Below are 124,655 nucleotides of genomic sequence, written 5' to 3'. Positions count from 1 at the left end.
TTTGTTATATTTTATCATATGTAAGTATCGACTTTTTGATTCATAGTTATTTTTTTTACTCGTTGTCAAAAAACATATTAATAACACACATGTTAATTCATTTGTGTTAGGAAAAAAAATTATTTAACCTGCAACTAGGCGAATCAAATAGAAATGTTAACATTTTTTTTTCATTTATTAGCACTTATAATTATTTAATGCATGTTTATGATTTTTTTTATTTATAATTATGATTTTTATTGTAAAAAAACGTATTTGAGAAGTTTGGATATTTATTTATTTCCAAAAAAATTATCATGCTCCCAGAGAAGCACGGATCAAATAATTAGTTTACACTATTTTAAAATATATTTAGTTAAAAATATATTGATATAAATATAAGATAATCTGTCTAAAATAATTTTGAAATAAATTTCTGTATTTTTAATTAAAATTATAACTATAGATAAACATGTTATCTCTTATTTTAATGTCATTGTCTTTTCTATTCCAATATATTAATCAAAATATCACTAATCCATGAATTATATGGAATTATACAGTTCCTTCTATCCATGCTCAAATGTTTCCGACCATAAGTTACTCAAACAAAAGGACAGGAATAATTAAGAAAAGAAAAGGTCAAAAAAAAAAACTTAATAGATCATGTGAAAGTTGCTGCGTTCGTCTGGCTTGATTTTCTAGGGTTAATTTTTAGATGATTGGTCCAACCGATGGAGTAAATCATTTGTATAATTTAATATCATGAGTTTTTGGTCTAGTTGCAGGCCCTCGCCCCTTGTAGGAAGAGAGAGGCTGGGGGGGTGAGTGAATAGGATTGGTTGATTGGAGTGGGGACTCTCAGCAAATTGACAGGCAATTTGCAACCACAACTTTTGTTTTCTTGATTTTTATTTCCTTCTCTCTATATCCCATTCAAGAAAACAAAGCCCACCCACATCTCTAGTCCCTTCTCTAACCCTCCCTCTCACTGTCAGGTGGACTGGTAAAATGAAAGATGGCTCGAGTTTTCATGAATAAATAGTGTATAGATTAGGAGCTCCCTTGCGGTGAAAAGACATGGACACCGATCATTTTCGAGCCGTGCTCTAGGTGTTTTATTTTTTCTAACATGCTGTATGGGGATTGCGTTAGATCAGCCTGGGATTGCACTGGAAGCTTGGATGTTGGAGGGGGACAGCAAGTATGGCAAGAGATGGGTATGCTGAGTGCTGACTAGTTGGATTTGGCCTTTTCTCTTGAAGTGGACCTTCGCTCCTTTCTTTATGGTTCTTCATAATGCTCAGATTCCATGTTCGTCACTGTTAAAACTGATTCATGATATGGCTCTCTCTTGGTCGAATTCTACCGCTAATTGGAATGGCGTGATTTTCAGTTTGACGGGATGTACTTACCTCACATCATTTTTATATTTAAAGCCACGAATTTGACGTTTAGTAAACATTTTTTTTAAAAGGGTAATTAAATTATTTTTAATGTGCTTCGAGAACAGGAAAAATTACCCCGATCGATTTTAAAATGACAAAGTAACATGTGGAAAAGATTATTTTGCTCTCGATAACCAATTTATTATTGTAATCCACTGAAAATGAAAAAAAAATAGATAATGACTTTAAATTTCATATAAAAAATTTATTTTGATCTCCTAATTTTTTTATTTATAGATGATTGATTTCTTTTGTTATCAAAAAAAATTAATTTTGATACCAAATTTCATTTCTCTTATTTTTTCAGTTTTTTTTGTGAGAGGAGAAAAAACACAATTGGATTCCAGTGTAAAGAGAGAAAGACACATTTGACACTTATTCTGATCACTAGAATCGCTAAAATTGGTGTCAATAGGTTCCATTCGGTGAGAAAATTCTTATATTGTTTGTTTTGAGCTTCAATATTGTCAAGAAAAACAAATCTAAGTCGAGGACGGGAAAATCTATTTCGTTTGATTTTATGATTTGAGTTGTTTTTTTTATTTATTAGGTTGCTAAATTGACTTCTACATGTTCTAAGACTAGTTTTAGGGTGTTTTTGGCTTTAAATGGATTGAAAAATAAGTTTTTTTGGGTTAAAACTCATAGTCTTGATTTTTCAGTCACCATAGTGGTGGTTAGAATCTGGGCTAGTAGATGACGCGTCATCTACCCATTTAAATGAGAAAAAAGGCTTGGGCATACGAGTTTGGGTTATTCCTTCTAAAGGCCCAGTGCGCTAAGTCATAAGCCTATGGCCTACAATGTTGGACTCTTTTTTTGCCTATTTTGATTTTTTTTAAATACAAATTTATAAAAAAAAATATATATTAAACCCAGTTGAATCTATGACCCAGATCGCAGGTTCGACAAGTTAAATCATAGTATTTAGATATAATCAATACTAGATATCATGCTGGACATCCATGCAAATGTTGATAGCTAGCTCATTGCACCATGTCGCAGGTGAGAGTAAAAAAAAACTAAAATACAAAAAAAAGAGGTATTGCTCTTTTAAAAACAATTAATTATAAATTTAAATTCAATTAGATATTAAATAATATTTTTTATAAAAAAATAACTAAAAACTTGGAGTCATTATAGAAATCACATCTGGGAAACATTATGTTACGTATCTGCTCATGGTATTGTTTGGTGGTAAACAATCTATTAGACAATCGATTGTAATCTCTTCATTCTGATTATAGATTAATTAGAAGGAAAATGATGGACTTCATGAAATCGTTGATTGAAAATTACCTAAATACTTTTAAAAAATTGAGGTTTTTTTATAATGTTTTATTATTTATATAAATAATAAAGCATCTTAGTATATTTTTAAATCATGTCATAACAATTTTGCGGTGTACTTGAGTTGGTTAACGCATAGAACCGGACAAAGATTGCGTGTTCGAGCGCTAGGGGTGCAAAATTTTTTGAATTGATCAAGATAACTTGTTATCTAGTCCCTTAATAAAAAAAAAAATGAAGAGCCAGATGTTGGGTCAGACCTTTTTCCATCTTTTTAATTTTTCCCCTTTTATCACTTTTTTCTTTGGTTTTTTACACTTCGAAAAATAATTATCTTATTCAGTTACTCTTTAATTTTGACTCATAAACACCATTATAAGTTTTTATTTGAATTTTAATAAATTTATTTTCAGTTATTATATATCTAATATGAAAATAATAATACTACTAATAATAATAATTTGTTCATGAAAAATGATTGAAATTGATTTTTTATTATTAAAATTCTTAAATTGATGTTGAACATGATTTTATTATATTTATGATTTTTATAGCTTTCAATCACATAAAATATAAAAATATTATTTAAAAATAGTTTATTAACTTGTTTTAACAATCATATAATGTTTTTTAAAAAAAACAGAAACAACGATTCTAGTTAAAAATATTATATTGGTTAAGATAAATAAGAGATATGTTAATAGAAAATCTATCTTGATGGAAAATAAATTCTAGAATAACTTTATTTTTGGATTTAATAACAATACTAAAAAGTTTCCCGAGGCCTGTATATTTTTTTACTTTAAAAAAATTCCCCTCACAGCATAGCACATACATACAAACTAGTAATATCTAAATTAAAATTAAAATGAACTACAATACACTAAACTAATTGGAAACATTACTATTGTTAAAATTTGGTGCCCTTTTACAAATATGGAATGAACTATTTATAGGCTATAACTAGTTTATTAACCTGCGCTTCGTTGCTTGTTAAATCAATTTTTAGACATAAAAAAGAATGTCGAGAGAGTGAAAAAATCTTAGGAAGTGTCATAAACCTGATCAACTGGGTCGATCTTGAAATCTCAAGTTTATCTCAAGTTTTCAATTAAACCACGTGGGAGCTAACATGACTTTGAATTGGTTGATTTCACGAGTCTAAAAGCCACCTGATGATCAATAAAAACATGACTCAACTTTTTAAAAAGCTTCAAGAAGACAATTATTTTTTAAAATTGAGACTACTCTAGATTGGATCGACCCCGGTCACCTTGTGAACCGAGTAATGGAGTTCAGTACGTTTAATAACTTATTTTTTAACTATTTTTATTTAATTATATGATAAGAAATAAAAACATCAACCCTAAAAAAGATGTTTATTTTAGATCGTGATAACCTTATAAAAACGAAAGAAAAATAAATTATGAAATATATTTCTCAACAAATCCAATATTAAATGATGAAATAAAAAAATAAAGGACCAAAAACTAAAATATATATCAAGCTCGATAGGTAAACTTGTCAAACTTGTAAATCGAGTAACTTGGGTCAACATGTTATACCTGTGAATTGAGTCATGGACTCCACTTGGATTAATAACTTGTTTTTTTAAAAAAAAAAATTTATTCAACTATATGATAACAAAAATAAACAATCGTAAGATCAAGCACCAATCCAATACCGAGATATTTTTTGAGATAACGATGACTTTATAAAAAGAAAAATAGAATAAATTATGAAACTCAATTCCAAATCAATTCAATATTGAAAGATGAAATTGAAAAAAAATAAATTTTTTAAAAAAGTTAAACTCGTCAAACTCGCAAATAGGTCAATGGACTTTATAATGTCTAATAACATGGTTTTTTCTGAAATTAATTTTATTAACTATATGATAAAAAAAAAACATAGACAATCACATAACTAGGTTCAATTAAAAAAAAAAAACAAAGCTGCCCCGTCAAACTCACAAACTCACAAACTGAGGCAACTCAAGTTACCCTGACAAACTCACAAACAGAGTCATTAACTCCATAAAGTTTAATAACTTGGTTTTTTATTTGAAACTATATTTTATTTAACTAAATGTTAAAAAATAAACGATCATAAAATCGATCATCAACTTGATACTGAGATGTTTATTTGACACTGTGATAACCTTATATAAAGACTAAACAAAATAAAATAAATTATAAAGTTCAAGGCGCAATCAATCCAAAATTTTCAAAATTAAAGGATGAAATCGAAAGAAAAAACCTAAAAAAAATCAATTAAAAAAATCTAGAAGTGAATAGAAGAGATTTTAAAAATCAAAGGAATAAAGTGAAAGAAGAAGGAAAAATGACAAATAAAAAAAATAAAAAACCTAGAACTTAATCCAGGATATTTTAAAATTCGAGTGATGAAATTAAAAGAAAAGATAAAAGTACCTCACACATGTAAAACATGCGCCAGGGCATGAGGAAGGCTTGCTACATTTAGGCGGTGTGTGAACCTTCCTTCATGCTTAGATTGGTGTCTTCTTCGATGTATATTGAACAGTTTAGGAATCCTCTTCCATATGAGGCAACATGTTTGGCTGAGTTAGGTTTGATGTGGCTTTCATAACCCATTTTTCTTTTTCTTTTTTTCCTCACTTTTCTCTCTTTTCTAACCTTGGTTTTCATGACTGGCTTATTCATTTCTCCCCTCCTTGCTCAATGTTTTCCTAGTCTTCCATTCTAGTTTATTGACTCTCAATCTTTAGAAAAATAAAGAATCTGAACAATATCTTCAATTCTGGGTTTTTTTTTTTCAATCACAAAGGACAATCCCCCCCCCCCCCCCCCCCCCACGCGCACGTTCTTCACCGAGTTAGTTCTGTCAAGATGGAAGAACGCCTTTTTAAAATTTGCCCAACATGAATATGCTGTCGAACTTGCGTGTGAAATGAAACTTCAACATGCTCAAAAACAAGGTTGCTTTTAGATTTCCAAACCGTCCAACAAGTCTACCATCTGCACATGTGCAAGACTATCATATGATAAAATTGTCAAATATTGAAAATCACGCCATCGTTTTACTTTTACCAAAGGTTCAGCGAAGGACAGTATTTGTTGGAAGGGTAACGACAATGTAACATCTAATAATTATTTCATGTCTGCTATTACTAGTCCACAATTAATAAACGCTAACCACATAATTTGCCTGCCATTATGGTTGGGATCATTTTAGTGTAAACAAAATTGTTCAAGTGTCATTAACATGTTTTTAATAAAAAAATTAATTATAAACTTCAAATATGATGTATATTAAATATATTTTTTTAATATTGATACGATGACATATTAAATAATATTTATTTTTAAATATTAAAATAACAATATATTGAATCGATCTGAGTTAACCTGTTAGATTTGTTACCAGGGTTATGAGATAGTGACAACCTTATAAAAAGTAAATCAAAATAAAATATGAAGGTCAAATCATGATCATCCAAATAATGAAGAACACAGTTAAAAAAAATATTAAATTAAAAAATAACAAAAAAATTACACGAGTCAACTAGGGTTAACATGCAAAACCAATGACTCAGGTCATGAGATCGTGATAATTTCATAAAACGCAAATAACAAAAAAAAATATGAAACCCGATTTCCAATAAATCTAATATTGAAAGATGAGAAAAAAAATCAATTAATAAAATGATAAAAAACACTCAAGTCAACCTGAACTAACCTGTTAAATCTGTGACCTAGGCATGAAACCAAAATTACTTCATTAAAAGAAAATAAAAAAAATTATGAAGTTCTATTTTCCACAAACACAATGTTAAAAGTTCAAAAAAAAAAGCTGAATTCATGAGACCGAGATAACTCCACAAAAAAACAAATTGAAAAAATATTATGAAACTTACTTCTTAACCAACCTAATATTGAATGAAATAAATAAATAATATATATATATATATATATATATATTCAATTTAGAAGGACCCAAAAAATAAACCGAGTCAATTTGTCAAACTCGTAACCGGGGTTATGAGATCAGATAAACCACATAGAAAGAAAAACAAAAAAATGAAGCCCAATTAAAATATATTCAATTAAAAAGAAAAAAAATAAACCGAGTCAACTTGCCAAACCCGCAATCCTAATCATGAGATTAGGATAACTTCATAAAAAGTAAAACAAAACAAAATATGAAGCTCAATGAAAAAATTATTCAATTAAAAAAGAACTTAAAAAAATAAATAAAGTCAACCGAGTCAACCAGCTAAATTCATGACTCATATCATGAGATGATGATAATACCATAGAAAACAAGCTGAAAAAAATTATGAAGTTTTTAATTAACTTAATATCGAAGGGCAAAATTAAAATTAAAAAAAAATTCATAAAAAAAAGACAAATATCGTTTTGTGAGTAGTGGCCTCTCCTCTTTTTACATTTTGTTTTAATTGTTAATATTAATATTAATTAATGTTAGTAATAAACCTCTTTTTAATATATCCTGCAGACAAAATCTGGCAGGATTGCATCCTGCGGTTTCTTTTGAAGATAAGATAAATGTCCCCAGCACAATAGTGTTACCGTACGTAATGACACTAGATATCCCAAATGTTCCGTTTTGTGATTTAATTGGATTGTGATGATCAACGATTTAGACATATGGTATACCCATATGAAGTGCAGTGCTCGAGCTTCAAGATTGACAAGCTCATGAAATTAATTACCGGAAAACAACATTATGGGTGTGAACAGCCCGATCAGTTTCAATTGTCAAGAAGAAAGCGGTTTTGTTTCACTGTACTTCGAAAATAATTTGGTCGGTGAAGGAAGCTACTGGTGGTCAGCTCAGCAGAGAAGCACGAGTCCACTCGGATCCAATGGTTTACATGTGGATGAGCAATTCAACATGCAACCCATATTTCGTGCATAAAATCTGATACAAGAATTCTTTGGTCGATTCCATTTACAGACGGGGACCCTCTCATGTTCCCTTCTTTTTTTTTTTGGTCAGAGATATATAGATATAGATCAAAGATTGGTCTCCTTTAATTGATCAAGAAACCAAACTATCCAGGGGATAAAACTACCTTGACCAGGAAAAACAAGAAGGGCTTCCCTTGCTCCGAGATGGGCAGCTCAATTGCTTTTTTCACTTTTAGCGAAAATAAAGTAGGACTGTTGGAGACCTGAAGCCAAAGCAGCGGCATGGAAGACAGTGGAATGGGACTCAAATTCACTAAAACTTTTGGAGATTGAGGGTGTCGGTAATAATTTTTTTTGGTTAAAGAATTATCTTTAAATTAATTATTAGATTATAATTTATATTATTCTCTACTCGATCTCGTGATCGTTTCGTTATCAAAACTCTGATACCATGTCAAAAAATCATCTCCATCCAAAACAAAATTAAATGGTTAAGTAATATCTTAAAATATAATTTATATAGTTTTGACATCTATTTATTGCTGCTGAAGTTGCATTTTTAAAGGATAAGTATCAACATCAGCCAAGTTGGTGCAGCACATGGCACGTGGGGTCGTGGTCCGTCGTATTTGTTTGCAGGGCACCTGCCCTTGCCAATGCCATGGTGCTCTATTCTATCGGTCCCCTCTTCCAAGTTCCAACACGTTCGAAGCCACCACCAATGATCTAGTGTTCAAAAAGAGTGGTAAATTATAAACTGGCTGAGTCCCCTCATCACCCCATTCCTTTCTCCACCCTTTCTATACGTACAGCGATGAGGTGAAAAATAAAAGAGTGCTGGGCCTGCTGGCATTCTGTTGCAAGGCAAGTCAACACATGATATGATATGTGCACGTTCAGGCAACGCGCGTTTATGAATCGGTCCCATTAAAAACAACTAAAACCCGCTGGGAAAGTGACGTGGCCCTAGGTTCATTGTATGTTTTTCGTCCTCCACCCAACAAATTTACAACAAGTTTTCAAGGGTATAACGATATTTTCATATGATTTATTTATCATCATAAATACAATGGGACAAATAAGTACTTTTTACATTTTAATTGCATGGTAAAAGAATTCATATATCCTTGGAAGCAAGAAAATCAAACTGATATCAAGAGATATTTTTGCATTTTCACAATTGTTTTTTAGCTATTATAATTGAATTCGAGGGGCAATTTAGTGTTTGCATCAATATAAAAATAATAAATAGTTAAAATGCACAATGAAACCGAAAATACCCTTAAAATATAAAAAAAATTAAGCCTGAGGTCAATAGGTATTTTCAGCTTTTCACAATGTTTTTTTTTGTAATTATAAAATCAGCTCGAGAGCAATTCTGTATTTTGCTAAATAAAAAAATAAAAGGTGAGCACATGTGTATGACACTTGATGACCCACGGAATGGAGTATTTATAGCCTTTAGAGAATAAAAATTATTCAAAAGTATTAGTGCCTAGAGAATAAGAATTATAAACTTTTTACATGAGTGGTTCAGAAGGTATTTATAGCCACTGAACCTTGTCGTTTTGCTGGAGTTGAGAGATTGGGTTTTAGAGACTATCAAATGATAAAGTCAATAACTTTAAGAAAGTGATTGCAGCTCGCTAGATCTATGCCTACTTGGGCTCTACTCGCAGCTACGTCCAAGGTGTTAGGTATAGAAATAAGCAAGATCCATATTATCTAGACCTGATATTTTGTCAAATCTAGAAATATTGAGCATAAATGTAAGCTCCATCTACCTCTCAATGAATTATCACCTTGCTTTTGAACTCTCTGAACAAGGAACTAGACTTGCAATTTATTTTTTATGATGCCAAAAAATATTTATCCATCAAATAGGCAAACACTTAGGAAGAAGGAATGACCAAGCTTGGTGACTAAGTGTATAAATTTTGAAGACTACTTCACTCTTCCTTGATCTCCATTTTATTTATTTGGTCACTGTTTTTTTTTTAAAAAAAAATCATTTCTCAACATATTAAAATCTCATACTCATTCATACACATATTCGGTCAGTGGATGAACTCGTCAAACTTATGAATCGAGTAACCTAAATAACACATCAAACGTATAAATCGAGTTTTGGATTCTAGTACGATTATAATTTTTGTTTTTCAAAACTATTTTTTTTATTTAGCTACATGAGATGCTGTAAAATATTAAGCAACAAATAAAGATCAAAATATTTAACATCGTAATATGGATAATTTATCTTGTTGTGTTTAATGAATTTCTCTATCAAAATAAATTTGTAATAGAAAAATACATAAAATTTATAATAGAAACCGATCCACACATAAAATTTATTGAATAAAAACAAAAAAAATACAAGGCTGCACATATAAAAAATCAATATTAAAAAAAATTAATCTATATAAAATTAAGAGAAAATCACATATGAATCATACTTACCTCTTTAAAAACTAAATACACTCAATACCATTAAAAAATTATCACAAACTAATTAAAACATAAACCCAATAATTATTTGAAAAAAAATATCAACTGATGCATTATTAAAAAAAACAATTTTTTTTAAAAAAGCCGGGGCGTTGTTGGGCCACGCCGAGCACTTGGCCCAATCAAGCAACAACCCGTACGCAAGCCAGTATTTTTTTAAGTTTAATGGGGCGGATGTTGAAAAAAAAATAACGTGTTGTTTGTTTATCCATAGAACCAGACCACTATAGTGATCAGAAAAACAACGTCCTTTGTTTTTTTATTCAAAAACTCATTTTCAACCTATTTTTGGCCCAAAATATATAGGAAACACCTTAGATACCTTGTCAAACCAATCAATGATCTCGAAAAACATTAAAAGAAAAAGCCCTAAAACCTGAAATCCACCCAAAACAAAAAACTAGCCAACCTCATATCTGATTTTTTAGGTGTTTTCAAGATAAAAAAAAACACACGTAATCTTATCTTTCTTTATCATATGGAACTATTTGACAAAAAAAAAAACGATAATTTGGTGGCTGGATTCCTCACCAACAGACACTTTCTCTCTCTAGATCGGAATATGACAACCTCTTCTCTCTCCTTCAACCAAAAAATGATTGAAAATGAGTAAAATGAAGTTTGGTACCAAAATTAAATTTTGTAATTCAAGAGACCAATCACCTAATAGCTAAAAAATATAGGGAACTCAAATAAATTCTTGACGAAGTTTTCAATCCGCCACCCATGTTACCCACTTTTTTTTAACTTCAATCCCTTTTCTTTCAATCCAACACTCCGACCCTTGCAAAAAAAAGAGGGGGGGGGGGGGCTCTAAGCTGGTCTCAAAATGACTCAATTGTAATTGATGTTTATATGTTATGAATCTGGTCGCAAAATGAATCAATTATTTTAATTTAATTATTACTTTGTAATTTGAAAAAAGGCATAGTAAAGAACAATTTGGGGGGGGGGGGGCTGTAAGCTGGTCTCAAAATGACTCAATTGTAATTGATGTTTATATGTTATGAATCTGGTCTCAAAATGAATCAATTATTTTAATTTAATTATTACTTTGTAATTTGAAAAAAGGCATAGTAAAGAACAACGATTTGTAATTTGGAACTCAATACTTTGTAAGGACATTATTGATGTTTATGGATATAATTTCTTCAAGTTTTAGTATTGTATTCAATTCAACTTCTGTTTTACATAACTTATAAATTCAATCCATTTAAAAAAAAAATTGAATTTGAAAGGGTTTAGATATATTGGATTGGGTTAAGTTTTTGTTGCCATTACATATATCCATGAGTTAAGTTTATATTACTATTTTTATAGGTTTGTATTTAGAGACAAATCTACATTATAAATTGTAAGCGTCATGACACTCTAATATTAAATTTAATTTTCATACCTTACACTATCATTAAATTTTACTTATATTTGCTTTGCTCTTCCCTCTAGTAAAGAGACAGTTTTTTTTATTATGTTAAAAAATATAATATGAAGCCCACTAATAAAAACTTTGGTGTGGAAGCATTTTTAAATAAAAAAAATTAAATACTCAATCCACAAATTATCAAATATAAAAACAAGATGAGTATAAGATATAAGGGTTGAGTAAGGTTGACTGGATTTTAAAAATCTCAACCCGTCACTTGATATGTAATATTTATTTTTTAGGTTTGTTAATTGATTATCATCTATAATATTTATATTATTCAATTAATTTTAACAAGAAATGTTAGATGAAATAATATAAATATTACAGATAAGATAAACTGGTTTTTTTTAACGCTTCTAAAAGGCAGGTGGCAGGTTGGATCTGTTTTAACTCCAGAAAAGGAGATGAAAGGTGACTGGATCTCGTCCTGACAGCGAAGAGCCACCAACAACTAACAAAGAGAGACTAACAAACGACACCCTGTCGTTTCGTTGGGCTAGGCCATTCATTATAAACTTGGTCATGACGTAGTGACACTGTTTTAGGCAGTTGGCCCAACAAAAGACCCAATGTCTCAATAATCCAAGATGCAACTTGCTTTCTGCCTCAATTGGCCCTTTGCTTAGAAAGAAACTAGTTCTGTATACGCGCATTACCGCGGGTGATTTACAAAATCTTTTTTTATTTAATTTTATGATAATAAAAATTTATATTTTAAATAATTCCAACGATTTTGGGGAATATTTATTTTACTCGTAATAAATATCCATAAAAACATCTTTTTTTGTTGACATTTTCATCTATAGTCATCATTTTCATGTCGTTGCCACCAACTATATATATATACTCAGAGATCATGTGATGCGTTCCTAATTAATCATCCGTCACATTGTCTATAGCATCCATAGATTATACTCGAAATTGGCCATGACATAAGAAACTTCGAGGAGTATCCAACAAATGGGGTAGAGTTAGGTGATGAAAATTTACTATAATCCTTTAAATACGATACAAGGGAGGAGGAGGAGAAACCTAAACCATTTTCTGTTTTATTTTCCCTACATTTATTATAGTATACACTAAAAGACATGGTGATTAAGCTTGCATCACTTCATAAAATATTATTTATTTTAATAATGTTTTTTTCTTTGACTTTTTTCTTTTTCTAAATTTATTTTTTCTTTTTTATTTTGTGATTTGTTTTATACGTGGTTAGCTCGATTTTATAACTCGTATTACAGGTTTGACGAGTTAACTCAGTTGACTCGAGCTTTTTTTTTTGTATTTTTTAGTACAATTTCATTATTCAATATTGAGTTGATTGAAAATTATGTTTCATAATTTATTTTGGTTTACTTTCTATAAAGTTATCTCGGTCTCATGATTTAATTTGTGGGTTTAGCGAACTTACCTAGTTGACTATAGTTTTTTTTAATTGAAATTTTTTCAATTTAATCCTTCAACATAGAGTTGATTAAGAATTATACTTCATGATTTATTTTAGTTTGTTTTTATGAGATTATCTCGGTTTTATAACTTGAATCGTGTATTTTACGGGTTAACCCGAATATAAATAATCATAAATTGAGCTTAAGTACAAGTTATAAAGTCCACTGGATCATTGCCATTTGTAATTGTGGTAAGTAAGTGGCTTCATTATAAAGACATGTAATAAAATAATTAATTTATGATAATTGGAGTCAATTCTTGATGGAAAAGAAATCAAGTCTTAACTGCTCAACAAGGAAATTGAGATTTTACTATTACTTTAATCCCTGTATTTCCGGGGACCTTTGCTAATTCAAATCTACCGCACCCATTTCTTCATTGATATTTTCGTTTGATCTCTATTTGATGTTCTTATTTGCACTGGGTTTTTTTTTGTTTAATATGGGTGTTCGGGTCAGTTTACGCGCATCTCGACTAATCTCACGGGTCCTGAAGTTAACGATCATGTAAGCCTCTAGTGACCATCATATGAGCAACTACATGGCTCAAACCTGAGATTACAGAGAGAACAAACTTCTTGGTTCTAAATTTTTACCACTGGATCACCACCTAGATGGTTATTTACACTGAGTTTTAATTGATATGAATCTTGACTTTCATTCCTTTTCCCCTCTTACGAGGAAGATTTTCAATGTCCTTGACAATCTTCCCTAGGTATTTTTTTGGGAAGACCTCCCTGCGCGCTACCCAGTTATAGGCTCATGAGACCACCTCTTCTACTTGAATAGAAGAATGTTTGGAATTTTAGTTGCAAGTGGTGTTTAAAGGATTTTAAGTTTAGAATTATATTAAAATATTATTTTTTTATATTATTATTTAAAAATAAATATTTTTGATATTAATACATTAAAATAAAAAATTTAAAAATATAAAAAAATTAATTATTTTTTTAAATTCTTAAAAATTACGATTTCAACCGGTTCCTGATATCAAGTGGCTCTGCTTGTTGGTGGCCTATATAATTTCTTCTATCTGCTCCTGAGGAAACACAAATACAAAAATATTACGAAGTAAATAAACGTCAATCTCAGTCATAAATCAAGGCGGGGAAAATAGATAAAAAATTGCTCCTTTCTTTTCATTTCTTTTTTAAACTGCTGGCAAATGGAAACACACTGAAAACAAGTATCTCAAGCCATTTCTTTTTTTTCTTTTCTTTATCCTCCCTAGAATATTTATGGTTGACATTTAAAATTTTAGTTCAATCCTTTTAATTAAGAATATTTAAGTATTGGTCTCAAAAAATTCATGTTTGTCTTCTCTTATGCATATGCTTTCAATCAAATATTCTAAACATAGATTTATAAGCTAGCATAAGTTCAGATAATTTTTTTAACTTATTTTTTTTCCGAGCTCATTACTCTATATTAATTTTTTTAAAATAGATTTTATGGGTTTTTTTATATGGTTATCCTGATCTCATGGCCGACTCATGGATTTGATTGTTTAACCCGAGAGACTCACATCTTTTTTTAGCTTTTAATTTTTTTTTTCATTTTCGGTGATTGTTTCTTCTATTTCATCATTCAATATTTAAAATTTTAAAAATTAACATTCGTGATTTTTTCATATTTGATGCTTCCAATCAAATGATCCAAGACATGGGTTTTATAAACTAACAATGGTTGATACCAATTTTTTTATAGACTTTTTTTTCATCATAATTCAACTTTGGTTTTAAAAAATTAGATTTCATATTTTTTTTTTTGTTAGCTTATCTTGATTTCATAATTTTACTCATGGTTTGGCGAATTCACCCGTGCGGGCTGAGAGTTTTTTTTGACTTAAAATTGCTTTTTTGTTTTTTCTATTATTTTATATGTTTTTTTTTTAATTTTATCTTTTACTATTTGATTAGAAATTAAATTTCAAAAACTTTTCAAAATTGCTCTAGTTAAATAACTTAGATTGACTTTTTTTTTTCTTTTTTGTTTTATAAAACAACATGTACATAATACGCTTTTACACAAGTCTTTTTGTACATGCACAATTGTACGCATGAGTACATGCAAATGCATGCGTGTTGTGCTACTGGTGCTTATACATGGTACATGTAAAAGATGGGATGGCTAGAATATCAGAAAAAACATGGTGATACAAATCCAAACCTCTCATCAGACAGTATAATTAACTAGGAAATATCATGCATAATAGGACCTTCAAAAAGAAGCTCGGGCCAAGAAGTTACTCCACCATAGCTAGAAGTAATGCTGCTAGCATCACCTGGATTGCTTCTGGAAGTCTCGGTTGCAGCTTGAGGAGCAAGCGTAGGAGAAGGAAGCACCCATGAAGAATCAGATGGGTTTCTATCTCCCTGGCTGAGAATTGTAGTTAAAAATGGAGCTTGACCCATCTCAGTATTCAAAGATGGTTGATAACTGAAAGGGACTTGTGGGGCAGACAATTGAGACAATAAACTTGGATGGTGGAGTAGTTGAGAGGTAGCATTTCCAAAGTGATATGAGCCTTGATTCTCAAGTTCTGATGAATTTAGTACTGGGTTTTCTTTTATGGGTGGAATTGAATTCAACAGATTGAGAACTTCCAGGTCTGTAATGCCGTTTTGGTCATAAGAGTTGGCGGAGGGGATTAATGAAGCTGCTGACTGGAGAAGACACTGTAAATACTGAAGCTTAGCTAACTGTAGAGCTTCTGCTTGCAATCCCATGGCATGTTCATCTAATGGATGATGCTCCATTGGTTCTCTCAGGTTAGCGAGGGCCATGAGCTGAGGCAAGCTAGCAAAGAAGTCAGTTAATGGTTGGTGGGTCATTGGATCAAAACCCATTTGAATCAGCTTCTTCTTCAAATGGGTGTTCCAGAAATTCTTAATTTCATTGTCCGTCCGGCCTGGTAGATGGGTAGCAATAGCTGACCATCTGGTATGCAACAACAAATTAGTCATGCTAGTGTTTCTGATAATTAATCCAAGTAGTTAAAGGAGTTTTAAAAATATAGCTGATAATTCAAAGCAGCAGCAGAAGGTAATGCGTAGAATTACTTGTTTCCATGAATTGAATGAAGATGTAGAATCGTTTGCTCTTCATCTTGAGAGAATTTGCCTCTCTTTATATCAGGTCTCAAGTAATTTGTCCACCTTAACCTACAGCTCTTGCCACATCTATTAAGACCTGCAAAGAGAAAAACAACTGAACACCTATTTCTGTCTTTATTTTTTTTGTATGTGACAGAGAGGTATTATAATTCGGACCTGCAAGCTTTGGGAGAGCTCTCCAACTTCCCTGACCATGTTTTTTGATGTGATCAACAAGCTTTTCGTCTTCTTCAGGAGTCCATGGTCCTTTTTTGAGGCCAATCTCATCGCAACAGGGAGACCTCCCCATCTTCTTATTGAACTTCTCTTTTCTCTACTTTGGTTGCTTCTCTCTAGTACTCTCACCAAAACCAAGGCTTGCTATATATACACAATCTTTGCTCTTGCTTCTTGTCATTAACCATTCAAATAAAAAATGTTACCAACTTTTTCTTAGGTTGACTGAGAGTGAGACACATACCACATCTGGACACATAATTGAATGCCCCCGTTTAACCAATCGGACACCAGCATTATACTGCGATGGTAAATCCTAATTTGCCTTTTTTTTTTAACAATCAGAGCGTTATCGTGTAGAATCCTGGCTTACTTACGACTAAATTCGGACCCTCAATTTTACTGCTAATAGAGATCTCTATGCGTTATCGGAAAAAAAAGAAAAAAAAAAAGAGGAACTTTTCCGGTCAATTTTCGTGCTTCAAAATTCTTCCCTATATATATATAACCGCTTTTGAAATTCAAACCCTCAGTGATAATGGAAAAACCATCCACATCAGAATCATTGCTGAGTAAATACAAAATGCTGTGCAGCACAAGCTTCATGTGATCCATGGAGGAATCTGTTATTAGATTGCAGCAGTAGAGATCAAAATGTCGCATGCCTACAAAATATCTTTCATGCAAGTAGTCAAAACACTTTCTTTTGATAGATCATCCGTTCAATGGCATACGAAACCCCTGATCTGCAGAATTCCTGCACAAAAATATTCTTCAAAGATTTGGTGATCAAATTTCCTCAATTTCCATTAAGAAATGCAAATAGCAAGACTAGAATCCTCTTCAAGTATTTTAAATATTTTATAATCATGTAACAGTTCTTGGTACTGGCTATTTCTCAACTGGTACAACCAAATATCAACAAGATCATGAAATTCATGCAAAGTGCAGCATGTATGTAAGGCAAGGTGAATTCAGCACTTCAGCTCAAACTGTTTTTTTTTAATGCCGCAAACATTTGATTCTTACTCTTCAATTGTTTACCATACGCTTACGCTTCTTATGTTGGTTCAACTTGCTAACAATGACATCACACAAACAACTCAGGGTTGGTGTGTGTCGGATAGAGCGAGAAGCTAGGGAGGGAATTGAGGAAAAAGATTACTAGTAAATTCAAGGTTAATTAACTTGATTACTTATCTACTTCTAGCAAGCGAAGAATGGCAATGAAGATGACAGAACACATAAAAAACACGAGGTGCTTGCATGCCATGAGGGGAAAAACACAACCCCTGATTCTTTTGTCTGTCTGAAATATAAAGAACACAAACTCTCTTGGAAGGCAAAAATAAACATCTCAGACCCAGCAACAACCAATCTCCTGTGTTTTGATCCCACCTCACCCTCCATTACATACGTACACACACCCACAAATTTCTTAATCTGATTTCAAGTTCTATCAAGAGCATTATTTTAATACAAATGAGGGCCTGCATCTGCTGTCAGATCACCACCATTCAAGTTTTCTGCTAGAACATCATCGATGCAAGCAAAGATCCCATTATACTATCCCCAGAATAAAAACATCCATGGTTCTCTCAGGCACGTAGACTTTGTATGTGCGTTCACATACGCAGGGTACTGCATAAGGGCTTTAATAGAAAGCAAAGTAAAACATGATCTGGTTGATAGCTAAATGAGATCTCAATTTCGAAATAATATTTTTCTACTGCCACGAAACCAATATCTGCCTTCAATCCTGAACATGGACACTGTTCTTGTTTCTCAAACATTCAAATCAATATAAATCCTTTTGTACGGGTGCATCTTAGATTTATTAAAACTCAAATTTCTTCTATTCATTGGAGTCATTAAGCCACGGAACATTAGATTCTTATGTTAGTGGCTATATAATTGACCAAACCTTCACCTTGTAATATTTCCATAAAGAACGAGCAAATTGCTCGTAACAAACTTATAAAACACACTCATATGTTCATAGCAATCTACAACAATTGGGATGGCATTGGGCCTCTCTTATGGTCACCTAACCAAGAGTGGGTTTGGCAGGCTGTGCTGCTTTACAAGTGGAAAGTGGGTGCAAGGATATATCTCTCATTTTTAATTAGTAGAGCACAAGTCCAAAAACTTGATTTATTTTCTGGTAGTTATTTTTTAAATTGTTTTTTTAATTTATTTTTTATATCAGAACAATTTTTTTAAAAATAATTTTAAATAAAAAAAATAGTTTTTAGGCTTCCCAAAAGCATTAGAAACGGAGAAAACACAAGAAAATACAAGGTAAAAAAGAAAAGTGTCTCAAGCATGTATCGAATTTCATTTTATTTCCATATTAAAAAGAAAATACATAAATTCAAAGAAAATATCAGTCGGAGAATTCAAAAGAAGAGAAGTTGAAAGGAGGGAGCTGATCGACCACAAGGAAATTCGATAATTTGGATTAGACTGTCACAAGTTTAATTTGGGAAGAGAATTCGAGCAACAGATAGAGAAGGAGAAGAAAATCGATTTGGGGAAATTAAGATGATAGTTAGAGACAGATGTAAAGAGTTTAAATGTAATCAAAACGCATAATGTAAAGTGATGCATATCGTTTTAATTAAATTACCAAATAGTGCCACGTATGGTCTGTAACAGAAAAATAATGACAAAAATGATGGAATACTATAATCTGTCACAAGTCTTTTTTCTTTCTCTTGATTCACATTTCTTCTTTCCACGAGCTCTTTTTAATTTTTTGGAATGCTAGAGTGTTTTTGTATTTGCATTTAAAAAGTATTTTTATTTTTTTTTATTTTTTATGATTTGAGATTATATTTTGATATATTAATATTAAAAATAAATTTTAAAAAATTAAAAAAATATTATTTCAATCCAACCTGGATCAAAGACCGCATGCAATTTGTTAGCTTGACCCTGAAACGTTAATTAAAAAAAAAAAAAAAAGGATAAAACCAGAGCATAAATTAATGAATCATTTTCTTTTGTAATTCAAGTCACATGAAATTGAACACAAATTTGCAAAGTATACGAGTAAGGCAAACGTTAAGGTTAAAAGAATTGCTGCTAATTAGCAGTTTTGAACCTACATTTGCTCTTTGCCGCCTTGTCTATTTCCTTGTTTCGAATGCAAAACAAATCAGTGAAAAGTGCTGCTGCTTAATTGTTTCAAAACTATATTTTTGGCATTTGGGAAAATGGTTGCTCCGACGTCGTTATAAGCCCCGCTGATCGCAATGCTTGGATCGGGTTCCACTCCAGTCCGCTTCCGAACCCCAACCGGATAAGATCCAGTAATGCAAGATTGAATTAGCCCACGGTTATAAGGCTCAAAGCTAAGCTTGTTTTTACATTTCAATATGTTTTTGAAAAAAAATATTTTTTTTTATTTTTTTACTTTCAATTATTTTTTTTATTTTAATATACTATGTTAAAAATAAATTTTTTAAAAAAAATTCAATATATTTTTAAATAAAAAAATATTTTAAAAAACAATCATTGCCACAATACCAAATAAGCTCTAAATTATTTATACATTAGCATAATTTGTTTTTGCTGTGCAAAAATATTTTTATTTTTTTTAATTACTTTTTTAATGTTTTTACATATTGTGTTCGGTTAAAAATAAATTTTAAAACATAAAAAAATATTATTTTAATATAATTTTTAAAAAATTACTTCTACAGTAATATCAAAAGAGCTCGAGCACATGTTCAACTGCCCACATTAAATGAACCTCCATTGAAGTTAACGTGGCATTTATAACGCAACAAACTTCTTCAAGTTTTCCAAAAAAAAAAAAAAAGCACTCTTCAAGTTTTTCCTGAATCTAAATTCAGTATGTTGTAGCCATTATTATTACTTTCTCTCTATCTTATTCTCCATGGCTAATGACGCAGCTCTAAGGACCTCATTGGTGTGGTTGGCTGTGGTTATGGTGGTAGTAGGGATATGGACACTTTCTTTCAAGAAAGTGATTGTAACTTATGTATTGGGTGTGCTCGGGATTGCTGGAGTGCTTTTACCTGATTGGGATTATTTTGATAGAGATTACTCCAGGTGGTTTTCTTTTGTTAGTGAACAAGATAAGCTGGCTCTTGCTCTAAGATCTGGCTTCAGGTTGGTTAGTTAATTTCTTGCTTAATTAGCGTCCCTGAATGTTGGTAGTAATTAAAAAAGACATTTATGCATGTTTTTATCTTCCTGTCTATGAATCCAAATCTTAGTCACTTGAATATGGTTGAACAATCCGTGTATCATGAATTCATGATGGCTTGGACACTGGCTACAAAGATGACGTTAGGGCTTGCATAATACACCGGCTCGGGATAAGGCGTTGTTGCACAGTTTAAAAATGACAACAAAAAAAGAAGAGTTTTTGCTGAATGATATTCGTAATGGGATTTGATTTCTGTGCAGGCTTTGGATTTCTCCTCTCAGATTGGTTGTTTACACCGCCGTTTATGGTTATGCTTTGTACAGGTGGTGGTTGTTCATATCAGAGTGAAGGGCTTTGGATAAGCTCGCACAAGGGGTTTGAGGGCTAGTTTCAAATGAAAATTTGTACAAGCGAGAATTTTGTGTTTTGCAGAATCCACGTATGATTATGTTATGTATTTTAGATTTACTTCGTGGAAATGTGATTAATGGCCACACTGTATTATGTAATTTTATTAGATAGACATATAGTGATTAATATATTATATATGTTTAGAGTTATTATTTTCACTAATATCGTTGGTAATACATAATACAGTACCATTGTTTTTTCTGACACTGCTTAAAGATTTTTAGATTATTTTTAATTATAGATAGGGAGCTATGCTTGCATATCTATACTGAAAACTATGTAAAGCATGTATAGAAAAAAAAAAGATAAATTTTTTAGTGTTTATTATTTCTTCAAGTATGATTATTTTAAATTATTTGATTGTTAGAATTAATGACATTTTAAATACTAACTTATAATTGTCAATGTTGATTAATATAGATTTTGTGATTATTAGATATAATTACATGTTATTATATATTACTAAAAATATAAATAAATGTATAGTTATTTAATTTTAATAAAATGTTATGTTATGTTAATTATTAGTCTATTTTTGTTATTTATGATTGAATATGTTATGTGTGAATTGTATTTTTATACTAGAAAATTGATTATAATTGTTAATGTTGATTAATATAGATTTTATTATGGTTTTTATGGACAAGAAGTTAATGGTAGAAAAAACTTTTCTGAAGTGAGTCTCTCAGTTAAGCAATGGATAATATTTATGAATCAAGTATCCCAATTAATATTTGGGATTCTTGAGTTACAGATAAAAGAATGTGATTCAAGTTACAAATCTTATGTTGCTGGATCTAGGATGTTAGTTTTTTAAATATTTTTTTTGTTTGCACTATTTTACCAAAAATAATAATTATTGTGCTTAGTTTTTTGTTTTTTTTAAAAAAAACCCACACTGCTTGACTGCGTGGAGACATAATTACACGTATGCAAACAAAACTTGCCTCGTAGGCCCAATAACCAGGCATTTAGATCACCCTAGCTAGTCCTCAACTTAGCGAGGCCGTTTTCGCCTTTTGGAAAAGAAAAGGAAGAATCTCTTTCCTTCTTCCAACAACACAACAGACCCAATTTTCTCCCTCTGCTCTGTTGCTGGCTTGCTGCTATTGTTGAGACTTGAGAGGCAGGGAGATATCAGACATGAGGCTATTTACTCACAACATGCTATCCTCCAATATCAAGGGAGTTGCGAACGGCTTCCCTCTAAGAATCGAGGTAGATCAAGTGGTCGAAAAGCAAGTGGACTTCAATCCCGATTTCCTCAGAAACATGTTCCCAAAGCTCGAGTGGAAAGCCCTTGTCGATGCCGCACGAACCATGGGCTACACCGAGCTTCCTGAGGAGGCCGATTCGTCGATGCTGGAGTCTGAGGAATTTTTAAGGAAGTTGCACCACGCGCTTTTGGAGCTTCACCTCGAAGAAGGGGCTTTGGTTTGTCCTGAGACTGGGAGAAAGTTTCCGGTCAATAAAGGGATTCCTAATATGCTTCTTCACGAAGATGAGGTTTGAGATGCCTGTTTGTTTTCTCAGATTAGGGTTTTCGTTTGGGGGATTTGGGGTTTTTCTTTTTTGAGTGTTTTGAGTTAGTGAAATGTGTGGAAAGAAAAAAAATAAAATAAAAGGCTTTTGCTTCAATGATTATTGTCTGTGTATTATCATCAATATGATATAAATTGAATCCGAGAGATGAATTTCTGTTCGTCACTGTCATGGAACCAAATGTCTTAAAACAAAAAAGAGCCTAAACGTAACGATTTGCATTAAGCAGTATTAAAATGCTATCATTAATTGTTCACATGACATTCTAGTCTTTTACACTGGAAACAGTTCAGCGACTGCCTGGATTGCTCAGTTAACAAACATCTATGCATATTACAAGGGGGGAAATTACACCGAACCCGAGAATTTATGAATCAAGAAATATAGTACTCTGTTTAGTAGCGCATGCTCATATGTGAAACTAATCTGCCCGCTCCTTTTTTCAATAAATTACGTGGTGCAAATAATTGCTCTGCGCTTCTGTGAGGCGAGTTCAATTGTAAAAATTCTTCTATCTAATAAAGCCGGAGAGGTCTGTCAGCTTGCTTTCAACCCATCCTTGCGGGGTGATGTGTCACCAGGGGGGCGAGGCACGCCAAATACCCAATCAAGAACATTAAGGTACTTGGACCGGAACACTTCCCTTTCCTGCTCATAGCAATGCATTATTATAGCTGTTGAGATGCTGAAAATCACCACATCAGCTCTCTTCAAATTCAGAGACTCTGGCAAATATCCGGCATCTCGCGTGCAGATAAAGAAGCTTTCAACTGCCCTTGCGAAACAGTAAAGAGATATTTCAATCCGCCTGCTTTTCTTTTCAATAGCTAGGGCCAGGCCAGTTGGCAACTGTGCAGGATCACAAGCGAGATTTCAGAACAAAAGAAAACGTCTGTAAATCTCCCTAATTAATTAAATATTTCGAGAAGTCCTGTACCGTCCCTATTGCCACCATCGGAATGTTACACCACCTGAAAATTCTAAAGAGCAGACACGTCCACATCCTGATGACCACAAAAAGAAAAATAGTTACAAAAGCTGGTTTTTCTCGACAAATTTCAGTCAAAACAGGTTACTGGGATAAACGTCATTGAACACCAACAATAGCACCCCGGCAATGTTAATATCAAATCTGGATTCCCCCCCTTCTATTTAGCTGCCAGACTTCATTTTGTTTCTTGCATGATGCACAAACATGTATAATATTTGTTCTCATGTCTCACCGTGCTGTCAGAATGTGTGCTAGAATAATAGCAGTAACATTCAAATAAGGTTCAGATCACGAAACAAAAGCTTGAACTGTGTCACAAAGGCGCCAAAAAGTCAGCTCAAGGCAGCTTGGTTGCATGGTCTAATTTTCAATCATGCATGCTACCTACACCTTATATATATATCGCTATACTGCCATCTACACCTCTAAAAGTCCAACCATTGGTACTTTCATTGGAGGTGTGGCAGCCACCACGCTACCAAACAATCACTAAATGGTTAAGTGCCGAAGTGATTTTAACGCAGCATGACCTGCAAGTTACTTGATAGGCAAGGTGTGCTGTTTTCTTAAAGCTAAAATAGAACGCCATACCCAAAAACATAAAAAAGACAACAAGATCGACAATATACCACAGCAATGTATAATACAATAGAGGAATGAATACTAACCAGGCAGATGAACAATACACAGATAGAAACAAGCTTGATCTTGCAGTACCAAGAAGACCCTTCCCAAATATGTTGCAAGGCCTGCACAAGGACAAAGAGAAACATGTGAAATAACAGTCTAGCCCCGTGAGCCTCTCCAAACGTTCGTGAATTGGCCTATTTGTTGTTGTTGTTGTTGTTGCGGGTGTACGGTGGGTACAAGGAAAACCCCCATGTGGTGAGCTATGCAAAATTAATACTGTTAAAATTCCACTGTTTATTTCAATAGGAGCTCATACCATGAAAAGATTAGGAAGGTGCACCTGTTGTTTGAAAACAGACCAAATGTGTTTTGACACAGCCAGGCAGGTTCCAGTATGCAATTGCTGGTAATGATGGAACATGCACATCTGTTTGTGCAGAGTTGTGGGAGGACAAATGGGGACTTGCAAATGAATGGCCAATGGGGTACCGTGGTCTCATGTTGGAGCCTAAAGGTGGACTCAAAGTCATTGATTGACTTGATCAAGAAGGAAAGGAATGAGGTACATATCAACAGCAATCTCGTCCATCAAATTCGAGCACTAATTAACAAAGAGCAATCGTGCTGATAGGCTTGTCAATCATGGTAATGTGAACACTCAAAGGGTTAGTCCAGTTTCACAATCCTCCTAGTGACCTTTGCAGCTTTCTTCCTGCAGTTGTGTGTGTCTTAGCTACAAGCAGGTTTTTATGTCTTGGTCTTTGTTTTGAGCCGCTAGGCACCTTTTGCAATCCAAGAGAGAGAGAAGGGAGACAGAGACAGAGAGACAGAGAGAGAGATTGACAAGAAAAGGATGACTAAGAAAGAAATCAAAATACTAGGTGGTCACATCGACCATATAGATATTCAAGGCTAAGGAATCATAGCTGAAGAGGTGACTCAAGGCAGAAAAAGTAAATGGTAAGAAATATATTATTGCTCAAATTCTCTTATTTTGATGTTTCCAAGCCGGCTGGATACAAATCACAGTTAATATTTGTTGTTGAACTGGCAATCATTTAAGAGCACTGTAAGAATCTATACATAACAATTCCACTTACCTATTTATGAAACCAGACTAGGAACTTTAGTACCCACTGTGTGGACTAAATTAAACAGTAAAATTCAGACATCCATTAGCAGAACATGTGGTGACAGTCTTAAATGCCACATCTAGTTCTCTAACTTGAAGCTTTGAATAGTAACCACCATAATAAATAAAATTAACTACTACCGGTATTAATTAATTCAGCCGCGCAATAATGAGTCATAACACATCTTCATGTCAGTACCCTCTCTTACATAAACATGGTACCCACCATCAAAATTATTCATAGATCGCACCTTTATGTAAGAGGAAGGAGTACAACTCCCAGTATACTGAACAATTCCTTTCATGACCAACATGTAATACTTGACTACTCATTACCTTTTCAGGAGGCCTTGACGATGAACTATAAGTGCAGGGATCAAATATACAGGAAGATAAACTGGTAAAGCTCTTTTATATGCTTGAAGAAAAAAAGAAACAACATGCGCACTGCACGATTGATTTCCATGTATAATCTGCACAAATTTCAAAGATCAAGCACAGTCCACCAAAGTACATAATAATGTAGTGTGCAAAATATTAATGACGTGAATAGAAAATGATAGGGTCATATACAAAAAGCAACTACATAGCAAACCGTGATTTTTTTAGCATCAAATTTCTTTGCAAATACCACCAATGATGATAACATACCGTGCAGGGGATTTTCATTTCTGGGTCTAGCTTAATATCAACACCTGTGGAGTTGTAATATTTCTCTATAGCCTCCAAATTTGTGAAAGGCAAGCCGCTTGCAATATCTTTCACACCTTGCAAGATAGAAAGATCCTTTCCACCGTGTTTATTGAGAAAGGACTTGTATGATGGAGGCAAACTATCTTGCTTCAATATATAAGCAGACCTGGAAAATGGATAATTTTACTTAAACTATCTTCACACCTTGCAAAATAGAAAAGTTGTTGAAGCATAATTGCACAAGTAAAAGTTTGGCTATCATACTAATGCATATTAATATTAACCATCTGGTGATGACTTCGCCAAAAACAGTGATAGCTATAGAAAAAAATTATTCATTCTCGTAGTGTTTAAAAATTATTCATTCTCGTAGTGTTAATCTTTGATAATGCATTATCGAGGTTGGATGCAAGAATCTAGAATTCCACAATGCAAAGAATTTGTACAGAACAAAAGCAACAAGTTATGAGTAATTCCAAAACCATAAGCTGCAATATTCAAACTAGTAACTAGCTTCAGAAGAGAGGGATAACATACAAAACTTGAGAAGACGAGAGACACATGAGGAAAACGTCTCCATGCTTCCAAGTAAGAGGTTTACAAATTTTCCCAAATCGTTTGCTCTTAATTCCACACCGTGACGCTAACACTGCAGCACGCATAAGTATGTATATGGCCAAGCTTGTGTGCTGTGTGTTTGGCCCTGTAAGAAGCATAGATGGCCCAGCGATTAATCCTGCTAATAAAGACCTCCATTTCGCCGTCCTAAAATTACAATCATACTTTTACCAATCAACTTCCAAATTCACAACGTTCAATAATCTCCAGTTTATTGAAAGAAACTTTCAAACTTCTTAAATTGGAGAATGTAGAATGTACCTCCGGTGGCCTCCTAAATATGCAATAATTTCATCAACAGACACAAATGTACCAGCAAAAGTACCAAGGAAAAGCCCGTATCTTAGCGTTTCCTTAATAGCTAAATCAATAGCTTTCCTGTTGGAAAACACCTCGACTTTCCTAAACAAATCCAAAAGCAAAAAACAAAAAAAACAAATTAACAAATCTTAGATCAGAATCTAACAATATAAAATAAATAATAAAGGGCATGGCTAGCTAAGCATGGAAATTAATTCACCTCGTGGAGGATAATCTGGTGCGCCGCAACCTTGCGAGAATTGAAAACAAGGCGAGTCCTCCTTTAATACCGGCTCCAATTGAGAAACCTTTTGCTGACGCAGTAACAACTCGCGCTAGTTTCTCCGAGTCCTGAAACGGATTTAAGGCAATTCCTGGTAAATAAGAAGAAGAGCAGAAAGGAGGCTCCGATTTCAAGCAATGTGTTTTTATATAGCCGCCATGGAAGCCACCATTTTCGTCGGAGCAGATTTTAACTTCGGTGGCTCCGTCGCCTGATGGCGACATGGATAATTTAGGGTTTGATACAAGGAAAGATACTTTATTGGTGGAAGCGAGGAAGCTTGGGGGGAATCGTTTTTGAAAGAGAGTATAAAAGCTGCACAAAGTTCTTCGGAATTATCAATGGCTAGAGCATCGGTTACATTCCACGTGTGGGGTGGTATTTGTTGAGTCATGTACTTTTCTTTTCTTTGCAGAACGGAATGTATACATCATGCGGCTGCTACGCGTCCAACTTATTCAGGTATAAATTGTGGACATGAGTAATTATTTACTTATTTATATAATATTTTGATCACAGTGGATTATATTTTATTATTATTATTATTATATGAATTCAATAGAAAACTGTTTTTGTGGTAACTGTTGTGGTTGTGATTTGAAAAAAATTATTTTATAAAAATTATTTTTAGTTGAGGTTGGTTTGGAAAAATATATGTTTGGTTAAAACTATAGTTGAAATTGAGGTTGAACAAAAAGTAGTTTAATGTGTTTTGTTAATAATACTTTTTAAATTGGGGTTATAAAATATATATATATATATATATATATATTAATGGTTTTAAATTTAAATATTTTAGATTTAACTACTATTATTACATCATGAAATAAATAATACTTTATATAATTTTTTTTGTTCCATTAAATTATCTACAATTCCATTACGTACAAAATTCATCCGACAAGAACTACAGTTTCCATGATTTTTTGAGCGTGCAATAAAATTAGGTAAAATATTATTAGGAATAAAATTGAGATTACAGTGCGAGTAAATTTAATTCACTCTAAACTAGTTTTTTTAAAAAAAAATTATTGTTCACGTTCACGTGAACAGTGCGAGTGAAATCAATTCACTGCACTGTTTTTTTTATAAAAAAAAACTGCACTGTTCACTTTAATGAACAGTGCAGAGAAGAAAAGCAGCCGAGAGCTGCTTTGTTTTTACTACGTTTTAAATTCAAAACTCAATGTCCATCAAGAATAAATTGTGTTTTTATGTTTACCAAACATGTGCTTTGTTGTGGTTGCTTCAAACGCAAAAGCAACCACGCAAACAAACGGACTCTTAAAGTGGTAATATTAAACATGTTATTACCTTAATTCTTTAGACACCTGACATGAATATGCTTTTATAACCAAAACCATATTAATGAACGTTCAAAGTTATAAATTAGTATTTAAAATATCATTAATTATGGTAATCAAACAATTAAAAATACATATATATGAAGAAATAGAAAATACCTTGCAATTTATCTTCTTTTTTTAGACATGCTTTGCATAGTTGATGACGTAGTTATATAAGCATGGCTTCTCTAGTTGTAATTCAGAATCGCCTAACAATCATATAGTATCATTAGAAAGTACAACAAAATTGCATTGCCAGCGATGCTCATGAAAATAAGTCCTTCAAACATGTGTGATATATATACCCGAGCATACACAATCAGTTGATTTGTTGTCGCATCTACTAGGGGTATTAAAATTAGCATTCATCCATGTCAACTTGATATGATCGCGCCTGCAAGCTTTGGCTGGAGGCACCTGTCTTAATAGATGATCACATAACAAATCTCTATCAATTGAGCTTCTATTATCGGTCACAAGTGACCCATCTATCGAAAGACCAGTCAACATCGTCCGTAATAGAGGTCTAACCTACAAATAAGACCTCCTTTTATTTTTCCTAATATTAGAGGATAGACACTTGTTTTTTTTATAGTAAAAAAAAGACATGAATGACCCATCATCTATGTCCCTAGATTTAGACGACTAAAGAGTCACTAGAAAATTGCGACAATGGTATTTTATGATGTGAAATTTATTTTTTAATTCTTGTTTTTTACTCAAAACACCTAAAAAAACATCCTATATACCTTGTTAACCTCTTTATTATCTCAAATAACCCAGTAAACGATTAAAAAAACCAAAATCAACCCAAATTCAAAAACTTTTTCGAGATCAAATCTACTATCTCAGGCCATATAAAGGTAAAAGAACATCCTAAATGATCTTCTCTCATCGAATACAACCCCTTGACACTAAAACTGGCTTTTTTATAACCGAAATCGATGTCAATCAACATTTTATCTCTTTACCTCTAGAATCTGATGAATTTCTCTCTTCTCTCTTAAACTAACGACTACAAAAAATAAAGAAAATGAAATTATGGACCCATATATAATTTTTCTAAAATAAAGGGATTGAAAATCTACATTATTAAAAGTACAGGGATTAAAGTGATATTCTTGTGCTAATTTTGAAACAACAACCTATTTTCAATAGCTTTTTTTGTTTAGTCATTGGTTAACAAATCATAAGCAATCAACTGTTAATTCAAACTCAAAAGAACTCAATCGAAGAGAAAAAAAAGTTTGAGGATCAAGATGATTTTTTTTCATTGATCCAATTTACCATGAAATGTGAGAGTCCATAATATTTGGTTTCAATAGAAAATTCATTGCAATTACATTACAACAAAACTAAAGTAAACTACTTCCATGAAAACTATAATTTTCATAAAGCAAACGGGGCTGATGTTAGGTATTGTTATGAAAAATAAATTGAAAAATACTTTCTAATGTTTAGCTATGTCATGAGAAATGAGTTGAAAATTAACTTATTAATGTTTAATTTTTTTTCAAGTTTATTAAAAAAACAAGGATCAAATTTGATAGATAAAAAAGTTAAAGAATGATGAAATTAAAAAAAAATTCAATTTTACAAATTATCTTAAATAAAACAAATAGAATAAAAAAAAGGAGATCGAATCTGACTAATAAGAAAGTTGAAAAAGAAAGAAATTGAAAAAAAATAAACTTCATAAATTATTTCAAATAAAATAAATAGCAATTAAAATAACAATGACCAAATCTAATAGACAAAAAATTTCAATTAAGAAAAGGATAAGAGAAAAACAAATATCAATCAAAAGAATGAAGACCAAAGTTGATATAAAAATTAAATTAAATCAAATTCTAAGGGATAACATTGAAAAAAATATTCAAAACAAAATATATAGCAATCAAAATATTGATGATCAAATTTGATATAATTAGCAAATAACAAGATATTTTTTTTAATTTTTCTCAACTTCTGGAAAGTATTTTTCGCGTAAAATAAAAGAAAAATATTTTATTGAAAACTAAACCAAATTTTATTTTGACTGAAAAGTATTTTTATTAATCAATTTTTATAACGATAAACAAACACATGAAAGTTGAAAAGTGATTTCCAAGATATGTCACTTCTAAGTAAGTAGATTGTACGTGTCTTCTTAAAAGTCTATTTGAGAGTGTGATAAATGTTGTTTTTTAAAGTGATTTTCATTTGAAAATATATTAAAATAATATATTTTTTATTTTTTTATATCATCACATCAAAATAATAAAAAACATTAAAAAATATTAATTTAATTATTTTTAAAAAAATTAAAAATTTTAAAAAACACATTTAAAATGCAATTCCAAACCATACTTCTCCACTGGCTGGCAAAACGCAACACCTTTCAAAAAAAAAAAAATCTCATCTGTTTTGAGTAATGGATCCTGATTAATGTATCATTAACTATTTTAGGTTGGACTGTGATAAATGATTACATTGAAATCAAGAACTCCACCGGAAAAAAAAAATGAATGCAAAAGCCGAGGTGGTTGACGGGCTGAGCTTTTCAATGCCAAAAAACCCGTAGTCGCAGTCCAATAATGCGAGAGTGGTTGGCAAGGCCCGGCATTCAATGGAAATGTGGTTGGCAAGCGAAGTTATTATTTATGCACATTGATTTACTCGTATATATCTATTTAGAAAAAAACAATTTACACGCATTTTTTATATTAAAATTTTATAAACCCACGTGTTTGTATGTGTGTGAGAAAGTTAATGTTGTGATCTACATAAGCAAGATCAACTAGAAAGACTGGGTGAGAGGAGAGAAATACACGTGTGGAAGAGTGAACAGTGCTAGTAACATGTAAGTGAATAAAATATCAGGTTAGCGATCGAAGTCCATACAAATAGAGCTTTTGGAGTTGTGCCGGGTGACAGTAAGAAGACTTAGAGAAATGATTTTTATTAGAAAAAGATCAAATTTCCCTTCACGATGATACGAGGTTGGTATTTATAATAAAAAGATGATCTAATTGGAACCGCACATTATCTATGTTTAGATAGTCATATTCCAAACATATATATATAAAAAAATAAGTTTTTCTTTTTAAATTTAATAGCAAATTAAATTAAAAAATATCTGAAAATACTAAAAAAAATATATTTTTAATATTTTTTAAATATAAAAATAAACTGATCAAAAAACAAGGTATGAAAAGCAACCATGTCATGATATTTTTTCACGGCTTAAATCCTGTGTTGGATGTGACAATCGCTAGTTTATTTAGTGTGTATTTGAAAATGTGGTTATGATTGTTTTTCAAAATATTTTTTACTCGTAAATGTATTAAAATAATATTTTTTCATTTTAATTTTTTCTTGATATTAACGCATCAAAACGATCTAAAAACACTATTTTTTTTTTAATTTTAAGTAAAAAAAATTAAATATTTTAAAAATACGGGTTGAATCGCATTTCCAAACGGTAGATAAAATCCAAGTGTTAATAACATGGATTGGTGCATAAACAAATTAACTAAATCACCTAACTATTTTAATTCTAAGGATAAATTGAGAATGTACAATAGCACGCTATCCACATATGAATGGTAAAACATGAATCACGTGAATTTTATCTGTCACTCAAAAAGTAAATACCATTTATCATGTTTATACGATGACTTTGCACTAAAGGTTCATTTGCCTTTCTCTATTGAAGGATTGACATTTTTTGTTTTTTCTAAGTCTGAAGGATTAACATTTTTTTGTTTTTTCTAAGTCTTTTTTTCTGAACAAATAAATAAAGTCTATGGTGATAATATATAATTTCTAGGCTCAATTATATGTTGAGCCCCTCTTTTTGTATATATATGAGTATGATGAATTATTAAATTTATCAGCAATTTCACTAAAAATAAATAGATTAAAATATTAAAATTAAAAAATTAATAATTTTATCTGACTTGATCTTCAAACCCGTAGAATAAAATCAACATTCATCATCTACTTGTTCTGTTTTTTCTCTTTCAAGAAAAAACAGGCAAGAGAGAATATGAGATATTCATGAAATTATTTACTCATTTGCATGTAAAAAACCATTTAAGTTAAATAAATTAAAACCTCTCTTTTATTACATGTGAGTTTTAAATATTTGTCATGATGAATGATGGGTTATACTTTTTATTTTAATGAAATATTAAAACACATGGAATACCTAATGAACTCTTCAATGATAACTCATATTAAAATAAATTCTAGCCAATAAAAATAATATAGAAAGTGTAAATTAAAATCTTATAATATATGATTTAAAAAGCATTTTAATTTTTAAATAAATTTTTAAAAAATCTATCTAATAATCTATGAATACAAGGTCTCTTCAATAAACATCTTAGCTTGATTTAAATAAAACAATTAATTACATGAGTAATTACAGTTCAGTAATTTTATAAAATGAATAGCTTTAAATCTAAAAAAAATATAGTTTATATGGTTGTTATATAATGTAAAAGGACCACCTCTCATTATACTCAACCAATACAAAAAAATTGAAAGAAAGAAAAAATTAAAGTTTTGCCATTGACACTTTATCTCTTAATTAGTTTCATGTAATTCAGAAGGTAGGTTCCAACTAATTCAGGGTCTTCTCCTGTTCTCAAGAAGACCCTTCTTAACCGTCTAAACTCCAACGTCACATTGACGCACCAAGGCTAGGCCTATAAATACCCCGATATTTGGCGCCCAAAACATTCTCAGTCGTCTAACTGAAAACTCCAAAACTTAGAGACCGAGCGAGAGAGATTGAGAGATTCAGTAACAATTTCTAGGGCTTACCCGTACATGCAATCGGTTATCGATTTCGAGATGCAGAAATTAGGGTTTCCAAGCATGAAGACTTTTGATCAGTTCAAATCGCTATCAGGATCCGCAAAGAACTTCTCATTCAATTCGCGGTCATCAACGGACTCGACTACATCGGGAAGTTTCGCTAATTTGAAGATCACTGCAGGTTCTGATTGAAGGTTTTTGTTGATTTTTAGTTCTCTTAGAGAAATAACCTGAACATTTGCGATGATTTCTGTTTTGGATTTGTTTGTTTGCAGAGAAATTGGTCAAAGAACAGGCTTCCGTCAAAACAGATCTCGGGATGGCGGTACACGGATCTCTCTCTTTACATGTGTTAATTATATGTACAAGTATATGCACTTACGTACATTGATGTGTACTGGCTTGTACACACATGCTTCATCGTTGATATATGCATGTTTTCTATGATGTACACGCATCTCTCTGCGATAATTGCTTATACGAGGAAAAGTTTTAATATCTTCAACTTAACCTTCTAATTTAATATAAATTTCCGTTGTTTTATCAAAATTAGGTCTAGTTATTCTGTCCACTCCATGACAATTAAGGTTAGCGCATATTAAATAAAACTTTATTTTTTGTGGAAAACGTACTGAAGTAAATTAATTACACTGAACTGGATGCGGATTTTGATGGAGAATTCTCATTATATAGAACACCAAGCTGAAGAAATCAATGGAGCATATCCATGTGTTGGAGGATAAGTTGCAAAACGCGTTTAATGAGAATGCAAAGCTTAAAGTAAAGCAGAAAGAGGATGAGAAGCTGTGGAAAGGATTGGAATCAAAATTTTCTTCAACAAAGACTCTGTGTGATCAATTGACAGAGACCTTACAACACTTAGCCGGTCAGGTTCAGGATGGTAGGTATTTCTATAAGTTAGAGGTCTTCAAATTCTGTATAGTTTTTGTCGTTAATGGTGACAGTTGCCTTTAACCTGCTTCCACAGCTGAAAAGGATAAGGAGTTTTTTGAAGGCAAACTGTCTGCAAGCTCAAATGGCATTGACTATTTGAACCAACAACTGAATGATTTATCTGTGAAATTAGGCTCTGCGGAGGAAACTATTAGAACTCGTGAGTGGTTTACAGTTTTATCATTTTCCACAAACAGCTTTCCAGTTTCCAAGATGAGGATTGTTTCAGTGCGTGTGTATGGTGTGTTTGCTGCCACTATTAGCAAACAGGACCTTACTGTTGATTTTCTGATAAAGCATCGCAAGGCTGTGTTTGCTTGGCACTACAATTCGTGATTCATAATGTTCTTGAATCTTGTATGTAGGTGAAAGGGAACTACAGGAACTTGAAATCAATAAGGAGGAAAGAAATAAGATCTACATAGAAGAACTACGCCAAACTACCAGTCTGATAGAAGAAAAAGGTACATGATGTTAAAACAGGCTGATCATTTTCTGGACTTGCTATTTACACCCTTCAACAATTAACTCTTCAAGCACATGAATTTACGAACAACATTGATTGTGGAACAATTTTTTCTCTGATATGTTTATTTCCCAAAGAGGAAAAGAAAAGTGGAAGGTTATGCTTCAAACACCTTTTAATCACATACAATGTGGTTCAGCCACACCTTAATGAGTAAGAAGGTGCTTATCAGGCACACACATCTCATTTTCCATTTGTCTATTGAATTAGGAAATTGCTACTAGTCGCATAGAAGATAATGTTGCGTTCGCATTATGTTATCTTCATTTTCATTATCTTCCTTGGTGTATTTTTTTTATTTAAATTTGGACATGCTTACTGACTTGGATTGCCTTCAGACCATTATTAACATTGTTCCTGATTAGTCACTTAGGTGGGAAAAGAAAACATGAAATTACTGTTAGTGAACTCGGGGTTGAGTTCCTTTTCAACCATGTGGATTTTCTTTTAGTGGTTAGAACTCGCTTTCAGTTTTGGTATAATTGTTGATGTATGGATCTTTGAACTCACTCTAATCAACATCGTGGGGTTCTTTTCTGAATTTAATTTGTTTCTTTTAGGGCTGAAATTAGAGCAGTGAAATGTTTATTGTTTCATTTGTTTCTTGGCCTAAACTGTTTCATGAATTCCATTGTATATAAATTCTTTTCTAGTGCCTTTAGAAGCTTCTCAGTTTGGTATTGGCAACTATACCCCATATCTTCTCGAGTGAACTTATATTACATTATCTCATGCGTTTGCTTGCCCTGGAGTTGCAATGCTAGTAGTGATACGAGCCTCTATAGCATTTTTTGTATTCCTAGTGATGCAGACTCCGCCCACATTGGGATTTTCAGAATTTCTACTACTTCTAGTGAGCATGTATCTCTTTATATAGTTCATAAAATATCTTAAAATGGCAACAAAAAATAAGAGGAGAAATACCTAGCTCATAAAGCATTATGTATTGAGACCACGTTGCCTATGATCCATAATGTAGTGGCTCATGTCAAATTCTGCAGATGTTGAAAAGTGCATCTCATACATGTATGCTGATTGACTTTTAGTTTTAGGAGCTGTGTCCTACCTCAGTCTCAGATTCTGTGCATTGCTTGTAAAGGCGTTCTTCTTCATTTTCTTTTGTTTTGCATGCAGATGCCATGCTAAAGAAGTTTGAAACAACTGTAGCAGCTAATAGATTGGCTGCGGAGGACCTAAACTCAAAATTGGAAGAGATGAACCATGAATTGAGACTGAAAGGAGACAAAATTAATAGTTTAATGACCACTCAAGAGAACTTGGCGAAAGAAAAGAGTGACCACCAATCGAGAAGCAATGATTTTGCTAACAGATTGGCCATATCACTCCAAGAGATTAAAAACCTAGAAGGTTTTCTTCATGTACTGGCTGCACAATTGGTTGAGTTGGATAAACAAAGTTTGACTTTTACCACCAAGTTTGATCAGCTAAACTCTCTCTATGATAGTTGCTTTAAGTTGGCCCAACAGGAGAGAGAACTTGCTGTGAAGCATGTCCAAAGGCAGTATGATCAGCTCCATGACCAGTCTTTGTCTGTAAAGTCAGAAAGAGACGCCATGAAATTGGTAAACCAGGAGTTAAATGATAAGATCATTGAACTTCAGAAATCCCAAGAGTCTATTATGGCACAGCTTTCAGAAGAATGTCAGTCAGCAAAAGAAAGAATTCAAAGTTTGGAGTCTGAAGCTGAAATGCTGATGTCAAAGAAGAAGGAAACGGAGATGTTGGTTTCAAAATTAGAGGAGAAAATTGACACCTTGTCAGAAGGATCGAGGTCATCTGAGAATAAAATGGTTTGTGACTTTTTCTACTGCGTTCTCTCTTTTAGGTCATGTCTGAGCATGCACTTTTAATACTCCATCCTTTTCTTCTATCTTGCAGCAAGATTTGTTGTTGAAAATTTCAGCATTAGAAATTGAAAACAAAGACAATGCAGAGAGGTTACAGGATGAAATACAGAGAAAAGAAGAAGAAATAGATTCTTTGCGAAAGGAAAGTGAGAAACATGAGCAACAGCTAAATTCATTGGAGAAACAGGTTTGCCAGCTCCATAGTGTCTTAGAGGAGAAGGAACAGCTTATTGTTCAATATAAGGAAAGAGAAAAGAAGTTGGAAGATCAAATCACTGAGGTCTGAACGAAGTTAAAACCTTTTGGATTCTTGCAACTTTCAAATGTTTCTGAGGTTTTGTATATTGTGGCAGAATCAGGCATCGTTGACTGCTGCTGAAAGCAAACTTACGAAAGCAAAGAAGCAGCATGATATGCTGCTGGAGAGCAAACAATTGGAGCTATCAAGACATTTGAAAGAAATATCTCAGAGAAATGATGAGGTGCTATCATTTATCATTACCTTTTACGAATCCTCAATGAGTTGTGCAGCACTTTCCCATTGAAGCTGATTTCTACAGGCTATTAATGACATTCGGAAGAAGTATGAAATGGAAAAGCTAGAGATTGTGAACATGGAAAAAGAAAAGGTTTGCCCATCCTATAATTCCCCCACATGCTAGGCCATGAAACATGGGATTCATGGGTTTGGTCTTTCAGGCAGACAAAATCGTATTAGAAATGGAAAGAAAATGCGACCAAAAGCTTGTCCAATGCAAAGAAGAATCAAGGAGGCAGATGATGTGCGTTCAGGGGGACCATGCAGCTCTGGTATGCACCAGAAAGTATTGCAAACTTAAAATTGAATTTAATCATTATACTGAATTTGAGGCATACAAGGACCTAAATGTTTTTTTTTTTTAAAAAAAAAAATTGGATTATGTTTCCAATTGCATTAATTCTTATTATTTGCACACTTATTACAAAAATACACAAAAAAATCTTTCTTGAGTGTGACGGATCCTTATTCGTTTTTAATTACCTGGAACCTGTAGACTAAGAGATACAGTGAAGTTCTGCAGTCTGCAAATTGACCATTTTATTCGTTATGTGTATTATCAAAAATTTGTGCATCGCTATTAATCTTGAGGACTGTTAGCTGTATTATAACTCACATATGCCGGCAAATGACAATTTCCTAGAAGATATAAAATTAACTATATAACTATATAAGAGAGGAATTTAGAAAAGCAGTTTTGTCATGCTACCAAATTGCCATTGAACAATTTATTTATGGAACTGATTTCTGAGTTAAATTTTTGTAAGTTTGTAACAGTATTTGCTACATTAACTGATCTTTATTTGACAATTAGAGCCTTGATTTTTCTATGTTTTGTTACAGTTGCTGATCAATTTACATTCTGCTCATTGTATAGGTCTTAGGCATTCAGCAGGAGCGTGATAGAAAGGAGATCAGTCTTAAAGCTGCTCACAGTGAAGAACTAAAGTGTGCCCAACTTCAAGCTGAAAATGAACTGAGAGAGGTATTTGTAGCTAGCAATTATTCTGTTAAATGTGCAGAAATGACTGCTTTGGTTTCTGATAGTTTATTCACTTGCCCAGAAAATAATAGAATTCGGGAATGAACATGAAGTTCAAATGAAAGCTTTGAGGTGCCAGCATGAAGATGAGTGCGGGAAGCTTCAGGAGGAGCTGGATCTCCAAAAGTCAAAGGTGTGCATCTCTAAAGTTCTATATCATATTACATTATCTGAGCTGCGAATGTAGCTTGATTATAGTACATTGCAGGAAGACAGGCAGAGGGCTTTGTTGCATTTGCAGTGGAAAGTGATGAGTGACAAGCCACAAGAAGACCCAGAAGTGAATTCGAAAAAGGTTGGCTTTCTCCCCTCGCACATGTAGGGTGGCAATACCTGGATGTTAAGATGCTAATCTTTTTAGTTATGAAGGAATTCCCATTGATGGTCTCTTTTCCAATGAAAATGTGTCACATCATTCGCAATATATTGCAATGGTACTCATGATCTGACAATGAAATAAATCCTTGCTGATTTTTATATCTGACTTCTGACTGTCAGTGCATAAGTTCAGAAGTAAAGGTTTTTTTTACTTCTAGTCCCGACATAGTTTATTGAAGTATTCTTCTAATGTCGTGTCCTAGCCCCAATCCAGACTGGTGAAATTTCAGCTGTATAATATTTTATCTTTATATGCGTACAGAATTTCTTATTCCATGACTTCACACTGGCAAATAAAATGTCTTTCATGCCTTCAAGTATCATCTAGATTGAATCCTAAAGCAGTTCTTTTGCTGCATTACCTAAATATATTACTCATTCTCTTACATGAAGTAAATATTATGTGCTTCGTGGCAAAGTATATTATATCATTTTCCTTTCATTCTGCCCATGGAATTTCCTATCTTTTATCCATAGACCACTAGTGAATGTGCAAGATCACTAAACATGACCAAATTGATGACATTATTATGTAGAAGGAATATTCTGTTTCATCTGTTAAGATGAGAGGTCCGGGTGGTGCTAAAAGAAGCCACAATTCTCTGGGAAGTTTACAGAATGAAAAGAAGGTACCAGAGAGCAAAGGATCGTTTTACTTCCATTCAGAGAAATCTCTTCCTTTTTGGACTGTATTGCATGGCAGGTAACTCACCATGAATATGAAGTTGAAACCAACAATGGACGAACAATCACTAAACGCAGAAAGACAAAAAGTACAGTCATGTTTGAGGTATGCACAAAGTCTTTGTGTGCCCTGTTACACCTGTTGTGTGTGCACAAACGAAGTTAAAAAGGACATAGGCTGCTTGCTAGTATTGAAGGGCCTCCATGTTTACTGTGCTTAATGCTGGGTTTCGTTGTCTTGTTGCATCAGGACCCAAGAAAACATGAGAGGACAAGGACAAATACTCCAAAGGCCAGAACTCCAAGAAGTGTTGCCAAGGTAACCTAAAGACATGTTATTTCCAAAATCTTGATTTTTCAATTGTGGTTTAATGTATTCTTTCCTTTTCCTTCAAAAATTTGCCAACTTCTCTTTTTAAGCATAACTACATAGAAATATCACTTTGTAGTTTGGTACTGCAAAGGTTTACCACAAATCGGATGAACCATTAGTTGATTAATCAGTGACATTGTTCACCTCTCCATCTTATAAGGAGGCCGAATGAGCAACCCCATGTGGGCAGCCATATTGGAGTTAAGTTTTCTTTTTTGTTCATTTGCTTCATCCTATTTGCTTTTTAGAGCATGGGTAAGTTTTATTGCCTGATTTGGAATGGTGTTTCGACTTCCATTCAGCTCCACAATGGTTCCTGCTGTAAACCTCCATGCTAAGAAAGTCCTACCACCAATTATACCGAGTATCAATTCTTTTTGTACGTGTTGTATTTTCCCCGTATGCCAATACCATGCTATTGATATCAGAATGATAAAAACTAGAAGGTTTTAAGAAAGGAACCTTGGAAGCATGAGCAATGTAGCCTAAATCTTGGCAAACTACAATTTTATGGCAGTGGGCAATGCACAAGGACATGTTTGGTTGTTTAAACTAAGTTTAAGTACTGATTCCTTGGTTCTTATTTTTAATTGTTAAAAAACATTTGTAACGCAGGGACTTAAGGGAGGGGATCAGTCACATCCATCAACCATTGGCGATTTGTTTTTGGAAGGGTCTCTGAATCCTTATGCAGATGATCCATATGCATTTGGTTAGAGGTAGTTTTCTGATTCTGAACATCTAATTTTCAGTTGGCATAATATTAGCATCCATTAATAAGTCTTTCCCCTTCCCGTGTCAATGTGTCTTGGCAAATCGGAAACTCTTCTTTTATGAAAAAACAAGTATCTCAACCATGAGACAGCATCTACTTCAGATTCATGGCACGCCTAGTCAACAGATAGCCTCCTTTAGGATGTTATAATAGGTTGGTTTATGAAATCTCAACCAGAAACATCAATACTCACCATGTTGAGAATGCTAATTTCCCGATGAAATCGTTGCATCCGAAATAGATGGTGTTTGCAAGTGGCACAGTTTCCTGTAAAACTAGGCAGAATAGGGAGCCTTTTTTTGGGTAAGAATGACAAAAAATGAAAATGAAAATGAAAATGAAAGTTTCATGACCAGACAAACGATTGGCTGCAACTTGCAGGGCAGCCGTAAGAAAAGAAGATTGCCAAATAACTTAGGGGCAAACTTTTTCCTCTGTAATATGCCTCACTAGAGGCAGGTCAAGATATATGTTACACGTGCTTTTATCTCAATTTGGAAGCAATCCTTGCTGCAGATGTTTTGAAGGTCAAGGGACTGGACAAAAGTTCACAGAACAACATACACAGGTATGGAGCCTGAAAGCACTCTTCTCCGTCAGAGAACACTTTTTGAGAACAACTTTGCTGATAACAACATAGCATGATAACGTGGAGGAAGTATCCGAGCCTCTACGGGTTCTGTTGTATAATTTTCAATGCTGGGCCAAGATGCTTAAACTGTTCTAATTGAACGCAACTAGTTGTGAAGGACAGTAAAACTTCTGTTTAGAACATGGGATACACTCATGGCAGTAAATTGGTATAACTCCTACGTAAGTGTTGCGTACATAATTACATGGGTGCAGTGTGATAAGACGTTGAATTTTTGAACTTGGATCATTTCATTTCTTTAAATCCGTGCGCTTAGATGCTTTAGCTCACAACTACGATATATGAATGAGTGGACTGGATTGTTTGGGGCCTTGTAACTATTGGGTGGAACCAGCCGGAACTAGGTTCAGAGGGTATTTAAAAGTACAGTAGATTATGCTACTGTGTTTGTTAAAAAAATTATTTTTATTTGTGATTTATTAAATATATATATATATATATATATATAGTTAAAAAAAATTATTGTTGATTAAAACATAGTTCACATGTATTTAGTTAAAATGTTTTTATAAGTGTTTTTGCTAATAAAATTATAAAAAAAACATGTTAACAATTTTATATTTGTGAATGATATCAGGGTGCATTGTAATTTTTATACATCATTAAACATATATGATATTATTATATATTGGTGAGTTGCATAATTGAATCATTCTTTCGGACTCTTTAGTTGTTCCTGATGTTGAAAATATTGAAAGTAATATCTTTATATGAATCTAAATATTCATATTTATTTAGGTACTCAACATCAATTTGTGCATTAACATGGACCTAAATGTACATATTAACTTTTCACTTGAAAAAAAATGTTTTTAAAAAATATTGATTTTTTTTATTTTAAATTAATATTTTTTTGATATTTTCGATCATTTTGATGTACTGATATCAAAAATAATTTTTAAAAAATAAAAAAAATATTATTTTAATATATTTCTAAAAAAATACTTTAAAAAACAACCACATCTAATGCTTGTGTGGCCATACTATGCTTTTTCACGGGACTCGATAAAAACCGCAGTGATCACTACTCCAAACACATTTTAATAAATATATTTGATTTAGAGTAGCATTTGCAATTATAGTTTTAAGAAAAATAAGTTTTTTTTTAAAAAAATATTTTTAATTATAGTTTTTTTTAAAATATATTTAATTAAAATTAGTGTAAAATAAATTTTGCAAGCAAAATAAATAAAAAGAAGATATTCATGGTTAAAAATATGTTATTTTAATTTTTACAAAATAAAAATTTGAAACATAATTATATATTATAAAAAACAAAAAGTTTATCCCAACAATGAAAAGTTTTTTTCTGTGTGTCGAACGTGTGCAGCGTCGCGGCGAAAAAACATCCACCCTCAAAATTTATCTAATGTGGCAAATGTGGGGAGACAAGAAATTATTATCTTTTATTAATGGAAAAATAGAATGGGAGTCGCCACCTAGTATTTTGGTCACTAGGAACCCTAATTGGTCTCAGAGATCGGGTACGAGGACTGGTTGCGTAAAGAGAAGATATTAGCACCCCAAATACGCCCTACCCAAGGTAGGCTGTATTGTTTTATTGTCTGATAAAATCTAAGGTCTTGTCGTGTTTTCTAGTTGTTGGTTCGTTTATGTCTTAAAAAAAGTTCTTCTCGGTAAGGAGATCCTTGTCTTATCGGGTAAAACCTAACCGTTCTAACGTCAATAAAAAAATTTTATATCCGAAATACATCTTACGTATAAGGTCGTAACCCTAGATATTAAAAGAAAACAAAATAATTTTTTTGAAATTTTTGAAATATTGGCCAGTTCTCGTGACTTTAATAAACTGGTTATTAAAGCCAAAATGCATGCTAAAACCCTTTTTTTTTTATGAAGATAAAATATGATTTTTTTTTAATTTGTTTTTAGAGAGACTTGGCCGTATGCATGAAAACAAAATATTTTTTATTCTTTAATGTTTTGATGAAAAACAGGTATTTTAATACCGGATTTGTATCTTTATAGTATAAAAATACAAACCAATATTGTTTAAAATGTACTAAAAAAATCTGCAGAAAATCACATATTCTTTTGAAATAATTTGTGAAGAAAAGTTTTTTTTGGCGCTGGGCCCAACCCGGCCCATATGGCTGGGCTGGACCTAGCCAGCCTGTGTGGCTGGGCTGGACCTGGCCAGCCCAGTGACCAGCCCTAGCCGCCCATGCACGCGTAATATTTTACGCGTGCATGAACAGTACGAAGGTAATTAAATTACCTTCGTACTGTTCATCATCCTTCTTGCAGCGAGAATGAAAAAACAAAAACAGAGTGTTGCAGTCGACGATTTCATGTATTGGCTCCCTCACGTTTTCTTTTTGTTTTTCTTACATGCTAACACACATCATTTCTGTTGCAGGGACTGAGAAGGGAAATGCACATACCTGGTTATGGAGAGGTGAAGATCAAGGGTGGAGCCAGGAATTTTTCCTGCCCTGGGCTATTAAATAAACATATAAATATTTTTTAAGATTAATTATTAATTTTTAAAGTTAATAGTAAAGTTTTAATTCAAATACACTACCCAAAATATTAAAAAATAAATTTAAAAGTACATAAAATTAAAGTGAAAGTAAAAATAAATTCACTATTAAAGTTACATCCTTCGATATTTTATGGAATATAATTCATCTATAATCGAATCTGAGTCGATATTGTAACAACCCCTCAACCGGGATAAAATAACAATCTCATGCCAACTGGAAAATAAAGTAATTAAATTTTTTTCCTCTCTCAATTCCTCCTTCCTTCACTTAATTCTTTCTTATATTAGTATTTTATAAGTTGGACTTTGTAAGTTTACAAAGTTATTCTCTCACTTTTTTTATTTTTTTTCTTAGATTTTTTTTTATGTTTTTGCCTTACTTTTCTCTATTTCTCTCTAACCTTTTCTTTTCTTTCTTTTCCTATTCTGCTTCTACCCATTCGGCTACATATTAAAAGAAGGAAGAGCTGATTTGTTTTATTTTTTAATGGCAAATAACCATTTTACTCTTAATGAGTTATTTTGTTTTTATTTGACTTCTTTTTCGTTAGCACTACCAAGCTTCGTTCATCCTAAAATTTTAACCAGATTTTATTCAATATATTTTAAGATCCCTCGTAAAATTTCAGCTCAATCTAATGGTCGGATTGAAAATTACGCTCAATAACGTAAAACTGGTCAAATTGTGATTTTTCATAAAATTTCTGAATTTCTCAAAAAATTCTGAAATTTTAACCTAAGCTAAAGCATCATATTAGAAGGCTTCACGCAAATTTTCAGAATTTTTTGATAACTCAATCCAGAATTACAAATTGTTTTTACATAAAACTAGTCAAAAAATATTAATAAAATCTTGACCTGGGCTAAAGCCCACCCTAGCCCTTAACATACCTCCGCCCCTGGTGAAGACAGCGGTGGTGCTGTGTCTTCTGCTTCACCGTGCAGACTCTCTTTCTCTTTTCCTTTTGCTCCTGTTTTTTTTCAGTTTCTTTTGCTCTTCATCCCTCTGTTTTCTCTTCCTTATGCTACCCTCTCCCTCTGCTTTTTGTTTTTCCTCTCTCGTCGCTGTCACCTCTCTGTTTTTCTTTGCTGTCTCGGTCTCCCCTCTTCTCTTTTTTTTTTTTCTCTGTCTTTCCCTCCCTGTTCTCTGTGTTTCCCTCTTCTCTTTTCTATTCTCCCAGTTCTCTTTCTCTCCTCCCTCTCTCCAGGAACGAGCTAGAATTATTTGTTAGGGAGGCATAATTAATATAATAAAATATAATATTTATTTTACTTTATTATACATGAGTTGTAAAAAAACCCTGTATAATTTAGTTTTATTCAAATAATTTACTATAAACATATAATGATCTTTGTATAAGGTAAAAGGTTCGAAGAAATACTAAATTGAGTCAAAGCAACGAAGTTAATTTCATCTTCATAATATATTCATCACTTTAATATTGTTGGTCTTTATATCTATCAAATATAAACATACAAAGTATATAAGAAATATTAGCTAAAACGAAGCATTATTTATGTTCGATAAACTTTGAAATAAAGCAAAAAATAATAAAGAACTATTCTCACTAATCAACGCGGGTTCTTTGTAAACTGAGACGCATTGGAATTGCTCAACCATAACTTTAACATTACACATTGAAGTTGGTTCACTAGGCTGCGAGTTATCAATATTATTTTTGAAAAAAAAATCAAATTCTTCTTATTTTGTTCATGGTTCAACCTAAAATCAAAACATATATCGTGAGAGAAAATTGATAATTTTGGTGATTCTGCTAAAAACAAAACATAAAAAAAAAATCAAAGTATAATCAAAACAAACCAATAAAATATATCTAATTAATTAAAAAAAACACTATAACAAGAATTCAAAAAACAATTGGTAAAATTAGCAGATCTGAGAAACAAATAAAGCAAAAATAGTAGAATTATAAAAAAAAAACCTTGTCAAATTATTAACAAATATCTCAAAAAAAATAAAAATAGATTTTAAATTTAAGTTACCTTATTTTGTTTGATGAAAAATAAATTAATTGATAGCTCTGCTTCAATCTTTCCGTTGAAAAATTTTACTTATGATTTATATTTATATTTTTGTTTTTGACCGGCTGCAGAATTTATTGCGCAAAGTAATGATTTTATATTTACAGAATTTATATTAGGGCTACGTAAATTAATTTTAAAAAAATTAAATTGAAAAATCACACTTAATTACAGTAAGAAAACTCACCTTTGTAGAATAAAAAACCTCCTCCACATTACCCCCCCCCTCTCTCTCTCTATATATATATATATATATATTATAGGTGCAGAATATTTTAGGGGGGGCCCGGGCCCCTACTTGCCCCCCCTTGCTCTCTCTCCTTTTTTCATCGTCTTTCTCTGGCTTTTATAAGCCAAAGAATGGCCTGCGGTGCAACGTCCAACTTGGTAACGGCATGTAGAGGAATAATAGCCGTGAAACATTCCCTATAATTGAAGCAATCTGTTGTTTTTGTTGCTGAAATGGCTCCATTGATAGCACTCATTCACTGTCGAAACCGTTGCGGATGAAGAAGGTGATCAACAGTTGTCAAGGAAACGACGCCGTTTGCTAATTCAAAATGCATATTTCTAATTTAGTCCTGGGATGTTTTTGCAATTTTGTAATCAAGTCCCCAGATAATTTGTAATTGGATCCCTTGATTTTAGTGCCTTTTCCGGTTTGGTCTTTGGTTTCGGATTGTTTCAATCAAGTTTCTAATTGGCTATCAAACTTCAATAATTATGCAATTAAGCCCCTGATTTGACCAAATCAACTCTTCAAAATAATAATTGGACCCCAAAACTTTAATTTCTTCAAATAAAAGCCTAAATTGACTTAAAAATCAATTTTCTTACAATCCAACCCTCCATAATTCAATTAAACCTTAGATAAAATTTAATTGAGTCCATAAACATCTGATTGTAGACTTTTCTTTCCTCAACTTGAATTTTCTTTGTCAACAGAGCTCTCATCAGTAAAAAATATACTGTCAAATTTCAATCTTTTGTATTTTTGAACATTCTCAACCAATTTTGTCCTTTTTTTAGCATTTCAGCATCATTTTCTCGCTCCTATTATTTTTTGGATTTCTTTTAAATATTTTTTTGATATACTTTTTTGTATTTTTTGGACCCAAAAATGGGTAACAACACTGTGAATAAGCAAAAAACAAAAATTACACAACGGTACCTAAATAGCCTTGATTTCTGATCTTCAAGTTGAACTTGGATTGAACAAATCCACCTTCGCATAACACCCCCATCTCCCCTCATCAGCTGGTGGATGGGAACTGCCCAAACCCCAATGATTCCAAACCATCATGTCTTCTATTGAAGGACGGGAAAGCTTTCTCACTGCGCTTACACTTTCAAACACATTTTATCCAAGTAACAGCTTTCAATGCTTCGTTTGCTATTATATTCGTGCGCTGTATGTGTGGTGTCCTCCCCGCTCTCTTGGTTCCAATGTGACTATTTTCTTGCATCTGCTGCGTCGACTATAAGCTATGGTAGCTAAAGTCCGTCGTTTCTTAAAAAACAGAGACTATTGGATTCAAAGCATCTGGATATTGTAGTTAGAGACGAGAGTGGGGCATCTATTTTAACAAACGCTTAAAGCATTTAAACCGCAAGGTAAATTCGGTGATTTTACATGCGCATCATATGTGCAGTTTGGATATGAATTTAGCACTTAGGTTGCTAGGTACAATTACATTGGTTTGCCTATTTCAACAAGCAAACTGTAGCCATAAATATAAGCTCATCATTTTCAGAGAGGCAATCATTTCATACATGACATTGTTGAAACTGGTCCCAAAGGAAGCAATTGCAATTAACCAAGTAAACTGACAACCGTTGGCGTAGTGACTAGATAGTTAAATCAAAGAAGTGACCCAAATCTCTACTACTAAAAGCGAAATAAGATGCTACCATCAAATTCAACCTTGCATGAGCACAATCACTAAAAGGAAAGTTGAAATAGAAAGCACAGCCATGACCTGAAGAATCACTTCCATCAAGCCACAGAGTTTGATCCTCTTACTCTTCAATCGCTCCCTCGCCAATTCCATCTTCAGATCGCCGATCTCTCTCATCATCATCTCCTTCTCCTGCAACGAGTTCCAATAAAAACAAACGCATAGGATTTCGAAGAAAGATTAAAAATAACAGAATGACTTGATTGAGATAGACAGGGAGAGTGCGTTTTTAACCTCTCTCTGGTCGTCGATTGAAGTTGTAAAGTGGCGATTTGGGAACGATTTGAGCAAGGAGAGAAGAATGGCAGCTTTGGCACATCGAACGGCGACTTGTGATTTTAGAGGTTTGTCTTTGCTCTCCATCTTCTCTGCTCCTTCCATCCTGACTCTGATCTCTCGCTTTCGCTCCTTTCTTGCTTTTGAAAACAAGAGGTGATTCTCTCTTTTGAAAATTTGGAGGAGGGAATGGATCGAGTGTACTTTGATATACAAAGGCGCTACCTCCTCCAGATTTTGAATCTTGATTTTCGAGAATAACCGCGCAGCAAGCATGCCGCCTGCTAAGTAATCAACAAATTGGGCCTGTCCCTGTTTCAGCCCATTTTCTTATGGAAAAGGCCCAGTGACTTACTGCAAGAGTTTGCGCAATTTTTTTTTTAATCAACGTATCCATCATTTAAAGAAAGATTTAGTCTTAATGTACAAAAAATTGTTTGATGATACCCATACCATCGCGAAAAAAGAACAACAACAAACTTCATTATATATATATATATATATATATATATAATTGTTTCAAATATTTCACACAGGTCATGCTAGTTCCTTTTATTTTCTTTTGACGTTCCCAGTTATTAATTCTTCAATCATCATCATCTTTTTTTTTTTTCCTTAAGTTATTTTTAGAATTCTAAAATAATAAAAATAGAAAAGAAAAAGAAAAAGGAAAAAAAAAGGCAATGGTAGCTAAAAATAGTCAAACACACTTCTTGAAAAAACTGGCTTCAAAATAATTTGAAAATCAAAAAAATATTAATTTAAAGTAAAAAAAAATAAAAAATTTTAATTCTTTTTAAAATCATTTTTAAAATAAAAAAACAAACATGACCTATAATTGTACATGTGTTTGCGGAGTCCTCGTGTTTTCATTTTTAGACTAGCTTTGATACCCGCGCGATGCCGCGGGTCATTTTTTTTGCATAAAAAATATTAAAAAAAATAAAAATTTAAAAATATTGGGTTTTTCTGCAAAGTAATACCCAAGAATCTTGGGTTTGGCTACAACGCCTGACCTAAGAGTAATATTTATAATATTAATAATAAAATTAAACTTGTATGACCCAAGTTTAAGTGAGTCTGGCTGTAATACCGGACCCAAGAATACTGGATGTGGGTCTGACTATAAGGTCGTGTAATAAAAGTGTGATAATTAAATAGATTAATTAAAAAAAATAAAGAACAAAAATTAACAGGAAGGAAAAAACTAATGAAGAAAAGGAAAAAAAATTGAATTAATTGGGTCAACCTTTTAAACCAGGTTATCCCGTAAAACCTGGGATTTGCGTTATGAAAGTTTGATAACTAAATAGAAAAAAAGATAACGGGTTTACCTAGAATTAACTGGGTTAACCCATCAAACCAAGTTAACCCGTCAAGCTCAGGATACGTGTCATGAAAGTATGAAAGTCTGATAATTAAATAGAAAGAAAATTAACTTTAACAAACTAAACTAAATGAAAAAAATAACTCGTCGAATCAGGTTAACCCATCAAACCTGAGATTCGTATCATGAAAATCTGATAACTAAATAAAAAAAAATTACCATTAACAAACTAAATCAAAAAAAAAATTCATAAAAAAATTAAAAAGAAAAACAAAAGGAAAAAACAATTATATAATATAATACAATATAATAATAATTATTATTATAATTATAATGAAAAAACGTGGGGAAAATTTCAAAAAATGAAAAAAAAAGCGGGGAAAGCTAAAGCTAAAGCTAAATTCTCAACCAACTCAATATTGAAAAAAATAAATTTAACAAAGATAATTTTTTGAAAAAAACATGTGGGGAAAACACTGTAGCCAAACAAAAATCATGTAAGGGAAACACTGTAGTAATCCATAGTGTTTTTTTTTTATTTAAAAAAAGCTACAAAGCTAATCTCTCAACCAGCTTAATATATAAAAAAAACCGACAAAGGCTATCTTAAAAAAAGCGAAGAAGTCAATTTTGGGTAAAAGAAATGAAAAAAAAAGTACAAAAAAGGAAACAAAAGCGAAAAAAAAACACGTGGGGAAAGCTACAGTGTTTTAAAGAAAAAGACAAAAAATAATAATAATAATAATAATAAAATATGTAAAAAATGACAATTTTGAAAAAAAAAAAACTACAAAGCTAGATTATCAGCCAGCTCAATATTGAAGAAATAAATTCGATAAAGATAATTTTTTAAAAAAATATATTGGGGAATTTTTTTGTTTTTTTTTAAAAACAACAAAGCTAAATTATCAACCAACTTAATATAAAAAAAATAAAATCTACAAAGATCATTTTGAAAAAAAAAGAATAAAGAAATCATTAAAAAAAAGAAAACAATGTATGAGAATATTATAGCAATCCATAATGTTTTAAAGAAGAAAACTACATAGTTAAATTTTCAACCAGCTCAATATTTAAAAAAATTTAGCAAAGATAATTTTGAAACAAAAAAATTAAGAAAAAAAGAAACAAAAAAAAAGAAGAAGAAATCAATTTTGGGTAAAAAACAAAACCATAAAAAAACATGTTAAAAAAAAAACAAAAGCAAAAAACAGAAGCAAAAAAAAAAAAAACAGAAGCAAAAAAAAAAAAAAGGCGGCTGTTACAGTGAAAAACCTACGCGTTTTAGAGTTCTTATTAATATGGAGTGGATTTGACATCCTTCTCAAGAATTTCCATACTCGAATTTATATGAAAATAATTATTATATTTATAATTATTTAATATATATTGCAAATAATATATATATTTTTATAAATTTATCTTGATTAATGAAAAATGATCATGAAACAAATTATATGAATCTTTAATAATGGTCTTTCTTTGATAAAAACTAGTATAAATAATTAATTAAAAACTATAAAAACTGAAAAGACTTAATGAAAAATAAATAGATAAAAATTACCTTTTTTATTTTTCATGGGCCTTAATTGCCATTCTTAATTGGAGGATAGGCCCGCTCACTCTCCATGAATTGTTATTCTTGAAAAGACCCGGCACTAGAATGGTCGGTCACCTGCAATATGCAGATGACATGCTAATAACAATCTCGTAGGTCTCTCTCTTTCAACCTATGGGTTAATTCTAGGAACTGTTTTTTTTTTAAAGATGTGTATATTATTTAAACGCCAAAGCCTGGCGGGAGTAGTACAGAAACTACACAATATCTTACTATGGCAGAAAGCTATAAATAGGATAAAGCGCAGAATAAGAAAAACAAAAGCAAAGAAAACCTTAGAATAGCCATCCGAATGAGCTCAAAGCTAAACAATCCTCTACAAAACAAAAACAAAAATAACTCAAAGTCATAGTGGGAGAAGACACAAGAGCAAGGCCATAGAAAAAAAAAAAGGTGTAGTCAAAGCCAGGCAACAAAATCACTTGATCTCTGCACTCCTTGTTTAGCCATGCAGTCTGCCATGTAATTATTTTCACGGAAGATATAGGAGAAGGTGATTGAACCAAAATATGCTTTCAGCCTATTAACAGAGGAGAACAAATTATGATGCTTCCAGGGACGGCTGTGAGGCTTATTCATCCAGCTAATAACATTGACAGAGTCAGATTCTATGATGAGGTGTTTATGGTGGAAGAGACAATTAGATGCTGAAAGTTCAATGGCTTTGACAATAGCCCTTAACTCAGCAATATTAGAGTCTAAAATACCAACTGGAACAGAGAACATACCGAGAAGATGTCCATGATGATTTCGCAGTACACCACCTATTCCAGAAGGGCCTGGCTTACCAAGAGACGAGCCATCCACGTTCCATTTGAGGCTATTAATCATAGGAGGAGACCACATATTATGAATCCTGAAAGAGTGGGCATTGGACCACCGAAGTAAGCCATCTGCCGATCTGATCAGATCTGAAGGGGAGTATGGGAAATCAGAATGGATAGCTTTTAGCCATAGACATAGACGGGTGGTAATAAGAAAGAATATTGAATCGTAGTCAGGTGTCTTCTGTTGGAAGATCAGATCATTTCGAAGTAGCCAAAGAGACCATGCCACTGAGAAGAACAACATCAGCCACGCCTTCCTCTGAAAATGACCATGCACCATGGAAGTCCATTGAGACCACAAATCTGAGAAGCTCTTTGGGCAACACCAAACTAAACCCCACCACTTAATGATTTTGGACCAAATGAGCCAATGCTTATGGCATTGAAGCAGGATATGGTCCACCGATTCTGCCTCCACTAGGCAGATAGGGCAATTTGATTCTGAGCTACTCAATATACCTCTTCGAACCAACATACATCGGGTGTTGATTCTGTTAATGATAGCCATCCTGCAAAAGATCTCTACCTTAGGAGGGACAATACCTTTCCAAATTCCAGCAAACGAGAAGGCATTGTTTGTGGAAGGCTTTGGGCTTAACAATCCACAGAGAGATTTAACTGAAAATCTTCCTGAATTATTGTCTTTCCATATTAGTCTATCCTCTTCATCTTTGTCCATGAGTACAGTCGATAGGATTGCATAAAGCTGATCGAGCAAGCCAATGTTGCGCCCCCGTAGCGGACGTATCCAGGAAAAAACCCAAATCCACTCATACCCTTCCCACATTCCCATCTTAGCAATGCTGGCAGCTTTGTCATTGGATAATTCGAAAAGAGTAGGGAAGTGCTCTGCTAAACAGTGGTTATTAAGCCAACAGTCAAGCCAAAATTTAGTCTTCTTGCCATTTCCGATAAGAACCAGAGATTGCTCTTTCACAATATCCTGCAGCTTATTATTTCTCACACAATGATTGACAATCCGGGATCATGTAGTTGCAGCTCCTGGAATAGGAGCTTGCAGCAGCAGATTAGAGCAATTGGTGATGTGGATGCTTTTGATCACATCCTTCCACATACTTGATTCCTCCGACCCAAACCTCCATAACCATTTAAAGAGCAGAGCTGTGTTTTTGTCCCTTAAGGGACCAATCCCAAGACCACCCGCTTGTTTTGGAAGAGTAACAGTGGCCCAGCTGACATTGCATATTTTGTGTCTTTCCTCATTTCCAGACCAGAGGAAGGATCGAAGTTTGTGATCAATTATGAAGGCAACCGAAGCAGGCATAGGGAACATAGATAGGTAGTAGATGGGGAGATTGCTGAGCACATATTTAATCAAACACAAACGGCCCCCAATAGATAAGAACCTGCATTTCCACGAAGCCAACCGGAAACTGATATTGCGTAAAATAGGATTCCACATTGTAGCTCTGCCCAGGTTTCCACCGATGGGGAGCCCAAGATACATGAGAGGCAGCTGATCCTGCTTGTATCTGAGAAGCTGAGCCGTGAAGATACATGTATGAGCTGCTACACCCACACCCACAATGCTACTTTTATAAAAATTGACCTTCAACCCCGAGACAAGTTCAAAGCATAATAGGATACGTTTAATGTTCTGCATGCTATGTAAAGAGTCTGAACTGAATATAAGGGTGTCGTCCGCAAACTGTAAGTGAGATATGACAAGCCCTGTATTGCCGATGTTTATACCTGAAGTCAAACCCAAATCACAGCCACGCTGCAACATACAACTCAACCCCTGGACTGCAATGTTGAAGAGAAACGGAGAGAGAGGGTCTCCTTGGCGTAGGCCTTTAGCTAAGCAGAATTCCTCCGTAGGAGACCCATTAACAAGCACAGACATTTTTGCCGTTGATATGCATTGCATAATCCACCCTCGCCATCTATTGCCAAAGCCCATACTAGCCATGATTTCATTAATATATTCCCATAACACCGAATCAAAGGCTTTATGAAAATCTAATTTGAAGAGATAAGCTTTACCCTTTTTCTTCTTAATGAAAGAAAGGACCTCATTTGCAATCAAGACGCTGTCTAAAATTTGCCTCCCTTTGATGAAAGCATTTTGATGATGAGAGATGACCTCTGGCATAACATGTTTCAACTTGGTTGCTAGAATCTTTGAGATGATCTTGTATAGGCTGCCAACCAAACTAATAGGTCTAAAATCCGATAGCTTGTTAGCACCTTTAATCTTCGGAATAAGAGTAACAAAGGTGCTATTGATACCAGCAGGAAGGAGATTAGTCCGATAGAAGTCATCAACCATCTGGATAATGTCCTCACCTATAATGTTCCATGCTTTCTTGATGAAAAGGAAGTTAATACCATCAGGACCTGGAGCTTTATTTCCATCACAATCCCACACAGCTGTTTTAATCTCTTCTACAGAAAATGGCAATTCAAGAGCAGCCGATGATGAAGGCTTCAGCCTTGAGAATTCCAGGTTTGAACATGAAGCTCTAGGTCTGTTCTGGTGGGAGTATAGGTTGCGAAAAAAAGTTAAAGATAGCTAGCTTGACATCGATTGGTTTAGATAGGATCTGTTCATCAACCTTCAGGCATGCAAACTGATTCTTTTTCTGTCTTGTTGTTGCAGCTAAATGAAAGAATCGAGTATTTTTATCTCCAAGCTTACACCACTGAATTCTTGATTTCTGATGCCAGACAGACTCTTGAGCTCTATACAGGATTTTGAGCCGGGAGGCAATGAAATTACTTCTAATCAGTTCATCAGCACTCAAGACCCTGTTCTTATTTTTACGATCCATTGAGTCAGCTTCAAGTTCCAGTTCTGCAATTCTGTTATTCATGCTTCCCATATTAGCTTTACTCCACTGCCGACATCTAGGAACTGTCTTTGCATGTCTTTGATAATGAGCTCCTGGACATCCTCTCTCGAAAGGGGGCTCCTCATCCCCTTCTTGGTCACGCTCTGCTCTACGAGCTTTTCCTACTATGGTTTGGTAGCGCACATATCATCAAATAAATTTCTTTCCACAGGATTGTAGCACATAGCTCATAATTGTTCTTTCTTTTATAATATTAGGTTTTTGTTTTGTTTGTTTTATAATTGAGGTATGGTTTATGATCTATTTAAAGCTTTAAAATCGAGCGTCTCGATGAGATTTTTGATGTCTCAAGATCCAATAGTCAGCATACCAACAAAAAAATTACTAAAAAAAACAACATCCAAAAACTTCTGTAAAAATTTGAGTGATTCTTATCTAGTTGTAGGAGATATATATTCATAATTTATCTGAGATGAATTCTTATTTAGTAATGAGAAACACATATTTAACTATTCAAAATCATTCGTACATCAAGCTATTTGACTCAACATCACTAATTTAGGGCTTGTGTAAATTCGCAGTTGTGCTATTGTTTGCGTTGTATAGAAATGAGAGTTTTAGTCGGTTCTTAATTTTAAGTTCCAGCCCATGCCACTCCTCTGGTCTCAATACGTGGATTCAAGTCCTAGCTTGTACTTGGGAGTTGCGATCATAAGCCAAACACGAGAAATATCCTACAACCAAGCAATTCTGTGCTAGTTTACTAAACATGTGTCGTGCATCAGAGTTATGTTCCTATTGTCTGAGTAGGTACTTGAAAGATGAACGCATCAGAATTTCTCAGCCTCTCCCGACGGATAAAATGCGTTGCTGTACAATTTATGCGAATTCTTCTAATTTCGAACAATTGCTTTTGTGCCAGTTTCCTCTAGGCGAAGCAGCACTAGCTAGGTTGATTATATAATCGTTGAAATCATAATGTTGGATCGGAAGTGTAGGGGTTACGGAGACGAGATGCTTAAGCAAATCCTACGTGTTGCCTATCATGGTTTAAGATGCACTGATTCCAGATGGAAAGAAAGACGCACGTGTGCACGTGCACGCACCTACACGATATGATTCACTGAATGGTGTACAGTAGTGGTGACCCAACCACACAACGTGAATCACTGAAGTCAAGTTGAATGGTACGATAGTGGTGACCCAACCACACAACGTGAATCACTGAAGTCAAGTTGAATGGTAGGGTAGTTATGACCTTACCGAGAAAGAGAAGGAAAACATTATAAAACAATTGTTACTAAATAGGTTGCCTACAGGCCCTACACTACCATGCCAACCGGATTAAATTATTTTCAATATAAAAAATATATTAAAATGATGATAACATGAAGCGACTTGGAATAATTTGATTAACTTATTATTCGAGATATTAAATTAGAATAATTTTATAAAAAACAAAAAATAATTATGAAACTGAAGGACAATAATTTAAAACTATAGGAGGAGAATGGAAAAAAAAATTAAAAAGAAATAAAAAAACTGAAATTAAACCAGGCTAGATTCTGAAACCATTAAGCTGCGTCATAAGACTATGATTAACTTGTAGAAGATAGGCATGAAAAACAACGAAGCAAAATTCTCAATCACAAAAAATTTAAAACCAAAATAAATAGTAATCAAAACAATAAGGACTAAATTTAGTACAAAAACTAAATGAAAATAATAATAATTAGGGATTAAATTGAAAAAAAATAAATTAAGAAAATGATAAAAGATTAGCAATCAAAAGAATGAAGATCAAAATTGGATATAAAAATTAAAAGAAAAGCCAATCGTCGTTGAACCATCACTAATTGAACAACACGCACAACCTCATCGGCTGCACCGACACATGATTTTTCAAGTGACATCACAGTTGGCTATTTTTGGTAGTCGGTATCAAAGAACCATCTCAATATAATAACTTAAGTTGTTAGGTGAGGTCCCATGATATTATTTATATTATTCTCTAACACACCCCCTCAATTGAAAGCCATTTGAGCTTGAAACTTGCACAGACCCACACTACCTTGTGCTTAATTTTTATCAAATAAATGGGGTAGTGAGATTTAAACTCGTGACCATTTGATTATCAAGACTCTGATACCATATCAAAGAACCATCTCAATCCAATAATTTAAGCTGTTAGGTGAGGTCCCATGATATGATTTATATTATTCTCTAATAGTTGGATGCTGCTGCATGCACCACCTGAAGAGCGCATACAATGTCCACTCGTTGGCGCGTGTATAGCACACGCCAACAAATTTTTTTTATAGATTTTATATATTTTATATTTTATTAAAAGATTAATCTGTCCTTCATATAAACAAAAAATAAAAATAAAAACATGATGAAAAGATGAAAAACCTATAATAGAATGTTCAGTATTTTTTTTTAAAGAGTATTCAAGTCTCTTAACTATTTTAAAAAAGAAAACAGACCATGAAGTCATTGTGAGCTAGACTTTTTTTTTTTTTTTTTGTAAGAGCAAATTAATAATTACATTATATAACAAAATTGTAAAGAGATCAATTTACCCCGTTTGAAATATCAATTGAACTTTATGAAGATTATTTTGCTTCTCAATCTGCTTTACTTTTGCTGTTACTCGTAAAGAACAAAAAAGTCATTACATTGCAGCAATTCAGGTGAAATATATATGCCTTCGCACAGTGAATCACTTATTTACCACCCTTAGTTTTTTTTTTTATAATGGGATTCTAAATTAATCACAAGGGTATATTGAATTTATTCTGACTCATAAACCAAGAAATGACGTTTTAGAGTTTCTTATAGTAGGATTCAACATATCTTCTCTAGCACCATGCATCATATAAATATCCGATCCCTCAAAGTTAATTTGTACATTAATTATTAGAACATTTGTATATTCTCATAGTTTTTTACACCATACAAGTTAAATAGTCCCCCCACGTACTGATAATACTCTCTCTCTCACACACACAGAGCAGTCATTTTTCAATAGAGACCGAAGAGCTAAAAGTTATTATGAAGCGATCGACACCTCTAGCTAGATGTACGATCCTAGCCCTTAATTTCATGTTGATTAAGGGAATTAAGGAACTCCATGAAGTGTTTAGCATCCTAAAACTTCAAACCTGGCTTTGATTTTTTTTCCCTGAAAATTAGCAAAAGAGGCTAAGCCTTTGCTTGAATAGTTTAGGAGGGCTTTGCTCTAGTGGATGCAGGAATTTGCAGTTAGGGCAGGTAGGAGAGGACCTGCAAAGCATCACCAACATGTGGCACTTTGTGCAAACTGTCGCTAGCATTTCTTGCTGATCCTTTTCAAATGCTAACCACGATGGACGCCGTGTTAGTCCTCCTGAACTCCCATTATCTCTGCTAGATTCCTTGAACAAATCACCAAAACCCCGGATGGAGCCACCAGGATTCTGCTTTGTAATATGGTCGTGTGTATAGCTTTTCCTTTGTGATTGATCGTATGGTAGGTTTAGCTCAAGTTCTAAGCTCATATCATGATCAGGACTTGGTGGCTCGGGGCTTCCCCTTGGATCTCTTGATGTTCTCTTATGGGTCCTTGTATTATAGAAATGTATCTGCCCTGACTGCATGCAAAAGCAGATGACGAGGTCAAGAGTCTAACTAAAGTTCAGTACTAGAGTTTTACATTTAGTACACACATGTATCATGATCCAACAAATCATACTATACAATACCTGAATATCGAGGCATCTTTGCCACTCCAGAGGTAATGGAGTCTCAAGGTGCAGCTCGATTTCACAGAAGGATTTTCTGCTTTCTGGATTTGATCTTTTCTCGAGGATCCCTTCAGTTTGTGGATCTTCCCACTTTCTCTTCTTTGATGAATCATCAAGCCCCGGGATTAACTTTTTCCCGTTTGGAGATGGGAGTGCTTGAAAGGAGACCATGGCTTCTATTCAAAGGAACTCAACTTTCTCTCTGATCACTTCTAAAGTGAAGTGACCAACATGTGAAAGGTTTGGGTAGTTATACAGGCTGAGTTTGCGCTGTTTGGTCAGTCACATTACTGCAAGGGAGAATCTAATAGGGCAACTTTGAAGGCAAAGGGCCTACCTATGCATGCATGACGTGCTATCCAAGTTGGCTCTTTGGATTACAAAACAACTCCTTAATAAAGGCCAAGATGTGAAAGGATCGATTTGGAAACCTAACCAGCGCTTCTTGGCCATTTATGCAGACCCTTAGCCTTGGTGTGCCATCATAGTAGTGCACATAAATTTTTCGATGGACCTGATACAGCTACGTCACACTGAATCATGCATTGGTCATCATGGGTTGAAATTTTTTATGTTTGGGCATACAAACTCCTGGCTGTTTGAAGGACAGCGATTTACTGCAGTGACACACAATTTAATTACATATGGAAAAATAACGATATGAAGAAGCTATATATATTTGTTGTTGGAGCCAGAACTAGCTATGATCTTGATATATAGTAATTAGTAAGCCAAAGCCGAAAGCAAAAGCCAAAATTAAGACGAGCCAATGGGTAATTTCTAGGTACTAATCCTTAATTAGATGCGGTGAGTACGTACTGAAGGAGGGGGGGAGGTGTGGAAGGATGTATTAAATGCGGGGAGTCTGTGTACAGTTGAAGAAGGTCTTTAATGCTTATGGATCTTTAATAGATCATAACTCCAACTTCCGCTATAGGGTCGCTCAAAACAGCTAAAACTTTTAAAGCCCTCAACACCCTCCTCAGCTATATATTTAAACTTCCCATGAACAAACGCTTTTAAAGCTCTTAACAGTCTCAACCATAGAAAAACCCGTGTCTGTTTTTCATTGCGTTTTGAAATTGCTTTTAAAAAAAATTAAAATTCTTCTTGAACTCACCCTTGGTGTAGGGGTTTTCATTTTCATTCCTGTCACAAAATCAAGGAGAGAAAAGGAATAGAAAAGAAATATTTTTCGGGTAATAGAGAAAACATCTAGAATGTGTGCGTGCATGGTTAACCTTAAGTCATGTCCCTGGCCAAATTTCGCCAGCCTAATATAAATTGGATAGGGACTGATCTCTCAAATAGACAACGATATGCAAGATCACATAAATGCATGCCTGCTCTATTTGATTTTTTTTTTATAAGCCTGAAATAAAAAAAATCAAACCGAATCCAAACAAAAAAAAACCGAACCGAATCCAAACAAAAAAAACGGAAAAAAAACCCCAGTCAAACCGGGAAAAACCGAGCCAAACCGAAAAATCGAGCCAAACTGGTTTGAACTTTTTTTTTTCAAAATAACCGAACCGAACTGAAACCGGTCGGTTTGAACCGGTTTCAATTTTTTTTATATAAAAAAAGCGGTTTGGTTACTTTTTTCGATAAAAACCGAACTGAACCGAAAATGATCACTCTTGTAAATAAGCATTAAAATCTAAAAATAAAAATATTTATTCTTAATTCATACATGATAACTACTGAAAATATATTATAAGAAGGTAAAGATTGTAAATCTACCTAAGTTGTTCAGAGAGTCCACCTGCCTTCATTAACTAATTGAATTCACTTTAAATGCAGAATTCAAGGATGACCATTGAATCGAAACACCAACACCTCGCTTTCTTCATCACGTTCTATCTGTTAAATGTTCTCAATCCACCTCTTCTTCCCTTCATTTATGTTTTTGTTTATGTCTATATATCTCTCGATCTCCCTACTCCCCCCCTCTAAGTTCTTCAAAGATCTATTTTACTTCATCAGGATAATGAGAACTGTCAGAATCTATTCTTATAATTAACCATTAAATTATCCGTGTAAAATACTCCCAGAAAAAAGACAAAATCGAGTTACGATGTCACTTACACTTGGTTAATGTACGTATCAAATTTATTAACAGCAAAATTAAATCCAAAGTGCAAATGGGCTGGTTTTTCTAAATATTTACACAGAGAGAGAGAGAGCTCTTTATGATACTTAAATATTTACACACAGAGGTCTATTCAAATACTCGTGTCTCTAACTCTTTGATCATTGATTACAGTTTCGTCGATTATATTAATTTGTACGACTACGACACCTTCCGCTAAACCTACATTCCATGTAGCTAGCGACTGTGGAAATTCATTTAGCGACATGGATCATTAACTAAAAGACTGCAATCATGCATTTATTTTTTGTAGCCTGTTTATATAGTTGAGGTAATGACTATATTTTAAAATATATATTTTTTTAGAAATATATTAAAATATTTTTTTTTATTTTTAACCTATTAAAACAATGAAAAAATAAAAAAAAATAAAAAAAATAAAAATATTTAAGTTTTTTAAAATATTTTTGAAATACAAAAAAAAGTTAGGGTTACTAATTTTTTTCTTTTTTATGATCAAGATATATCAGGTGGGCCCGCTTGTTTTAGTACAAACTACAGCGCCTGAGCAAGTTATGCAGACGGTTGGTGGTGCATTTTTATTTAGTTTTGCCATAAAGAGGGTAATAGATATTTTAAATTCAGGAATAAAAAGAATCGAGAGGCGTGTCAATATGTTCATATCCTTGCCATAACTTCCCTATCCCTTCCAAAACTTCAAGATAAGAAAGGGTTTTTTTAAAAAAATAAAATTGAACAACATCAATTACAGGGAGGTTAGATTTTAAACTTAATTGACATCAACTACCCTTATCAAAATTGTCTTTGATTTATACTTGTTCTTTTGCTATCATCCAAAATATAATTATGCATTTGAATGCACGAGCATTGTTTTTTTTTTTTTTTTATAAAAAAAAAACCAAGTTGCTGCCTGCATGCATAATTTATATATGTTGTTTTGGACATAAGTACAGTCGTTGAAGATTTAACTACATACTTAGGTTATCATTTTAGCTCATAAAAAGGTTACCAACTAAAATACGAGGTCAAAGTGAACTATATGTGTGTTTGTGTTGGTTATCATTGAATATATATTTTAGCCACCATTATATATATCCACAACTACGACCACACAAATTTAGTCGAACTTCTAAACCAAAGTACTAACCTTAAATCACTTCTTAATCCAATTTTGAAACTAGACAAAATTCTCTCGAATTGTTGTTATGTTTAGTAGAATTATTCTCGCCTTTGAAAGTCTAAAATAGCATCGAGGAGAGGGGATTAGATTTTTATTAAAAATTCGATACTAAAAAATTTAATCCTTTAATACCTTAAATTTTCAAAACAAATATTAAATATAAAAGGAACAAATAAATTAAGTTATAAAATTACACTCAGTTTCATCAAGTGACAAATTAAGTTTATTTTCCCCAAATCTCAAACAAACTCTAAAATACAAATCATACATTAATATAATAAAATTATCATTATAAAATAAGTAAAAAAATCAATACAAATGCAAACTACAAATTCTACAAATAAATTTCAATAAATTAACTTTAAACATAAATGGGTGTTACAATAAAAACAGCTAATTTTTCTTACTTGATGGAGTGAAACTTGACAATAAATAAAACAAAGGAAGGGAGGTTGCATTAGCGCCAGTGGATTGGGGTGGCTGGATTTTAGAGGGAGACTATAAAAAATTAGAAGAAATTGAATTAGGGGTTTGAATTGAAATCAAAGAATTGAAGAAGAAAAAAGGGGGAGAGGATTGTCGGGTTTTAATTCCTTTTAAAATCATTAACAAAAAATTATATCGGTAATTTGACATGTTATAAATGTTTGACACGTTACAAATGTTGATGGATTTTTTTTATTTCATTGTTGTTTCCATGGAAAATTATATATAAAAATTTTCCATTGTAATTTTCCATTGGTAAACAACGACGGAATATTTTTCATTAACGTGTCCATTCTTTTAAAAATTTTCTGATAGTGTTTCAAATGGCATATGTTAAATAAGCATGTGTTTGTCGTTTTAATTTTTTTTTAAAAAAAAATTGCGCAAATGTTTATTTTTAATTCTTCCATTTGTCTATGTGCTTGATTATAATACGTATGTGTTGCTGAACTTTCCAGTAAAGAGGCAGGCTGAAGTTGCAATTGTTATTTTTGTGGTGGAAAACAAACCAGCATGGATAATGAAAGGTGCAGGTTGCTAGATGACTTGGCCTTTACGCCCAGATTTAATGTTTTTAGGCGCTGGTTTACATCTGAGGTATTTGATGCGTGGGTGTTGATTTGAGCTTGGCATTGGCTTTTTTTTAATTACGCCTCCATCCTTATTGTTTTAAGCTGTTTTTGCACTTTTCGCTGCTGTTTTCCCTGCCTAGGTTCCCTATTTTTCTGGGGATTCCCACCTGAACTTAATGTTGTCAAGTGCTGGTTGCGACGATGTTATGTTGTGGATTGTTAGTGACCTGTTTTCAATGTGATTTATGCTTTGCCTTTATGAAATTGTTTTGCTGCCTTCCTCTCATTTGTTTCTGCATATGTCAACTAAACCAGAGGGGAGCTAATTAAATTTATATGTTTGCTGTGTTGTTTTTGAAAAAGGAGAACAATTCATGCTCTTGCGCACATCGCACATTGTGCTGGTTTAGTTGAGCTGATTTCACGTTGAAACAGGCATTGTTTGCTCAGCAACTTATGCTAACCTTTCCTGTTTGTCTGTTCATTCCTTTCTCTCCCCAATTTTTCTTACACTTGCTGTTATTTTGCTTCAGTCTTTTTACGTTGATATACATGCTATGTCCTGCCATGTGCACCTCTTGCAGCTCAATTTTTTGCTTTTCATTTTTACTTTGATCAGCAATACTCATAATATCACTGCAGGACCAGTAGCTGTCCAGCTATGCCTTGGTGCTTTTGAAAAGCCTGCAGCGACTATCTGTTCGTTTGCCCTTCTGCCATTTCTTCAGCAGCTTCTCTTCTCCCCCCTCCTAATTACTCGTTATTTTTGCATAACTTTGAATTATCTATTTTGATAAAGCGTAGGTTATGTTTGTTATCTGCCACTATTGTTGTTGATCTTCACGTTTTCTTGACAATTTGTCTTTCAATTAGCATTGCATTTTTTATATTATCACTTACCAAATTTTTCCTCCCCTCAAAATCTTATGGTGCTCAGGAGTAATCTCTCCTCCCGACAACCTTGTTACATCATAGTTACTACATGAAAGCATGCGAGTCTTTGTTTTGCTCTCACGCGTCTCTTCTCAGAGAAAAAAAAAAGTTGCGCACAAAGGAATTAACAATTTCTTGTCTCTCAGCTGTGATCAAGAGTGTTACTCGGTTTTTTGCATTTTTTTTTCCTACACCATCGTTTGAAACTGATTCAGTGCACGATTCGGATCGTAGCCCTGATCAGCTTTTTGGGCAACGTATGTAGTAAGTACCACACTAATTCTTTTTTATGACAAAATTACAAACAAAGGTGCCTTTCCTTTTTTCTGAAATTTCTACAATAGTTTGCGAAGTACATTACCAACTAGGAAACAAGTGCCAAGCCAAGTCCAAATCTTATTCTACCCAATCTCTTGACACTAGACATTGACTGGTTTGAATTCAAAGAATTTGAATACGACACAACCTCCGCTATCTTCGAAGGCCAGACCTTTAGGTCTCTAATGTGATCATTATCAATCAAATTCAAATTCTCATTCATCTTCTTGACAATAGAACTCCCATGGAGAAGTACCACCGCATTATCCAATTTAAGCCATATATTTCAACACCTAGCTACAACTGCCCTCCAACAAATCGACGCCAGTACCAGTGCTTCATCCACACCTCATCCATTTTTTCCAAAGGAATTCCTCTTGTCTCCGGCAAAAAAACCACAACAAAGACCGTCATCACGGCAATCCAACAGCCATAGAACAGAAATAGGCTGTGTTTGAGGTGACATAGCATGGTTAAGAAGAACTGTGATAGTACAAACGTAGCAGAGAAAGCAACGGCAATATTTATGCTTACTCCCGTGGCTCGAATTCTCATAGGAAAGATTTCACTAGGAATGAGCACGGTAAGAGGATTCCAAGACCAGCCGAAACCAGCAGCATAGATGCACATGAAAACGAGTAACAATAGGTCATAGCCCTTGGGGATCTTCTCAGTGCCTGCAGCACCTGTTGCCATATAAAGCAGAATAGACAACGCAACCTTAAAAAAAAAGCCACAACATACATCAATAAAAATGTTAGAATTTGCCTTAAATTAGACCAATGTTGTGCGTATGATATTTATATGGCTACATTTTTTTTGTTAATTAGATTCATACCTGACATATGAACATTTGAATTCCACCAATTATGAATAATAATCTTCGACCATAACGATCCACCACAACCGTCGACACAAGGATTGAACCAAGGTTAACTGCACCTAGAACAATTGCTGCAGTTAAAGCGGAATCTTGTCCAGAGCCAACTGATGAAAAGACAACTGGCGTATAGAATGCCACTACACCAATCCCAGTGAATTGTTGAAAAAAGGGAATGGCGATTGCCATCACTAGGTGTGGTCTATTACGCCTCTCAAATATAGTCTTAAGAGGTTCGTGGGCAGCTTTAGCGAGTTCACTAGAGTTAACGAGATCAGCTAGTTCATCGTCCACGTTACTTTTATTTCCTCGGATTTTAATCAGAGACTGCCGAGCTTCTACGAGTTTGCCACGCTCCACTAGGCTGCTAGGCGTGTCTAGGATGCAGAGTGCACCTATTGTCATTATAGCAGCGGGCACAGAAGCAAGGCCGAGGGATAAACGCCATCCCCAGCTGTGCTTGGCCACGAAAAAATTTATGCAATTGGCTGATAACACCCCAATTCCATTAAAGAATTGAAAGCCCGTGCTGAACGCACCACGCCATTTTGGTGGCGCCACCTCTGATAGGTAAACCGGAGTTGCCTTCATTTCAACACTTGTAATATGTTAGAATTAAATTTTGACAATATTTTATAAACTAATTTCTGATGTGCATATAATAGGTTTTATAAACTAATTTCATTTAATAAAGATTCTCATGTTAAATGTGATAAGATCCGCACCACCTTGATTAAAGAAAAATTTAATACATGATGAGTGCCCTTTCAGTCAGTCAGCAAAATTTTGTAAGATTGATGGTATACCTAAATTATTATACAGAAAAATGTCTTAACGATTTCGTTTTTAGGTTTCTGATATCAGTTATCATGCGTTAGAGTGGGTTCGATTATATCAGAGGGCTTTTTTAACATGATTTTCAATTCGATATGAGAAAGTATTGGAAAGAGGTAGCCAACCTGGTTATTGAAACCAACCCCAAAGCCAAGCATGAGTCTACCCAGAATGAGCATGAGAACATTTGCAGCCAAGCCGTTCAAGGCAGCACCAGCAAAGAAGATGCAACCACCTAGCATCATGACGTTTTTCCGACCCGTTGTAGCTATGAGGCGGCTAGCTACAGGTGATGCAACTAACCCTGCAATGTAGAGAGATGATGTGAATAATGTCAAGGCATGGCTGTCATACATACAGTACATGTTTGTGTTTTTGGCCTCTGCAGCCTGCTTCGCCACTGAAGGAAAGAATGTCTCAAGAAAAGATGGCATTGTTGTAACACCTCCTGTGAATTGACGGCATCATATTAATTAACAAATTTTGATTATACGGAATATATAACTCTATAGCTCTTTCCAATATCCTTAATTTTCATGCATCATTTCAATTTAATTTTTCATAGCCTACAGTACATGAGAACGATAATGCAAGCTGTGCAAGATCAAGATCAAATTAGGAGATTGAAAAGGTAGTAGAGAAATATAAATTATATTTTAAACTCTTATTTAAAAATTTAATTTTTTTTATTAAAACGGTTCTTTAATATATTACGTTTAAGAAGTAAGAAGGATGTATTACGTTTTGTCAAGAAACCATGCATGTCTATCGTGATTCCATGAATTAGTAGCTACCTTTTGTCAGATTGTGATTAATCAGAACATTCTGGATATCCCAGGTGCAAGAGGAACAGAATTGAGGAGGGAATCAACACCCTATGATTATAGTAACTTGAAGCCTTCACTTTTTAGGTTTCAAAGCTCTGGCCACATTCAGGTTATTCATTCCATTTTAACAGCTACGTGCAATCTTCAATTGGTGGCATTTATTTAACCAACTCATAAGCCCTCATTTATTTGATCAATTAATATATATGAAGAACTCTTGCCATACAATTACACAGGTATGTATAGCAAGAATTGAGTACCTGAGATTCCAATGTCGTAGCCAAAAATGAGGCCGCCTGATGCAGCAACGATGCATGTTATCAACACTGACAATGTTATCTTCCCAGAATTATTATTCCCGTCTAAGTTATTGGCATCTCCAATCTCAAGGGCAACTGCCATTTCCTACGTACAGTTTAATCCTTAATTTCTTGGATTCCTAATTAACAGGAAAAGATATCAGAAATTTAATTGGAAAAACAAAAGGGAGAGGTTAGGCAAGAGCTTTAGCAACCAGATAGATCAGACATGCCATTGATTTAAAGAGACAGTCTGTTGCTCTCCTACAAGGGCGCCAGAACGAGCCTAACAGAATGACAGTTCTTTACGGCTGTACTTAACAGCAAGGACGGACGTTGGAGATACCAAAAAAACAAAAAAGGCCTGTAGTTTGTTGGCAAGAGTAGACTTGTGTTATTTTCTTCGGCCTGACGAGAAACAGACAGGTTATGTAACTGCTTGCGAACAAATCAGTCATGATTTCCTTGTCTGATATCGATGACATTATTTAATTTTCCTTGTGCCCCAACAGATTACATGGTTGACAAACCAATAATACCAGAGTCATCTGATGAATCGACAGCCTATTGGCAGTAGACCTAAACGACGTCGTTGCACCTCTTGTATCACGATAGTTTTTCTTTTGATTCTCATCCAATATTTGACCTTTTGGAAACACTGTTTTTGGGCATCACCATCCACCCCGTACTTTCTGATGTAAAAGAAGGTTTCATTCTTTTCATAGCAAAGGGTATTCGTCGGAGAAATTATATATATATATATATAAATTCGATCACCGGGAATCACAACAATCATGAAAGAAACTCTCAAACCTTTTTTTTCGTTTCCTAATCTATATATTGTGCTTATATTTGTTAGATAATTATGAATTAGCCCTTGTGTTTTTTTTAAAAAAAATTAATTAGTCAACATGATTTTAGAAACCAAATATTTAATCTATGTGTTTTTAAGTTTATTTATAACTAGATCCTTTCTCATGTTTTTTTTTAATCTATGTGTTTTTTTTTCTCTGATTGATAATTTTAATTTTTTATTTTAAAAATAAAGAGATGAAAGAAAAAGAAATACATGTTATGGAAATATCGATAAGAAAATAAAGCAATTTTTAAAACAGAGAGTACTGTAAAACTAAACATGATCAACAATAATCAAAGAGCTATTTAATTAATTTTGATAAATTACAAGACTAATTTATAATTGTTTACCCGCACTCTTGGCAATTGAACAGGAAACTCTTGATCACCTCCTCCTCCCCTGTCTTGCTCAAGGTCCGGAGCAACGAATTACTACGTACTAGATGCAAAACATATAATCTTACATGATACAAACTCTTACAATGCATCAGAGATCCGTCTGGTAAGAGAACAGTGTGTAGGAGAAAAGAGAACAGGATTTTACTTTTGTTAATATTTCTTCCAGCATTCAATTGAGCAAATCTCAAAACCAAATTTTGTTAGGCCAGGATTTACCTCCCACTGCCTCGAACAAACCGACCCCAATACCAGTGACGTTGCCACACTTCATGCATCGAGTCCAAGGGAATTCCTTTTGTCTCCGGCAAGAAAAGTACTATAAAAACTGTCATCAAGGCAATCCAACCAGCATAGAACAGGAATGTGCCAAATTTGAAGTGACATAGCATGGTCAAAAAGGTTTGTGATAGCACAAATGTAGTAGCAAAATTCACACCAACAGTTATGCTTTGGCCTGTGGATCGAATTTTCATAGGAAATATTTCACTTGGCACGAGCCAGCTTAGGGGACCCCAAGACCAACCAAAACCAGCAGCATAGATGCACATTAAAACAAGTAATAATACGCCGTGGCCCTTGGAGATCTGCTTCGTGCCTGAAATGCCCGTAGTGACAGCCAGCACTATGGTCACCGCAACCTTCAAAAAATGCATCTTAAAATGTTAAAATCTTCCTTAAGCCAATGTGCATGTGCTTAAAAAACCACATTGGATGGTTCATACCTGACAGATGAACATTTGAATCCCTCCAATTATGAACAAAAATCTTCGACCATGCCGATCAACCATCCCCGTGGACACAAGGATTGAACCAAGATTAACTAATCCTAGCACAATAGCTGCAATTAATGCCGAATCGCTTCCAAAGCCAACTGATTGAAAAATAACTGGCGCGTAGAATGCAATGATGTTAATCCCAGTTAGCTGTTGGAAAAAAGGTATAGCAATTGACATCACCAGGTGAGGCCTATACTGCCTCTCCAATATGGTCAAAAAAGGTTCCTTTTTGGCATCTTTTGCCATTTCATTGAACTTAAGAAGATCAGCTAGTTCAGCATCCACGTTACTGTTGATTCCTCGAACTTTGGTCAGAGATTGTCGAGCTTGTTCAACCTTGCCACGCTCCACTAGGCTACTTGGCGTGTCTGAGATGAAGAGCGCACCAATTGTCATTATAGCAGCGGGTACAACGGCGAGGCCGAGGGAGAAACGCCACCCCCAGCTATGCTTCGCCATTCCAAAATTTATGCAATTGGCTGCTACTACCCCAACGCCAATAAAAAACTGGAAGCCAGTGCTGAACGCACCACGCCATTTTGGAGGTGCTACCTCTGATAGGTAAACAGGAGTTGCCTTCATTCAAACACACGGGTAGTAACTTTAGTGAAGAACAACTAAATTGTAAAACTCCAGGTTCATATAGCCCTCTAGGCGAGGAGACTTTTCTCTCGTGTAAAGTTGAATTATATTTTTGGAGTTAAATTACATTTTAAAGGGCTTTTCAACATGAGTTTCAACTGCCTAATCCAAGTCCAAGAAAGGATCCACTAACCTGGTTAGTGAAACCAACCCCAAATCCAAGCAAAATACGACCAAGTAGGAGCATGGCAATATTGGCAGCGCCACCATTGATGGCGGCACCGGCAAGGAAAGTGCAGCCACCAATCACCATGATGTTCTTGCGGCCCACTGCTGCAGTGAGGCGGCTAGCTACAAGGGAAGAAGCTAGCCCTGCTATGTAGAGTGATGATGTGAATGCTGTTAAAAGTTGGCTATCAAATTGACAATACATGTTTGTTTTGACCTTTGTTGCCTTTCTGAATACCTCAGGGAAAAATTTAATTAGAAATGGTGCCATTGTTGTTACACCTCCTGCATAATGACGGAATAATCATATTCAGAGCAGTTGATTTGAGTGAGAAAAAATGGATTCAAGGGTGTGCTCCACCCAGATTTTTATGCCCCCATTGTAAATAATAATAATAATGGGTATTTTTGCTTATTAACACGAAATAACATAGGTGAACATAATTTGTGAAATAACTATACATATCCAATTGAAAAACAAGACATTTAAAGTTATCACAATTGAAATAACTATATATATATATATATATATATTAAATGAGCTATCATAAATTACAATTAAAGAAAATAAGAAAGAAAAAAGAACAGATCATGTAGATACATTAAAGTTTCAATTACTATATCATATGTATAATAAAAAAAAATCTTGATGAGACGAATTCATTAATATCAAAGAATGTACCGGAGTAGGTCATGCTCTCCGTTCAAAGACAAGTGAATCACCCGCTGCGTGTGACCCACTTAAATAAATTTGTCACTGAAACATTTTTTGTGTAAATTTTTATACTTACAAAACAAGATATACACAAAGGACAGGTATCCAAAAATATTATTTTTTTATTTTTTATCCTTAAAATAACCTTATAAAAAACTTTTAATTTCAAACTTGTCCAACTAATGCATGTAAGGATATAAAATTTTTTATCATAATTTTAAAACTTGATTCGAAAATCAATCTCTGGCAAGATTCGGGTCATGAGTCGAAAGGGTCAATCCAAGTTAACCTCATTTTTTAAAAAAATAAAGTCAAAACAGCATTGTTTTGACAAAAAAAAATCAGCAAATTTTTTTTTAAAATCAAGTTAGGTCAATCCTTTCTATATTTTTTTTTAAACGCAAATCGTTCCTGACTCCAAGTCAGTTGATCCTGGGTTATCCACACTATCTTCATCTTTTTTCTAACGCTGCCTGGTAAATTATCATTTTAGTATTTGTTACTTTGTTTTGTTTTGTGCGGTTGAATCTTACAATGCACCACGAGTTTTAGAATCCAAATCAAACTTCAGCTACCTCAAATATGAACCACCGTATACCACCTAACTATGCAGCTCCCTTTCGCAGCCTCTCAAAATTCACCGAACCATGTTCATAAATTTCTACTTTCTTGATATTTTACAAAGGTTATATGAATCCAGGTAATTCAAATTACCGACAATCTGCTTTCATATGTATTATTAAATTAAATAACAGTAGGATGGAAAATTTTAGCAAAAAGCATTCCGGATGCTTATAGCCTTGGACTTTCCCTAAATCTGGGCAGGATAGCGATATTAAATTTTCGCTATGGAGGTATCCCGCAAAACTTGTAGTTTAAATGATGGGATTGAGATAGATAAATAGAAAAAATCACAAAGTTTAATATTAAAATATTTTAATATTAAATGATGAAAAAATAATAATTAATTCACAATTGATAAATATTGAAAGATAAAATTAAAAAAAATTAATTTAAAAAACTTGAGAAGATAAATCCAACTAAAAACTAAAAACAGCAAATAAAAATACCCAAAACAATCCTGATCATTTTAAAAATTCACAAAAAATCACATCGAAGGTAAATAAAGAAAAAATAGAGCATAATCGCTAATAATATAAATATTTAATGATAAAATTAATAAAATATTTATTAAAATATAAAAATGCTCCTAGGTTAACTTGATATTAATAAAAAAAACTACGAAACCCCTTAAACATAGTTATGATAATTTTGAACCCAAGAGTAATTAATAAAGTAATTAAACTTTAATAAAAAGTAATATTTTAATACTAAACATTTATTAAAATATAAGAATGCCCATGAGTTAACTTAGACATTAATAAAAAAAACTATAATAAAAATACCTAAACATCCTTAAAAGATAGTGTAATTAAACAATTTAACTTTAATTGTGACTTGACTGACCCGACAAGACTCGGTCAAAAACTCAGTTGCAACTCGTTGATTTTTGTTTTTTTACTAAAACGGCATCGTTTTGATTTTAAAAAAAATTTGACTCGGTGACCCCGTCAAAACCCAGAACTCGGGCCTTGTATTGGGTCGGCCACCGGACCGGGTCTGAAAACTATGGCTACAATGACTTCCCTTTCCCCTGAAATTTTTTGTTAATACTTTTTTTTTATTCTATTTAGAATAACATGAAAAGCAATATCATTGATCAGAAAATATGAATTAGCTCCACTATCAATTTAACTTCTGGCCTCTAAACATGCGCGGATTTGATTTGATTTCGAAACGGCCAACAAAGTTTATGCATAACATCAAAACAGGCTATGAAATCTGACAAAAGAAAAAACTGCATATATAGCTTGTTACGTGATATATAGATTATTGACCCCATAACAAACGTTAATCTTAAAAACATGAATTCAAAGTACCTGAAATCCCAATGTCATAGCCGAAAATGAGACCACTTGATGCAGCAACGATGCAAGTGATCACCACCGGCACAGTTATCTTACCGTTAAAGCCACTGGCAGGTCCATTGGCAACAAAACCTCCTCCGGTCATTTCCTCCTTTGATTAACTGCTCCTCGGAGTCCAAATTAACAAGGGAGGAGCACCTGTTTAAGTCGAGAGAAAGTGCTTAAATAGTAGGAGCACCTACTGAGGTCAAGGGAGAGAGAGCTTAATTAGTCCGAAGGCAACTCAGCATCCAGCTACGAGAATACTTTTATAATCAAATATTGAAATGGTTGGAGCACCACTTGTCCTTTTGTGCCTACAGGAATGACAAGGACATGTAAAGGATAATTTTAAGTTTGAAAAACTAGCCCTGAGCTAAATGTATATTACATTTACGCCTATCACAGTTCATTTACGTGTTCAAACGTCCACGTCATGTAGCAACTGGTCATTAGTATTATTGTGTTATTATTTTGGTTGGAAATGCTGGTAGGTTTATCATCTAATTTCTCTCTTTCCTTCCTAGCTGCGCCATGTTCCTATGGAACTACGCTTTTTTAAAAAAGAAAAGAGAGGCAGAAGAATTCCTTATTTCGATCTTTTTATGTAAACGTTCCTCTATATTTAGTGACAGAAGATTCTACCAGATCTAAGTTTACTTTGTGGTAATAAATAATAAACACCAATTTAAGTAATCATCGTATTTTATTGACACACAAACGCTCTAGACAAAAATTTTAAGCAAAGAAACTCGCAATCTCTTGTAACCATGTATATGACTTTTAGATGATCTGATGACCAATCGCCTGAAGGACTGGAAGATGGTAGGTGGTCCCGACTCACGAGGAAAGCATGCACCTTCCATTCTTCTTCCATGGTTTGTTCTGGATCATGAAACCAGCTTTTCCAGAAGGCAGTTTGGTTGCACCGTTTTCTTTTAAATTTTAATTTTTTTATTTAAAATGAAAAAAAATTAGAGTTTCAGATGATTTTAATGTGGTGATATCAAAAATAATTTTTAAAAATTAAAAAATTTATTTTAATGTAATTTTAAGTGAAAATCACTTTAAACTGTCACCACTACTATAACCCAAAATAATTACATGTGTGATGGGATAATTGTGTCCCATGCATTTCCGGCATTTCCGTATATTATTATTATTATTATTAATTAATTAACATCAACTAATTGAGGAGGGAAATTAACTATTCCTCTACCTCTGTTTATTTAAATAGTTTTTTTATAAAAATATTTTTTTTAATATTGAGTTTGTCTATCTTGATCTCATGATTCAAGTTGTAGTTTTGGTTAGATATCTCGAGTTTTTTTAGTTGATTGTTTTTCTAATTTTATTCTTTGACGGGTTAACTCATGATTTTTTTTTTTTCTTGTATTATTAGAGGAGGTGAACTCAATATTCCCTCCTCCTATAGCATTGTTCATTTAAATAGTGTTTTGAAGTTTTTTAAAATTTTATTATTTAATATTGAAAGTGTTTGTTCTGGTCTTTTTACTCGGGTTGAAGTTTTGGGGGATAACTCGAGCTTTCTTAGTCCTTTTTTTAGCTGGTTTTTTTTTCAATTTTATCATTTGGCGAGTTAACTCGGTTTTTTTTGTTTTTTTTCTTCCAATCTCATCATTCATTATTTTATTTATTTGGAATTAGACTTTATAAATTTTTTCGATTTGTTTTCTATAAGGTTATCTCCAACTCATTACCTGAGTGACGAGTTCGACGGGTTAACTTGTGTTGAATCAAGTTGTTTTTCTATATATTTTTTTCAATTTGATCCTCCAACATTGTATTGGTTGAGAATTGGACTTCATAATTTATTTTGATTTACTTTCTATCAAGTTATCCAATCACACGACTCGGGTTGTAGGCTTGACACGTGAACTCGGGTTGACTCGAGTTGTTTATTTTTTGGGTTTTTTTTTAAAAAAAATTTCTTTAATTTCATCTTTCAATACTGAGTTGATTAAGAATTGAGTTTCATAATTTGTTTTGATTTGCTTTCTATAGGGTTATCATATTATTTGGATTTCGGATTTGGCAGGTTAATATAGATTGATGTAGGTTGATACAGTATTTTTTGTTTGATATTTTAAAAAAAGTGTCATCTTGAAATTTTTTTAGTCAAATTATGTTTTTAACGGTCATCCGATTTATCTTTAAACCCACCTAATTAATCGGGTTATATTAAATCAAACTCTACACAATTTAATATTTTTTCTACGATAAAACATATTAGAAACATGAGTATTTTTTACATTAAAAAAATAATCTCACTCACAACATACAACAAACTAATGATATAGTTTTATGCATATGCTCTTGATTTTCCATAAACTCTGACCCTTTGTTTATTGATTTTATCTTTTTTACTTTGGCTTTTATTAAAGTTTCTGTCTACTTGTATGCTACATGTCAAAGATCTTTATATCGAGATATAATAAAAATACATGTGGGGTTTGAAGAAATTATCGGAAATTAAAAGTAAGAAAAAAAAGTAAGAAAAAAAATACACGGGAGTAAACAAATTGGCCAGATTTACACATACATGTCCCTTTTTTCATAGCATAAGTATACAATGGATTCAGTGGCATGGTGAGAAGGAAAACTAAGTCAAAGCATCCAAACCAAAAACTAAGTCAGCATTGAATTAAGGATTGAACTCAAAGAAAATCAATCATATACTGAACTCGTAGACATTATAAATACACTTTGGTTATTTATAACATGGCTAGAAAATTAGTTTAGAAATTACATAAAAAAATTAGAGACTCTCAAATTCTACTTGCTATGTTTGTGAAAAATAAAAAGGTTTATCCATTTTTCAATAATTCTCAAAATTCTTTGCTAGACTTGATTCAAATCATTAATATTTTGTTCAAAGAAAATCCATAAAAACATCTTATTGATCTTTTGTATATGGATTTCTTTCTTTATTAATAGACTTTTTATATTATCTTCAGTCCATTTTCTCTGTTAAAACACTTGATGATGTTTCAAAATTTAAAATACTTAGGAATATGTTTTTTTAACGGTTAGATTATGAGTTAAGTAAGATAGTTTATTTTTCATAGTTTATGAAACTTGTAACTTTTTGTAGAAAGTCTATAATATGCAAAATAATCATTTTTTATGGGATTTGGGGATCCTCGAATGATAAAGTTAATAACTTTTTATCTAACGGTCACAATAAATGAGAGAATGAACATTTGTTCTCAAGAACAAGAGTGTTTGTTCCTAGTTTTAATGTGAAAAATGATATGAAATTAAGAACATATTTTTGCAGAGAATAAAGGTTGTGAACCTTTTATCTAGGTGATTCATGAAGTATTTATAGCTATTGAATCTTGTCACTTTGTTGGAGTGGAGGTGTTAGAGAGTCATTTCCTCTTGATAACATTAATGAAAGATAAATATCCCCTACACAATATTAAATAATAGACGAATATCTCTTACACAATATTAATGTTGATGAAATTATGGTAGGTCCTTAGAAGACTTTTATATATATAGGGATGTAAGAAGATAAGTATCATTAACATTAACATTTTATATTAAAAGGCATAAAAATAAACAAACGAAGCCTTGAAGTCCAACATGGAGGCCTATAATAATCGTCAGACGCATACCCACTTAGGCTTGGCACGATGCCAAACCCACAGATGATGGGTCTGGTAGCTTGACAGACCCATGTTCTCCTGAGCTTAGCGTGTAGCTAAACCTAATGATATTGAATTTGACAACTCACTAGACCAATGACTGCTTGAGCTCAACGAGAAGTTGAACAAAGTGATACGAGATCCATGTCCGTTTGAGCTTAACGCGTAACTGAACCCAAGAATATCGGGGTTGACAACTCACTCAACCTATGTCTACTTGGACTCAGTGTTTAGCTAAACCTAAGGAAGTGAGATCCATGTCTGTTTGGGCTTAGCGCGTAGCGGAACCTAATGACGTTGGGTCTGACCACTTTCTAGACCCATACTTGCGTGGGCTTAGCACGTAACTGAACTCAATGATGTTGAATCCGACAGCTTTTCAAACCTCTCTTTGCCTAGGCTCAGCGTGTAGCTGAACTTAATGATGTTGAGTCTGGCAACTTTTTAGACCCTTGTTTGCATGGGTTCATCGCGTTGCTGAACTCAATGACGTTCAGTTTGAAAGCTTTTCAAACACATACTTGCTTGGGTTCGGTGTATAACTGAATCTAATGATATCGAGTCTGACAACCCGCCAAACCTACACCCACCTAGGTTTTGCTCTTAATCATGCTCAAAAGTGTTGTGTCTAAATGTGAGCTAGATCCATGATACTGACCATGGTATTATATCAAACTTAAATATGTTGGGTATGAACATAAATTCTACCCACCTATCATGAGTATCACTTCATCTTTAAACCTTTTAAATAAGTATCCAGACTAAAAATTAAAATTTCAAAATATACTAATACATCAAAATCCAATCTCACGTGTTTGTTGCATTCTTAGGTTAGAAATGTATAAAAACCTTCTGAACAATCATCAGTTTTCATTGATACCCCAGAGAAATATATACACAATGAACTATGATGTATTTAGATTAGAATCCATTTTATCATCACATTTGGAACTTCGCATATGTGACCGCTAAATCAACTCAAAAAACTATTAAAACAATATTCCTCTCAACCTTCAAAAAAATCATTTTAAAAACCAAACCAAAAAAAAAAAAGAGTTTTTAGTTTTTCAATTCAAGATTCAAAATTGGAAATTCCTCGGTTTTGAAACAACTAAATCAGATAATGATTGAATTTAAAATTGGTATGAATGAAATCACATCGATAAAACCTTTCATCTCTCATTTAAGAATTGGAATCAAAAGAAGAAGAATACTGGGGGTGCTAATCCAAAAGATAAAAACACACAGGGGCTGTTAATCCAAAAAGTCAATAATTTAAAAGATCTTTATCATCAAACACATGGCAAGTATATGAAATTTTAAAAAGTAGATGAGATGTAATAAAAAGTTTTTAATAACTTAACATAGCACAATGCTGTTATTTTTTTTTAAAAAAAATCTCCATACAAATGACCAATAATTTAAAAAATATGTGCACCGGTTCATTTTTTTATAAATAGTGATAGTTCTTTTACTTAAAATAGCTCCAAACACACGATATTTGATGGTTTGAAAATGGCTTGAAGAATTGATATTTCGAGACTCCATATAACAAGACGATATGAACATGGGTTTTTTATTTTAGGTAATCTTGTTTTTTTTTTATATTTTAAAAAATTAAATTTTTATATATATTTTTTATTTCAAATTAATATTTTTTTGATATTTTTAGATCATTTTAATGTGTTAATTTCAAAAAATAAAAAATATTATTTTGATATATTTCTAAATAAAAAACATTTTGAAAATCAACCGAAGTACATTTTCAAATAGAATCTGAATATTTTTTTAAAAAAAATATAGAAAGTTATTTCTTTCTAAAAAAAAACATTTTTAACATTTTTTCTTTAACTTTGAAACACGGTGTCCTTGCTGGCGGGAAAAGCAGAAACGAATACTGAATCCACGCGGCAAGCGGTGCAAGCCCCCTCGTAATTATAGAAACAAAACAGGGGTAGATTTGCCAAATGAAATGTCTCGAGCTACTATTATTTTGGCCCAAAAAATCACTGTCCAAACCTTTCCCACCTCAAAATTCAAAACCCTAGCCCCCAGAATCCGCCACGCACAGAACACTCACCTTTACTCCCTCGCTAGCTCATCAAAGCAGCACAGCGACATGTCGCACTTCGGCCGATCTGGTCCTCCAGATATCAGAGACACCTTTTCTCTCCTCGTCCTCAACATCACTTTCCGTATTTGTCCTCCCCTCCTCTCCAATTTCACTGCTCTCTCTTATTTTTATAAGAAGACATTGATAAGTCATAAATTACTCTCCTTTCTCCCTCGCAGGCACCACCGCCGACGATCTTTTCCCTCTCTTCGACAAGTACGGCAAGGTAGTTGATGTATTTATACCTCGCGATCGAAGGTATATAAATAAACCTACACATACACCTTTATATATATGTGTGTGTGTGTTTAATAACGATCGTTTTTTTTTATTTTTGAAAGGACTGGAGAATCGAGAGGTTTTGCCTTTGTGAGGTATAAATATGCTGATGAGGCACAAAAGGCAGTTGATAGGCTTGATGGTTAGTGTTTTCACTCTTTTTTTTATAAATTTTTATATGCACTCAAATTGTTGTGTTCATTTTTTTTTTGAAATTTAGGGTTTATTAATTTGTAACTTGGATTTCTCTCTTTGTAGGGAGAGTTGTGGACGGGAGAGAGATTATGGTGCAATTTGCGAAGTATGGTCCTAATGCGGAGCGAATGTGAGTAGTTAAAACACTTTTAACTCGGTTTGAGTTTATATAATGTGGGAGAAAAGGGTTAATTGGATGCTTGCTTGGTCGATTATTGTGGTTATATTGAATAAGTTATGATTCTTCTAGCATCCACAGTTGTGTTGTATTTGGTTGGATGAGAGAATTGTATTATACATCATAATTGAATTATACTTGACATAATCTACAATTTGGATTAGGTAATTAATTGTTATTGATCGAAATGAGCACTATTTTGCTTGTAATTAGCAAATAACCTTGTATATTACTCTATTTTAATTTCTTGTTTTCAGGTTATTTTAGAGGGAATCTTTCTATTTGTTCCTTTTCACTTCTTTGAAATTGTTATCTTTCTATTCACCTGGGCATACTTTTTTCTCCGTTTCCTTGTTTTCAATTTCAAATTTCTACTTCTGTTTGCTGTATTGTTATCTTGCAATAGATTTTTTTTCAAACTGATTAGAAAGTTGCATTTTCTTCTTTAAGTAATCGTTATGCCAAGGTTTTTCACCTTCTAATTCAGTTATGCTGTTTTTATTTTCAGTCGGGATGGGAGGATAGTGGAATCAACTTCAAAGATAAAGAGTAGGTCCAGAAGCCGCAGCCCTCGTCCAAAGTAAGGATCTTGCTTGGGTTTTTATTTATAAGATCAAACTTTGACTTTCTGTTTATACTGTGAAGATTCAGGTTGAAATAAACAGTTAGGAGGGGATGCTATTGCTCATGCAAATTGATTCCACCTTGAAAGCTTGTAAATGTGACTCAGTGTATTGTGGTTTCACTGCTTGTGATGTCTCGCAAACATTTTTCAGGTATCGGGATGGCTACAGGGACCGGGACAGGGATTACAGAAGGAGAAGTCGCAGTAGAAGCAGGGATCGATCTGAACAGGACGGGTATCGAGGTAGGGATAAAGATTATCATCGCCGAAGTGTGAGCTGCAGCCCTGATCGCCGCAAAGACCGTGGTAGAGGATATGATGAGGAACGACGCAGTTGGAGCCGGTCTCATGGAAGGTACGGGATCATTCTTATACTTTTCCCATCATCCAAATTGCTTGTAAGTTGTTTATCTGATTGGAAACTTGATCGATGTTGGCATGCTTTCCCTGCTTGGCACAGCCCTAATTCTCCAAGGAGTCCTCCACGCAAGGCTCGTCTCAGGGATGAAAGTCCTAATGGACACAATGATAACAAACACTCTCCTACTTCAAAGAGTATCTCTCCTCATGATGAACCGGTGGATTCTTGAGCCTATTTGCAGGAAGATCTGATACTGATGTGAGTCCCGTGCTTTTTGAATGATTGGTTATATTCTTCAGTAATAGCTGAACCCTTAACATTATGATTTCCACCTGTGCAGGAGTGGTGGGAATTCTGCTCTTTGAGTGGTGTGTCCCTACTTTTGTAAGAGTAATGACATGCTAGATTATCTTTTTGATGGATGAAACATTGTATGTCAGGTTTAATCAATTTATGCTTTTGAAGGTTGCATATTTCAATGTTCAACTTGCTGCATTACTTTCCAAAATTAGGCTTGATGGAAGCTTTCGCCTGCCCTTTTTGCCTGATGCTGTCTCAGTCTCCCAGGTGTTTCTTGCTCATTCACATGCTATGCTTTTGCATTCCAGCTTAGTTGCTTACAATTGCTGAAACTTTACTGCCCATGGGCGGATTCCTTTCCCTTTCTTCTTTTGTTCCTTCCCACTGCAATTCCTTGGTTCATTACTTCCCCCTTGAGTTATCTCTCATTCCATTATGATTGCCACACCCAATTCTATTACTAAATGTTTAATTGTGGATCGTTTATATTGGCCTTATATAGTGTTTTTGGGAAGTGTGAATGACTACGCTGCCTCAAATGATTTCATATCAATGCTGCCCAATCTACTCTTCTAACAATTTTACTATGACAGTCTTGATTTGGCTTGGTGATGCTGTGGTTTTTACCAAGTACTTCTAGTACTTCACCAACCGATAGTAATGCGTGCGCAAGCTGATAAAGAACAGTCGTTAAGTTCTGGATCTCTTTTCTGCCCAGACAGCAAGATTTTCAAATTTTGTGCTAATTACTGAACTGAGAGTTAAAAATTGTCACTACCATATTTGAATATTTTGATTCTCTTAATGTAGAATTTGTCTGGATGAGGCTTTGGTCCTGGAGCCAACTTCCACTGGTGAAGGGTTTCGTTTCCATTGACAGATTGACTACCAATGCTGCCTGCCTTCTCCATTCTTTGGCACGTTTAAACGGAAGGGAAAATTCAGGGCAAAAAGGATCGATCCAAATCCAAAATAAAATGAAAACTGGTACCATTTTTGTCGTTTTGTTTGGATTGTACATATTTATTAAGTACCAACAGGGCTGCAAACAAAGTGCTTTATCTATGCTTGAGAAGCTCGTCTAAAACTCGTGAATCATTAGGATGCAATATTGAAGGATCCCACGGAGCAGTGCTACCTTAAATCGAGACAAGGGGGAAGTTAATTCTACCAAAAGATATTTAGCATTACCCACCATGAATGTGCGATTTGGTTCCTCGTGTTCTTTTAGGTGGTGTAGGTAGTGTAGGTAGTGTTTGGTTCGGAGTAGCAACTGGCTTGGGATTTCCTGCAACTTCGCTGGAGGTATCGCTAGAATGAACCTTGCCTATTCAGTTTTCAAAGGCAGTTTGCGGGCGCTTCATTATCATCTTTTCCTGGTCTTTCATGTTGGTCTTGCCATAAATGAACTCTGGTTCAATCTCACGCGGATCAGTCAGGTCTCCAACTCATCTATCTTGATTTGTCGTTTAATCAGATGCCCAGGAATACTCCAACTTGAAATCAGCCTCCTTGTTGTAAATCAGTTAACTGGTTCAGTTCCTCAAGAAATGGGTCGATTACGGTCCGTTCTGAGCTAGTTTTGCTTGGCAACCAGTTATGTGGTCAAATGTCTGCTTCATTGGGAGATTTGAGGTGTCTGACATTTCTATTTTCGCACCAAAGTAACCTTTCTGGTTCCATTCCACCGGAAATTTAGTTGAGCTTTACATGGATACCAATTATCTATCAGGACACGTCCCTAATAATATCTACAAAGTTAATTATGTTCTTCATGTACCAAAATCAACTTTCTGCTCCGAGTCCCGATGAAATCTGATACTTGAAGTCTCTCCAACAGCTAAGCCTCTTCGGAAACCATCTTTCCAGCTCTTTCCAGCTCTTTCCAGCAGCAATTGGTGGCCTGAGAAATTTCACCCATCTTCGTCTCTACAAAAATCAACTTTCTGGCTCCCTTCCTGAAGAGCTAGGAAACTTGGAATCTTTTGTTGATCTAGAGGTGGGCAACAATCAATTGAGCGGCCCAGTTCCTGCTTCAATTGGTAATTTGACCAACCTGGAAGTGTAATTCCTCGCAACAACCAACTCTCCGGCTCTATTTCTGAAGAGAAGGCATATCTTAAAAAAGTTGTTCGTTTTGGCTTTTGCCAAAAACATTTGCCAAACTCAATCACTTCAAAACTTCTGTCAATAACAACAAACTCACAGGTTCAATCCCCAAAAGCTTGAGAGATTGCAAAAGCTTTGTAAGAGCCCACCTGAAGTAAACCAACTGGCTGGAAATATTTCTGAAGATTTTGGCGTCTATCAAAATTCAAAACCTTCAATTCATGGATCTGAGCCACAACAAACTCTGGTGAAATCTCATTCAACTGGGAAAAATGTCCAATCTCATGATAGATACCTACAGGTCCAAAGTAACCTTCAATATGGGAGCTTCTCTTGAAGCAATAAGGCTTTGATCTAGTTGCCACCGAAGCCACAAAAGGCTTTCTAAATTGATTCTTTTCTGGTGATAAGCGCTTCAATTGCATCATAGTAATTACAAAAAAAAAAAAAAGGTTCTTTTATATGCTTATCCTTGTTAGCATTGGCATCAATTTTTTCATTATGAAAATTTTTGCAATTAAATGGATTATGATTCCTGTTTGTTGATACATAGAGCCCCATAAGCATAGAGTTGGTACCAAGGATATGCGGTCCCATCATACAAAATTCTAGCATACGGAATTTCTCAGGCCGGGCAGAGATCTGAAAGGCCCTTGTAAATTCCAAAGCCTCTGTGCTTGCGAACATCTTCCTCTAGTCCTTTGACGCATATCTAATAGAAATGGATTCCTCTGCCCCGGCTGGCTGGTGTGCCTTCTCTTACGGAAGCAGCTACTCCGGATAGAAAAGTCCGCTGTTAAGAGATTCAAGTAGATATTTTCGACTAAAGGAAGAGTTCTGTCTTTTCTTTCGGGAAGTGGTTAGCCACCTTGAATATTGCAGGAAACAACATTAGCAGTTGGATACCTCCTGAGATTGGAAATGCCGCTCAGCTTCAAGCACTTGATCTTTCTTCAATCAATCAGTGGGGGGGTTCCAAAGGAATAGGAAAAGTTAAATTTGTTGAAATATTTAAATGGAAATCAAATTTGTTCCTTCAGAATTTGGATTATTGAATGATCTCGAGCATCTGGAACTGTCTGAACAGATTGAACCAGCCAATTCCAGGATTTTTTGGAAACTTCCTTAAACTTATCTACTTGAGCAGCAGCAATTTTTTGCACATAAACCCAATACAGTTGGGGAAGTCAGTGCATTTGTCCCAGCTATACTTGAGTCACAACTTTCTTAGCGGAGAGATACCCACACAATTAAGCAGTTTGTAGAGCTTGGAGACGCTTAATCTCTCCCACAACAATCCTTCTGTTTTATTCCAGGCAGTTTTGGACAAATGCGGGGTTTATCGATATATCCCACAGCGAGTTGCAAGGTTCCATTCCTGACAGCAGAGCCTTTCAAAAAGCTTCCGCAGAAGCATTACAGACGAAAAGATCATGTTCAAGGTCTGCAACCACACAAGCATTCCATGAAGCACAAAGACAAGTAAAAAAAGGGCCCTGTAATCTTGTTTCTACTCACATCCCTCCCTCGTTTTGTAGCATCTTTACCTCTCTCTTTCTTCTTAGTTCTCTTTTATTCACACAAATGAAAGAACTATACACCAATATATTAGATGTTGAAGATACAATTCAAATGAAGAACTATACACCAATATATCATCAAAGAATACTAACAAAAACATTCTTAAAAATGGTTCCGGTATAGCATTCATAAGAGCCTGAAATGTAACTGGGGCATTTGTTAACCCAAATAACCTTACCTTAAACTCATAATGTCCATGGTAAGTTCTGAATGAAGTTTTCCCTACATCATCTTCATGCATCGTTACTTGATAATAACTTGATCTGAGATCCAATTTGAAAAAAAAATGTTATCCATGTAGCTCATCCATGAGATCATTAATTATGGGAATATAAAACTTGTTCTTGATTGTCAAATCATTGAGATGCCTGTAATCAATGCAAGATATTCGGGTGTTATCCTTATTTTTCACAAGGAAAACTTAAGAAGCAAAAAAGGACTCCATCGTGTAACATCTCTTTCACCAATCATTCCATCTTTTCTTTATGCACATAAAATTTTTTGTAGGGTTTTATATTAACTGGTTTAGACCCAGGAATAAATGAAATCTTATGAAATATGAACCAAGGTTCTTGCTAGTGGTAATTGTGTTGGCACTGAGAAAAATTCTTCAAATTCATCCAGTAAAGCCTCGGCTGCAGCATCTTGTACAACCAGTCTTGGTTCTTCAACTGTCTCTAATGAAAAAAAATTGTAATGTTATCCCACAATTAGCTTCTTTCAAGCTTTTATGTATTTTGGCAGCTGCAATGCACTCATTAACGACTTAAGTTAGTTCTTCAGACCTTTCAACATATTCCTCCACCCTTTTTTTTACACAAGTTTGTTGAATCCCTCCACTACATCTCTACTGTCAAATCTCATGTAAAGAGCCTTCATAAATTCTTCCCAACTGGCTAAATACTCCCCTCCACACAAAAATCCTTTATACCAAATCTCTTTCGTGCCGTCCAAATGTAATGAAGCCATCTCCACCCATTGTTAGATTGAAATGAAGTTCATTTTGAAGAACTTCTCACATTTCCTTATCCAACATCTTGGATTATCCCCACAAAAGGCTGGTAACTCTACCCTAGACAAGTTCCAGTATATCTCCTCTTTGAATTTCTTGATTTCATGTGCCCTCTCTTCTTTGATTAACTCTGTGATGAGAAATGGGTCCATTAGAATCCATGCTAGACCTACCTTCTTTATCAACCTTCATGCCTCTCGTAAGTATCTTTAAGGTAGCTGCAATAGAGTCCAACTTCAATTTGAATTGTTAATTCTTTTTGGCCTGATTATCTGCCATTTCTTGTAGTCTTTCATGTAGTTGTTGTATTCGCTCGTCCTCCACACGTTTCACCAATTGTTTTTATGTTGATCTTACTATGGTTTCAGTAGCCGTGAATCGCTGGCTCTAATACCAATTGTTTTCCTTAACAAACAAGAGCTTACAAGAAAATTGAGGGAGAGAAGTAGAAGAAATTGAGAGAGAGATATAACTAGCAACTTTCATGGCTAAGTGATCATAACTTTGTTGTTGCAGATTGGCTGAAAAGAATAATGGGATAGGAATAAGAGATACAAGTGGATGTTAAGTGGTTAACCATTTTAACATACCGACTCGAAGAAGAGAGAATAAGAAGCGCTCTCAAGAAAGAGGCCTGGCAAGAGTTAAAAGACCCAGATCACCAAACCTCCAAGGACTACAAAGTATGGCGTTTTCATTAAAAAGCGGGCCTGAACCTGAAGCTATGGAAACTCAGAACCATGTTTAGTGTCTTAAACAAGTCAAATATTCAAGGTATCAGGGAAATTGAAACGCCCAAGCGGAAGAGAGTAGAATCTGTAATGAAATGTACGTGTAGCTCCTGGTACAAATTCTCTCTCTCTCACTCTCTCTCTCTCTCTCTCAGAGACTTCGATCAATGACAAAGTAGAACATACGAAAAATCTTATTTACAATTAAGAAAGTGATGGAAAAGGTTGTCCAATGAAATTCGAAAGGATGCTTATACAAACAATCCCTAAATGACCTGTAGCTTGGTTGAAAGTATTTGGATTAATTTTCTTTTTTTGATTTCAATCCAAATAACTATAGTTAAGTTCTTTGGATTGAAATCCATTTTCTCCAATGCATATAACTTCACATTATATTTCGTTAGATCAAACTCGAAATCTAATATGATAAAAAGCTCTAGTTATTGGTCGGTAGGTTAATCTAAATATATAATTTTTTTTTTGTCTAAAATAATATCATTTTAATTTATTTATTTGGTTTTGTTTAAACCCGATTTGGTCAAGTTAATTGGATCATACGTCAACCCGTCGAGTCATTCAAGTTTAACTTTATCAATTTCAAAACTAGTTTAAAATAAAATCCAATCTAGGTTGGGTTTCGGGTTACAGGTTTGTCGAGTTAATCTACAGAACCGGTTTAATTACTATGTATCATATAAAAGTTATATTAATTTTTTTTAAAAAGTAAAAAATCATAAAACTATCAAGGATTTATCTGCAGAATTCCACCTTGAAATTTTTTTCTTTCACTTCAAACAGATTGGGCTGTTGCCGGGTGTAAAATAGAAGTAATTGTACCTACAAACTTCGTGCTTGAAATTAAACAAACACAAAAGAATAACAAAAATGGATTTTTCACGAATACAAGTCAGGATTTTGATGCCTGAGATTTTTCTTTATGCATCACATGTCGAGATTTAAAGATTTGAAAAGTACCTCGAAGACACATTTGACTTGTTTTCAAAGTATTATTGATGAAATCCTACAGGGTACAAGGCTTCACCTCGTATAATTTAAGGTTTCAAGCATAGAACGGCATCGGCATCTTAAAGAGTGTATTTTGTTATGAGAGTGAGTGTCATTCTTTATTAGAGCGAAGGCCTCTATTTATAGAAAGACCAAATGGTCACTCCGATAAATAGACTTGTGCCATTTTATTTTTTTTAATATTTAAGGATGTATTGTTGATGACATAATGTTATGATTAATAGACAAATATTGTGTTTTATGTGTCAGCTTTGACCATTAAATTGATGAAGGTTGATTTATTGTTATATCATCTATTTTTTATTTTATTTTATTACAGTTACATTAATGGGCTGCAATCGTGGTTTTCATGAAAGCGAGTTTTTGTTACATCTGACTTAAAGAACCACTCAAAAGTCAGCTGAAATGAAATCCCAATAAAGATCGAGGAAGGCAACCAGTGGTCGAGTGTTCCCAAACAGTGGTCAACCCACTGATCAGTTTGCTCTTGGATTTAGTCAGTAAGAAGTTTAATTTTTTCCCCTTATAAATACTTCTTTATGCAGATCAAGCTCTCCATCAGTGCATATCCCTCTTGAAAGGTCCTCCTAGCAATGTGAGCCTTTTTAGATAGGAACCTTGACAAATCTTTCACAACTTTCCTTATGTGAAAACAATCTTAGTGGTGCAATCCCTCCTTCAATAGGGAGCTTGAGAAATTTGTCCATTTTGTACCTTTATAGCATTAAACTCTCGGGTTCCATACCCCAAGAAATTGGATCAGCGAAATCTCTTAACCAGCTTGATTTGTCAAATAATTGCCGAACTGGCACAGTTCCTGCTGCTATCAGAAACTTGACACAGCTATCGCTTCTTCACCTTTTTGAGAACCAACTGTCTGGTTCTATACCTCAGGAGATAGGAGCCGTGGAGTACCTTTCCGTGCTCTCTATGCATGGAAATAATATCACTGGCACAATCACCCATTCGATAGGGAAACTGAAAAGCTTGTCCACTCTCTTCCTTCATAACAATAAGCTCTCTGGTTCCATACCTCAAGAAATTGGATTCTTGAATTCTCTTGAAATGCTTGATCTGTCAAATAACAGTTTCATTGGTCATTTGCCACAAGATATATGTCTCGGGGGATTGCTTCAAAAATTTTCTGCAGCAAGCAACCATTTCACGGGTCCCATTCCTAAAAGTTTGAGAAATTGCTCGAGTTTGTTTAGAGTGAGACTTGAAGGTAACAGGTTAGCAGGAAATTTAACTGAAGAGTTCGGAATATACCCTCACTTGGGCTACATAGATTTGAGTGACAACAACTTATTTGGTGAGCTTTCATGGAAATGGGGGGAGTGTTACAGCCTGACAAGTTTAAAACTATCAAACAATAACATCTCTGGCCAGATACCGCAAGATCTTAGAAAGGCAGCTCGGCTTCATGTTCTTGACCTTTCACTAAATAATCTAGCTGGGAAGATTCCCGAGGAATTGGGGAAGTTGACAGAACTGTTTCAATTTACTCTTAACGATAATCAACTTTCTGGTGACATTCCTTTGGAAATTGGAATGTTGGCTGATCTTGAACATCTCAACCTAGCAGCAAACAACCTAAGCGGTTCAATTCCTTCTGAAATTGGCAACGCGTACACTTTAGAAAGTCTTGACCTCAGTTGGAATTTGCTTGGAGGAGAGATACCACAACAACTTGGAGATATAAAGGTTCTACAGATTTTAAATGTCTCCCACAATATGTTGTCTGGTTCTCTTGCGGTTCCGGCCACTTTATCCATACACGAAGCTTGACGGCGGGGGATGTATGCAACAATGAGTTAGAGGGACCGATTCCCAACAGCAAAGCCTTTTATGAGGCATCTGTAGAGGCATTTAAAAATAACAAAGGTTTGTGCGGAAATATATCTGGTTTGAAGACCTGCCCCTCGTCACTGAGCTACAATCTGCGTCCAAAAGGGCATAGCAAAACCATTATTGTAATTGTTGTCCCTTCTTCTTGCAAACCTTTTCTTCTCCTCGGCATTGTTGGAATCTTTTATTCTCTTTGTCGAAGTGTGCAAAAACAGAAAGACGAGGCAAAGCAAGCAGAAAAATCGAAACATCTTTGCAATATGGAGCTATGACGAGAAAATGGTGTAATATCATTGCTACTGAGGGATTTGACCCCAAATTTTGCATCGGAGTAGGGGGACAAGGAAGTGTTTATAAGGTTGTGCTCTTGACAGGATAGGTTCTTGCTGTGAAGAAATTTGATTAGCAATTTGCTGTGAAAAAAAACTGCAGGAATGCCAAACAAAAAAGAAACTAGAAATAACACATGGTTTGACAATATATTTATATTTACAGAAATGAGAAGTTTTTATTTTTTATTATATCAAAATAGAGTTATATAGTAGATTTTAAACAGTTCAAGAAAACCTAATGTCTAAAAAATTCTAACCATTCAAAAAATATTAATAATTTTTTAAATATTTTTTTACTATACCGCAATAGCGTGGCCCTCGCACCCTCAACCTGACAACAAAACAAGAAATAAATACTAAAAAGACAGATGCCATCATTCCCCTCCACTCCTGTATTTGGCTATTAGCCATAAATTACAACACAATTGGATGGTCAGTTTGCCAATTCAAGAGCTTTTATTAGTGAGATTCGTACCTTGACAAAGACACGCCATCGCAATATATAGTGAAACTCTACGGCTTTTGTTCACATCCGCGACATTCATTCTAGGTTTATGAGTTCTTGGAACCTGGAAGCCTGGAAATGTTACTTAAGGGAGATGAAGAGGCAATAGCATGTGATTGGATTAGGCGAATAAATATTGTTACAGGAGTGGCTAATGCTCTTTCTTATATGCACCATGACTGCTCGCCTCCAATAATACATCGTGACATATCAAGCAAAACTATTCTGTTGGACGGAGAATATGAGGCTCGTGTCTCCGACTTTGACACTGCTAGGATTTTAAAGCCTGACTCATCAAACTGGACATCCTTGGCGTGCTACTAAAATTAGGTTTACATTTTCTTGGGATCGTAACTGTTTATGGATAACTGAAGACTACGCTTGACAGGCATCCCATATAGCTATTCATCCTTTCTATGCTACAAAAACAACATAAAAACTGACATCATAACTTACAATAAAGAATATAAGAAAAAATCTTCCCTCGCAGAGCTTGCCTACACAATGGAAGTGAATGAAAAATGCGACATATACAGCTTTGGAGTGGTATCACTAGAAATACTTATGGGAAGGCATCCGAGCGATCTCATCTCGTCATTGACTTCATCATCCTCGGCAACAAAAATGCCCCATCATTTACTGCTGAAGGATTTCTTGGATGGACGCCTCTTGCCTCCTACACGTACAGCAGCAGAAAAGGTAGTCAGAGTTGTGAAAATAGCATTTTCATGTACAGATGCTATGCGTATGAGTGAATAATTATGGTTGGAAACAATTATTAGGTTTTTAGATTGATTCTCATGGCGTCGCATATAATAATGTATTTTAGTCTCTTCTTTTTTTTATCAGTTTTAGGTTTTTCTTTTTAGTTTTTCTCGTTAATAGTAGAAAATTAAAGAATAGTAAATAAAACATAAACTCAGCTCGAGCACAGGCACGAGCCCGGGTTCCCGGCTCCGGGCACAAGCTCTAAAATATCCAAAGTTCTAGACCTTCTACAGCTGCCTTAAAAGACATGGATCATATGGTGAGATGAGTGTTTATTTTTTTGTGCAGTGAAAAAAGTAAGTTACTGTCAACTACACAAATTAAATGAGTTATGTCTGTAGCTATAAGATTAAATACATCAAAGAATTTGGTAATTATTTGTTGTGTTAAATTGTTAGTAAAATTATAATTGTTATTTATGGATAACCGAAGAGGACGCCGGCCAGACCGAGTTTTAAAATTGGCTCTTTACATGAAAAAGAAGAGGAGGATGATTTTAGCTATCCTGTTGGAGCTGCTAAAACAGATCATATGCTAAATTAATATTAGTTATAGTCTCTTGGCTTTTGTTTGGGCTATTGCATTGAAGATGCTTTAAGAGAAAGAAAACCGAATTAATAACATACAAATACTGTGCGGATAAAACATGAAAACTCGCTTTTCTAACCAAAAATACGTGCCCTATCAAATTCAGTGGATATTATCCGATCAACTAGAATGAATTAATTTTATTCTATTCAATGAGTAATATATATATATCAAATCTTGTTCGAAATTTAATTCAAAAGGTATATACTTATCTATAAAATATTTATAGTTTTTAAATTTTATTTAATATGTAACTATTTTAATATTGATGTAATACACACACATATATATAATATTTATTATTTAATAAATATGCATTCTTAATTTAATATTAAATAATAAGTAAGTGAAACTCAATACATAAAATATAAAAATTTAATCATAAGATATAAATATATTAAAAATCTTAGCCACAAGCATAGTTATTAAACCCGGACCAGCCCGGCAGGTCGACAGGGACCCGGTCGACCCGATGGCTGGACATGTACAGGTAAGACAAAATATCAGGATGAGCAAAAACCCAAAAAACCCGGGGCGACCCGTGACCAGGGCGACCTGGCAAAACCTAGTTGAGACTCGTTTTTTCAAATGTGTTTTTTCTCCTAGCCAAAGACTTCTCATTTTTTTTATATAAATTTTTTAGTTGGTTATTAACCATTTTCAAAGTTCACTATATAAATATTAGAAGAATATTTTATTTTTTTAATGTGAAATTTGAAATCCTTTAATGTATATACTTGAATGTTTTATTTTTTTAATGTGGGATTTGAAGCCCTTTAATATATATTAGTTGGATGTCCGCGCTACGCGGCGGGCTCACTTTTTATTTTCATAAAAACTACTTATTTATAATATAAGAAATTTAATTTTTTTTAATATTAATAATAATTGTTTTTTTCAAATTTATTAATTATTTTATTAATAATATTAATTATAATAATAATAATAATATTTATAACACAAATAATATATTTTTTATATAAATATTTAGAATTATAATAAAAATAATAATATTTATAACATAAATAATTATATTAAGAATTTCAAGGATGATTACAACACATAATAATATTTTTTATATCAATACCTTGAGTTATAATAAAAATAATGATATTTATAACACAAATAATAATATTTTTGATCTGAACACTTTGAATTATAAGAGAAAAAAATATTATTTATACCACACATTATTATATTAACACATGTGGGTGGGTGCGAAAGCGTCCAGACCCAACTTGGAGGTGGGTGTGGACGCGTCCAACCCCAAGTTGGGCGTGGATGCGTCCAGGCCTAATTTCGAGTTGGGCGTAGACGCGCCCAGACTTTTAATTATAATAAAAATAAAAATAATTATAACATAAATCATACTATTTTTAATATTAATACTTTTAATCATAATAAAAAAATAAAAAAAAATGATACTATTTTTAATATTAATACTTTTAATCATAATAAAAAAATACTCTTTGTAATATTAATACTCTTAATCATAAAAAAAATAAAAAAAATAAAACTATTTTTAATATTAATACTTTTAATCATAATAAAAATAATTATAACACAAATAGTTTTTTTAATATTAATAATAATTTTTTTAATTTTTTTAATTTTTTTAATAATAATAATAATAATAACACAAATGATAATATTTTTAATATTCACACTATTAATTATAATAAAAATAATTATATTTATAACATAAATAATTACATTAAGAATTTCAAGGATGATTACAACACATAATAATATTTTTTATATCAATACTTTGAGTTATAATAAAAATAATAATATTTATAACATAAATAATACTATTTTTTATCTGAATACTTTGAATTATAAGAGAAAAATAATATTTATACCACACATTATTATATTAACACATGTGGTTGGACGCGAACGCGTCCAAGCTCAACATGGAGATGGGTATGGATGCGTCCAGTTCAACTTGGTTTGGGTTGGGGTTGATTAAAATTAAAAGTATTATTATAAAAAATAGTATTATTTTTGTCATAAATATTTTAATTTTTATTATAATTAAAAGTATTAATAGCAAAAATAGTTTTATTTGTATAATGAATAGTATTTGCGCTAAAAAATATTATTGTTGTTATTAAAATTTAAAATATTCATATAAAAAATAGTATTATTTATGCTATAAATATTATTATTTTATTTATAATGAATAGTATGAATACTAAAAATATTATCAGTTGTGGTATAAATAATAATATGTTTATTATAAGTAATAATATTATAATAACGATGGGAAGCACCACGTGGCGCTTGGTCTGCCCTTGCGCCACATAGCGATTAGGCTGCCATAGCCAATCGAGTCTTTTGCCAAGACCCGTGCCCCAGGTGGTGCTTGGGTCTGCCCCTCATGATTGAGCCACCCTAACGCTAGGTGGCGCTCGGGTTTTCCCAAGTGTCACATGGTGCTGGGGCTGCCACAGCCAATCGGGCCTTTTGCCAAGACCTAAGAGCCAAGTGGTACTCGGGTCTGCCTCGCTCCAAGGCAGGGCCGCCCATGCGCCATGTGGTTCTCAGTTTGCCCCGCGCAAGGGCCAGGCAGCCGAAGCGCCAGCTGTCCTTGCGTGGGCAACGTCAAGTGCCCGCTACTTATGGCCTGCAGCCCCACCAAAACTTGTGCTGGTAATTTTCTCCCTAACCATCCATTCAATGTCAAATGCACCCCAGCAAAAAGACAACCCCACCACTCCCCCGCTGTCATTGCAACTCTTTGTGTCAAGGGCTGGTTTGCCATTACACTGCTCCAATTCACAGTGCTCTGAGTTTAGGTAAACAGTAACAGGAGCACTGAACTCTTTTAGTATATTACGTAATACTCTATGTTTATAAGAAAAAAAATTATGTTTTTTTAATGTTGGATAAAAAAACATTTTTGGTTTAAATACTTCAACTTAAAAGAATAACATATTAACATAGTATTTTTTCAATGTGCGATAAAAAACTTTTTGAAATAATTTTTGAAATTTTATTTTTATAACATGTATAGTTTATATTCACATGAATTATTTTTTAATTTTTCATATAAAATATTAAAATTTTAAATATATTTTTTAATTTTTTTAATTTGATTTGAAATAACCCGAGTTCACTCGTGTATCCCGAAACTCATTCCTTGACCGGGTTCCCCGGATCAGTTCTGATAACTATGCCCACGAGTACAAGGAGAGGAGGACGCGTAAGATATCATTCTCGCATTTTATTTTTCGTTTTCGAGTCCGAACAGAACAGAGAGAAAGAGAGAAGATCGAAGGAGCTATCCAAATCCAATAATGTCGACTCTTACGGTTCCTCAACAAGTTCCTCCCGTGTCTGAAGACGTTGAGCAGCTGAGAAAAGCCTTCTCAGGTTTCTTTCTTTTACTACAAAACAATGTTTTTGTTTTTCTCCGGGCAAACATGTGCCCCTGTTTCTATGATCTACTTTTGATTCTCACGTTCTGATCGTTGTCAAATATAGCATTTTTCTTGTTTTTTTAAATAGTACATATGATTGGGGACACTGTTTTTGGTTTGATTCAATCTTTTGAGGTTCGCATGTTTGATCTATTCACGATCATGATCTATTCACGATCATGATCATGATATACACACGGGCACTTTTGCAAACACGCATGTTCGTATATATGCGTGTGTTGTATTGAGATTATTTAATTCATCTTCAAGTTAAAGGAGCTTCATTTTGAAGGCTGATTGTAACACAAATAGTGCTGGAATCACTCGATCTATAATTGTTTGGCAAATCAGGCTTCAAAGTCTTGGTTTCTTTAACAAAAGTGTATTTTATTGTATATTTTGACTATTTGGAATTTTAAATTAAATTCTAAATCCAGATTTGTGTATTTAACCAAAAAAAAAAGATAGAGAGGTTTCCTTTTCATTCAAGTGAGAGTGTGGAAGTCACTGCATAGTTGGATAATTTTACCATTTTGATTGCAGGATGGGGGACAAACGAGGGTTTGATCATATCCATTTTGGGTCACAGGAATGCTGCTCAACGCAAGCTGATTCGACAGGCATATGCTGAGGCTTATGGGGAAGATCTACTCAAGGCATTGGACAAGGAACTTTCAAATGATTTTGAGGTCAGAGTCTGAACCTCAATTTTCAATGCCTTCTCTGTTTCTCCTCGCTGCCTTCCAATAGACTATCTAATGACTCTGCTTTCCACACACACACATATTCGAAGTCTAACATTGGTACTATGATTTTCCAAAAACCTCGCGGTTAGAGGGTGCTGCTGCTTTGGACCCTTGATCCAGCTGAAAGGGATGCTGCTTTGGCTAATGAGGCCACAAAGAGATGGACTTCGAGCAATCAGGTACTTATGGAGATTGCCTGCACGAGGTCATCAAATGAACTGCTTCTTGCAAGGCAGGCTTATCATGCTCGTTTTAAGAAGTCCCTTGAAGAGGATGTTGCACATCACACAAGTGGGGACTTCCGCAAGGTACAGCTTCTAGACTTACAATAAAAGCATTTCAATAATTCAAATTACACATTGACAATCAAGTGTCATGACAGATTTGTGAATTCATTGAAAGCACCAATTTTACTTGCCTTGTGAGCATTTCATGTGGATTTTCATAATTCAGCTGTTTTATATTTTCTATCTATTTGTTAGAAATCATTTTTTTCTCAATTTCCTGTGGAAATGCAATCCTCTCCGCCTGTCCTCATTATTACTCAATTTTTTTTTCTCTGGCTGCTTCATGTTTGTCATGTTTGTGCTACCCAGCTTCTGTTTCCTCTTGTGTCCTCTTACCGTTATGATGGAGATGAGGTGAACATGACCCTTGCAAAATCAGAGGCTAAGATGCTCCATGAGAAGATTTCAAATAAGGCTTACAGTGATGAGGAACTCATCAGGATTTTGGCTACCAGGAGCAAAGCACAGATCAATGCTACTCTGAATCAATACAAAAATGAATTTGGTAATGATATCAACAAGGTATGCAAGATATGAGCTTTATTGTAAGGTAACTTTGCTATACAGCTGTAGTTATCAGTAACGCCTTCCAGTCCAATCTTAATCCACACTTCATCCCTGATTGGCATTTATAAACCTCACAGAAGTTGGGGTTTCATCTTCTTAGGAAGCCTAGTCTTATATTTAGGCCCTGTTAGTTGATCATCAATTGCTAATTCCTTAATGGGCCCTTCTATGTGAAGGACTTGAAAGCCGATCCTAATGATGAGTTCCTCGCGTTGCTGAGGGCCACAGTTAAGTGCTTGACACGCCCTGAGAAGTACTTTGAGAAGGTTCTTCGTCTGGCAATCAACAAAAGAGGAACTAATGAAGGTGCTCTGACTAGAGTTGTCGCTACAAGGGCAGAGATTGACATGAAACTCATAAAAGATGAATATCAGCGAAGAAACAGTATACCTCTGGATCGTGCCATTGTGAAGGACACCGATGGCGAGTATGAAAAACTACTTCTGGAATTAGTTGGACATGAAGATGCCTAAGCTTCAATCTATTTCAAAATCTGATTCTGCTACAGGGGAATTGGACTATCAGCCTGGTTTTCATGTTTTTCCTTTCTACGTGTGGTTTTTATCATTGTGATGTTGTCTGTTGTCAGTCTTATGCGTATCTGTGTGCTTTGGTTTTTGAAAACTTGACCTATAGTCAATAAATAAAGTACTTGCCCTTTCAAAGAGTTCCTAACAATGTTCACTTGCCTAATTGCTCCTCCCTCTCCCCCTAATCCATTAAGTACATATTTCAAATCGTTGTAAGACTTGTGCCAGTGGCACTCGTTATCCTAGGGTAACAGACAGCCTAAAGTTCATATTGGTTGCCAGATATGCTGCTGGATGCCCCTAATTTAATTTTGATATTCTGTCATTATAACCAATAGGCAATGTAACAAAAAAAAGCACCCGGCCAACTCATTTTCATATTAAAAAATCAACATTAATAACAGCCTTCTCATCCATGCATTCCAAACTGTCGTGCAAAACAGAATACACAGATGGAGCGCATCAACGTATCTGACCTAACAAACAAAGATGACAGACAACAGGAAGGTAATCCGGCCATCCCCAAGTCACAAAACTTTGGAAACTGAAACTCCAGGTTCTTACCATGTGACATATATTACAATCTATGTTTGAATGAACTAGACAGCAACAGGACAACAAAATAATACATAGTTTTATCTGCATCATAAACTTAGGAAGACAACTTTCCGTTTGCACTCTCGGAATCTTGGAGGCCATGCACTTCCAAAGAGCCAAAGTTGTGCGCCACCAGGATCGCAGAAGCAAATCGTGATTGGCATTCAACATCTTGCAGTCCTAACAAAACTTACTGTGATTGGCATTCAACATCTTGCAGTCCTAACAAAACTTACTGGTAGTGAACAAGGTTGTAGCTCTGAATGAGCCACACTTCTTCCTACAGATACATATACATCATTTCTTCAACAGGTTTCGTGAGAAGATTCTCTTACAATACGGGCTGGTGCGTAACGTTGAGTGTGGTCGGACTGCTTCGACCAGTAAAGAATGAAGAGCACCCTGCTATTCAGAAGAAAATGCAACAAAGAGAACAAGAGAGAGAGAGATTTATTATGTAACAACTTCAACTAATTCAGTAGTATACTCAAAAGTTAAGGGTCTAAGTTTCTAAACCTTGGTAACTGCTAAAGCACATTGAATGACGTAGTTGGCAAATGGATCCTGCAGCAGCTGTTCAAAGCGAGGCACTGAGAGCAGTTCAAGAACAATTTGTGACCGGCTCTCTTCAAAATGCCCAAGGCACCTCTCAACCACATGGCTGCCAAATTTTTGCATGGAGAGGTGCACATAGTTCCCTTTGAATTGAGAAAGCAAGATGGCAATGCTACATGAGTTCTTCAGATCCATGATGTATTGAACAACATAATTTCTGGTGACACATAAAGCACCTTCAGAGTGAGAGAGCTATATCCCAGATGCTAAATATAAACAACAAATTCCGGTGCTATATTTTGTCCAGCAGAATGTTAAAATTTAATTTTAATAAAATGCAAAAAACAATTAAGAACATGCATAAAACTGATGGCGAATGACTTAAAATTAAGGCATTTATATTGATAAGCATATGTTTTCATGCCCTTCCTATAATCAAGCCCGAAGCTCCCATCAAGGGTCATATAGAAGTTTGTCTTGCCACACTCACAGATTATGGATATTGACAATAACTGTATCGCTATTCCTTAAGCAGCCAAACAACAAGAAGGTATGATATAATGTTGCAAATGTTAAGATCAATAAATGAGAAAAATGAACCCAGTAAAAATTGAGGGAGATAAGTTGAAAGATAGGAGAACGACCATCAAAGACAACGGGATGTAAAGAGAAACTTGTAAGATCTGAACTGCTCATGAGAAATGGTAGTTCAGTTAGGAGGAAAGGACAGAGCAGGAAAAAAAAATTAAATAGAAACGTTCAATTTGATATAGGTGGTAACAATGTATCTAAATCTAACTGTACTCTAGTATCATAACCTAAAGACATCCAGGAACTATCTCAAGCACCTGTCAATCATTAAGCACCATGCTAGTGGTGTTACCCCTCTCAGTATCTAATATATCTAATTAATTTTCATTCATGTGGACAGAAATAAGCAAAGGCTGAAGAGTGATGCCCAAGGATGTTGTAATCAACAGATTAATGACTCGAATAACTTCGACAATAAAGTCAATGTGAACTATTCTATAATACTTAACAACTACTTACCGCGAATGCAATGACAAGGTAATATGGATATCATTTATTATTAAATGAGCACCTTCATTAAGCCACACTACCATGCATCTTGAGGCTCATAGAAACTGTTTAATTGGTAGTGTGAAATAAAAGGGAATAAACATCTTATGGTAATTTGAATTGCCAGGTAGCACAGGTGTGTGATCAACACATAAAAGGAAAAAATAACAAAATCATAGAGTTCAAACACTTGAAGTGATTTACCCGAAAGGATCTTGTGCAAGAAGAAGTCCGTTTCTAGAAATTTCAGTCATTAACTTATCCCAATGTTTTCCAGTGGCATGTGCAATACATCGTTGCATTACACAGCATCCATGACGATGAGTTGCGATCTCAACACAAAACTTTGTCGCAGCATCAAAAATGAACTGCAAAGTAGGATCAACAAGAACGAGGACAGAGCAAGTTGCAGAATCTGTTAGGACATATATATAGCAGAGGTCTGATGCAGATTACCCAAGAAAAAGAGGATTTTTTTTATAAGGCGAACGTACCGGTCCTGGAATGATAATTTGAATTGAAAATTCTACACCAATACAGCTAGTGGCATATAAGCAGATTATATGTCAAAAGATCTCTGAACTTCTGGAAATCCCATTTTAGTGATGCATACTATTGACAGTGTATAATGAAGAGAATTCCCAATATGAAGGCTGGTGCTTGCGATAGCTTTAAGATTGTGTAAATGTGGCAAAGTTAAAATTTAGATTAGGTGATCCTTCTTTAGATATTTCTTCCTGTTTCCAATGCTTAGATGTTTCTTTGGCATTTTCCCTCTTTTCTGATAGAGGCCTCTGCTTGGCTTATGGTGTTAATGTTGGGCATGCTTCATATTGTTTTTCAACGGACAATAAATACCAAGTAGGATTAAGTTTAGCACGAGGCAAATTTTACATGAAATGGAAATCTATCCCTAGCACATTAGGACAGGTCTGGATTTCAAAATATGTTTTTAACAGCTAGCCCGGTTAGCTTGGACTGGCCACCACTATCCCACAACTGCACAAAGATTCAAATCACAAACTGATACGAAGACATTGTAATTATAATGAAACATACAGTCAACGATTGAGCTTCAGCATATGATTGAATGTTGGAGTGATATCATGCAGGTCTTTGGTTTATATGTTACTATAAATTTGAAAAAAGAAAAGAAAGACACATGCCTCGGTAGAAAGTCGATAATAATGAGAAGCTTGAACAAAACTAGACTATTATGCATGATGTTTTTTTCATCCTAGAATTATTTGCATTCCCGAGTTACAATAGCATCAAGGAGGTAACTCAAGGATGTGAAATTACATTTTAGAAATCATGGCAGATCATGGCAGCAAACATTCAATTTTAAAAACTCAACTCAGGAAGTAAAGGTTGTACCTTGTTATCTTCATTGCTCAGGAGGTTCAAACAACGCTGAATAACATGATTTCCATTCTGATCCTTGACAAGATCAAGCACACCAGGTTTCAGGGCCAATATTACTGAAGAAATCTGCTGCCTGGTTTTGAGAGTCTCGATCAACCTCTGCACTACTCGTGTGCTGGTACCACAGAACCATAAAAAGAAATGAGAACACAATAAACTTTTTCGGTGACTATCAACAAACTACAAATTTAAACAGCAACAATCCGAGGTATAGAAAATACCCGTATGTGTTTAAGCAAATTCTAACAAGCATTCCGGGCTCATTGGTGATCATGCGCACTATCAGCAATCTATGTTTTTCATCGCACACATCCAATAGCTTCTGGACGACATAATTGCCAAATGGCTTCAACATAAGTTCAACAATATGGCCAATAATTTCATCAAATATTAGTTCAACATCTTGGCTTGTTCCCTCTTCAAAAATCTTTTGTAAGAAAAGGCAACCATTCTGATCTTGTGCCATTAAGTATACATAACCCCGGAACTCATTCAAGGAAGTAAAACTTGGAGCCATTGGCAATGGGCTATGACTACCTAGTCTCCGACCATTTTCACGTATTCCTTCATGAAGAGAACAATCATCTGGTTTAATGCTTTCCCCCTGCATGTTCCGCACAGCAATCTCATTGAAGTGATTCTTATTGTGATCTCTCAAAGCATCATGTCCTCTATGGCTGGCATGATTGAGACCTCTTCCTTGTAAAATGAAACTATCCTCGCGGCAAAGACTTTCCATATCCCCTGCACCTTTCATAGACATGAGAGACTGAGGAACACCGTTGCGAGTGCTTGGTACAGTCCTTCCTTTTAACAGCAGACTTTCACCCAATCGATCATGACCATTCAACAAAGAGTAACTCAATGAATCCATGGCTACCCTGCCTCCATTAGAATCCATTTTATATTGCTGAGGGCCAACAAGAGCGTCGTTAACGAAAGGTCTAGTGCTAAATGGGTTCTGCGATTGATGAGGCCCCTCATATCTCCATTTTCCCTGTTTTTTGCTCTGCTCCAAAAAATAATCGCTCTGGTTTTTAAACCACCTAGAGCCAGGACAAAAATCATCGGACTGGTGATTATGGGCAGGAAAAGACTCCACTGAATCAAAACCACCCTTTTCAAATCCATTAAATCTACATCCCATAACATCATTACAACTCAAAGAAACTCCACGAGTAGATGATTGAAAGCTTTCCGAATCACAACCATCATTGCTAAAATCCCCATTGTTTAAACCACCATAAGAGCCATGATTTTTAACATTATATGGTACAATACCCACACCCAGAGAACCATCAACACCTACATCACCAAAACCAAAACCATCACCATGGGGGTCCATCTCAAATCCCTTCATTTTAACGCCGCCATTTTGTTCCTCTCTAATATTCATTCTAACAAAATCTTGAGACAAATCATTGATGTTATGAGGTGATTTAGAATCATCCAAACTCAGTCCATTAAAGTAAAGGTAACTGGGTGATTGATGACACGTAGCCTCTTCAAATAAAGGAGGAGAAAGAGGAGGTGCTGTTGCAAATGGTGAGCCTGAAGCATCCTCAGAAGAGAAAAACCCATTTGAGAAAGAGCTTGAAGGAGAAAACTCAGGTGATGATTGCAATGATACACTAGTATCACTCAAAGGAGAACCACTCAAAAGTGACTTCTTATGAAGAAGCCTCAAATATGACCCATTCAGTCCTCCTCCATTCAACAGCTCTTCCTCTCTCTTCCTCATCTTCTCCATAACCTTCTTTTCCCTCTCAGATTGTTGTTTATACATCATCATCATCATCATCAAATGTACACAGACACAATATACACCTATATGTAATATATATATATATAAGCAATATATCTGTCTAGCTACTTTTACAAGACAACTTTTGATTAAAAAAAAACCCCCACACCCACAGCAGAAATCTATTTGAAAACGCCAAATAGCACTTAGGGAAAAAAAAACAAATCACACAGTACTCAGGGTATGTTTTCTGGGTGATGAAGAATTTAAGGTCGCATATTTTTTAATCTCGTTTGTTGTTAATATTGTTGGGATTTGGGTTTTGTGAAGGAGAAGTGGAGAAAGATTTTGTATTTGTTTCAAATGGGTTTTTTCGAGAGTGAGGGAGAGGGATGTAGTACGATCTGTTACTGCGTGTTCATGCTCACACCATTACAATGAAGTTGAGCCGGCACTACTCGCTCACATATACCAAGTTACTGCCACTAAAATGAGAGTATCTCTGGCTACGACCTTCTCTCTCTCTTTTTAAAGGTTTTTTTTTAATGACTTTTTTTTATTTTCTTATTTTACTGTGTGTTTGTTAATGGTATCTTTGGTGCAACTGATTTCCTTGATTTTCTCACTTGAGGTTGTTGACTTGGTTTCTGTATCAACTTCTTTTTTGATATATATATATATATATTTGATAACTTCGCCTAGAAGTTCATTGGTTTCTTAAAAACTCATTCATACAACTTCCCAGAGGGTGTTTTGCACTGTATTTAAAAAGTATTTTTAAAAAGATTTAAATTTTTTTTATTTTAAATTAATATATTTTTAATATTTTCAAATTATTTTAACTTGCTGATGTTAAAAATAATTTTTAAAAAATAAAAAATATTATTAATATATTTTTTTTGAATGAAAATTACTTTTAAATATTCGATTGCTTACCTTAGAAGTTGTTTTCAGTTTTAGCTTTAAAAAAAATATATATATATATATAGAGAGAGAGAGAGAGAGAGAAAATCAAATAGAATAGATAAAGTATCCGGTGAGAAGTTTCCCGACTTGTTGCCCAAGAAAACCATCCATCCGTTTTCGGCCGAGCCAAGTGCTATTTAGGGAATTTTCTTTTTCCTTTTATAGTCACCGAACGTATTCTAATATATTCAACACAAATACTTTCTCGGTCATGAGCTACGATCCGATAGAACTGCCTTGATTTCTATATCCAAAGGACAATTTCTTGAGCTGTTTCATAATACAAAAACCCATACAAGTAATTATGTAACAGCTCCATATGCCAAATCCCAACATAAAAAAATCCACCTCTTAGGACCATAGTTATTTATAAAGGGTCGATTCACACGGGTTAACTCAGATTAATCTTAAAAAATAAAAATAAAAATAAAAATACAAGATTCTAATATCTCACATGAAGATGTTAAAAACAGTAGGTTTTGACTATACATATTATAAATAATAAAATTTAAAATAAAATCTTTTTCTAGTGTTTATATAAAAAACTTTGATATGAATTAATAACTAATAAAAAAAATAACAGGCTCATATACATAAAATTAAGCCGAGTAAAAAAAAAATATAAGATTACCCTGTGAATGAGGCAGCATCTATTCTTCTTAGATCTTTTATCTTCATTAATAATTTGTTTTTATTCATCTTTGGACTAAAACCAATAATTTTTTTTGTCCATACACATTGAAATTTTCATGGACAAAAATAAAAGGATATTTACTAGGTTTCATTGGGTAACTATAAGTTAACCCGATAAATCTAACAAGTTTTATTAGATCAATTACAGTCTAAATTTTACTTTAAATCCAATTAATTTTACTTTAAATCCAATTAAAATCTTGAATTAATCCAGATCAGGTTTGATAACCATGCTTCTCATAAAAGTGACACACTTCGTAGGGTTAGCTCCATCTTTAATAGGCTTTTTTTTTCTTCCAATTTTCGCCCTTTTGTCTTCTCCTTCTGATGGAGAACCCTGCTCTCCTGACTCAACAAGACAAAAGTGGCAGAGACGTAGGTTGGGCAAGAAATTACACTGGAACTTCGGGGATAGTTGGTGAGGAGATGCATTAATTATCCCTGGCATTTTTTGTGGCATGCTACAGCTCCTGTGTTTTGCCGTATAACGACTGAAAATTTCCCTGTTTTGAATCAGTGCTAGTTTCTACATCAAACGCGCGCACGTGTTGAACTTGTGGTTACCAAAAACTCCCTTTCAAATAGCATGGCCTGCCCTCCACCATAACGGTGGAATTTGTGTTGTGACAGTCATCATGAACCAGTCTAGAAGAAGCTATTCAGAGAACTTGTCATCTACACCCAGCATTGAGACTCGTCGGCAATCTGATGACCAGTTGCTTCACCATTCCAAGAGATGGACGCAGATTTGGATTAACCGATAGTTCACAAGAAACCCATCAAATGCATCAACCAACAGATAGAAGCACTGGACTAAAGTGCACAGCACAAATATGACAATCTGGAGACTCCGAAGCTATGATATTACAGTTATTCTTGCCAATGCCTTGATGGACTATCTTCTGAACTACTCTTAAAGGTCGTGGAAAATAATAAAATGACAATACAAACAGCTATGAATTTTAAGGTTCGACAAACACAAGAATCCTCTGCAGAGCTATCAATGAAAGCAGTGGGGACAAGAAAATTGTTCGGCAATGGATCAAAAAGAAAAAAGAAAACATCTCATAGGAATTAATCACAAACAATAATGATGGCAATGTCATGCTAACAAAATGAATTCTGGTGAACAGTTTCACTAAAACAAGCACTCAAAAACACGAGAATATGGACATTCAATCCAATTAGCAAACAGTCCACAACACTGGTTGGCGTGTTAAGACCTAAAACATATTCCCAAAACCCACGGTGAAAGGTCAAATAATACAGTAACATATCCCCGCTAGCAATAAACAAAACCAGATAGAATGATAAAATAACAGGGTTAGACCTAAAAAATTAAACCAAAGCAATGCTGCTCTCACCGCCAGGAGGCTTGCGTACGCCACCTAGGTAGTCTCGAGACTCTACCTTCCCATCAGAAAATATATCACTGCCGCTCATCTCTCGCAATTTTGCCACACTCAGCGGTTTCTCTGCAGTAGATGGAGGAGCATCACCTTTGAATACGTTATTTCCTGAAAGTTCATTGAATTTCTGGTTATAAATTTTCTTTGCTGTCTTCACCACTGATTCTTCACTAGACATTTGATCTCCAGCAGGCTATAAAATTCAAGCAAAGCACAGAACCAGTCAGGCTTTAATTCAAATTAAAACCGGCAGAAAAAGATCAGAACAGGCAACTTATATCTTAGAACAAAAATTACAAAAGAGCAGGTCAGTGCTATTGCAAGGGAAATTATATACTTCCCCTCGTGATGTACTGATGTGGCATGCAATTGTGGAAAACAAAGACCATTTATTTACACAGTTATCCTAATATTATGCTATCATATATCCTAAGAATTTTGAAAAACAAAGTATGGGTTACTTCTAGAAACAGCAGTTCAGTGAATTATCTTTGGCCTACATGCATGACAACTATTACCATGCCTCCCAACCAGTTCATGCGACAGGTTAAATTCCATTGCAAAGCGAGAGTAAAAGGAACAGGGAGAGAGCAAAACACTTTGTTTGTGCACCCACACAAACTTGTATTAGAAAGTTTGACAGAAGTGCTTACATTTCGTGGAGAAGGTTCACCCAATTGGATGCTTTCTTGCAAAGCTAAAGCACGCACAGTTGTTGGCCGTGGTAAAATTTCAGGAGGGGGTGCAAAGATGTCATGTCCACTGAGCTCCTTGGACTTGGCAGTGGAGATCTGCTTCTTCAACATGGCATCAGACTCACTTTCTAAGGTTCCACTTAGCTCGCGCTGCTTTGCCACCTCAGGCAGGGTAGTAGGCTTTTTGGGAGAAACACTCTCTTCCTCTGCAAATGAAATGTGACTGATTCCAGCAATTGCTTGCTGGCAATTCCCAAAATCAAAACACAGAAAAATAAGTTGCCATATCATATACATCCTTTGAGCCAAATTACACTAAAGTGGGCAAAGAATTGTGTGTGAGCTCAAACAAATTTAATCAAGAACGATGTAGTAGATACCTGGTACATTCTGAGTCCTGTTTTGCTATTAGCAGTGGGGTTGGCACTGCCAGATTCAGCCAAATCATTCTCTCCATTGGCTGCAAAAATGCCACTGCCAGTCATCTCCTTCATTTTATACCCAGAACAAGGTTTCCTGAGAATTTCAAACTTAATCTAGTCAAAGACCTTACATGGAAACCTCAAAAGAATGAACAGCAAGTTGCTAAATAAACAAACGCAAAACGATCTAGTTAGCATACACAACTGTGGTTTTCTAGTATCAGAGAACAAAGATTTTGGCAATCCCACAGAAATCAAAAACTCATCTTCACTCAATTTTCTACTGAGAAAACAATCTTGAAAATGGTTGTTTCAATATTTCTAAACTGACCCAACAACCAGTCATGTTCTACACCAAGGAAACATGGTTTAAAAGCCATATCATTGACCAAGAAAAAAAATTTGGTAGAAACTGTACTGCCTTTACTAGGATATTGGCACGAGTAGGGTAAAATCAGAGAGAATTATGAGTTAAAGATCAAATACGAGTAGTAAGACAATGTAAAACAAAACTTAAGAGTATACATAATTTTATTTTATTTTTTGCAAGAATCTGATGAAAATGTTTGTTTCAACAGATCTAAGGACAACTGGATGGATTACCTAGGCACAAAATGTTCAAAATCAAACCAACAGTAACGCCATTGTGTGAAACAAAGAGATTTAAATTTTCCAAATTTAGACAATCGAAACCATCATCATTTCTTATCAGAGCCAAATTTAGAAAGTTTATGATGAACTATTAAGATCCACAGATCTCACCGTTTATTTAAGCTCTCGAACTCCTCCTCGGTAACTTGACCTCCAAACACCACCTTACTGATCCCGTCTGACGGCTATAAATCAATCACCAAACGATTAATCAGCTACTGAATTAAATTTTTTTTAAGAAAATGAAAGGGGATAAAAGAAAGAAATTGAAAGTGGAAGCTACCTGGTGGGGCCGAGTGGAGCGAGAAGCAGAGCCAACGGCGGGAGAATCAGGAGGCGGAGTCTCGGACCACGTGAGCAGATCTGCAGTGGAAGTGTGTGGTTTCCTAACCGGAGTGCTCCTCTCCATTATTTCTAAGAAAAATAAATAATAGTGCTTGAACCGGAAGGAAGGAAAGAGAGGAGAGCAACTTGTATGGTCTCAGACTGTGAGAGAGTATATAAGAGTGTTTGCTCTGGTTTTGAGTGTCTTTCAGGGGAGAGAATATGGGTGGATCTGAGTGAAATGACTATGATGTCCTGATCTACTAGAACTTTCTGTTTTTATTGTTGGCTTCGCTTTTGAGAGAAGGGGTTTTTTCACTTTTAGAGAGTGAGGGAGTAGTGTGGTAGCTACTCCTTCTTTCTTGCTCTGTTTTAAAAGCAAAGAAAAAGGAGTTGAAAATGAGGCTTATTTTGTTTTTGTTTAATTCTTTCTCCGGTGCTGAATTTGAATTTCATGCCGCCCTGGGATTTTTCTATCTGTGCTTAGCATGTGCGTTTCCATTACTGCCAGATGAATTATAAATTTAATTTTTAAAAAAATATAAAAATATATTATTTTAACATATTTCCATACTAAAAATATTTTTAAAAGTAATTGAGATTATATAGAATGGAATTATCATAAATCCAGATATGAATATAAATACAACAAGATTCTTCCCAGTAAGAGTTACAAAGGATCTACAACTGGAGAAAAAGAACATGGATGCCCCTCCTCCTCCTCTCAAGCTGATCAAGAGAGTGGGCTGACAGATAATTTTTGGAGAACAATATTGCTTGCTCTTTTGATGCAAGAAATGAATCGTTTCTGCTACACTCCACAGCCCCATGTGAGCAATCAAAATCTGTGACCTTCAGATGCCCATTCAACACTTGATATCAAATCATTTTGTGGGTCATAAGCTAGAGTATGCTTTCACGTGCGGTGAAGAGGGCAGCCCCACCAATAGCGTGGCTGTCTCTGATCTCGCCATGAATTAACTTCTCTTCTTTTCTTCTTCGGGTAATTTGCATCCTGCGATGTGGATGAGAATGAACAGAAATGGATGCTGGTGGAGTGACAGTTCGAGGGTTATTTTCGCCATATAAACTATGTGTCCTGATAGTCTGTGTCTTTTATACGGGAATTGAAGGTATCCGTTGGACAGGATACCGGCATCCCTAGTGGCTTCCAGGCATGCAATTCGGGAAAGTGGTCGTTTTAAAATTCTAAATTGCATTAAATTACTCATGACCCCTTTGAAATTCTTAGAAGGCACCTAATTTTTTTATGGTAAAACTATCATCGTCAGTTACCCAGAAAGGGAAAGTGTGTTGACGAAGTCCACTGGGCTCAAGCAGTTAGCACGCGACCTGTTGAGCTTTTTCGCCCTTTGAATTTTTATTTTATCAACTGACATTTCTTTTGATCTGCTTGATTGTTATCGCATTTTATCATATCCTTATCGTTATTTTTGGTTTCGAGTTTTGAATTGGATTAATACTTACCACTTAAAAAGTAAAAAAGAAGAATAAATTAAATGATTCGAAAACCTCGAAAGAGATAAAAATAAAATTATTGATCAATTCTTACCGCCGGAATATAAAAGATAAAGATAATAAAAATAAAAAAACAAAACAGAATTTAGAATAAAGATAAAATTACATTTGATAATGATACACTAAACGGAATGATATTTTTATTTTACCATTAATATACACGAATGGAAAACTTATATATTTTAAAAAATAATTAGATATTTTTATTTTATTTTTATTTTAGTTTATATTGAGTGTTGAAATTAATAGTAGTATAATAACTCTAGTTTTAAAAATCAAATCTGGCCAGCATGTTAACCCGGGACCCGTCACACCTGGGGCTTAAACCGATCCAAGTTCAAGAAAAATAAAGGTAGATTCAACTCAACTTAACCCGATCAAAATTGGGTCAACCCATGACTTGATCGGCCCACTATAGAACCTTGTCAAGACCAAGGTAAAAAACTCATTTATTTATTTATTTGAAAAATATTTTTGGTAAAAACAACTTGATTCTTTTAAAAAAATATATGGTCACCTCGAGTTAACCCTCCCGATCCATGACTTTGTCCTTACCCAAGGTCAACCCCCGAATTAGATTTGAAAACTATGATAGTAACTTATTTTATCCTTACTTGTCTCGGTTGGATAATTTTTTAATTAAGATTTTTTTATATGAATATTTTAGGGATAAAAAATAAAAAATATTATCTTTAAATACATGTTTTTTTTTTGTACCTCCTGTTTTTGAAGACATAAAATTACTTTAAAATTGTCTAAGAAATACATTTATTTTTATATCTTTATCTATTCAACCAAACATGTTCATCTCCCTACTGTCTTTGACTTTTTTTGTCCGGGAATAATAACCAAATATTATCTTAAACATTACTATTATTGTTCTAGTTTTTTTAAAATGCTTTATAAAATATTTTTTATTTAAAAAAAATATAAAACTGATGGTTTATATGGTTTCAGATTACTTTAACATGACAGTATTAAAATTATTAAAAATCACTTTCTTAAAAAATATTTCCTAACTACTAGTACTTACACACTTTAGGAAGCATTTGGGAACGCGGTTCAACCCGCGTTTCCAGAAAATTTGAATTTTTTTTTTTGCTAAAATTTAATATGGTTTGTACGTTTTAGATCGTTTTGATGTGCTGATGTCAAAAATAATTTTTAAAAAATAAAAAAACATCATTAACATGTATTTTGGCACGAAAAGTTATTTGAAAAGCACCCGCAACCACACTGCCAAACACGTTCTTAGTTTACATGAAAAACAATAATAAAAAAAACAAATTTTTATAAAAGGAACAGTGGACCCTAGGAACGAAAGTGTGCAAGGTAATCATGTGTCCCACACGCTGCTATCGAATGTAACCTACCTTGGAGCCTCCCCAACGAACAAAATTAGAGATTCCTTAAAGAAACTTGCCTAGGTTCTACGATATTTCTATTTCATCTGCCTTGCAAATAATGATTATCGCTACTTAATATCGTCTATCAAGAATCTAATCGATTAATAAATACTATAGTATCTCGTGCAAAAAGAGAGGCCTCGTGAGACCTATAGAATAAACCTTGCCCCGCATGGTTCGTTGAACAACAAGTATTTATTAAAATTTGCGTTCATCTATTTGCTACAGAAATGGCTTCAAATATATTGCGGTGATAGTAAATAGGAAGTCTCTCTTGTATTGATCCACAAAACCTACTTCGTGTTTGGAAACACTGTTGAAATTATGTTTTTTAAAAATTTAAATTTATTTTATATAAAATTTATTTTTTATATTTTTAAATAAAAAATATTTTAAACCATAATTATATTATACTTACAAATACCTTTACTAGGATAGGATGATAGCTTCTTGCTTGTCTTGCTTGTCTTGCTAGCCAGTGTCAAACTTCACATGACATCACATTCAATTAAAGTTATAAATATAATAGAATAAGTGGATTTACATAGTCTAGTGATTAAAAATGTAAAGATTTTAGCTTCTTCTTTTTTTTACTCAAATATTATATTAAGTAGATTAAAATGTCATGATTTTTACTAATAATAACGCAAATGTTTTAGGCTTACGTGCTGTCCTAACATAGTACCAAAATAAATATGACTAAATATTGTTTTGTCATCAGTATTAATATTTGTTATATAGTCATAATTTGGGAAGATTACTAAATATATTTGTATATGTTAAAACAATCAAAATTAATAGAAAACAAATACAAACATATAAAAAAAAGGTTAGGGTTTCATTAATCATAATATTCTGAAATATTATTTTAATCTAAATATAAAAAGATTATATATAAGATAAACTAAAAATATTATTTTATTTTTAATAAATAAAATAAGATAAATATATATATTTCTTAATCGTGCAGACTGTACAATTGAATCATTCTTAGTTTAATCGTATTAGTTTAATCTTTAAATAAAAACTTAGATCTTCCATCTATCCTTTTGTTTAAAAATTCCCCATCCTATTTGACAAGGTTATCACGTGACTTGCACGTGCCTCTTGAATGAATTCCTAATGATGGAACCACCCTCACCTGTATGAAGCCAACTGTTGCTACCGAGATTGCCCCACACATACAGAAGCCAACTGCCTAGACGTGAAATTAAACACGTACATGTTTCTACTGTTGCACAAGGCACCCAGGGTTTTGCTACAAAGAGGGTTATATAACAGTGAATTGATAGCGGACATGCGAGAACAATTTTGTCTTCCCAGAAAGAAAAGGTTATTTATAAATTATGTTACAAATTAAAATTATATATGTACAGAAAAGAGACGGTAAAAATGATAAAATTGTAAATTTTATAAATTTTTTATTTTTCTATCACGAAGACAAATGTATATTTAATGTTTTAGTTTTTTTTAAAAAAAATATTTTTTCTTTTTTTTATATACTTTTTTGAGAAAAAAATATTATGTTTTATTCTTTACACTTTGAATATTTATCACTCTACACTTGATCACTGTAGCAATACAATATTGTCTCATTTTTATTTTTCTAAACCGCTAAAAATTTATTTGAAATCTTACATATCTTTATTAATAGATATAATTTTTATTATATTTTATTATATGTTAGTATTGAATTTTTAATTAATGGTTATATTTTTTACTGGATATAAAAAAATACATTAATAATACTTGTATATTTATTTTTTTATATTAGAAAAAACATTATTCAAACTACAGCTATGCGAGTAGAATAAATACATTAATACATTAATTTAAAATCCATCTTTAATCAAGTTTCGATCGTGAATTTTTTATACCAGCTCACCAGGTCCAGCCTGACTTAATAACTATGTGTAAAATTATGAGAAATTTCTCATGGAAGGATAATAAGTGGTTGGGTTCTCATTTAACGATTATTGATTTTTTAACTTTTATCTTTTTAATTGTTTTAAAATAAAGTTATTAAAAGTATAAAAAACTGTTCGGTAATAATTTAAAAATTATATGTTTAATATTTGACAATAAAAGACAATTTTTATAAAAGCTTGTTTAAGCTCTTGCTTTTTTAGCTTTTATTACTTTACTTTACAGCAAAATAATTAAAAAGTATATAAAAAATGAAGTAACTGTTTAAAAATTAGTTGTTTACTTTTGAAAGTGGAATATGATTTTCTTATAAAGTAGGTTAAATGTATATTAATAAGAAGTTCTATATATCTTTTGAAATGGAATAATGTTTATTTTATATAGAATAAAGAATAACCTTAAACAATTTAAAATTATATAAATATATATTGTGCAATTTAGCCCAGCACACACAACAATTACGTTCCTATTATAGTTTTAAATATTTTTATGTAAAATCACAAAAAATACTTATAATGTAGTTTATTCTACCGTGCTCATTTTATTAAAAAAAAGAAATTATTTTTAAGCAAATCATGTAGTCTTTAAATGAAATATTAATCTAAGTTATATTATTAAATTGAAATAGTACATCAGCTTCACACACGAGACCGCACCATTACTCAATATATCAAACTGTTTTCTATGTTAAATCTCTCGGGACATATAACACAACAAGAACTAGACAAGCTCTATATTTATATTAAAGTAATGTAAGTACGGATTGAAGATTAAAGTATTATATAAGGATATATTGAGCCTACACAAACACAATCTTTTTTCAATTAGATTTTTCCAGGTGTCACTGTAAGATCCCATGCATCTTACTGAATGACCATATATATATATATATATTAAACGGGTAAAGTATCACTAAAAACGTTTAAACTTATTTTTTGACAGATCAAGATATTAATTACCAAATATTTTAAATTAATGTCGTGTTTCATCAAATAAAATCCTGGCAATTGTATTTATACCATCAAACAGTGTAGATGTTACCTGTTAAAACTTCAAATATATAGCCATTCAAACTTATAAAAATGGATAATTTTGCCTTCGCAATATTAAGGGGGATTCTCAAGCTCTATTAAAAAAAAAAAAATTCTCTCACGTCTGCACGATCAAGTCTAACATCTCCTTGGAGTTTCCCTTTTTAACGCTTTGAGAATAAATTAAAGTAATATTTTATATTGTCTTCATCTCCACATCATCACGTTCCACCAGGTCTTCGTTATGATTATGCAAGGATATATTGGACCTCCAACTCATCGAGATCCACTCTTTAAGTGCCCTATTCAGCATTGGTTTCTTTTATTTTTTTATAAAATATTTTTTGGTAAAAAAATGTTAAATTGATATGTTTTTTAAGTTTTTTTTAATGAGATAATATTAAAAATAAATAAAATATTTAAAAAATATTATTTTAATGTATTTATATTTGAAAACATTTTAAAAAAATATGCTACACTATACTATCAAACCGTCTAAATTAGTATAACGAAGAGACACTAATTTTTACAGAGAATTTATATATTGAAAGCTTGTATACACATCCATGATCCTAATGAAATTGCATATATATAACATCTGGATAATGTCATGGAAAAAATCCACACATGAATTAGAATTTTCATGGCTGGATTTATGGACTTCACTGGTCCTGAAAAAATAAGTCCCACAATGTATAAAAAAACTATATGATACTTAAGTGAATATATTTATATATATATAAAATATACATTAAGAGAAAAATAAAATGAGGGTTAGATAATGCATATCTGGCCTGGAAAGTATATGAACTGACTTGGTTTAACTTGGCTATCAATGGTTTCATCTGGCTTTCATGGCTTTTGAATGACTTTGGCTATTTTTTTTTTTTTTTGATAGACATTGCTCTGTTCTGGCCTTCATACTTATGATTGGGTGTATTTGTATAGAACTTGGAATTTCTTCGTGGAGAAGTAATTGCATCGTTGGTTAAAAAATTTGTATTGTATTGGTTTGCTGGCATGATGGCTTTTAGTTGATGTCTTTTAGTTGATATCTCATGTATTTATATAATTCTTTAACACAGCTTTTTAAATAAAAACTTATTGGTTTGAAACCTTCACATACCTATATTATTTTATATTTAATTTTTATCAAATAAAATAAATATTATAAAATTTAAACTTACAATGATTCCAATACCATGTAAAAAACTAATAGCTACTGCAGATGAAAAAAAAATGGTTATTGTAGGCTAGTAGCTAGAAAAAAACATAACTGCTTTGATTAGATAAAGTAATGTGTGCATATAAAACTTGTGTGCATGAGAAGCTTGTACAGGTGGCTCATGAGAACAAAAAAAAAAAAAAAACATAGAATAGCATGTCGATTGATGCTCGGACCAAGACAACACCGAGTTCGAGTAAATCTTTAGCTGAAAATTCCAGCTATTTGTGCTAGCAACCTTGAAAAAAATGTTCTTTCAGATTTTCTTTTTATTTTTTCTTGCATCATCACATGTGTTAGTTTATTTTCCATTCAATAAAACTTGTTTGTACATATTCAGAGCATGTCTACCGTCAAGTTTTCTTTCAGGAATCGATTGAACTCTTCCAACAGCGGATGGCCACAGATCTTTGAACGGGAATGATTCTCTAGTTCGAGAAAACTGTAAATTGCTTTCTGCTAATGCTAAGAACTTACACGGCCTGTAAATCTCTCAACGGGAATGGTTTTTTTCTTCTATTTTATTTCACAATTATTTATTTTCTGAAACATCGATGCTCGAAAAGCACAGTGACAGATACCTGGCAAGACCTTAAAAAGTACTGTCTCGTGTGTTTAAAAAATAAAAACAGAAACATCTAGTTCTAGTTGGTGGTTCAGTAATAAAAACTTGGGACCAAGAGGTTTGTTTTTTTTGTGATCTCAGGTTTGAGCCATGTGGTTGCTCATATGATTGCCACTGGAGGCTTACATGGTCGTTAACTTCAGAGCTTGTGGGATTAGTCAAGGTGCACACAAGCGGGTCCAGACACCTACATTAAACTAGAAAAAAACAGAATTAAAGGTGGCAGCAAGATTTTTAAATTTCCAGGTAAGGAATGGTGTCATTTTACGACACATCAATATCATCAACTAACGATCATTTTTATGGGCTAGGAGCCTAGGAAAGTGGAACTTTTCTGTACGTGCCACGCCACCAAAGCTATGTCGGCAGGGAAATAAGAGGACGATAATTAAAAATATCAGAAGCTAAAATGTTTTAAGCTCGCCAAAAAAGCAAGCTACCATTGTTGTCTAATTTTAATTACCAATTAAATAACCAAAATTTAATATACACAGACGAGGGTTTTAGCTCTGTTCTTGTTCTGAGTCAGCAAGGTTAAACGATGTCCACTTCACACGATGGACAAATCGACGTATAGGGCAACACCCACCACTAAATGATAATTTAAGAAGGCTGTAGCTGTAAGTTGTCGTTCGGTATTGTACTAGTAGTTTTTATTTGAAATATATATATATTTCATTTGACATGATTGTGCCCTCGCCTTACAATTTCTGTTGCCTGGAGAAACAAATAAAACAATACTCCCTCGTCCGTTCCAATTTGGAATGAGACCAGACGAACACTAGAGCAGGTAAGATAAAAAAAAAAAAAAAAAAAACGAAAGGACCTAAGTTAGGATATTGAAGTCATTGAATATCGGCTTACAACCATATATCACTCCTACATTTAGGTTAATTAATTAATAAATATAGTATCTTATCTAAGTGTTTGAGATTCGAAAGGATACTGATACTGTGATACATATCCTATACTTGTAGTACTGCTGTATATAAATCAAATTCATTCGACGAAAAATAAAAATAGTTTAAATGGTTTTTCATTACTGGCTTGCCTTGCCCCGCGCCAACAACCACTTTCGGATGTAAACTGGGAAAGCAATTGGTATAAAACTTATTATCGCCCACCGTGGGGCTCGAACCCACGACCACAAGGTTAAGAGCCTTGCGCTCTACCAACTGAGCTAGACGGGCTTGTTGTTGAAAGCGAACGAGTTATATATATAGATACATGTATAATTCATTCTTTGAAACAAACTCTTACTTCCGCCTGTGTGCTTCACCCAGCTAAAAAATAAGAATTTTAAAAGGACTCTGTCGAACAGGAACTATTTTATATACCCGTTTGGGCCTAAAACTCTGCCCATAATCTTATCCTTGCCCAGCCCAGACACCAGCCCATCTGAATCCCATCACAACTAATAAAAACAATGTTTGAACTCCAGGCAAATAATATGACACGTTGAGCCGTTCTCCTCTTCTTTTCTTTTTTTTAACCTCCTTCGAAAAAAAGTAAAAAATAAAAACGAATAAATAGCGTTTTAGAGGTTGCAATAAAGTAAATAGAAGTATTCGTTAAAAAAGCTTCGCTTTTTAATAAAGTAAATATATTATTTTAGAAAAGTATGTAAATTTAATTATGAGTTGAAGAACGGTGTTTTTTTAAATTTTATTTTTTTTAGTAAAAGTTATTTTTTATGTTTTTAAATCGTTTTGATGTGTTGATCTCAAAAATAATTTTTACAAAATAAAAAAAATATTATTTTAATATATTTAAAAAAATATATATTTTAAACCGTAATCGCTATCACAATTCCAAATAAACCTTATAAAAGAAACGCTTCTCCTCTCCTTCTCTTATAATCACCTGTAAAAGCTAGAGTTGTATTCTAAAAATGCTTTTTTAGTTACTTGATTATTTGCTATTGTTTTAGCAAGTTTGAAAGATGAAAAAAATGAATGAAAATATATAATTATTAATTATTTCTATAAAATGGGAACCACCAGAAATAAAAAGTAATACACGCACAGCACACTTGTATTGGACAAAGTACCTGCAATGGATTGATTCCAAGTTTTGATGTAATTATTTCTTTGGCATTTTCTTTTATTTTATCATGAAAAATCCAGCCGTAGTCTTTTACACAAGATAAAAATAACTAATATTGAAGAATGACAAAGCAACATCACAAAACGATTTTTTTATTTATTTTTATTTTTAAAGGGAAACGTTATTAAGCAGTTTTATTACATTGCCGTTTCTGATTTTACATAATATCTTAGCAACCGTAATGGGAAATATCAATTCAATCCTTAACCTATATACTTGTTCTTAAACAAGTTCTAGGTCTATAAAACTTTTCAATTTGACCCAAACATTTGAAAACAATTCTTAATTTTTTTTAATAATGTTCATTGATTTTTTTTAATAATTTTCTTTTTCTAGATTGATGCTCGTTGTATAGAAAACATACATCAAACCAAAAATATCGATATTAATTATTTTTTCATTGTTTTTTAAATTAATGCTTTTTTAGAGCATAAAATATTTAAACACTGTTGTAAAACTCAGGCCAGATTAAGTTAAAAAAATAGAGTAAACAAAAAGTCCGTGCGGCCTAATTAAAATTTTAAATTGACTTTGTGAAACCATGTTAAAAACCGATCCATTAATCAAATGATTTTATTTTTTTAGAAAATAAAATCATTTAACTTATTTGTTTTTTTTAAAATTAAAAGTAGCTCGGGTTAACCATCGTAATCCATAACTTAGGTCTTAAATTCTATTTAAATTTGCATATTGTTACTAATATACCCAAACACTAATAACGGTATAACTGTTAAATTTGATTTAAATTATAATTCACAAAAGTGTCCAGTTTTTTGGTCATTAAGTTCATCCATGTTAATATTTTTTTTGAAGACATTTTATTTTTAATTTCAATTAAAACTCAGCATGTTGCATAAGCTAATTTCAATTTTTTATATCATTCCAGCCAGACAAATAATAAATAACTCAGGACACCTACTCGCATTAGCTAACACCCAAAAACAGTCATTTTTCTTACCACCATAAAGCACTCGTTCTTCTAGAAGCAGATATTTTAATAACATTTGCTTAGTAGTTAGTGTCGTATACGAGGGGGGCCAATGGTATCATGCTGCCGGCGTAGCAGCATAATTTAAGATAGTCATTCTCTGTTTTTTTTATAAACTTGGGTGTCCCATATAATTATCCCCTCTTTTTTTTTCCCGTCAATCTCATATAATTCATTGACTCCCACTCTCTCTGCTCAGAGACAGACGCTGAAAGAAGCCATGGCCTCCGCAATCCTTAGCAACCTCTCGTCTGCGTTTCTCCCGAGTCAACTCAGCAAATCGAGCCGAGCTCTTTTCACACCGCACTGTACCCCTACCTTTAAACGCACTAGTTTCGCGGCAAAAATTCGTGCCTCTTCTACCGCCTTTGTTGAGACCAGGCCAACGGTCAGCTTTTCCTTCTTCTCTTTCAAATTTATCATTTTCCTTTTTTCTCAAATCATTAAGTCCGGATTTTTATTCTTCCAGCGCATAATTGCGCTTTTAAGTCAGTTTTTATTGTGATTACAAGTACCCCCTTGATTTCTTTGTTTGGTTGATCAGAGAAATCAGAGGGAATTGAAGTGAAAGCAAATGTTACAGGCCTTGTACCTTTTTTTTTGTGTTCATTGATGAATATTTGAGAATTGAGATTATAGGTTATTTATTAACCTTGAATGATTAGTCATTGATTGCTCTTAAATTGAAACATCTGTCTTTCTTATTGGATTTAGGATCCTGTGGTGGTTGAAAAGGATGTCAGTAGCAGCAAGAACATCCTAGCCTGTCCCGTGTGTTACGAGCCCGTTACTTTGATCGGTGCTAACGTCTTATCTGTGTAAGTTATTTTTAAAAATGTATGCGGAAATTGTTATTACCTTTGGCATGGAATCAGTGAGGCTCTTTAGATTTATGTTTGTAATGGTTGGACATGGCACAGAGATTCTGCACGCGGATCTAGCTTGCAGTGCAGCACCTGTAAGAAGACTTACTCAGGCAAGGAAACACATCTTGAATTGACGGTAGCAAGTGGGTCTAAGGCATATGATGATGCTATGCCTATGGCCACAGAATTTTTCAGGTGACGATGAAATAGTTATTGCAATCTTTATGATTAAGATAGAGTTTGTGGACATGGTGCTTATAGTAAATTTGGGACATGGATAATGTTTATACATGTTCACACTAGGACTTTTGCAAAGTACATGTAAGAAGATTTGTCCATCTTGGAGCAATGGTCGATTATCAACTACAGTGACTAATTTATTTTGGATTAATTCCGACCCATCATGCTTCACTAATGATGGCTATCTAGTCTTTTTAAACCATCTATCCTGTCAAGCAGAAGAAAGGGTCAAGTTACTTTTAACTAAACTTTGAGCCTTTTACGCTGGACTCTATTGCATTCTCGAGATGCGGGGCTGCAATTCAGTGATTGTAAATTTCATTTTGAAGGGATTGGCGTTTGTTGAGTACCACAACCAGTCTGAACTTGGTTATCTTGGCTAGATAAGCGATTATGTTGATTGCATTTGCAGATCCAGACAACCTATGCTGGAACTTCTTCTTTGGGAAAAATTAGTTCTTTTGGCATCTTTTGCCTAGATACAGCATCAAATTTTGTATAACATTGTGGTTTATTTTGACTTCAATGGTATTGTATGGATAAAAATTACAGTAGGAATATATAGTCATCACACTGATGCATTTCATGCTACCACGCACAATGAGTATGAGTGCCAAACATTAAAATTTTGGTTGTCCTTTTATTGTTTTTCTGAATCAGAACACCATTCATATCATTCCTTTACGAGAGAGGTTGGCGTCAAAACTTTGTATGGGGTGGTTTTCCAGGCCCGGAGAAGGAGGTAACAAGACATCTCTTTCTGAAAGCTTTCCCAGGAAATTTGTTTATTGAGTTGGAGATCTTATTTGTGAGGCAACCCTGTAAACTCACAGTGATCTGGAATGCAGTTTGAAATGATGAAGGATTACCTCAAGCCAGTTTTAGGTGGCAATATTCTAGATGCTAGTTGCGGTAGTGGCTTATTTTCAAGATTGTTTGCCAAGAGTGGGTTGTTTTCTCTTGTTACGGCTCTGGACTACTCAGAAAACATGCTGAAACAGTGCTATGAATTCATCAAGCAGGAGGAAAACTTTCCAAAAGAGTATGAGCCAAAACTTTCTACTAATTTTGTTTATCATTTTGTTGGATGATCTGAATTCATCTCAACAGATCAGTGAAATTGATAATTGATATATCAGCTGCAATTTCTGATGGAATATATTTGGAGTTTCTGTTGATAAAACAATTTCTTCCTCTGCTCAACTAGTTTTGGCTTAAAGTTTACTTGAGTTGAGACTCTATTTCTAATTGGTTTGATTTATTTTTGAAACTAATATTGATCAGGGACAATGATTGTTTTTTATCTCCATAGGAACTTAATATTGGTTAGAGCTGATATAGCTAGACTTCCTTTCGTTTCTGGTTCCCTTGACGCTGTCCATGCTGGTGCTGCTATACACTGTTGGCCTTCACCATCAGCGGCTGTAAGTTCTTCCTCACTTGTAGTATTTTAAACTTATTTGTCTTTAGACGTTATATTATCATATTACTGTATATTTGAGATCAGTAACCACGGTTTTGACTGGCATGTAAAGACGAGACTGGAGGGGAAAGACATGAGTCTTACTGCTCAAAGGAATCAGGCAGTTGTGAAGCTGAAGCTTCCACGCTTTGATGCCTGCATAACAGTTCTTTTGCTCTTTTTGTCAAAACTTTGGCTACCTATTGCACAATTTGTCAAATACTGGCTTATTGGTGACAAGTTACTGTACCACGTCTTGCCCCTGTGACAAGCCTTGATGGACATTCTCTTCTGCAAAAATCCTATCTCGTTTTCATTTTTGGCCACAATTATTTTTTCTCATGGTTTTATGGTGATAATAAACACACTGAAGGGCTTGAGACAATGAATGCTGGCTATATATTTGGCATGTAGCCAGATATCATATGTTTTCACTTTCTATCACTCATAAAATATAGTATTCTGCTTCTGTTACAAGTGTGCTTTAAAAATGACTCCACTTACCTTTGCTACTTGCTTCTGTTACAAGTGTGCTTATAAATGATCCCACATTGCTCAAGTTTACCAGCTTACGATTCCATGATGTGGTAGCTATTCTTTAATTCGCAGGTAGCCGAAGTAAGTCGAGTTTTGAGGCCCGGAGGAGTGTTTGTCGCTACCACCTACATACTTGATGGGCCTTTCAGTTTCATCCCATTTTTGAAGCCTATAAGCCAGGTATGTGGTTCACTTCGAACTTGAACTGCTATACTTGAGGACTTTAGACAACATGCTCTTTTGGACATTTACGATAGAAAAAGTAAGCTATTGTTAACAGAATCAATACAAGGCAATTTGTAACAATAATATTTTTGAATTTTTTTATGTGCTGATATTAAAAATAAATTAAAAAAACAAAAAAAATACATTATTTTAATACATTTCTGAGTGAAAAATACTTTGAAATATAACCTTGAAAAAAAATTAATAATAAGTGAAGCAAGAAAAATAAAAAGTAACCGCTGGGAACTTGACTGGCAATGCTCAAGGACTTTGTTTCAGCATGCTCAGTTAATTTAATGAAATCTTCTGTATTCAGACATGGGAATAATCTTACACCCAAGATCATACAAGTTTATCCAGCAAGCTTTGCTTGAAGGACGCTATATCAAACATCATATTTATGTCTTATTTAACCCTTATATGGCTGGTGGATAATTTATCAATTTGTCTTCCATTATAGAGATTCACACAAGCATCAGGCAACAACTTCTTCCTATCTGAACGTGAACTAGAAGCCGTCTGTAGAGCCTGTGGACTAGTTAATTTTACATGTACAAGAAATAGGCAATTTATAATGTTTTCTGCAACAAAACCCAGCTAAGCTTTCCGGGCTATTCTCATATGTTCCTCTCACAGTATTTTATTTAAAGAGCAGCGTTTTGCTTCAATACTTGTTTGATCAGTTTGTTTCTCTTGTAATTCCAATGTATACCAATCTGACATTATTTTACCTTGAGAAAGTGTTTGAAGATATGTATTATAAATAATTTTAGTATGCTGTTATCCCATAAGAAAGAAGGAAATAGAAAGGGTAACTGAATTGTTTTACAGATATTTTATGATTGTTTTACCTGCTTGTTATGGTTTTGATACTTTTAATGATTGTATCTTATTGGTTGGAAGGTTTTAATACAAGATGATTGTTGTCAATCCATCAGCAAGATCTGATGATGTAGCTAATTCTCTTATTGATGCATGATGAGTTTTTCATTTATGAACAGGCAGGTTTGTTTACGTGGTGCACCTGTGTTTTTTTATAATTTTTTATTTATTTTTATATCACTTTAATGTAGTTTAATAATATGATGATATAAAAATAATATTTTAATAAAAAAATATTATTTTAATTTTCAAGTGAAAAATACTTTCACAACGCAATAAGGTTTTGGAAAAGCTGGAATTTTAAAAAGTTTAGTATGTCATCTAAATTGAAAAAAAAAAAAACTAATTATTACGTGAAAATTCAGTTTTAGCTATTATTGATATGATGATATTTTTAAAATAGTAAGATTTATTTTCTATAATTATTGTATTTTTCATGATTGTAATGTGAAAATAGCCGTGTCGTCTACACTACATTTGGTGATAATGATTAATGAAATAATATTTTCCATTCTAAAAAACTTTTTATGCTGTTTTCATTTTAAATGATTGACAATTTTATTTTATTTTTCAAATGGCAGCCTAGTTAATGAATATTCGTTATGTTAAATCTTGCGTCATTTAACGCTACTGGGCCTTTACTTGGGCCTTTCATTAGGACACAGTGACAGTGCAATAAACTTTCCACTCTATTAAAGTTGAAGAGCGTTCGTTAGCTTAAAGAGCACCGCTTATAACGAATACTAGGTTATTTGACTCTTTGGGTTGTATATATATTTTTTGATATATTTTTTATATAAAAAATTTAAAATGTAAACAGAGAATTTATATAATTATCTAATTAAATAAATTAATAATTAACTATATAAAAAAACTGTTAACAATAATTAAAAAAAATAAAAATTAAGAGATATTAGTAAATCAAAATATTTGATACCATAGTTTTATTAGATTAACGTACATTAAAATTTAGCATATTTATTGCTGCAGATGGAAATAAGAAAAAGGGAGAAAAAAAGAAAATAAAAGGAGTTTGGGAGAGCTTACCTGTTTGCAGCTGGAGCATTCCAGGATATACAAAATCCCATTGTGACCAAGACAATCCCGTTACTGTTGCTCATCAGGTAAAACCAGAAGAAGCAGTGCTGCCAGAATGATGGCTGGTGCAGAGGTCATTTGTGCTAGAACTATCCTCCCAGGATTTGGGTCACGTGCAGAAAGGAAATCCCCCATTTTTCTTCCAACCAAGCTCCCAAAGAAACCAGCAATGACAAGCAAGGCTATGACGAAAGAGTTTTCTCATGAGAGAAACCAGTAAGCTCTAACAACACAGGTGTGGATGCCAAAGCTGAGCAAGGGAATAAATCGGTGACACCCTGAGACACATAATCTGGAAAGATGGGAGTCTTAATAACTCACTCGGCTTCATGGAACAGGTCCTGCACCTCTGACCATTAGGATTTACTTGAATCTTGAATGCTAGCTCTCCTATCAGCATCTGAAAAGTGTGGATCATTGGCAAAAAAGTAAACGAGCACACCCACTACAAACACTAATTATGCCGGCAATATCAAATGCAACCCTCCTCCCGGGGATTCCCATGAATGTTGCTGGAGCTATCAACACTGAACAGAATCCACCAATAATGGAACCAAAGTTGGATGTTAGTCGTAGCCATCCAAAGCCGTATCACGATTGCTACCATCAGTTGAATCAGCAACGGGGGACTGGATTGCAGGTGCAACAATATCGAGGCCAAGGCCATTCAAAGCTCAAGATACGGCCACCTGTTTGAGAAAAGCTGAATGACTTGAAAAGGCACCCAGTCAGCTGGTGTGCTAAGGACTACTGTACTTTTCTTGATAATTACCTAACAAGAATTATTTAAGAACTCTCAAACACAAGAACCGGAAGTATTTTAAATATTTTCCGATTATTTTGGATTTGGGCACTTCAAGCTTCATGCGCAAAGATTTTCTTTCTGTGATTACACATATTTCACAGTACTGCCATCTTAACAGCCTATTGTGATTTCCATTTATAAAAAAAATTTCCGGTGACAGGCAACCTTCTTATTGCTTGTAGAGTTATAAATCCAGCACTTCAGCTGACTTAAGGTGTCTAGGGCATGCTCCTTATACCTGTTAAAAAAAATCTGGTCACTTCTTAGGTCCGAAGACAAATGAGCCCCGACATATTTGAACGACTCGTGAGGACCCACTCCGGTCACTATTCGTGATCTTCCTAGGTGACATATCCCCTGCTAAAACAAACGACATGTCGCTTGTCTACCTAGAATCCAGCCACCATAGTGGTGGTTGGAAAATCAAGGAAGAAGTTGTTTTGCCCAAAAACCTTTTTTTACAACATATTTTAACCAAGAAACACTTTATAAACACCCTCACAATATCTAGAAACTAATTTATCAACTTAAGAAACTTAAAAAAGACCTCGAAACATGAAATCAATCCGGGTTAGATTTTTCTTCCACGACCTTGATCTACTTTTTTAGGTAATATCGAGGTTTGAAACAACCATTATTCAACTTTTTTCATCAAATGAAACCTGTGAACACCAATATTAGGAAATAACCATCATTCAATTTGGTGGTTGAAATATGTGAAAACAACAACCTTTTCTTTTTATGCTAGAATCCGGCAAAAAATTATCTCCCCTTACAAAACTAGGAACTTGAAAACAACATAAACGAAATTGTGTATCAAAATTGAATTTAGAAAAACATAAGGGAACGAAAAGGTCTAATTTTTAGAAATTAGAGGATTAAAGTTAATGTTTTACGCCCACTTTAAATACACCATTCATTTTCAACGTCTTTTCTAAGTTGGTCTCATGTCTTTTAATTTTATCCCTGCCAATAAAATTGATGCAATTGGGTTCTAATTTTGCAACTAAAAGACACAATTAAAAAAAGAAAATAAAAGTTTAGGGATGAAAGTAAAAAAAGAAAAAGAAAAAAGAGATGATGCTGGGCCTTTTGAGCCTCTGACAATTCGATTGATAGTTAAGAGAAGATCAGGCTTTTAGGAAGAGAGTTTTGAGTTCATTCAGA

The 124,655-nt window shown here is 33.8% G+C and overlaps 15 protein-coding genes and 1 non-coding gene across 19 annotated transcripts; 7 read left to right on the top strand and 9 right to left on the bottom strand.

Annotated features, from left to right (window-relative positions):
* Positions 1–15,021: 15,021 nt before the first annotated feature.
* LOC7463220 (transcription factor MYB93) lies at positions 15,022–16,526 on the bottom strand. The gene is made up of 3 exons (XM_002301017.3): positions 16,285–16,526; positions 16,075–16,204; positions 15,022–15,952 (listed from the first exon to the last, which is right to left on the bottom strand). Exons 1-3 carry the CDS (start codon positions 16,415–16,417, stop codon positions 15,205–15,207), a joined length of 1,011 nt encoding a protein of 336 aa, XP_002301053.1. The 5' UTR covers positions 16,418–16,526; the 3' UTR covers positions 15,022–15,204.
* Positions 16,527–20,139: 3,613 nt separating this feature from the next.
* LOC7463219 (signal peptidase complex-like protein DTM1) lies at positions 20,140–21,097 on the top strand. Of its 2 annotated transcripts, none has more exons than XM_024594048.2 (2): positions 20,140–20,484; positions 20,848–21,097. In XM_024594048.2, the coding sequence occupies exons 1-2, from the start codon at positions 20,249–20,251 to the stop codon at positions 20,870–20,872; spliced, it is 261 nt and encodes an 86-aa protein (XP_024449816.1). In that variant the 5' UTR covers positions 20,140–20,248; the 3' UTR covers positions 20,873–21,097. The 2 variants fall into 2 exon arrangements, with proteins under 2 accessions (XP_024449816.1, XP_002302296.1); XM_002302260.4 differs by having other exon boundaries at positions 20,145–20,484; positions 20,785–21,097.
* An 807-nt stretch (positions 21,098–21,904) lies between these two features.
* On the top strand, positions 21,905–22,642 carry LOC7495155 (multifunctional methyltransferase subunit TRM112 homolog A). The gene has a single exon (XM_002302259.4). It carries the CDS (start codon positions 22,079–22,081, stop codon positions 22,445–22,447), a length of 369 nt encoding a protein of 122 aa, XP_002302295.3. The 5' UTR covers positions 21,905–22,078; the 3' UTR covers positions 22,448–22,642.
* Positions 22,643–22,680: 38 nt separating this feature from the next.
* Positions 22,681–27,555, bottom strand: LOC7463218 (uncharacterized). The gene is made up of 8 exons (XM_002301016.4): positions 27,062–27,555; positions 26,803–26,943; positions 26,461–26,688; positions 25,882–26,089; positions 25,567–25,703; positions 24,137–24,217; positions 23,415–23,481; positions 22,681–23,326 (listed from the first exon to the last, which is right to left on the bottom strand). Exons 1-8 carry the CDS (start codon positions 27,346–27,348, stop codon positions 23,015–23,017), a joined length of 1,461 nt encoding a protein of 486 aa, XP_002301052.1. The 5' UTR covers positions 27,349–27,555; the 3' UTR covers positions 22,681–23,014.
* Positions 27,556–33,064: 5,509 nt separating this feature from the next.
* On the top strand, positions 33,065–41,285 carry LOC7495154 (synaptonemal complex protein 2-like). Its single transcript, XM_052450280.1, is given in 18 exon segments — positions 33,065–33,457; positions 33,552–33,601; positions 33,970–34,177; positions 34,265–34,390; positions 34,596–34,694; positions 35,891–36,567; positions 36,656–36,904; positions 36,978–37,106; positions 37,185–37,253; positions 37,324–37,434; positions 38,040–38,147; positions 38,227–38,337; positions 38,413–38,499; positions 39,119–39,278; positions 39,281–39,372; positions 39,517–39,585; positions 40,255–40,358; positions 40,931–41,285. Coding segments are annotated over 17 exon segments (2,616 nt in total). The 5' UTR covers positions 33,065–33,288; the 3' UTR covers positions 40,357–40,358; positions 40,931–41,285.
* A 6,054-nt stretch (positions 41,286–47,339) lies between these two features.
* Positions 47,340–48,118, bottom strand: LOC7495153 (uncharacterized). Its single transcript, XM_002301015.4, has 2 exons — positions 47,808–48,118; positions 47,340–47,705 (listed from the first exon to the last, which is right to left on the bottom strand). The coding sequence occupies exons 1-2, from the start codon at positions 47,952–47,954 to the stop codon at positions 47,535–47,537; spliced, it is 318 nt and encodes a 105-aa protein (XP_002301051.3). The 5' UTR covers positions 47,955–48,118; the 3' UTR covers positions 47,340–47,534.
* Positions 48,119–57,353: 9,235 nt separating this feature from the next.
* Positions 57,354–58,640, bottom strand: LOC7495152 (protein CURLY FLAG LEAF 1). The gene is made up of 2 exons (XM_002301014.4): positions 58,181–58,640; positions 57,354–58,069 (listed from the first exon to the last, which is right to left on the bottom strand). The coding sequence occupies exons 1-2, from the start codon at positions 58,391–58,393 to the stop codon at positions 57,629–57,631; spliced, it is 654 nt and encodes a 217-aa protein (XP_002301050.3). The 5' UTR covers positions 58,394–58,640; the 3' UTR covers positions 57,354–57,628.
* A 5,164-nt stretch (positions 58,641–63,804) lies between these two features.
* Positions 63,805–67,309, bottom strand: LOC7495151 (sugar transport protein 5). Its single transcript, XM_002301013.3, has 4 exons — positions 66,626–67,309; positions 65,664–65,986; positions 64,663–65,289; positions 63,805–64,544 (listed from the first exon to the last, which is right to left on the bottom strand). Exons 1-4 carry the CDS (start codon positions 66,765–66,767, stop codon positions 64,122–64,124), a joined length of 1,515 nt encoding a protein of 504 aa, XP_002301049.1. The 5' UTR covers positions 66,768–67,309; the 3' UTR covers positions 63,805–64,121.
* A 491-nt stretch (positions 67,310–67,800) lies between these two features.
* LOC7463217 (sugar transport protein 5) lies at positions 67,801–72,446 on the bottom strand. Its single transcript, XM_024594574.2, has 5 exons — positions 72,160–72,446; positions 69,470–69,789; positions 68,641–69,270; positions 68,135–68,556; positions 67,801–68,018 (listed from the first exon to the last, which is right to left on the bottom strand). Exons 1-5 carry the CDS (start codon positions 72,290–72,292, stop codon positions 67,997–67,999), a joined length of 1,527 nt encoding a protein of 508 aa, XP_024450342.1. The 5' UTR covers positions 72,293–72,446; the 3' UTR covers positions 67,801–67,996.
* Positions 72,447–77,866: 5,420 nt separating this feature from the next.
* LOC7463216 (serine/arginine-rich splicing factor SC35) lies at positions 77,867–81,686 on the top strand. 2 transcript variants are annotated; one of them, XM_024596132.2, is made up of 8 exons: positions 77,867–78,055; positions 78,153–78,231; positions 78,315–78,394; positions 78,511–78,577; positions 79,134–79,205; positions 79,402–79,605; positions 79,711–79,869; positions 80,722–81,686. In XM_024596132.2, exons 1-7 carry the CDS (start codon positions 77,980–77,982, stop codon positions 79,838–79,840), a joined length of 708 nt encoding a protein of 235 aa, XP_024451900.2. In that variant the 5' UTR covers positions 77,867–77,979; the 3' UTR covers positions 79,841–79,869; positions 80,722–81,686. The 2 variants fall into 2 exon arrangements, with proteins under 2 accessions (XP_024451900.2, XP_052306670.1); XM_052450710.1 differs by lacking the exon at positions 80,722–81,686 and adding an exon at positions 79,952–80,082 and having other exon boundaries at positions 77,868–78,055.
* LOC18096233 (probable leucine-rich repeat receptor-like protein kinase At1g35710) lies at positions 81,228–88,609 on the top strand. Its single transcript, XM_024596269.2, has 6 exons — positions 81,228–81,475; positions 81,781–81,953; positions 82,903–82,984; positions 83,108–83,206; positions 83,337–83,462; positions 87,093–88,609. Exons 1-6 carry the CDS (start codon positions 81,228–81,230, stop codon positions 88,156–88,158), a joined length of 1,794 nt encoding a protein of 597 aa, XP_024452037.2. The 3' UTR covers positions 88,159–88,609.
* A 4,952-nt stretch (positions 88,610–93,561) lies between these two features.
* On the top strand, positions 93,562–96,114 carry LOC7495150 (annexin Gh1). Its single transcript, XM_002302255.3, has 5 exons — positions 93,562–93,789; positions 94,380–94,525; positions 94,672–94,890; positions 95,179–95,391; positions 95,613–96,114. The coding sequence occupies exons 1-5, from the start codon at positions 93,714–93,716 to the stop codon at positions 95,907–95,909; spliced, it is 951 nt and encodes a 316-aa protein (XP_002302291.1). The 5' UTR covers positions 93,562–93,713; the 3' UTR covers positions 95,910–96,114.
* Positions 96,115–96,310: 196 nt separating this feature from the next.
* LOC7495149 (pumilio homolog 14) lies at positions 96,311–101,900 on the bottom strand. Of its 2 annotated transcripts, none has more exons than XM_024594580.2 (5): positions 99,845–101,900; positions 99,576–99,738; positions 98,403–98,566; positions 97,080–97,335; positions 96,311–96,968 (listed from the first exon to the last, which is right to left on the bottom strand). In XM_024594580.2, the coding sequence occupies exons 1-5, from the start codon at positions 101,422–101,424 to the stop codon at positions 96,861–96,863; spliced, it is 2,271 nt and encodes a 756-aa protein (XP_024450348.1). In that variant the 5' UTR covers positions 101,425–101,900; the 3' UTR covers positions 96,311–96,860. The 2 variants fall into 2 exon arrangements, with proteins under 2 accessions (XP_024450348.1, XP_002301047.3); XM_002301011.4 differs by having other exon boundaries at positions 96,311–96,965; positions 99,845–101,899.
* A 2,170-nt stretch (positions 101,901–104,070) lies between these two features.
* On the bottom strand, positions 104,071–106,895 carry LOC7463214 (uncharacterized). Its single transcript, XM_002301010.4, has 5 exons — positions 106,487–106,895; positions 106,315–106,388; positions 105,511–105,646; positions 105,089–105,373; positions 104,071–104,628 (listed from the first exon to the last, which is right to left on the bottom strand). Exons 1-5 carry the CDS (start codon positions 106,610–106,612, stop codon positions 104,365–104,367), a joined length of 885 nt encoding a protein of 294 aa, XP_002301046.1. The 5' UTR covers positions 106,613–106,895; the 3' UTR covers positions 104,071–104,364.
* An 8,501-nt stretch (positions 106,896–115,396) lies between these two features.
* On the bottom strand, positions 115,397–115,469 carry TRNAK-CUU (transfer RNA lysine (anticodon CUU)). Its single transcript has one exon. It is a non-coding gene; the product is annotated as a tRNA-Lys (tRNA).
* A 2,013-nt stretch (positions 115,470–117,482) lies between these two features.
* Positions 117,483–121,537, top strand: LOC7463213 (uncharacterized methyltransferase At1g78140, chloroplastic). The gene is made up of 8 exons (XM_002302254.4): positions 117,483–117,761; positions 118,088–118,191; positions 118,294–118,434; positions 119,140–119,221; positions 119,328–119,521; positions 119,792–119,903; positions 120,551–120,658; positions 121,164–121,537. The coding sequence occupies exons 1-8, from the start codon at positions 117,594–117,596 to the stop codon at positions 121,302–121,304; spliced, it is 1,050 nt and encodes a 349-aa protein (XP_002302290.2). The 5' UTR covers positions 117,483–117,593; the 3' UTR covers positions 121,305–121,537.
* The last annotated feature ends 3,118 nt before the right edge of the window (positions 121,538–124,655 follow it).

Source organism: Populus trichocarpa, chromosome 2 (assembly GCF_000002775.5).
Source record: "Populus trichocarpa isolate Nisqually-1 chromosome 2, P.trichocarpa_v4.1, whole genome shotgun sequence".
Classification (NCBI taxonomy): domain Eukaryota; kingdom Viridiplantae; phylum Streptophyta; class Magnoliopsida; order Malpighiales; family Salicaceae; genus Populus; species Populus trichocarpa.
This window is presented reverse-complemented; position numbering and strand designations above follow the sequence as displayed.

What these genes read in the sequence shown, in the direction of transcription:
- LOC7463220 (XM_002301017.3), bottom strand. Translation starts at nt 16,417, where the DNA reads ATGGGGAGGTCTCCCTGTTGCGATGAGATTGGCCTCAAAAAAGGACCA. An exon ending in AGCTCTCCCAAAGCTTGCAG is followed by an intron (nt 16,205 to 16,284) that starts GTCCGAATTATA and finishes TTCTCTTTGCAG; the next exon opens with GTCTTAATAGATGTGGCAAG. An exon ending in CATTCAATTCATGGAAACAA is followed by an intron (nt 15,953 to 16,074) that starts GTAATTCTACGC and finishes GTTGCATACCAG; the next exon opens with ATGGTCAGCTATTGCTACCC.
- LOC7463217 (XM_024594574.2), bottom strand. Translation starts at nt 72,292, where the DNA reads ATGACCGGAGGAGGTTTTGTTGCCAATGGACCTGCCAGTGGCTTTAAC. An exon ending in TTCAAATGTTCATCTGTCAG is followed by an intron (nt 68,557 to 68,640) that starts GTATGAACCATC and finishes CATTTTTTGAAG; the next exon opens with GTTGCGGTGACCATAGTGCT. An exon ending in TTTGTTCGAGGCAGTGGGAG is followed by an intron (nt 68,019 to 68,134) that starts GTAAATCCTGGC and finishes TTCTCTTACCAG; the next exon opens with ACGGATCTCTGATGCATTGT.
- LOC7463214 (XM_002301010.4), bottom strand. Translation starts at nt 106,612, where the DNA reads ATGGAGAGGAGCACTCCGGTTAGGAAACCACACACTTCCACTGCAGAT. An exon ending in GCTCCACTCGGCCCCACCAG is followed by an intron (nt 106,389 to 106,486) that starts GTAGCTTCCACT and finishes ATTGATTTATAG; the next exon opens with CCGTCAGACGGGATCAGTAA. An exon ending in TTCGAGAGCTTAAATAAACG is followed by an intron (nt 105,647 to 106,314) that starts GTGAGATCTGTG and finishes TGAAATTCTCAG; the next exon opens with GAAACCTTGTTCTGGGTATA.
- LOC7495152 (XM_002301014.4), bottom strand. Translation starts at nt 58,393, where the DNA reads ATGGTCTCCTTTCAAGCACTCCCATCTCCAAACGGGAAAAAGTTAATC. An exon ending in AAAGATGCCTCGATATTCAG is followed by an intron (nt 58,070 to 58,180) that starts GTATTGTATAGT and finishes TTTTGCATGCAG; the next exon opens with TCAGGGCAGATACATTTCTA.
- LOC7463216 (XM_024596132.2), top strand. Translation starts at nt 77,980, where the DNA reads ATGTCGCACTTCGGCCGATCTGGTCCTCCAGATATCAGAGACACCTTT. An exon ending in GGTCCTAATGCGGAGCGAAT is followed by an intron (nt 78,578 to 79,133) that starts GTGAGTAGTTAA and finishes TTTTATTTTCAG; the next exon opens with TCGGGATGGGAGGATAGTGG. An exon ending in TGGAGCCGGTCTCATGGAAG is followed by an intron (nt 79,606 to 79,710) that starts GTACGGGATCAT and finishes TGCTTGGCACAG; the next exon opens with CCCTAATTCTCCAAGGAGTC.
- LOC7463218 (XM_002301016.4), bottom strand. Translation starts at nt 27,348, where the DNA reads ATGTCGCCATCAGGCGACGGAGCCACCGAAGTTAAAATCTGCTCCGAC. An exon ending in ACCAGATTATCCTCCACGAG is followed by an intron (nt 26,944 to 27,061) that starts GTGAATTAATTT and finishes GGATTTGTTTAG; the next exon opens with GAAAGTCGAGGTGTTTTCCA. An exon ending in GTGTATTGTTCATCTGCCTG is followed by an intron (nt 23,482 to 24,136) that starts GTTAGTATTCAT and finishes TGTGGTCATCAG; the next exon opens with GATGTGGACGTGTCTGCTCT.
- LOC7495149 (XM_024594580.2), bottom strand. Translation starts at nt 101,424, where the DNA reads ATGATGATGATGATGATGTATAAACAACAATCTGAGAGGGAAAAGAAG. An exon ending in TGAGCAATGAAGATAACAAG is followed by an intron (nt 98,567 to 99,575) that starts GTACAACCTTTA and finishes CCTACTTTGCAG; the next exon opens with TTCATTTTTGATGCTGCGAC. An exon ending in CTTGCACAAGATCCTTTCGG is followed by an intron (nt 97,336 to 98,402) that starts GTAAATCACTTC and finishes ATGTGTCACCAG; the next exon opens with AAATTATGTTGTTCAATACA.
- LOC7495155 (XM_002302259.4), top strand. Translation starts at nt 22,079, where the DNA reads ATGAGGCTATTTACTCACAACATGCTATCCTCCAATATCAAGGGAGTT.
- LOC7463219 (XM_002302260.4), top strand. Translation starts at nt 20,249, where the DNA reads ATGGCTAATGACGCAGCTCTAAGGACCTCATTGGTGTGGTTGGCTGTG. An exon ending in GCTCTAAGATCTGGCTTCAG is followed by an intron (nt 20,485 to 20,784) that starts GTTGGTTAGTTA and finishes ATTTCTGTGCAG; the next exon opens with GCTTTGGATTTCTCCTCTCA.
- LOC7463213 (XM_002302254.4), top strand. Translation starts at nt 117,594, where the DNA reads ATGGCCTCCGCAATCCTTAGCAACCTCTCGTCTGCGTTTCTCCCGAGT. An exon ending in TTGTTGAGACCAGGCCAACG is followed by an intron (nt 117,762 to 118,087) that starts GTCAGCTTTTCC and finishes TATTGGATTTAG; the next exon opens with GATCCTGTGGTGGTTGAAAA. An exon ending in TTTTGAAGCCTATAAGCCAG is followed by an intron (nt 120,659 to 121,163) that starts GTATGTGGTTCA and finishes CTTCCATTATAG; the next exon opens with AGATTCACACAAGCATCAGG.
- LOC7495153 (XM_002301015.4), bottom strand. Translation starts at nt 47,954, where the DNA reads ATGGAAGGAGCAGAGAAGATGGAGAGCAAAGACAAACCTCTAAAATCA. An exon ending in CAATCGACGACCAGAGAGAG is followed by an intron (nt 47,706 to 47,807) that starts GTTAAAAACGCA and finishes AACTCGTTGCAG; the next exon opens with GAGAAGGAGATGATGATGAG.
- LOC7495150 (XM_002302255.3), top strand. Translation starts at nt 93,714, where the DNA reads ATGTCGACTCTTACGGTTCCTCAACAAGTTCCTCCCGTGTCTGAAGAC. An exon ending in GCTGAGAAAAGCCTTCTCAG is followed by an intron (nt 93,790 to 94,379) that starts GTTTCTTTCTTT and finishes TTTTGATTGCAG; the next exon opens with GATGGGGGACAAACGAGGGT. An exon ending in TTGGTAATGATATCAACAAG is followed by an intron (nt 95,392 to 95,612) that starts GTATGCAAGATA and finishes TTCTATGTGAAG; the next exon opens with GACTTGAAAGCCGATCCTAA.
- LOC7495151 (XM_002301013.3), bottom strand. Translation starts at nt 66,767, where the DNA reads ATGGCAGTTGCCCTTGAGATTGGAGATGCCAATAACTTAGACGGGAAT. An exon ending in CTACGACATTGGAATCTCAG is followed by an intron (nt 65,987 to 66,625) that starts GTACTCAATTCT and finishes GTCAATTCACAG; the next exon opens with GAGGTGTTACAACAATGCCA. An exon ending in GGGTTGGTTTCAATAACCAG is followed by an intron (nt 65,290 to 65,663) that starts GTTGGCTACCTC and finishes GTTGAAATGAAG; the next exon opens with GCAACTCCGGTTTACCTATC.
- LOC18096233 (XM_024596269.2), top strand. Translation starts at nt 81,228, where the DNA reads ATGAACCTTGCCTATTCAGTTTTCAAAGGCAGTTTGCGGGCGCTTCAT. An exon ending in CCCAGTTCCTGCTTCAATTG is followed by an intron (nt 81,954 to 82,902) that starts GTAATTTGACCA and finishes TGAATATTGCAG; the next exon opens with GAAACAACATTAGCAGTTGG. An exon ending in ACGAAAAGATCATGTTCAAG is followed by an intron (nt 83,463 to 87,092) that starts GTCTGCAACCAC and finishes GTACCTTTATAG; the next exon opens with CATTAAACTCTCGGGTTCCA.